This window comes from Molossus molossus, unplaced genomic scaffold (assembly GCF_014108415.1).
Source record: "Molossus molossus isolate mMolMol1 unplaced genomic scaffold, mMolMol1.p scaffold_m16_p_13, whole genome shotgun sequence".
Lineage (NCBI taxonomy): Eukaryota > Metazoa > Chordata > Mammalia > Chiroptera > Molossidae > Molossus > Molossus molossus.
Window position 1 is genome coordinate 80606499 of NW_023425348.1, and position 128858 is coordinate 80735356.

At 53.5% G+C, this 128858-nt stretch overlaps 1 protein-coding gene and 1 pseudogene across 3 annotated transcripts; both read left to right on the top strand.

Annotated features, from left to right (window-relative positions):
* The first annotated feature begins 44156 nt into the window (after nt 1-44156).
* On the top strand, nt 44157-95915 carry CD82 (CD82 molecule). Of its 3 annotated transcripts, XM_036257694.1 has the most exons (10): nt 44157-44275; nt 66350-66406; nt 73071-73153; nt 77728-77800; nt 82208-82332; nt 82457-82531; nt 91366-91467; nt 94472-94675; nt 94904-94987; nt 95244-95915. In XM_036257694.1, exons 3-10 carry the CDS (start codon nt 73091-73093, stop codon nt 95319-95321), a joined length of 804 nt encoding a protein of 267 aa, XP_036113587.1. In that variant the 5' UTR covers nt 44157-44275; nt 66350-66406; nt 73071-73090; the 3' UTR covers nt 95322-95915. The 3 variants fall into 3 exon arrangements, with proteins under 3 accessions (XP_036113587.1, XP_036113588.1, XP_036113585.1); XM_036257695.1 differs by lacking the exon at nt 66350-66406 and having other exon boundaries at nt 44173-44275; XM_036257692.1 differs by lacking the exons at nt 44157-44275; nt 66350-66406 and adding an exon at nt 67607-67878.
* Nucleotides 95916-112374: 16459 nt separating this feature from the next.
* Nucleotides 112375-115289, top strand: LOC118628652 (annotated as a pseudogene).
* The last annotated feature ends 13569 nt before the right edge of the window (nt 115290-128858 follow it).

The window sequence follows — 128858 nt, forward strand, 5'->3', positions numbered from 1 at the left end:
TAGTCGGACACAGCATTGCTGCTCACGTCCTGTTAGCAGGAATGCTGGGAAGCATGCTCTTTATTGCAAGTGGTTAAAACCTCACTAAGAATCGGGAGATATATTACCCAGGAGGAAGAGGAGAATAGGAGTTGAGATGGACAAGTGACAAGTCTGCCACCTGCCAATAAGTTAGGGAATTCCCTTCCAGAGCCTCCCTGCTGGTTCCACAACTCAAACCCACATCCGGTGATAAATGAATCACTCACCCCCATAAACCTAGTTGTCCCCATTTCTGGAACTGGCACCACATCCAGTCAGTTGCCCAAAACATAAATTTAATGGCTCTGCCCCCATTGTCCGCAAAGACCCACATCCAACGTATCACCAAGTCTAGTCTATACAACCCCCAAAATATATCCTGAATCCATCTTCTTCTTTCCAGCACCCAGTCACCACCTTAATCAAAGGTCCAGCTCTTCCCGTGTCTACTGCAGTAGCCTCCGAACTGGTCTTCCTTCTTCCCCACCACCAACTCTCACAGAGCATCCCTCGCCATCCATCTAAAAGTCACTGGTTCTGTCTAGAGTTCTTCAGGGGCTTTCTGGATAAAAATAAGAAAGTCCCAAATCCCTGGCATGGCCCTGCAATGACCAGGCATCTCTCTTCCCTACTTACCTTCTCTCTCTCTCCCCCCTCCCTTCCTGCCACATTGGACTTCTTTCAAAGTCATCAAACATTCCAAGTTCTTTTCTGTCACAGGGCCTTTGCACATGCAGTTCCCTCTGCCAGAGTGCTTCCCTGCCTCTTTCCTCACATTATAAAATCCTATTTAAGAGGGCCTTCCTACCACCCGCCCCTAGGCGACAGTATTTGCGCCCATGCACCTACATGTCTCACACATAATTTATCACAATTAGTCAATTAGTTCATGTCTGCTCTCCTGTCACAGCATCCACTCCTGGGGGTAGGAAATGTATATTTACAGTGGTGGGGGGTCCAGTAAACATTGGTTCAATGAGTACATTAAACTCCTCTGTCCATCCCTGAGCCCAGCCCTGCACCCGCTGATGCCACTCAGTCCTGAAAAGGACGTGCAAACATCTGGGAGTTGAGAAACTACGTGTTAATGGCGGGGCTCCATTTGTACGGGCTACTCACTGTGTAATGAACCTTATGTCTCCTTCAAGGGCCTTAATAGTTTCATTAAGTTCTGGTTCTCAACCCCACATAGGATTAAACCTCACTTGAGACCTCCAACGTACAGAATTTCAAAGGGCAAGAGAGGGAGGGGTGGTCAAGGGCCCGGGAGGGGAAGCAGGGGTCTTGCAGGGTTTGTGGGAAGCCGGGTGGCCTCCGTGAGCCCCCAGAGGCCGCGTCTGGGAGACCAGAAACCTGACCGGCAAACTGGGCGTCTTTTTAGGTCTCTTATAAGAAGCAAATCTCTTGAGCTCTTTTTCCCTGAAACATGTACTTGATCAGAGTGGTCAAGATGGGTTTCAGATCAGGGGACCCAGCTGTGGGCTCACCCATGCACTGTCTGATTGCAACACCGGGTCTGTCGCTTCCACCCTCTGGGCCTGCCTCAGTTTCTCCATCTGTGAAAAGGGGGCAGTTGAACGCGAATCTTTGCAACTAGCTCTCATGTTGATAAAACGACGAGCTCTTGACTACCTCTGAAAAATGCACAAGATGTATTCAGGTGTGACTCTAATAGTCAGGTGAGGCTAGGCTGTGCTGTGAGGACTGATAAACCCTGACGTCTCCACGGCTTAGCACATAATGACATATATCTTGCTCACATAGAGTCTGCTGTGTGTTACCATATCATCTCTAACACGTGGTCAGCAGGTTCCTGGCCAGGGGAGAGAGACGAGGAAGGGATGCTGGTTCTAACTGCCTCTGCCTGGAAGGGACACCCAAAGTTTCCATTCACAGGCCACTAGCTGAAGCGGCCCTGTGGCCCCACCCCAGCTGCACGGAGCCTGGGGGGTGGGAGGAGCACTTGGAATATTTGACGAGTCCAGTTGCCTCTGACATTGCATGGCGTGAGGGTGGTGTGATGAGCCTCTGTTACAACACGGAAGCATGGAGCACCTTCCCGGGTGTGCCTGGGAGCTGGGCTTCATCCCACGCACATCCACATGTCAGCTGACATCAGAGACCCTGCCCTCTCGTCCATACCTACCCAGTTGAGCATCCAGCTCCTGAGAGACGTCTGGAATTCCTCTTTCCCAGTGGGAGACCTGGAGCTGGCCACAGATGGTGTCTCGCCAATTCTGGGGCATCTTTGGTATGACTAGGGCGACATCTGTTCTCCCTTTGTCTGGAGCATGGTCCAAGTGAATGAAAAAGGAGAGTGGTTGTTCAACCAGAGAGAAACATTTGAAATATTTAACTTGCTATGTCTGTCATTCAATCTTCCACCACACAGTCCATCCACCCATCCATTCAGTTATTCAGGAGTCATGTCACACCCGGATGACATTTTGGAGTGTAGTGCCCCTAAAATATGCCAAGCATTGCTGAGGGCACAAGAGCACAGTATAAGGGACTTGCCCTCAGGAACAAGTCTAACTGACTCACTGAGACTAATAATAAGAAAGTAACCGTAATGATGACGAGGATATGAAGACAACGGTGACAGCTGCTGTTTCCTGAGTGGTTCTGTGCCAGGCACTGGGTTATTGTGCTGAGGGCCTTACAGATGTAATTGCCTTCGAGCCTCAAAATAACCTCAGTGAAGCAAGAACTATTATCCCCGCTTCCTTGGTACCTCCATGTCCGCAGCCGGCCATGGTATCCTAGTCTGCGAGAGCTGCTCAGGGGCGATGGTGGTGTCTCCGTGACCAGTCCTTCTGATGACTGAGGCACTGTCCTCGTGGCAGAGCTTCCAAGCCTGGCTCCAGCCCTTTTCTGCTTAAATTAGCCACATTTGGTTTCTGTTGCTTGCCACCAGGAGCTCTGTATAGTTGGTGTCAATCAGCAGGGAAACGCCCCAGCAAACATGGGGAGGAATTCAACAGTCTTCAAAGGTGCCGTCTTTTTATTCCCCTCTGCCTCTCCCTTGGTCCAAAGCAACATCGTCTGTCCAGGATTATGAAATGGCCACCCACATGGTCTTCTGGTTAATAAGCTAGGATGTATGGTTGCTCCTCACATCCTGCACACAGGTTCTTTCTAAGGGGAAATGGACCCACCCTCACCTCAAAGTGGAGTGACCTGTAGGACAAAGGATCCCCCACTCCACCAGGCCTTCCAGCCCCCTCAGATTGGCCATGACTTGCCTGTGGCCTCAGCTCTGGTCCTGCCTTCTCTTGGCCCCTTCTGGACTGTGCCACTGACTCCTAGCCTCAGAGCCTTTATTCACAGTCCTGCCCAGTAAGTAGTTATTGAATGTTGAGCCCTGTGTTGGTCTTGACAGCATCCACAGTGTCTGGTACATACTGAGCTCCCAATAAATGGTTGTTGAATGAACTGAACTAAAATTAGATGGGCCCCCAAGTGGTCATCTCATCCAGAGGTCTCAGACAGGTGGCTCATGGGCTGGATTCAATCGGCATTGTTTCAAACTCTACTTGAACTAGCTGTCAGCATTTTCAAAAGAGGGGATCCCACATAGAAATGAATCCCACTGTCTGCCTTCTCTTCAACCGGCAGAAAAACAACCCTTGCCCCCTTCCCGGGCCCAGCTCTGACCAGCATCCCGCTGGCTGGAGCTGAGTGGGGGCCACTTCTTACAACAGTGGATGCTCTCTACCCAGCTCCCACCCAGCCCCCTTCTCTCATTTATGCAACATCTGTCCTGGGCAACTGTAGACAGCGATATTTTCAGCCTCTGATCTGTTTGGACTCTGAATTTGCAAGTGGACATAGATGCCCTGCTAGGGGCTTGGGCAAGTCTGCATTTGGTGGCAAAGCCGGAGCAGGGACCAAGGTGCCTGGGTGCTCACGCAGCTCCACCATCTGCCCCACGTTCTCCACGCATCCTTCCCCGTACATAGAGTCGGCCCTGTGCACACGTGCTTGGAATCTCCGCTTTGGATTTGCCTTAAGCTCCTTTTGCTACAAGGGTGGGATGTTTTAGAGCCCCCTAAGTCTACATGGGCTCTTCCCATTACCATCCCCAACGAGGTCTCCGTGCCCCTGCGCTGGGCGTCCAGAGCCACATCCATCACGGACACTGGGCTGTCAGCACGGCCACGCGCCCCCTCAAAGGCCTGCATCCAGAATGGATTTACCCCAGGGGGATGTTGTTATGCTTTTATGTCTTCAATTCATTAGATTTTCTGTCAGCAGCATAAATCAGGGCTGGACCCTCTTCTCGCACACCCGACACAGGGAAGACACAGGGAACAGATAGGAAATGCACAGAGGGCTGGATGGGGCAGACAGTGACTTCTCGGCCCCTATATTAATTCCTTTGTTTCATAATCAAAAGAGATCTCAGAGAGATCCTTGGGGGGGGGGGGGGGGCGGGGAAAAGGGGAGGGTGAATGCGGAAACTGAGGCTAAAATTGTCACTTTCCCCAGAATCCTACCAGATTTCCCCTTAATTTTTCCCAATTCCATAGTCAAAAATTCTTTTCTCTTAGGGCATGCTCGAAGATCGATTTCGTAGAGATTAAATTTCTTAGCTGGGGATAGACAATCTGGACAAGGCAGGTATGCACTTGATCTTCTTATATTGAATAAAAGGGAAATTATGTAAAAATTCTCCCCTAGCAGACCTAAGGAGAGTTATCTTTAAAATTTAACAAAAATAAAATAAAATAAAATTTAACAAAAATGTCACATTAAACCTTCAGTAGCTCCCCACTGCAATTATTATGAAATCCAAACTCCCTACCAGAGTCTTGTAGCCCCCACCCCGCCGTGGTCTGGTCCCTTTCTCCTCTCTCATCTCACCTTATACCTATGCTGTATACATTGAAAAAGTGCTTTCTATTAATTTACTTATTAATTAATCATTAGCCAAATGTTTAATGAGCACCTGCTAGGTGCCAGCTACTTTTATGAGCCCCTGAAATGCAGTAGAAAACAAACAGACACATATTCTGCCCTTATGGATTTTACATTTTAGTGCAAGACAGGTGATATTACAAACACATATATTATTTGTGAGGGCGTGATAAGTGCTATTTTAAAAACAGCAGCCATGGAGGGTGGAAGGGAGCTATTTCAGATGCAGTGGCCCCAGGAGACCTCTTTGAGACCATGTCATTTGGGCAGAGGCCAGAGTGAAGTGAGAGGGTGAGTTACTGAACAAAAGGAGGGAGAGTACTCCAGGGAGAGATAACAGTGAGTGCAAAGGCCCTGTGGTAGGAGTGTGCAAGGTGTGTTCAAGCAAGGGCAAGAAGGCCCATGTATCAGGCAAAGGCTGGGATAGGAGTGAAGTTGAAGAGGTGGCCAGGAGCCAACTCATGCAGGGCCTGTGGGCCGTGATAGGGACTTTGGATGTATTCTGAGTGTGGGAGAAGCTCTGAGGGTTTAAGGCAGGAAGTGATATGCTCATCTTTATGTTTTAAAAAGATCACTCTCGCCCTGGCTGGTTTGGCTCAATTGTTAGAGCGTTGGCCCATGGACCAAAGAGTCATGGGTTTGATTCCGGTCACGGGCACATGCCTAGGTTGCGGTGCGGTCCCTGGCCCTGGTCAGGGTCATGCAGGAGGCAACCAGTCAATGTGTCCCTCTCACATCGATGTTTCTCTCTCTCTCTCCCCTCCCTTCCTCCCACTCTGTCTGAAGATAAATGGAAAAATATCCTCGCATGAGGATTGAAAAAATAAATCACTCTCTGTGCTGTCTTCCCCTGGGATAGACCACGAGAGATCCTCAGTGGATCCTGGAGGCTGTCCAAGTGGGGCCTGAGCTGGGACAGGAGAGACTGGGAGGGAAGAATGAGTGGGAGATTCTTGGCATTAGGAGACTCAAGACTCCAGCTTTATGCCTTAGGTGTTTGTCTGGGGCACGCTCTGTGACATTTCACCTCTGCTACATTTTTATAGTATTGTCACCTCCACTGAGCCATTCCACTGTCCTGAAACCCCAGTGGGCCTGGAACCATCTCTCATACTCTGACTCTACCTCCCACATTGTTTTTGTGTGTCTGAAAAGGTGTTTGGTTCACACCAGCATGACGATGGAGTAGATGGAGAAATGCTTTTCTAAGCATAGAGGATGAAAAGGTAAGAAGTGTGTTCCTCACATCCCCAAACTCATTCCCATGTCAGGACTTCTGTCTAAAGTAGCTACTGCTTTGGAATGTGGGTCCCACCCTGGCCGGTTTTCTCAGTGGTTAGAGCATCAGCCCGCGGACCAAGGAGTCGTAGGTTTGATTCCGGCCAAGGGCACGTACCTTGGTTGCAGTCTGTCCCCGGCTCTGGATGGGGTCATGCGGAAGGCAACCAGTCGGTGTGGTTCTATCACACTGATGTTTCCCTCTGTCTCTCTGTCTCTTTCCCTCTCTCTCTCTCTCTCTCTCCCTCCTTTCTGCTCTATCTGAAGATAAATGGAAAAAATATCCTTGGGTGAGGATTAAAAAAAATTAGAATGTGGGTCCCCTCCTCCTAGCACCTTCACCCAGAGCCTCAGCCCCAGCAGCCTCTAGAGCAGGGGTGTACCCCCAACCAAATTCATATGCAGAAGCCCTAACCCCCAGTGTAATTGTATTTGAAGATAGGGTTTTTGAGAGGGAATTCAGGTAAATGAGGTCATAAGGATAGGTTCTCAATCTGGTAGGATCAGCGGCCTTTTAGGAAGAGGACACAAGAGACAACCCTCCCCCCACGCGTGTGCACAGGGCGGTGAGGGCACAGGGAGGAGTGGTGAGGGCACAGGGAGGAGTGGTGAGGGCACAGGGAGGGGTGTTGAGGGCACAGAGAGGGGTGGTGAGGGCACAGGGAGGGGTGGCTGGCTGTCCGCCGGGGAGAGAGTTCTCACCAGGAGCCAAAGGCCAGCACCTCGATCCCGGAGTTCTGAGCCTCTAGAACCATGAGAAATAAACGTCTGCTGTTCAAGCCACCCAGTCTGTGGTGCTTTGTGATGGCAGCGGAGCTAAGACAAGGCGGTCTTCCAACCCTCAACCACACGCTCTCCCCAGCAGTAGAAACACAGGTCACACACTGTTCGTCTAGCTATTTATACATTTCATACACATACCACAAATCTACCATCAATCTTCTATAAAATACCAGAGCAAATGTTAGTTTCTTACTTTTAAGATTGAGAAATAAAAATAAAAAGTTTTGCTATTTTCTTTATGTTCCACATGGGATCCTCTTGCCCACTCTACTTTGGAGACGTTGCTTTAGAACTCCACCTCTGTCCTTCCGAAAAGGCTCCTCTGATCCACGACTCATTCATTCATTCATTCTTTCATTCACTCACTGAACAAATATCCGTAAAGGACCCACCAGGGACAAGTGTAAGTCGACATGGTTCTGCTCTTGAAGGCAACAACCCGGTCTTGGCTGGCCTTCCTGTAATGCACTTTCTTCTGTAATTAGCTGTAAATAATTAAGTGTTTAATCACCTCTACAAGTTTTTCCTGCCAGAAGACAGGCTGTGAGGGCAGAGGCCGACTGTCCTCATTTATTGCTGCGTCTTCAGCGCTTGGTATATAGTAAGCACTCAGTGATCAGTGAAGGGTGAGTGCTGAATAGTGAATGAATGAACGAACGAACGAATAAAATGAATGACTGCGCTCTCTCCCCCTTCTCTCCCCTTCTCAGGTCAGTCTGGCCATGGAGAAATGTTGAAGTAGTTCAGGGGCAGCGGACTGTCTGCAGGGTGGGAGCGAGGGGGAGAGATTTGTGAGCAGAGCCAGGTTAGCAGTGGTTTTATTACATCCCATTAAGCATATGGTCATGATTATAATAAGCGCATGAGTTATGGCGAGTGACATATGTTTCTTAAAAAAAGAGAGAGAGGACGAGGAGGAGAAAAAGAAACACAGCAAACCCCCAGAAGCCGCCCGGCTGGCAGGGCAGGAGAGTGGGCCTGGAGTGGGCTCGCTCTGCCCCCTGCTACTTAACCCTTCCCATCCTGGGTGGGTCAGGCAGGGAGAGGGGCTCCTGGACACCAGTCAGGTCTGGGGGTCCCCAAGAGGATCTCGCCCCCTTGTCTGAGCACCACCAGAGAATAAGGGTGTGATCAGCTCAGCTTGGCTCCCCCATTTTAGGGGTGCATGTGTAAAGGGAAGGAGGACCAAGGGGGGACAGGAGGAAGGAGAAAAGAAAGAAAAAATAAAGGAAGGAAGGAGAAAGGAAGTGAGGGAGGAGGAGACTGAAGATCTCAGTGTTCATTCATTCATTCGTTCATTCATTCATTCGTTCACTCATCCAACAACGGGATCTCTCTGGCACAGAGCACAGTGTAGCAGGTAAGCCCAGGCTGGGGTCAGGACACCTGGGCTGCTCCCTGGTCTTTGTGATGCACATCCTGTGCGCCTCGGGTGAGTCCGCTTCCTTTTCTGTGTCTCATTTGCAAAAGGAGATAGTCACTCAAGTCACTCCTGGCTCTGAATTTGTGGGGGCTGCAAGTCTCAGGGTGGTAAGGGGCTCAGAGACACCTGCCTCCTGCCCCACCCTTGGAAAGGTATGCAGCCAGCCCTCACTGGACAGGGCCTAAGGTCATCTAATCACCTTCCTTCTCGCCCATTTTACAGATGTGGAAATGGGAGCCTGGGTATCCGTGCTGCCAAACAACGACCTTGCCAGGCCTCCTTCACCGCCGTTCTCTTCTCCTCTTCGCCCCAAGGTCAAAGGGGATCATATCCAGAGAATCAAAGACGTAAGTACCTTTCGCCTGTTTTCCGTGGCAGATAAGATCTCCACATCTGGGCAGCAGCAGGAGACAAGGGCCCCGGCCCGGGACGTTTCCCCTCACCCAGCAGCCAGGCCGTGCTTCTCGGCTCCAAGAGGCAGCACTGCGGCTGCTGATGGAGGATGTGGGAGCTGGACCACCAGCCCCTCGGGGGTCAGGAAGTGCCGGGCCCCTTCTCTGACAGTGTGCCCAAGAGCCAGGTCACCTGGAGACTTGCTCTTTAACTCACTGAAGTGGTTTCACACCCTCTTTCCAGATGAGGAGATGTGGTTTGCCTAGTCTCAGAGCAGCAGGTGGCAGAGCCGGGCTGAGATCCAGGGCTGCTCGACTCCGAAGCCAGCCCTCGAGTCCTCCGTAGGGCCTCAGCTCCGCCTGTGACTGCGGGAACTCAGTCACCTCCCTAACTCTCAGCTCCCTCGCCGGCCCATGGGCCACATTCAGAGGACCCGCAGGAGGACAGTCAGAGCGGCCTCGGACCCAGCGGCCAGGTGCACGGGGCTTGGGCTGCACCGAATTAGAGGGTCTCAGCCTTTCCCCCAAGGAAGGTGGCTCCTATTGTCCTTGCTTTGAAAGAGCTTATCTCTTGAACCAATTTTGGTTTTAGAGTAATAATTAATTTATTCCCCTTTTCTTGGGCCTCGAGGGTGCCTGTGGCCATCTCTGAGGTGACGGTCGTGTCCACAGTGGGCTTGGGGATTCCAATCACCTGCGAGACAGATGCTCCCTGTCCAGCCGGGATGCCCTGAGAGGAGCCGGAGGGGCCCCTGAGCTGTCGGGACTGTGGGATGACACGCACACCATCACCCCTCTCTGGCCCCCGGTAGAGAGTCCCTGGGAGGGTGATCGTGAGGATAGACACGTGCTCCCAGGCAGTTTCCATGGGTTACCTCACAGGCTCTATCGCTGGTCCCCATTCTGCGCAGGAGGAATTGAAACTTGGGGACCTCAACAGCTCCCCGAGGTCGCAAGCTGGGGTGTGGAGAGACAGGGCTCAAGCCCTGTGCGATTCCAGAATGACCCCTCTGAGTCCAGCACACAGTTCTCTCCCCACGCCTGAGTCTGGGGTCCTGAGACTGGGCTGGGGGTCCTGCGGCAGCGTGAGCCCTGCCAGGAGGACGTCCCCGCTGGCAGAGGACAGGGGCGTGAACGGATGCGCCCAGACCTGCAGGGCAGGGACGCCGAGGCTCCGCAAGGCCTTCTGTGATTGGCCAGAGGTCACCACTGGTACCCACAGCAGAGCCAGGCATCCAGGCAAGCCCTGAGTTGAGGGCTCCCTTCCCTGTGCCTCAGTTTCCCCTGGTGTCGAGCACAGACACTACTGTTTCAAAGGGCTGTTTTAAGGCTGCCAAGAGATAGCCGAGGCCCCAACGCCAGGCGAGCGGCCTGTGACTAAGATGCATCGGCCTCAGCTGCAGGCCTTCTCTGTGCTTTGCCAGGTGGGGACGGGGAAGGAAGCTGGAGGAGGACCGCATTCTGGGGGCCTGTCCTGAGAACGGGGCCGCCCCGCAGAGTGATGGCCACAGGGGGACAAACCTGAAGATAAATAAGAACAGTCCGCGTGAGCCGGGGCTCATCTTAACACTAAGCAGAGAGGCCTGGGGCCGGACTTGAAAGCCCGCGGCCCAGATGGATGGGCTGCCGCCGAGGCGGGGGCAGCTGGGCGTGGGGGATGAGTGATGGAGTGCCGGGCGCTCAGTCACCGCCAGCCAGAGATGCCGGCCTCCGTCCGGCCGCCAGGACATGTGCGCGGGCCTGCCCCTCCCACCGCCCTGTCCGAGGATTTATGGCTTCGTTAAGGCCTGGAGAGGGGCTGAGGCCGGGCCTGCAGTGGGAGAGTTTGATGTCAGCCTGGCTGCCCCCGCTGGATTTCCGCCCTGCGCAATAGAGGGGGAGCCAGGCCAGGCCCCACGGGGCTGCGGTGACTCGGGGTCACGCACAGAAGGGCGTGAGGCCGGGCCTCCTTCCTTATGCTGTCTGGCCCCTGAGGACTTCTGGGTAGGGAGCCTGCAGGTGACTCCCCTGCTGCCCGTCCTCGGTCAACGCTGCCTGGAGCTTCTGCAGCCCCCTTGCCCTCCCCCACGCGGGCCCTTCTGCCCGGAGTGCCCGGAGCCCGGTCAGAACACCACCCACCTCGCAGACTTGGCATCTGTGCCACCTGCCATGGGAGGCATCCGTTGTCACCTCTGCTCCCTCCAGGCTTCCAGGCTTCCTCCGCGGGGTCCCACCCCCCTCATGTCCTTACCAACCTCCTTTCACAACCATGTGGTATTTATCTCCAAGTAACCATGAGCTTGAGGGCCCGGAGTTCATTTTTCTCCGCCTTGGCAGCCCCAGAATTTACTCCGTGATATTAACCAAACTACCAGTGATTGAGTTTTTCCTGGATGCCAGCAGTCAAGCAAAGTGTTTTACTACCGACTGTTTTCGTCTATTTTACAGGCATGGAAACTGAGGCTCAGAGAATAATTAGCCAGGGTTCAAACTGAGTCTGTCTGATTCCCAAACGCAAGTGCCTGGCTGCTCATTTGAGCACCGTCGGGAAAGACTCAGCCGACAAGGGACCAGCTTTCCGTTTCCCCGCTGGGCCCCCACCCAGTGCCCACCCTTTGTGTGGACCAATGATGTGGCCTCACATTTGATCCCCATAGCAACCCTGTGAGGTCAGTGTTATTGCGACCATCTCATTTTACACAATGAAAAAAATGAGGTCCAGCGAGGGGACATGCCTTGCCAAGGTCACAGCCAGTGGGTGGCTGAGCCAGGGCTGTCAGATGTCCTGCCCGCTCCCCACAGCCCCTCAGCTATTCCCACAGCTCCTCTCTCCCAGACCAATCTCAGCTCAGAAGGGGCAACTTGGAGGATGCCAAGACTCCGCAGGTGGACTCCTGGCCAGAGGAGCTTCCCCAAAGCCCACTCCCTCACCAACAGCCCCCACTCTGGGAGGGACTTTCCCTTTGGTAGAGTAAAGCCCCTGGCAGCCAGCCAGCCTGGTCTCTCCTGAGCCTGGGATGGTCCCAAGTGTCCCTGACCTACTGCCCACCCACAGCCCTCTGTGCCAGGGTTGGAGGTGCCCGTCACAGTCCCCTTGCGGTCCAGGCCTGCAGCTCCAGAGGCAGCACAACTGTTATGAAGCAGCCTTCTCCCGTCACCTCGGCCTCCCTGGTGGAGGCTCCGAGCACTGAACGGGAGTGTGGGTGATGGCCCATGCAGGCTGTCCGGGAGGAGCAGGAGCAAGGCAAGCTGGTCCCGCCTCCAGCTGTCCCCCTTGGTCCTCCAGTGCCCGCAGCCTCAGTGATCGCTGGCTCTCCTAACCATCTATTTTGGGTCCAGATGTTTAATGAGTTGGGATTCTCAACACCTGTCCCAAAAGATCAGTCTAGCTGCTCCTTCACTCACTATTTGGAAGAGGAAAGAGGCTTTGAGGAAGAAATGGACATTTCTGCAACCTCTTCAGGCTGGGAGTGAGGTTGGAACGGGAGCCTGCAAAGATTTCCTGCCTCTGTCATTCATTTCTTCACTCATGTATCCATCCATTCATTCATCACTCATCCATTCATTCCATCACCCATTCATTCCATCATCCATTCATTCAATCATCCATCCATTCATTCAATCATCCATCCATTCATTCATTATTCACCCATTCACTCATCTAGCCATCCATTCATTCCCACTCATCCATTCATTCCATCATCCATTCATTACAGCATTCATTCATTCACCCATTCACCCACCGTGTGCAAGATGCTGTTTGTCCAGCACACACCATGTGCAAAGCACTGTGCTCAGTACTGAGATACCATCATGAGCAAGGCAGGCAAATGTTTTGTTTTCATGGAGCAACAGTCCAGTGGAAAAGATAGGCATCAAACAGATCACGAGAGAATATTCATGCATGCTGGGGTAAGTCACTTCCCTCACAGCTTGCTCAAATGTCACCTTCTCGGAGAGACTTTCCTTAACCCCCAAGTCTGAAATACCACCCATTTCATCTCCATCCCCTTTCTTGATATTTAATAGCACTATGAGTATTTGGCATTGCATTATGTATTTCTCTGTGTATTCTCTATCTTTCCCATGAGAGTGGAGATGATGGCTACTTTGTGCTCAGTCCCCAGCACCTGGCACGCAGTAAAGGCTCAATAATCACCTCTTGAATGAAGAATGAAGGAAGGAAGAGGAATAATAGCATGTGCAGAGCCCAGGATGCCAATGAGAACTAAGGCCCCTGTGGCCGTCTCAAGGGCACATGAGGGTGACCGTTTTTCAGGGAGCCTTTGGTGGCACCCCAGGAAAATCTCGAGCCCTGCGTTACATTCTGATCTGCCATCTCCTATCTGAGTGATTCTGGGCAAATACGTGACCTTGCTTATCCGCAGTTCCTTTGTCTATAAAATGGAAGCGAGTACAGCTCTACCTCGAGGGGTGACTGTGAGGACACATGGAATGGTCGCTGTGAGAGTTTTAGATGGCAAGTTTAATAAATGCGGGGTACTGTAGCCCGGGGCTGCCTCTCAGCTCCCTTGGAAAATTAGGCTAAGGCATTTAGGATTTTTAAAACATGGTTCCTGGTTAGCTTTGGTCTAGGAGTGATGAGGTAGAAAGTTGAAAGAAAGAGTTAGTTCATGCTTAGCCTCTGCCTCAAATAAATCATCCGCCTCTCAGCCTCAGTGTCCCCATCTGCTCAAGGAGGCGTCAGCCAGCCCCTCTCAGCAGCTGAGAGCCCCTCCCCCAGCCCATGGCTAGCCCGGCTCCTTGCTCTCTAAGGCCTTGACTTCCCACCAGAGACCTTAGGGCCATGCACAGCCAGGCCTTCACCTCCTGCACAAATATTTTGCACCTTCCCCCAGCCCAGATGTCCTGGAGGCTTGCCTCTCTGGCTCTCTCGAGGCCTGCTCTCTGTCCCCACCGGCTCCTAGCCAGAAAGCGACGCCCCTTCCTATGTCTCTAGCACCTGCTGCTGGGGCTGCTCTGCTATGAAAAGTCCCCAGAATGCCCCGCACCCACATTCCCAGCTCTCACCCATCCACGCCCTTTGTAGCAGGAGGCCACGCCGATGATTTCAGTAATTAACGTTAGAGGGGGTTGACTCCCAGGGAGGGTGGGGGCTTCTCTAATCTTAGAAAAAGTCTATTTGTCCCCCACCTCTTACTACAGAGGAGACATGCCCCAAGTAAGCGCGCGCGCGCACACACACACACACACACACACGCGTGCGCACACGCAGCCTCAGGAGGGCTGCAAAGCTTTCCCGGGAGACAGAGTGTGTTGCAGAAACCCAGGACAGTGGGAAGGGGGTCGCCGAGGGGGCAGGTTCTGGCAGTGGGCCCAGAACTGTGGTTTCAGATGCTGCCTCAGCCTTGGGGTTGGAGGGAAGCTGAAGAAAAAGGAGGGAGGGGGAGGACGCGCTGAGTCTGCAGCTGAGCAGTGACGGAATATTTCACAGGGCAGAGGCGGTCCTGGGACATACACCAGGACAAGGTGACCTGGCTTCTCCTACTTTGTGGACTCTGGGGAATCACTATCCTTCTCTGGGCCTCTTTCCTCCTCTGTGAAATGTTGGCTCCAGGCAGTAGGTAGCGTGGAGACACACACAGAGCAGGCTGAGTCTGGTCCCCATCCAGCTCAGCCCTCAGGACAGTGTGATTTGGGGTAGAAGGCTATATCTGGCTGGGCCTTCATCTCCTCATCCACGAAATGGGGATAATAATGTTACCTTGCAGAATTGCCACCGGACTGAGAAATGCTGTGTGCAGAGCAGGTAATGCAGAGCCTGTAAAACAGCCCTTCCCGGGAGCCTGCCCAAGCCCAGGGGAAGAGCCAGGCCCCTCAGTGGGACCTTTGCCCCCAGATCCTGTCCCTCGCAGCACTGAGCTGCTGTAATTACATGTGCATTTATGTGAAAGTTGGGTGAATGCCCTTCTTCCCCACTGGGTGATAAGCTTCTTGAAGGCAGGGACCTGGACGTGGAACAGAGAGGGGCTTCTGTTAAATCTGGTCGGGAAACCAGAACTCATGCAGGTATTTCAACAGAGCGAATTTAGTGCAGGGAATCCTCCTGGTGGGGCTGTAATTGCTGAGCAGCCCGAGTGGTGTGGTGAGGCGACTCAGAGACCAGCAGCAGCAGGAGCTTCAACATCTGAGACTAGAGGGACCAAGGAGGAGGTGACGACACCAGAGCCAGGGGCCAAGATCCATGGGGGACACTGGAACCAGTCAGGCGGGGGATCTGATGGAGGGCCTGTCCGCAGGACCCGGAACCAAGGAGGCGGCCCAGTCACAGTCATTGCCCCAGATGCCACCAAAAGAGGAGGTAGATGAAGTACCCTGGCTCTTGCTCCTTAATCTTCAACCCACTCCTCCCATTGGCAAGGCTGATAGGGCACTGGCTGGCAAGAGAGCCCGGGCGATGTCGTTTGACAGGCATCAGCCCCGAGACACGGAGTAGGACGAAGGGAGAGCAGAGGACAGATCTGGGTTCAACAGCCAATGGCGGGCCCAAGCCTCCGTTACTATCCATTCACAAAGTCATATGCATTAGTATTCACTAGGCACTGGCACAGTTCTAAGATTTTTACAAAGGTGAACTTATCGAATAAGCATTTGTTTAAAGAATAAACAGTAGCACTCGATAAATGCTGCCCGTCTTTGTTGATGGTGCTGCTGCTGTCAGGCTCGCTCTGAAGAGCGCTGACCTGCTGGGGTTCTGGAATTTTCCCGTAGAGACTCCAGGCCCTGCACCCAGGCCCTGGCCTCCTGGTCCCAGGTCCCCAGGCTGTCGGGGCGGGAGGAAGGGCAGAGGATGCCGCCCAGCCCGCGGCCCCATGGAGCCTCTGCCTCCCAGCCCGGGCTCAGCGGAGCCCGTGCGCCCCTTCCCCGCCTGTCAGTCAAACCCAGCGCTTGGAAGTTCAAGCGTGGCCAAAAGGAAGCAGATTTCAAAACACACCTCTGCGTGCCCCGCTTTTCCTCCCACCCCGCCGTGGCCTCCGCTCGGCTCCCGGGGGCTCTGCTGCCCCTGGCCTGTCCCGGCAGAGCTGAAACCATAAGGTTCCCAGGCCAGGCGGAGGGGTGGGCGGCCGGGGGAGGGCGGGGAGGTACCAGCGGGCGTTCTCTGGGGACTGTTCCTGGTGGGTGGAGAGGGCGTCTGAGTGAGAGCCAGGCGCAGCTGCCCCTTCCCTAGCGACGAGGGGCGGGGGGGGGGGGGGGGGGTAGGAGAATCCCTGAAAATCAAAGAGGCTGGGGTCCTTTTTTTACCCTCTCCCTGCACAAGCACAAGCCTCGGCTTCTAGAAGGTTCTCCAAAGTGTCTGTTGAATTCATGAAAATGAATTCCCACTAAGGAGCTGGCCTAACGTTGACACCGAAGGTAAAAGGGGGGACAGGCCGCTGTCGCTTCCTCGCACTCTCTCAGCAAGGGGCTTGGGGCCAAAGCGCTTGGGACACCACCCCGACTCTGTTACCTTCTAGCTGTGCGACACTGGGCAGGCGGGAGGCCTCTGCACGCCTCCGCTGTCCCTCCTGTGATGCGGGACCAGCCCCCACAGTGTGCAGCGCCCTGAACCCCAGGCCCTGCAGCCGCCGGGCTGCACGGACACCGGTGGCCTTGGGAAGTTCGGGAATGAGCCAGAATGTCTTCCTGTGGGACCGGCAATCGAGTTGAAAGCATGGCCAAGGGCTCAGCAGAGAGCTAAGGCGCCTCGCCATTTCTGCAGAAGCAGAGGGAAAGGGGGCGCCGTCCCAGCCTTGCCGGGAGCTCGCGGGGTTCGGGGTTCGCTCTCGCTGCCTCCCCTCCCCCCGCGCCCCCTGCTGAGCCCGGCCCGGAGCGGTGGCAGCGGGGCCCACCGTTCGCGTTACCGCGTGTTGTCTTCCATTTGGGAAATCTCGCTCCAGAACGTGCTTGAAAATTTGAAGAAGTGAGTTAATATATCGATGATGTCTTTATTGTCAGGACACTTCCTGAACTAGAAATAAAAGGCTCCGCTGAATTCAATACGATGGCAGGGGGGTGGGGATGCTCCTTTCCCGAGATGAAAGCCCTCCTTCTGGGGCTCACTGGAGGGGCCCGGCCAGAGTTTTGAAGTTCAGGAGATTCCTCTGAAAGCCCGTGAGCCCGGTTTCCTGAAGGCAAAGGAGAAAGCCCTGCCCTGCAGGGAGCAAATTCTGGGCCCCTGGACGCCGAGTCGGGGGTCCATCCCTGGTCTTGCCTACTCCTTCCTCCCCAGTGAGCGAGGAGGAGGCACACTGAGCCCTTGGCACCCCCTCCCCGCAGAGTGCCCTGCCCTTCTCCAGGCCCCCAGCCCGCACCCTCATCCACATGGCCCCGTGCACCCCTCATCTTGATCGTTTTGATCTGAAGTCTGTCTAGGAGGTACTGAAGAGGCAGACAGCAGGGTGGACTGGAAAGACAAGGCCTTGGGCTTACACAGGTCTGGACTTGAGTCTCCCTAGTCTCTTAGTTGCTGTGTGACCTTGAGCAGGTGACTTTACCTCTCTGCTTCCGTTAGTTTCCTCAGCAGTGATGGAAACACCCAGTACAGGACCTGATTGCTGCTGTTGCTGCTTAGTCACTTCCCTAAAGTCTTGTTCTCACTGGGAAGAAGCAAGTTGGGGGAAAAGGAGCCGATGGGGTATTGGCACCTGAGGGCAGGGGCAGCAGAAGTGAACTCTCAAGAGGAAAAAATGGCCGTGTGGCTCGGATTGAGTATCGTCCCATGCACTGAGAGGTCCCGGTTCGATTCCCAGTCAGGGCACATGCCCAGGTTGTAGGCTCGATCCCCAGCGGGGGGCATGCAGGAGGCGGCCAATCGATGTTCTCGCTCATCGATGTTTCTATCTCTCTCTTCCTCTCTCTCTAGAAAATCAATAAAAACATTATTTTTAAAAGAAGAAACAAATGGCCCTGGACAGTTTGGCTCAGCGGTTGAGCCGTCGGCCTGTGGACCAGAGAGTCCCGGGCTCGGTTCCTGCTATGGGCACATACCACAAAAAGAAAAAAGAAAAAGAAAAAAAGAGGAAACAAATGAAGGGGATGGTGACACCTACTAATACAGCTACCCTTATTTTACAGACTCAGAGAGGTCAAGTTACTTGCCCAAGGTCACACAGCTAACAAAAGAGACTCAGATTCATACTTGGGCCCCTCAGGTTCCCAGCTCATGCTTACTTTACTCCAGTCCTGAGACTGTCTCCCCAAAAGTCACACAGAGTGAGCCTTGACCTGGGGGGCTCCAAGAGTGGGTGAAGGCAGCCTCCGCTGTGTGTGATGGGAGAATCCGCCGTCCCCTCTCACAGTCATGTTCTGGGCAGGACAATCCCCCCCACACCAAGGGAAACCCCATGTGTCCTGGGAATATCTCGTTGACTGGGGTCTGTCTCCCGGGATCCCAGTTTTCTGACTCTGTTTCTGATTTTCTTTTCATAGATTTTTGCTTACACCCCAACCCCTTGCCACTTTGAGCCTCTACATTCCACTCCTCTCTGCCACCTTGGTCCCCATTAGGACCCCAAAACAGGGAGCTGGGGACAGCCGAGTTCATTGGCCCGCTTTCTCTGCACTGTCATCAGGGACACTGGCTGGGGCTCCCATGATTTGGGACTCAGGGTGATGGAGAGAGGAGGGGATTGGCTGGATGGGGGCAGGAAAGTCATGGGGTCTGGGAGCAGGGAGGGGACACTTGGGCCAAGGCTGCACCTTAGCCAAGGACAAGAGGCTCAGGTCGTAGCACTTGGCAGCCTGGGGAGAAACCCAAGATAGCAAATCCGTTTGCCCTGGGTCCAAGATAGCAAATCCGTTTGCCCTGTGCTCTTTGAATGGATGGCCACTGTGCCCTGTTCTTCCTACGGGACCCCCTTTCCTCTCCACCCTTCTGCAGTTTCCTCATCCTAACCTCTCCCTCAGGTTTGCTACAGCATCCAGCTCATCTCAGGAGGACATGCCGCCTGCGCTCCTGTGTTGAGCTCCCTCCCTCAGGCTCCCTCCCCAGCTCTGCTGAGGAGGCCACACTGCCAGGGCCATCCCTGGGGACAAGCCGGCTCTACCACATCCCAGCCAGGTGTCTCCAGGTCCTCGTGTGGGTGGCAGCCATGCCCAGCCTAGCTCAGGGGTTGTTTGGGACGTAACCTAAGCTGCCATAATCTTAGTTATCCCTCCTCGTGCCTACTCCTACCCAGTTCTGACCAAGAGCCAAGAGACCAGCGTTTGGCTTTAGACCCTGTCACTAAGTTGCTGTGTGGCCCGGGGTATGTAACACTACATCTTGTGCCTTGATTTCCCATCTGAGCAATGAAAGTGTTCCTCCGCTCATCCCACCCATCCCTCTCATGGCCCCAGACACGCAAAGAAGAACAGTCAGCTGGCCTGGCTTGGGGCCCCAGGAGGCCGAGGAGGGGGGAGGCCAAGGCGCAGCCCCTCCCCCTGCAGGCACATGTGCAGCCCCATCTGGAAGAGGGGGCCCCACCGCACACATGGTCCTGCAGCCAGACCTCCGGCACGCCCCCACCCTGCCTGGCTGCCTTCCCTGCCACCCCCGGATTTGTACCCATAATCTGCATATTTAGCAGTTCACCACATTGCAGGCCAAACCATAAATCTTTCTCAGCCGGGGCCCTGAGAGAGAGCTCCCCATGCTTCTGCGGAGCCCCGAGGCCTGGCTCCCGAGACCCCACTCCCGGGCCTCCAGGTGGGCAGGGTGTCTGCTCTGTCCTCAGGTGTTCCCCGGCTTCTAGAGGCTGAGCCAGGAAGCCAAGAAATCAGAGTAATGAAAACAATTGGAAGAGAAATAAAAAGGAAGTAAGAACAATTTCATTTGACTTGCAAGACATTCATTCCATGAGATGAAGTAGGCGGGACCTTTCTCCCCATTGCGCAGAGGGGAGCCCGAGGCTCAGGTCCAGTCCCAAGTCATTCGGGGCCAACTCAGCAACAATGCTGGGGGAAGCTGTCATGGCTCAAAGGCCTGGCCAATGCCAGTGAACTTCTAACTCTCGAGTCTGGAAGCAGCTGCAAACTATGGGCGGAACTTAGAGTGTGGGACCCACACACTTGGCCTCCAACCCCAGCTCTGCCCCCAACCAGTCATGCGGTCATGGTGACGGATGTGACCCCTCTGAGACAGATTCCATCACCCTTTACTCCTGGGCCCTCTCCAGCCTCCTGATTCAGCCTCCCAGCCCCCACCTTCCTGCCCCAACCCCAAAGAGGCAGGACCTTGATATCACTGAGACTCTTCAATGTGATGCAAATGCACACCCTTAGATTGCCGTTACCAGGAAATAGACATAGCAGACATCCCGGTGCCCTCAAACCCTCCTTGAACCTGATCCCTACCCTGAAATGCCAGCCATTCACATTCCGTGAGCCCTAAGGACCAGATGGCACAGTGAGTGCTCCACAGAGCGCTCTGCATGGTCCTGACCTCGCCCTTCGCAGAAGGAGGAAGATGACGATGATGAAGACGGTGTCCGTGAGTGGCAGAGACCAGACTCCCAGCCAGAGCTGTCAGACTCGGGGCCTGAGCCTTCACCCCCGCTGCAGAGCCCAGGGCCATGGACGTCCTAAGGGAGAAGGAGTGCTCCCTCTTTCTGTTTTGTGGGTTCCTGCAGCTCAGTCCGCGACATGTGGCCTAACCTCTTCCCCACCCCAAAGGGCATGCCCATCTCCCAATTTTCAGCACCCACCACCTCCACTGTTGCTCTGTCTTGGGATATCTACTCGCTTGGGAGACCAACCAACAGGTGACCTCCCTCCATAGCCTGACACTGCGGCCATGGGCCTGGTGTCCCCCCAGCAGCCCTGCGTTCTTGGAAGGACAGGATATGGGCTTCCAGGTCTTCTATCATGCCTCTGACAAGTACCTCATGCCAGGCGCTGTTCTGATGATGGAGACAAAGTCACTTTAGAAATGTCCTCAGGCTTCTCATCTCCAGCACAGTTGCCCCTGCCCTCCACTTAAGAGTCCACCCATGAGTAAAATAGAAAATTTAGAGTGTAAATGGACAAACCAGGCCTGGAATCAGAAGACCACGGCGTAAGTGCTCACCTTGTCATTAATTAGTTGTGTGACCTTGAGCAAGTCACTGGGCTTCGGGGCCTCAGCTTCCCCAGCTGTCACTTGGGAGGCATGAACCCCAGCCATCCGTCATGCAGCCTCGATCACTCTGGTCCCACCCTCCTGATGTTTTTATGTTCACCTATCCCCTGTAACTCTATTAACTGAATGTTATTCTTTAAATAATGTACTTTCCCCACTTAAATAAATTTGTTTGAAAAGGAAACTTTAAATCACTTCCACAAATGGAAAACTCAGTATCATTTGCCATAAGAAATAAAAGGTAACCAGAAAAATAAATACAATGAAGATAAAATTGTGTTATTAGCCTCACTGGAAACGGTTCCCTGCCAAAGGCTGCCGTCCCAATGCCCCGCTCTCCTCCCAGTCACTCATCCAATAAATGCTCCCTGAGTTCCTTTCCCGGGCCAGGCATCAGATGGAGAAAGCAAAGAGAAATAGACAGGTCCTACCTGATGGAGTGCATGCCCTGGTGGAGGGAGACAGAAAACAAGTAAAATACACACAGTACGGTAGAGGCACATGCTATGGAAGCAAAGCAAAGCAAATGGAGAAGGGGTCATTACCTTACCCAAAATGGCCAGGGAAGGTGTTACTGTGACTTTGAGCAAAACTCTGAAGGAAGCAAATGCAGGAACCATGGGAATAGCTAAGAAAAGAGCATTGGATCAGAGAAAAAAAGCAAGTGCAAAAGTCCTGAGGCAGGAGTGTGCTTATATGCTGAGAAACTGCGAGGGGCCCAGGGTGGAGAGAGCTGGGGTGTTCTTGCTCAGCAGGGCCACCAGGGCTGGAGAAGTCAAAGAAATCAAAGCCTTGAGCTCCCCCTGGGGCTGTCATCAAAGTAGGGGGGCAGCCCCAAACTCCTCTTTCCAGAAGAATCCAGGCTGGGGGAGGGATTGAGGGGGAGGTCCAGAGCTGAGACCAGGGTGAGGCAAGCCAGGCACCCAGGGCACAGAATTGATGGAGGCACTCTTGGTAGGGCGGGCCCTTGCACACACAGAGAGAAGCGCCTCCATACATTTTGCTCCCTGGGGTCTGGTTGCCTCACCCCAGTCCTGGCCCTAATCTGGGGCCCTGCTGTCTAGCTTCACCCAGGACAGAAGGAACAGGCTCACCCCCACCATCTCCTATAGCTCAATGCCTCAGGCTTACTGAGCCGATACTGCTCGTGAATAGGGTGCCACCTCCGATTCTGTGATCTTAGGCCAGCTCCTCCCCTCTCTGAGCCTCAGTTTCCCCATCTGTGAAAGTGAAACTAGATTAAATCGTCACAGCATCAGAATCACTTGGGACTCATGCAGTGTTGGGGTGGGAGAGCCCTACTTATATCAGGTCTCCATCCAAACCCACTGAATCAGAATCTCGGGGGGGAGGGGCCCAGAAATCTATTTGAGTTGATGGACCATCTGGTCTGTGAGCTGCTTAGAGCCTTTCAACTCTGACTGTCTGTAGGTGTATGTGCCCCAAAATGGAGAAAAATGCCATTTGTGGATTCACTCGTTCATTTATTCTTCTAATAGAGCAACACCTATTTCTTGAGCTGTTACTGAGGGCCAGGAAGTGTCCCAGATTCACAACCAGCACTGTACTCACAAAGCACACACTGCAGGAGGCAAGAGATAAGAAACAGGGCTGGGTGGTTTAAGATGGCAAGAGCTGTGGGGAAGACACTGTGGCATGAGATTGGGGGAGGGGCAGGGCTGCCTAAGGGTCCTGTAAGATGCTTGCTTCAGAAGAGACATTTGAGCTGACACCTGAATGACATAACATCCTCAAGGAAGGGGTGCTCCAGGCAGTGAGAACAGCCAGTGCAAGGGTCCTGGGGCAGAAACAAATCTGGTGCATGTGAACGACAGAGAAAAGGCCAGTGCAGCTGGAACATGGTGCGTAGGAAGGAGTAGGTGACAGGGCTGGAGGACAGCAGGTGACAGGGTGTGCCGGTGACCTAGGCAGTGTTCAGCAGGTGGTAGCAGAATGAGGTCTTGGACAGATGACTCCGACACTGGCTGAGAACAGCCTGGAAGGGCCCTAGAAGGAGCAGGGAGAGAGGCAACCACAGCTGTCCGGGAGAGGCAGTCTGCTGGCTGAGCTGGAGGTGGGAGAGATGGGAAGGGGGACCTGATAGGGTTCATCTGGAGGAGGATTGATAGAAGTTTGAATGGACCTACCTGTGCTCCTGTGCGTAGATGTACCGAGCTGTCTGAGCAACTCAGGACAGGGCTGGGTCTTCCCGGGTCTGGCACCCTCATCAGAGGCCAGGCCAGGAGGATGTATAAAAAGGTAACTAACCCGGTGTGGTAAAGTGGTTGAGCATTGACCCATGTAGTCACTGGTTCGATTCTCCATCAGGGCACATGCCCAGGTTGTGGGCCTGATCCCCAGTGGGGGGCATGCAGGAGGCAGCCAATCAATGTTCTCTCTCATCTATGTTTCTATCTCTCTCCCTCTCCCTTCCTCTCTTTCTCTAAAATCAATAAAGAAAAAAAAATTTTTTTTTAACGAAGGTAACTAAATCCTCTGCCTGAAAACACTGCAGAGCTCAGGTAATTCCTAATGTGTCCACAAGATGGCAGCATTACAGAGAGGACAAGAGAAGCCCACAGATACCTGATCAGGGTAGGGGGACTGTGGGCTGGGGCACCCTTCGTCCCTACTGGGGTGACAGTGTACCACCTGACCTGGAGTCTGAGTTCTGGTTTGTCTGGTGGTGCTCATGTGGTCCCCTGTCCACAGCAACCAGAACCTCAGAAAAGCCCAGACTTGAACTGGCCTGGCGGGGGCTGAGTCCTGTCTCTGCTACATACCAACTACGTGGCCCCGGACAAGCTGCTTAATCTCTCTGTCCTTCAGTTTCCTTATCCGTAAAATGGGGCAGGTAGTAGGCCCCACCTCATAGAGCTACTGGCTGATACACGGAAAGTGCTTGGGATAGGGCCCGGGTCACTGCTGGTTCTCACTACATGTGAGCTTTCACAGTAAATTCTGTTGCCACCGTTAGCCTTCTTATCATTTGGCAAGTAGGCTGGGAAAGGGGGCAGCAGGTGGATGGAGAAGGTCCCCCTGACCCTGGAGGCCTGGAGCAGATTGATGGCTGAGCACAAACCAGGCAAGCAGAGCAGAGGGGGAGGAGGAGGCTCTTGCTTCGCACGGAGGCAGGGTCAGGGAGGAAGAGCCGCAGTAGCAGAGGCAGGTGTTTGTGGGGGGAGCGAAGGGGCCGGTACCTGGAGGCGAGTTGATGAGGTGGTAAGCAAGGGGAGAGGTTAGGCACAGCGCCTGGGGTCATACTGAAGAAACTTGAATGCTAAGAAGAGAAATTGTGATCTCTCCCTGTAAAAAAAGAATAAAATCTGTTGCCAGAGAATTGAGTGGGTGTAATTTCTCTGTCACTATTAGGAGTGGCATCTTGCAATATCTTTTTTTTTTCTTTATTGATTTTAGAGAGAGAGGAATGGAAAGGGAGAGAGAGATAGAAACATCAATGAGAGAGAACATTGATTGGCTGCCTCCTGCATGACCCCCACCAGGGACTGGGCCCACAACCTGGGCATGTGTCCTAACCAGAAATTGAACCAGAGACCTCTTGGTACATTGGTCGACACTCAACCACTGAGCCACACCGGCTGGGTGCAATATCTTGAGAAAGAGAATTTTCCAAGACTTGTACAGGAGAATTGATGATTTTTATTTGCATGGAGTTATATCCCTTAGTTTGTAAAGTCCCATTTCCTTTAATCCAGTCCTGGAAGACATGCAGCTGGGGTTTCAGCAGAGCTAGAAGCAGGGACAGTGTCCAGAGTTTCTGTTCCATGGTGTTGAGTCCAGCAGAGCAACAGGCTAGATTCAGTCCATTAGTCCATTGTGTGGGTCCCACATGGCCGTGAGCCACATGGGGGAATGCAGGGGAGCATGCCCTTTGCAACAGGAGTCCCAAGAGAGCAAGAGGGCCAAGAGGCCGAGAGAGAACTTCCTTTGTTCAGGAGTTTAAATATCTCAGAGTCTGCACCCTTGCAGTGGTCTTGCCTATTGTGGCCAATTATTTGTTTCCAGGTATGATTGACAGGTAAACATCTTCGCATGTCAACCAGACCTTACTAGGCATGTGTCTAAATTGTCTTTGTCCAGTCCCTTCCCTCACTTACCTGTAGGGAATCGACCTGGAGAGTGTTAACTGCAGCTTCCTAGCAAAGCTGTATGGATGGCGTACCTATCTTATCTAGTCTCCCCTGCTCCTTTCCTGTTAAATAATAGCGAGGCTATTGTAACGGTATCACAACGCTAGCATGTAATATGCCAGACGCTTGTACATATTATCTCATTTAATATTCTAAACAACGCTCTTGTTATCAACAACTATCATTATCTCTGTTAGGGATGAAGAGACTGAAGATCAGAGAGGGGAAGTAATTTACTCAAGGTCACACAGCTGGGAGGTGGGAGAAGCGGGAGCAGAGCCTTGGTCAGGCCTCTGGGGTGCCCTGTTGCAGAGAGAGAGGGCAGTGTGGTGTGCAGAGCTGAGAATCGGGGCCGGCCTACTCTGGGCTCTGCCTCTGCCTTGCTCTGAGCTTGACTCGGATCATCCTGCTCCTTTTCTGGGAAATGAAAGGGCAGTGAAGGAGAGTAGTCAGGACCAGGAGAGATGGGCTCGGAGGAGAAGCAAGGGCTGGCTGGCTGGGTCCGGGCCATGGGCAGGCACTGGAGACTGTTCACCCTGCTCTGGGGAGGGAGAGGCTGGCCAGGGTGAGGTCCCAGCTTGGAGCACCCTGGGCTGTGGAGGGCCTGGCCTGGAGTTAATGAGCCACCGGGAGGGGAGCGCAAGGGCAGTCCTGGTGTCCCACTGGCCCCAACACCAGGCGCAGTCCCCACAGACATCTGGCCCGCCTCAGGCTGGCCTGGAGTGAAGCTTTGCAGTGAGGAGCAGAGGTGGGGTGCAGGTTGGTGAGAGAACCCAGCTCAGGTCTGGGAGTCAGGGAACCTGGCTTCCAGCCCCAGCGGTGCCTCTAGGCCCTGGGGACCTTGGACGAGTTCCTGCTGACTTCCCAACCGGTTTCCCTGGGTGAAGCTGGTGGCCCCATGCACCCTCCCTTCCAAGTCTCCCATTCCCTGTGGGTGTGGGGAAAGGCCAGTGTTGATGTACGAAATGTCCAAGTCCACAGAGGATTTTTATGAGTTTATTTGAGCCAAACTGATGACAGTTACTGGGAAGTAAAATCTCAATGGATTAAGAAAATGCTCCAGAGAAGGGCAGTTCTGCAGTTTATTTATACACGAGAATCAAAGGAGGAGACGTAAGGAGGGCTACATGAAATCCGCTGGTGGTAGATTAAGGAGGCGGGAGAAAGCAAAGGGGGAGTCTCTGGAATTGCATAAGAAGTAAAATGGAGAGACACATGCTTCTACATTGCTGGGTATAGGACAGTTAATACTTAACATTTACAGCACGTAGAGAAGGTATTTGGGGAACAAGGTACAATGAGGGGCTCTGGTGCAGAAGTTGTGCCCTGAGGGGTCTGGCAAAGGGATGACTCTGACATTCCAAAGGTCTGTTACCTTAGTGCAAAAAGACAACGGACAGGCTCCCTTCAGGTGGAGACTGACCTGTCACAGAAGCTGCAGGCCTGGATTTAGTTAGGAATGTGTACGTTCAGACCATCCTGTCTGGTTACTCTCAGTCTCCGAGTGTGGAGGGCCTGCCGGGCTGGCCTCCCCTGAGCTTGTCAGGGTTCGTACGCGGCCCCTGGGGGGCAGAGGGAGGACACGGGAGAGACCAGAGGAGAGAACCTGCGGAGTCGAACAGACTTGCGCTTGGAGGGGACCCTGGGGAGCTGGCCCATAGTCTGCACTGTTGAGCTGCTCGATGACTGCAGACCTCCCCACCTCGCAGACCCTGCCTCTCTGAGTGGAACTGAAGTAAAAAACTGGCCGGTTTGGCTCAGCGGTTGGAGCGTTGGCCTGAGAACCAGAGAGTCCGGGTTCGGTTTCCGCTAAGGGCACGTACAAAAAAACCCCGAAAAACTCACCAGCCTGGGATTCTGAGGAAGAAGGGACAATGAATGAAGAATACATGAAGTTATCTGGGCTCCCCAAAGATGTCCGAGAGCCAGTGGCCCAGGCGGACCACGCCTCTGGGTGACTGGAGGTCCGAGGGGACGACTGGGACAGTTGTGCTTTATCTGCTTCCACTCTGGCATCCACAGGAGCCGGCTTGACGCAGACTGCTACTGCTGAAGGTAGCTTGAGACGTCCTGGCCCAGGCCCATCCCATTTCACAGGCAATGGCCCAGAGGGGAAGAAACTTGCTTGAGCCACGACGCCGAGGAGGGTGGAGAGAGGTGAGGGGCACCGACACCACCTACCTCATCCCCTGAACCCCAGCACGTTTGCCTCTCGTGCAAGGTCTTTACCCAGGTGAGCTCACGTAGCCACGGAGGACGGAGGTGGGGAGGTCTACAAAATGCCCTGGCTTTCTCCAGCAAGTGCAGGGGAAGGTCAACTCAAAATCAAACAAGAAAGCAAATCAAACCCTCATCAACGACCAGATAGGATCGGGCAACATCCCATGTCCTGTCATAGCATCATTGCCCCCACTTGGCAGATGAGGAAACTGAGACCCAGAGAGGTGAATGGACTCCCTCAGTGTTGTTCCCAGCTGGGTCCTTAGGGCTCCACCTCCCACGTGGTCTGCTATGGTGAGGTTTCACACCAATCCCAGTGCCTTCTCCTCACGTCTGAGTGCAGTCCAGCCCCGCTCCTACTCTCTATCTGGGGGGTCAGCAGCATCCTCAGGCATCACCTGCCCCTCCATAAGCTTGGCTCAGTGTGCAGGGCCTGGAAGTACCCAATTTTAGGGACAAGGGCGACACCTGGTGGAAATTTAGTTACATTACGGGAGTTTTCCTGAAAGATGCCTGGACACATTCACTCCCTTGCTTACTTCCTCTCTCAGTGCATTTTTATTGAAGGCCTAGTATGTGCCAGCTGCAGTCTAAGGTGTTGGAAACACAGAACTAAATGGGATCCTTTTCCTAGAGAAACTTCCAGCAAAGGAGAGGCGTCCCCTCAAGAACTTTTCAGCATAAAATATTGTTATATTATCTAACAATAATTGCAATCACCACCATCACCATTACTAGCCACCACCATCAGTGTCACCACCAACACCATCACTATGCTCACCAGTACTGTCGCAGTCTGCTGTTACTGCCCTCACAATGCCCACTACCAGACCCACGGCCTTTATCATCACCACCGTCACTGCTGTCACTGTCAACATCTACTGGCAACATCCATTTATTTAGTTCTTTAATTTCATTAATCAGGTTTTGTAGTTTTCCTCTTATAGATTTTGAACATATTTTTTAGATTTATACCTGCACATTTCATTTTGGGGAATGTTAATGAAAAGGATATTGTGTTTTTAATTTCAAATTCTACGTGTTCATTGCTGGTATATAGAAAAGCAATTGACCTTTTTATATTAATGCTGTATCCTGCAACCTGTAATTACCTAACAGTTGTAGGAAGTTTTTAAAATGTTTTTCATTGATTGATTTGAGAAAGAGAGAGCAAGGAAGAGAGAGATTTGTTATTCCACCCATTGATTCATTCGTTGGTTGTTGATTCTTGTCTGTGCCCTGAACAGGGATTGAACCCACAACCTTGGCATATTGGAGTAGAAATTTTTCTTTTTTATTCTTTCAAATTTCCTACATAGATAATCATGTCATCTATGAGCAGACAGTTTTATTTCTTCCTTATCAATTTGTATACATTTTATTTCCTTTTCTTGTCTTATTGCATTAGCTAGGACTTACAATATGGTGTTGAAAAGGAGTGATGAAAGGGGACATCCTAGTCTTGGATCTGACCTTAGTAAGAAAGTTTTAAGTTTCTTACCATTAAGTATAATGTTAGCTGTAGTTTTTGTTGCTGTTGTTTCTTTTTTGGTGTTTTGTTTTGTTTTGTTTGTTTGTTTTTATTCTTTATGAAGTTTAGGAAGTTCCTCTCTATTCCTGGCTTACTGAGAGTTTTTATCATAAATAAGTGTTGGTTTTCTTCCGCAGGCTGGTGAATACTTTTTCTGTCAATTGCTTTTTCTGCATCTATTGATATAATCATGTGATTTTTCTTTTTCAGCTTATTGATGTGATGAATTACAAAAATTGACTTTTGAATGTTGAATCAGCCTTACAGACCTGGGATAAACCCCACTTGGTCATGTTGTACAATTCTTTTTATACATTATTGGATTTGATTTGCTAATATTTTATTAAGGATTTTTACATCTAGGTTCATGAGGGATATTGCTCTGAAGCTTTCTCTGTCTCTCTCTTTTCTGTAATGTCTTTGGTTTTGGTATTAGGGTAATGCTGGCCTCCTAGAATGAGTTAGAAATCATTTCTTCTGCTTCTACATATTTTTTACTTTATTTATGGTAAAATTTAGAACACACACAAGTGTATATGAAAACATGTATGTACACCATAAGGACAATATTAAAAATAAATGTCTGTCTACCCAAGCCAGAAAGTGTGACCTTGGGATAGTTACTCAGTCTCTCTCTTCTCTTTTCTCATTTTTATTATTTTATTTATTTATTATTATTATTTTTTATCCTTATCTGAGGACATTTTTGCATTTATCTTCAGATAGAGAGGGAGAGACAGAAGGAGGAAGAGAGAGAGAGAGAAACATCGACATGAGAGAGACACATCGACTAGTTGCCACCCACATGACCCCAACCGGGGCCGGGGATAAATTGCAACCAAGGTACATGTCCTTAGAGGGAACTGAACCCAGGACCCTCTGGTCCACGGACTGACGCTCTAACTGCTGAGCCAAACTGGCCAGGGCTCTTTTCTCATTTTAAAACTAGCATTAATCATAACATACATATTTAAACTAAGGCCTATTTCTAGTATCAAATAAATTATAGCATGTTAAAGGGTTAGGACAGTCTCAGGACATGGAAAGGACTCATTAATGTTAAATATCATTATGACCAGATCTTTAATTTTATATATATTGTCTCAACCTAAAAATCGAATCTATGTCTGAAGTGTTAGACTTTGCATAATGAGACATTCCTTCCTTGTGTAAGTGGCAAAAAATAATGCATTTCTAACCCATCCAAAAGTCCCAACCAAGTCGCAAAATATTACATCAACACATATACTAATCCTTGAAGGATTTCTGCATTACATAAAGTGGCTAAAACACCAATTGCCTAATCAACCCTTAATGGACTCATTAATGTGTCTTTGTCTGCTGGGCAGACACAATGATCAAGGGCTCCTTGGTGGGTGCAGTTCATCAGTCCACCACTTGAATGTTTCTCTAGGTTTTTCAAAACTACATGTCATCCTCAGGAAGTGCGGTAATGCATTCCAGAGCCAGAAACACATTTATGGCTATTCTTTACTTTCTTATCCATAAAAATGTATTTATATGAGCCGTAGATGAACGCACATGTGTGGCCCAATGAGTGGCTTTATCCATACATTCTTTTTTTTTCTTTTTCTAGTTAAACAGTGGTTTCATTGCTTGAGTACATAGACATTTTACGCAACCAGGGCAGAGGCTGTGGATGCCTTGTATCTCCAGTTGGTGGTGAGGACTCATTTGGTCTTATAATATTGAGCCAACTGGTGAGTACAGCTCTTGATCAGAATCAGAGGGAATTTAGCACGCTCATCCTTTCGGTTCCTCTCAATACGCTGTCAAACAGCAACCACTTTCTTAATTAAATGGTAGAGATGGAAACCCATAGCAAGCTTCAGTGGTCATTTTACATAAATGAGAAATAAACCTTTGTTGTTGTAAGTCAATGAGATGATGGGGTTCTTTGTTACTGCAGCATAACCTCACAAAAGCTGACTAATACAGGGCTAAGTGGTAGCACTGGAGAAGTAGTTAAAATAGATGACCTCTGAAGTCCCTTCTAGGCCCTCATCCTAGATTCTATGGCTCATTCTCAGTAAATGGAACACGAACCCTGAAAAAGGAGGTATTTTAGGGAGGCAATAGAGCTTATTTATCGAGTTTTGAGTCAGGCCAGTCCTGGCTTGCTCCCAGCTTTGCCACTTCCTAGCCATGAGATCTTATTCAAATTTTTTACAAACTCCTTGAGCCTTAGTTTCCCACTCCATAAAATGGGGATGGTGATTGTTCCCACCATAAGGGGTCAGCGTGAGGATTAGATGAGACAGTGCCTGGCCTGTAGCCCTCCCTCCTGCAGGAGGAGCTGCGGTGGATATCTGTCATATTCATAGCTGCCTTGCGTGTTTTGAATAGTCTTTCTAGATTTGATTAATTTCCCACATTACAAGTTCTGCCACACAAAGTGGACATCGGAACTCGAATTCTTCGTCTTGTAGAAGCCAGTCTTACAGGCAAGTGTCCTGGGCTCCTCCAGTCAGACACCCATGTGAGGCTTGGATCGGAGGGACTGGTTCTGCCAGGAGCTTCTGCGCTTTGCTGTGTGGCAGAGGTGACCCCTGGTGGTAGTCTGCCAGGAGATGCAGAGTGGACTTCCTGGGAAATATGGGTGGCAGATGGAGGATGGTGATGACAGTTGTCTTATTAGGCCAGTTCTGGAGTATAATTGGAGGCCTTATTTTTGGAAATGGAGCTCGAGCCTGACTCTCCAGCCAACCCCAACCCTCCTCCCTGCCCCCCAACACTTCAGGGGGCTTTGCAAGTGCCTTTCAGTAAATTTTTCTGCATTAACCACCAGATTACACTTTCTATGTTTATAATGCCTGCTAGAGTTCATATTATTTCATCAACATTATTCAGTAAGAGTCATTGGGTGCTTGAGGCCTCCAGACACCCAGGGGGACTGTAGGCTGGGTAGCACTGGCTTGTAAATCCCATACCCCAAGTTTCCTTGGGTGAGGAATCTGCCGTTGGAACCTGCTAAGGGGACCGAATTCCATGCCTACCCTCACCTGGCCCTCCTGCCAGGGCTCCACTCTGCTCCGGGGCCCGGACCAGAGGGGACCTTCCCTCTCCCTCCAGTCTTTCCTTTCTCTCTAGACTTCTCCAGGCTTCTCTTGGTTGGCTGCACTGAGTGCTATGGGCACCAGAGGGCGATAAATGCCCATTTTGAAGGGAAGAGTGTGGTGAATTTGGTTTCTTTTTTCCTCTCTTCGTTTCTGTTGGCGAAAGTGCTGCCTTGGAGACAACTAAGTAGTTGGTCTTAGAGCCCGAAAGTAGCAAATGTTGTGTGTGCATTGCCTGCAGCTTACAGGTGGGGAAACACCCAGAGAGGTGAAGAGGCATGCCCACGGTCACGTGACTAGGAAGTTCGCCCTGCAGGAGGGCTGTGCTAACACTGCAGCTTTCAGAGGGAGGCTGGTGGAGGGTGGGAAACAAAGGAATGTGTTGTCCCTGACTTCCTGGAAAGGTCTGTGCCCTACTGCTCCTGCTCAGAAAGCTTCCCAATTTAACTAGCATCTGCTGACACCAGGATTGCAAACTCAGTTGTCCAGAGGGACCAGGCAGGTCACCAAAATGAGAAAAGCAGGTTGAGTGGGCAACAGGGAGTGGTGGGGACTGTGGCCAGCTGAAGGGTGTATATTATGACCGAAGGGGACTGGAACTGGACCCTAAATGGGTCCGAGGCTCCTGTCACTATTTGAGCCAAATTAAGCAGAGACTAATTTGAATCATATATGAGAATTTATTCCAATAATGTCGGCAGTATAGAGAGAGCAGCAGGTCATCCTGAAAATTCTGTTATTCCCATTTCATTTCAAACAAAGCCTTATACAGGGTTAAAGTTAATCCTCACCCAAGGATATTTCCCATTGATTTTTAGATAGAGTGGAAAGGAGGGAGGGAGGGAGGGAGGGAGAGAGTGAGAGAAAGAGAGACACATCAATTGGTTTCCTCCCACATGAACCTGACCAGGGCCAGGGATCCAACCTGTCACCCAGGTACATACCCTTGAATGGAAATTGAGCCCATGACTGTCCCATCCGCAGGCTGATGCTCAACCACGGAGCCAAACTGGCCAGGGCAGAAAACCCCTTTTTTATAGTGAGTCATTATTAAATAACTGTGATTCCATTTCTAGTACATGCCCCTTCCCTATCATCCACCCACCTTAGTTTTAAATCTTATATCTATGACATTAGTTTTATGTAGAAAGTGTCTTTTTGTTGAACTGTATTATTCCTGGCCTATTATACTTTCCCCCTATGGATTTTTGGCTCTGAATCCTTTCAGGGAAAAGGGGTGTCGGGTGTTTTCTATAAGTCCTGCTGCTGGGGTGGGGGGAGTCCTGCGGCTCGCTCTCTGTCTTACAAAAGAAGGAGCCAAAAGGGGAATCTTCGGATCATTCCCTTGAACTGGATGAAAATTATTAGAACTCTGTAGAGTGTCTGGATTTATATAAATACTGGCTAGAAAAATTCAGAGATCTGTAATTTAAAATAAGTCAGAGTCCTTTTCATGGGTCTCTCAGAAGATGTAACATTTTTGCATTATATCAAAGTAGTGACTGTCTCTAAATGACAAAAAAAAAAAAAAAGAAGAAATGTAAAATGACCCAGTTATAGATTTGATTATAACGTAACTGACACAGAACCTTGTCTTTTCTGTAAGACACAACATTCCAGAATAACATTCAGAGTTAGAATGGAAATATATCAGAACTTGTCGACTCCTGTAAATTTTTAAATAATCTCCAGAACATCCATTTTAATAATACGTGTATACAAATAGAATATAGCTATTATTTTCTTGTTTGACAAAGTTTCCTAAACTCTGTCAAAGTATTTTAAGCATGTTAAATAGACCTAGTTAGTTTAAAATCTTTTCTTTGTGAGGAAAGAGAACACATCCTCGAAGCACTCCAGGGGCCTGTTGGAATGACCCAAAGCCAATTCTAGGTTTCAAAAAAGTATCTTAAAATGCAAACCCTGGGCCCTGGCCGGTTTGGCTCAGCGGTTGGAGTGTCGGCCTCTGGTCCAGAGAGACCCGGGTTCGGTTCCCACTAAGGGCGCGTACCTCGGTTGCAGTTTGTCCCCAACCCTGGTTGGGGTCGTGCGGGTGGCAACCACTTGATGTGTCCCTTTCACATCAATGTTTCTCTCTCTCTCTCCCTCCCACTCTATCTGAACAAAAAATGGAAAAATGTCCTCAGGTGAGGATTTAAAAAAAAAAATGCAAACCCTGGGAAGGTTGTCAGACATATTTGACCAAAAGATCATATATCATTATGAAATAACATATTATTTATCCATCCAAAGTGACCACAAAAGGTATTAAACACAAACACAGGCTAGCAAAACTTTAGTTCTTAGGATTAAAGGGGTGGGTTTTTGTTTGTTTTTGTTAATCCTCACCTGAGAATTTGTTTCCCACTGATTCTTAGAGAGAGTGGAAGGGAAGGATGGAGGGGGGAGAGAGAGAAACATCCATGTGAGACACACTGATTGGTTGCCTCCCACATGTGTCCTGACTGGGGCCCAGGTACAAGTCCTTGCCTGGGACTCAAACCCAGGACCCTTTGGTGTGTGGGCCGACACTCTAACCACGGAGCCGCACTGGCAAGGGCAAGAAGGTGGGATTTAAGGAGTTAAGTACCTGATTAACATAACATGATATAGCACATAACTACTTTAATAATATATAGAACCTTTGCTGCCTAGGCAGGTACAAGAACAGCTTTCTCCCTTTTAAGAGACTGGAACAGGACCAAACAAATCTATATTAATTTCTTTTAGGTTCATTCACCTAATTGAATGCATTATTTGGTTTATCTATATATTCCTCTTTGCTTCTTCTCTATATACAATCTTTCTTCAACTTGCACAGACCCTCTCCAATTTTTCTAGTCCCTTTCAGTTTGTTTCTTCCCTTAGCTTATTTAGAAATACCAACTTCAGAACGACCTATTTTTTTATATTACCAAAACCATATCATTTCTTTTTTTTTTTTTATCCTCACCCAAGGACATTTTTCCATTTTTTGTTCATGTAGAGTGGGAGGGAGAGAGAGAAACATTGATGTGAAAGAAACACATAGAGTGGCTGCCACCCGCACAACTGACCAGAGCCGGGACAAACTGCAACCGAGGTACATGTCCTTAGCGGGAACCGAACCCGGGTCTCTCGGGACCGCAGGCCAACGCTCTAACCGCTGAGCCAAACCGGCCAGGGCCAAAACCATATAATTTCTTTCTGAGTAGAATTCGTAACTCTTAGAAACCCTGATCTTTCTAATGACAAGTAAGTGATTAATATTCCTCAGGTTGGCAAATAATTTTATAACTTCTAGAAACAGGTTTTTTCCCATTGGAAAATATATTTACATTTTTAAGAGGTGTGACAGAGATAGCATGACCGTGACAACTCTTAGGAACCTGAAGACAAGGCAGGAGCGGACGAGAGACTTCAGGCCCCATGGCCCTTGCCCGGGACGGCGGCAACTCCGGGCCTTCATCAGCTTCAGGGGAAAAGCATCATTTGTCTCCTTTACTCGGGCGATGGTCACCCTCCTGCCACCTTTGCGGCCTGTGTAAGGGTACGTGCAGCCCTGGCCCTCCAGGAGGGGGACTGGAATATTTAAAAGCTTTATTTCCTCATATTTTTTTTCTTTCTTTTTTTTATATTCCTCACTCAAGGATCCTCTTCCATTTATCATCAGACAGAGTGGGAGGGAGGGAGAGACAGAGAGAGACATCGATGTGATAGAGCCACGTTGACCGGCTGCCTCTCGCTCTACCTGACCAGGGTTGGGGACAAATTGCAATCAAGGCACGTGTCCTTGACCGGAATCGAACCTGCGACTCATTGGTCCGTGGGTCGACACTCCAACCTCTGAGCCAAACCGGCCAGGGCTCATATTTTTCTTTCTGAGAAAAATTCTTAGAATGTAACAACATGAAAGCTTGTACCCAAGAGATCTTACCCCATTTCAAAACAAAAACAAAAACAATATTGAAAGCCAACAAATGAGTACTCTCAAAAGGAGGGACTGACACTCGTCCTGGAATCTTATCTCACACTAACTGGTACAGCAAATGACCTGCACAAGGTCTAAATGACAAAGCACAGACAGTAGAGACAGAGAATTCCCTGTGTTCATGAGAGAGCAAAAAGCAAACCAAATCCCCAAAAGATAAGACAGCAAGCAAAGAACATCTATAATCAAAGTTTGATTTCAGACAGATGAGCTCTCTCAAACTGAAAAATGACTTCCTCCCACGGAGGAACTGGGATTAAAGTCACGGAGTCTTAACCTCTGCCAAAACAGCACTGCAAATGACTTGTTGCCAAATCCCAGAGAGCTAAAAAGTCCAGGCAGCAGTGACAGAGGACTCCGGCGTGCACACCAGTTTGACCTACCCAGCCAGACTTGGAGCTGTCGACCCTTCAGAGACCTTTTCCTTCCACCAGCTAAGCGTTTCGGGCGGCTGATGCCTTGAGAGGGAGAGGACCCCTAGATGAAGAACTCTAGACAGCTGCGGGGAAAATCCTGCAATCCCTGCCACGGGTCTAGTCCTCCACAAGCAGCTGGGAACAAAGAAACACAAAACAACCACCAACGGGGATACAATATTATGTACAGTATTTACAGGTGTGCACAGCAGGCAGACAAGAGTTTTACAGCTCACCATGCCCCCTTATCTGCAGCCACAGAATCCGAAAGAAAGCCCTGCATTAGGAAACCACGGAAGCAGAGCAATATCTCCACCTGGTTCAGGGACTAGGCAAGGATGGGGGCTGAGGGGTCTCTTGCATCCTGAAGCTGTTCAGACTCAAATCAACCCAGATGAGAGGCAGCAGATGCTCCCCGTATTCGTACAAAGAATTGCTCAGTTCGATTTAAGTGAAATGACAGAGATTGCCGGAACAGAACATGGAAATCTTCGGGAAAATTCCTGGCAGTTCTGAAAGTAAGAAAGAGTCCCAGTTTCAGCCCCAGGAGCCCCCAGTCCAGACAGCCAGTGGGATCTCTGGTACTTACCCGGGAAAATAAAATAAAATCCCGCTCGCCATCCTAGTGGAGTCACCAATTTTGAAACCAAACACTAACCGGGTCCAAGGCCACCTGTCACCACTTGAGCCAAATTAAGCAGAGACAAGGTTGAATCACATATGAGCGTTTATTCCAAAATGCCAGCAGTATGGGGAACACAGCAGGTCATCCTGAAAATTCTGTTCTCCCCATTTCATTTCAAACAAACTCTTATATATGGTTAGTGGGTAGGAAAGATGCTAAGGTTAGTGAGTCCAAGGACTGCCTTCTTTCATGGTGCTTGCAAAGATTGTCCCTGGAATGATGCTTCCCTTCTGATAGGTTCTATCCTTGATCTGGGCACCTGGCTGCCTTATCTCTAGGGCCTGTTCTCTTTCTTACAACACATTCTTCAGTTTCCCGGGGTTTGTAAGAAAATCCTTTTTTTAAAAAATAGCGAGTAGTTATTAAACAATGGATTCTCTTTCTACTATGTGTCCCTCCCCTATCACACCCAGCGGTTGCCCCATGAGAACACACATCAGGCGGTTTGGATTTTTCTGCTTTTTTTTTTTAACAGAAGCTATACATCTAAATGTTCATGTGAAATGTCCCACTTTTGAAATGCTAATGACAAATTCAAAACTTTTTCAACTCAACTCTCTGAGTCTTGATGTTCTTCCCTGTACAATGGGGAGAATGTCCACAACACCTGCTTCTTGGGCGGCAGGAACTTTCTTTTTAACCTTGGCCTAATTAGGGAAGGGTTTCCGTCTGGTTTTGTGCAGCGCCACCCAGTGGCAGGTGTGAGAACTCCAGGTTTGATGCCCTTTCTGCAGCATCTTCCCGTCCACCTTAGGGCCTTAGGAGTATCTTGAGACACTGAGAAGGGTTGTCCAGAGGAGGCTTCTCTGTTTTCTGCTCCAACAAGTCTTTCCTATGGGTATGGTTTCCAATGTGCTCTACTAAGGTTCAATGAGAAAATAATAGAATTTTTTACTTTTTATTTTAAAAAATACATTGAATATTTTAAGTAATTTTTAAATTTTTTGTTTTTTTAAGTTTTGTTTTTGTATATGGTTCTGAATATGCAAATGGCTAGCAAATTAGTGCATTCATCTTAATTATAAGTAAATACACTAACTAATATTGGGGTGTGGCCTCATGACTGTTTGGGGTGCCCAAATCCTGCCAGGGTTGAGCTGACACTCAAAAGGGGAAAACAACAGGTATAACCAGAAATTGTGGATAGGGAGATATCATTTCAATTTCAAATAGTTTCCCAAGTGCCACAGTTGTTTTTTTTTTGTTGTTTTTTTATCCTCACTCGAGGACATTTTCCCATTTTTTGTTCAGGTAGAGTGGGAGGGAGAGAGAGGAACAGAGAGAGAGAGAGAAACATCGATGCGAAAGGAACACATCGAGTGGCTGCCACTCTCACGACCAACCAGGGCCGGGGACAAACTGCAACCGAGATACATGCCCTTAGCGGGAACCGAACCCGGGTCTCTCAGGACCGCAGGCCGACACTCTAACCACTGAGCCAAACCGGCCAGGGCGCCACAGTTGTTTTTTTAAAAAGCTTCATAATATGTAAAATGCTCTAGTTATCCAATTAGTTAAAAATACTCAAAGACATTTAAAATATATCTGGTGCATGGAAATAGCTTACTTTAAACATGGTGACTTCTATTATCACTGTTGTCACTGCTACTGCTATTGTAACGCTGTGGGACAACTTCCCCACTGTGCTAAGAGCCACCTGAGGCCAGGGCGGTGGGAGGAAATCCTGGGCCCTCAGATGTAGCAGGGGGGCAGGTGGGATCAAAGCAGGGGTCTGAGTGATTTTTTGTTAAATGACCGAGACAGAAGGAATCAATGGCTCAGTCTCTTTGATGAGAACTTGGGTCACGTCCCCACTACAACCCAGCTATAATGGGTTTCCAGTTGAGATCCTTTGCAGAAGAAAAGTAAAAGTGATGGTCCTGCTGAGCCCATTCAAATGCAGAAATTAGCAATTTAGCCTGCTTAGAAATAGACCCAAACTTGAGGAACTGCTATTAACTACTTCCTGACCAGAGACTCAGCAAGAGGACAAAGTGCAGGGCAGATTTTTGCCAAAGGGACCAGCATTCTCCCTGCTTCTCCAGCAGGGGCAGAGTCCCTTCAAGTCCCTGTGGGGAGGGGGGAGGGGGCTGGGGCTCTTTAATCACTGTGAGCCTTTAGGGATAGACCATGTGGCTCACTGTTGGGTGTTCAGAATCTGGATGCCTTTGTCCACAGTTTGGACATTTCCCCTGGTGCTCAGTTTCTGCAACAGAAAACTGGTTGGTTATCACCTTTCACTTTTCCTTCCTCCATCACTTACTAGTTGTATGACCTCGGGCAAGTTACATACCTTCTCTGCGCCTCCATTGCCACATCTTGGAAATGGATGACCTCATAGTGTTGTTATAAGGACCAAATGAGTGCTATTTAAAGTGATAACTTAAAAAAAAATAAAAGTAAATAAATGTATTACTTTAAGGAAAAAGTGCAGGTTAAAGGGAGGAAGGTGCTAACTCTATTCTGGGGACTCTGAAGAAGGAAGATACTAAAATACTCAAGTACTGAAGACTACTTCTCTGCTGTGGGACGTATTCATTCATGCCCAAATGGCTACATGTGAAATATTGTCCACTTCTTTCTTTCAATTAGCTTAATTCATATGTACCACAAGCTTTTTTATCCACTCATCTGTTGACGGACCCTTGGGTTGATTCCAAATCTTGGCTATTGTAAATAACGCTGCTATGAACATAGGGTTGTAAATATTCTTTTGACTTAGTGCATTGAGTTTCTTCAGATGAATCCCAGGAAGCAGAATCGCTGGGTCTAAATCAGTTTAATTCAGACTCAGTTCTCATCAGAGGAACTTCTACTCCTGTCATTCTGATGACTTACTTGGGGCAAGGTGTATTTTCCAGATTGAGGCCCCGGCCAGCAAGAATATGAGCAATAATATCCTTCGTCCTGCAAGATCTTCTTGAACTTTGCCATCCCCCTCGGAGAGGAAGACTATGTCCCCTCCCGTTGAACTGGGTGGGCCTTTGGGTTTGCCTCCACTAATAGAATACAAAAGAAGCAATGCTACATGATTAAAGTCTAGGTCAGAAAATGCCATGTGCATCTTTCTTGTTCTCTGTTTGCTCTTGAAACCCAGCTGTCTTGCAATGAGGAAGCCCACACAGTGTGCAGAGAAGCCTCATGAAGAGGAACTGAGGCCCCTGTCCTCAGCTCTGGCCGAACACCAACTTGTTAGCTATGTGAGTGTGCCATCTTGGAAACGGATCCTCAGCCCCAGCTGAACCAGCTGACACTGTGCAGAGCAGAGATAAGCCTTCCCCACTGAATCCACCCTAAACTGCAGATTTATGGGCTAAATGATTGGGTGGTTTGTTACAGAGCAATAGGGAACAGATGCAGCACTCTCTCCACCCCTCCCTCCCTCCCTGAAGATTTGTGTAAGAGTCTGGCACCTTATCCAGGCCCAGGCACCAGGGAGAGCCTGACACCCCTGTTCTTGCCCATAAGTACCATCAGGTCTCCTGCTCTGCAGCTCCTGTGCCACATGTGATGTGGGGGGTTCTCTGAGAAACTGGGAAGCCCATGGCCATATCCCTCCGTGGTCTTGCATCCATCTCCCCTGCCTCCAAGTTGGCCATCTGATACCTTCTTTCAAGGCTTTCAGGGGCAGGTCTTCTTGCCCCTTTTCACACCTCCAGAACTCCCGGCTTCACCTCTGGATGGACCGGAGAATTTCGCAAAAAATAGAAATAGTCTCTCAGTAGAGGCAGCTCTGCTCTCTGCCCGGCAAAATGCGCAGGTGAGCCATGGCAAAGGCTAACTCCCGCTGGAAAATCCAACCCGATTTGTTAACATCGGTAAGGAACCCAGACACACATCTACTCGATGACTGTACCTTAGGCTTCCAATGTGTGTGAGCAGTGCGCTAGGTGCTGAGGAGACAAGGACAAATGACAGTGCCACCCATAGACCTGGACAAGAGAGGTCACCTGTGTCCACTCAGAGTCTGCACCCTGCCCCTTCTTCAGTCATGGACAGTTCAGTCACACGGGCTGGGTGTTTATATGCCTGGATCCTAGGCCACGGAACATAGGACAGACATGGGGCTAGGAAGAGAATCAGGGTAGGTGGGCTAAGGGCTGGGGTTAGGGCTGATCCACCCCACAGTGTCTCAAGTTCCTACATAGAATTCCAAAGAGTCCAAGAATTCTAAATTTGAACATGGCCTTCTTGGTCATTAGAAAGAATATTTCTCAAGGCAGGAGAATAAACATGTTTTATCGTCCAGTCTGTTAAAGGTTTATATGTAAAGTATGCGGGTTTTAATTTGCACTGTTAACATGCTAGGAAGTGCTGTGGAATAGGACCAGTGCCCCAGGGGGGTGAGGGGAGAGTATGGCAGAAATTCCAGAAGCTAGCTGAAGACTGCCCTCCGTGTTGCCACAGCTGCTCCTATCTCTAATCTGGAGTGACACACACAGGAAGGATAGCAGATGGAACTAGTGTGATCAGTTGTCTGTCTGGAGGAAGGAGGGGCCAATGAGATCCAGCTGTTTTGCCAACTGCCAATCACCATCACAAACGCTCCCAGCTTGTGGGGAGGGGACATAGAGCACAGTAGAAGAGGAGAGCATTTTATGCCCATCTTGCTTGCGTTGGCTAGGAACCCAGCCCAAGACAGAATAGCACAGTGGTTCTCAAAGTATGGTCCCTGAACCAGCAGCATCAACATCATCTGGGAGTTTGTTAGGCTCTTGACCTCTTGCAGGATAGATGATGTCCCTCTGTGGGAAGAACAATTTGATGTGCAGATTCTATGAAGAAGACTTTTTACTGGGAAAAGAACATTTTTTGAGCATGCACAGTCTCCAAGCATGGGCTAATGCTTCATGAATACTATCAGATTTAATCCTCAACAGACACTCTCAAGATTGATATTATTATTATTACCCTTTCAAGGGCTTATCACAGAAAAATGAAGCGCTGTGGATGAAAAGGGGGCTCTACAGAAAGTAACCTCACAGGGTGATCTGATCATAAATTCCTGTCAGGTCATGGTGGGTAGTCACCCCCCAGGCATATAACTTTTTTAGTAAAAGGTTTATATTTGCCTTAAGCAAGTCCTGGCCATTGTTCTTGTGCATCTAGATTAACACATTTTTGAAATAATCACAATCACCCTCAAGAGAGCATATAATCTTGTTAACTGCCCTGTAATCCAATCCCCACCTTGCTTTCATCTGAACTTTATGTAATTTTCCTTACTTCCCACGTAATTTCAAGTGCACAAAAGGAACTTCAAAACCGTCCTTCTCCGAAGTATTTAAGATCTTGCTTCCCTGCAATTTCATCAGTTTTGGCTCAAATAAACTCTTTATAGGTTTGGATAATTCTTTTTTGTTTTAATCCTTATCCAATGATATTTTTTTCCATTGATTTTCAGATAGAGTGGGAGGGAGGGAGGGAGAGAGAGAAGAGAGACAGAAACATTGATGTGAAAGAGACACATCTTTTGGTTGCCTCCTGCAGTACCCTGACCAAGGCCAGGGATCTAACTGCATCTGAGGTACGTGCCTTGACCGGAATTGAACTAGCAATACTTTGGTCCTTTGGCTGATGCTCTAACCACTGAGCCAAACCAGCCAGGGCTGGACAATTCTTATCCTGCCTTGGGCCACAAGGCTCCCAAGAGGCTCCCTGGTCTAAGTGGTTGTCAGACCACCCTAACTTCTTCTTAAACTTGAGTGGGATTCAGAATCACCTGGAGGCCTTATTAGAACAAATTGCTAGGCTCCCCGGAGTTTCTCATTCAGTAAGTCTGGGATGGGGTCCTAAAACACACATTCCTAACAAGTTCCCAGGTGCTGCTGCTGTGGGTCCAAGGACCTTGCTGGACTGAGATCCAGTTTGCACCCTAGTCCACCCATGCAGAACGACGCCCTTGAGAGATACCAATTAGATAATGGGAATGAAAGAGCTTTGTCAACTGCACAGGTAAATGGCCCTGGTCAGTAACCTGCCTGGTAACCTTCCTGGGGTCTGAGAATGAAGAGGGCTGGAATGCAGGTTGGGGGCACCACAGCCATATGGAGATCTTTTGCAGCTCATCTGAATTCTGGGCCATTTCTTCTCTAGGGAGAAAGTCAGCTTCTGAGGGCTCAGGCCAACAACCCCTCCTGCCACCTCCTTCATCAACCCACGCCTCCTCCCTCCCCTCAGGCAGTCTGCTGGGCACTGCCCCAACAGCTGGCTGGCTCAGGCCACTTCTCCAGGGACCAGCCAGTCCAGGCAAGCTGGGGCAGCGTCAAGCCTGTGATTCAAGGCTTGGGGCTGGTTCCCTCTCACACCTCCATGTGAGACTCAGAGGCTATGACATCCTTTCTCTCAGCCTCAGGTTGCTCTTGGGTAAAATGGGCACAACATCTGCATAGAGTTGTGCAAATTCAAGATCATTGGTTTTTACAGCGCTTGGCATAGAGCCCGGGCCCCTGGCGAGAGTGGTACTCATCAGTGGTAGCTGTTAGTATTTTCAGAGTGCTTGGGCCCAAGCCACCTCCAGACAGAGGTTCGGACTTGGAACGCAAACCGCTCCCACGCCGTTCACCGGTTGCACTCGGATACACCCGCCCTGGAATGCCGGCGTGGGGCCTGCAGGCCTGCCCAGCCGCCCGGGGTTTGGGTAGGCGGGGCGGTAAGCGATTAGGTAGACGCTAAAGAGGGGAAGGGGAGTGCCTGGAGCGAGGCCTCCTCCTAGGAGGGTCTGGGACCAGGGTAGGTGGGGACGGAGGCGGGGCGGTGAGAAGACCGGGCAAGCGGAGGAGGGACGGGACAGTTAGGGAGCTTTGTGAGTGGGGCTTCCCACCCGGCAGGGCTCGAGCGCGGAGCCCCGCCAGGCGGGGACTCAGGCTTTACCCCTGCAGGGCTGGGAGCTGGAGGGGCACAGAGGACAGAGCTGCGCAGGCGGGCTCAGGCCCGGACCGCATCCTCTGCGTGCCTGGGAGCGGGGCTGGCGGGATTGATTGGGTGGCCATAGCGGGGCGGGGCAAGGGGCTCGGCCCCACCCCCAGCAAGGCTCTCGGCGAGGCTGGCGGGGTTAGAGTAGCGAGGCCGTGGTGGGCGGAGCCTTATCGAGCCGGGAGCCCGGCTACATTCCTGCAGCGCTCGGGGGCGGGGCTGGCGGACTCGCGTCTGGAAGCCAGTGGGCGTGTTTAGGGCGTGTTCTCACGCGGGGGCGGGGCTTGGCCGAAGCAGTTGCTTTCTCCGAGGACCGCCGGGAGGGGTTCGAGCGGCTGAGCCCGGTGCTGCGCAGTTGGACGCTGACTGGGGCCCGAGGTGCGACGCCAGACTTGCAGTAAAACGCAGAACCTGCAGGTGAGAAGGGGCCGGGAGGCAGGGGGAGGCCAGCCGGACAACTAGTGGTGAAGTTAGTTTTCACCACCACTTACAGAGCGCGCTTGGGCAGCTTTCTCGGAACAAGTGACAGATTGGGCCACGAAGGCAGATGGTGGGTGAGCAGGAGCTTAAGTTCCCGAGTCCTGAAGCCCAGTTCTCCAGCTCCGTCATGCGCCAGCTGTGTGACCCCGGGCTGTCCTCCCGCTCCCGTCCCCCGGGCTCTGGACCTCTGGGGTTCTAGTAAAAGGAGGTCGAACCAGGTGAACTTCACGGTTGCCCTTTCTCACTAAAACCCCGGAAGTTGAGGGCTGGCAGGTGAGAGCCAACTGCAGTTCAGCCACAGATATTCAGATCACGCTGCCCAGACCGCAGTTTCTCTGCCCGCAGAGTGGCACTGAGCAAAGCAAAGTCTCCGTGAGCATGAAGCAAATTGCTTTAAAGGTCACACTAGTTGCTCAAGTGGGGCTTGAACCCACAAGCCCAGGGGCAATGGAGCCCAAGTCAGGGAGGTTTCAGTCTCCCCTCCCCTTCCCCCCAATTCTGAGAGCCCAGAGTTGACTTTGCCTCGGAAACTCAACGGGGCTTTTGTCCCCCTCCAAGGGCTTTCCCAGGTGAGTTGGCCCGGAGGGGGGGCGGGGGGGCCCAGGGCAGAAAGCAGGGAACAAGTTCTCATGTGGTGAAGAGAAGGGAAAACCCGGCCAAACTTTGAACCCAGAGTCAAGCCCAGGGCTGAGGGCTCTTGTTGCATGCCCAGGGTTAGTTCCTGGGTCTGGAGGTTTCTGTCTTTGGTGGTTGTGAGTGCTCTGTGCCAGGCCATTGTAGTTGGGCAGCCTAGATCACTGATCAGGGGCTTGGGCTTTGGGACCAAACTGACTTGGATTCCACTCCCCCTTCAGTTTCCTCATCTGTAAAATGGGGGTTATGACAATACCCAATGGCAGTAGTGAGGACTTAATGGAATAATGTGTATACAGTGCTTAGCAAGGCACCAGGCACTCACTGAGGCCTCATTATATGCCAGCTGCTCTGATGTGGATGGGCAGGTGGTGGGCTGGCTTTCTGCCTCGGAATGAGCCTGTTTTTGTAGGGTCAGGGATTGGCTGCATCCCCTTCTGACCCCGTGAGAGCCAGAAATTGCCACCTGCCACCAGCATCACTTTGTCCATTTCAGGACTGAGGTTCAGATGGACCAAAGAGCGGTTGAGTTTTCTGTAATATTGCTTCGGTGTCCAATGAAATAAACATGAAAATGTATACTGAGCACCTATTATATGTTAGGTGTTGTTTCAGAGGTGAACTAGCCAGACCTGGTCTCTGCCTTCATTCTGAGTTGTTGACATTGAGGACTCCCCATCCCCACCATGCTCCTACTGGAGAGGATAACTCAGACCCAGGGCTCCAGGCCAGACGAGATTTCATGGGTCTGTACTGCTCTGGTGGCTGGAATCCAGCTCTTCTGTTGTATACTTGGCCTGGGGTGGAGGTGAGGGGCACTGTGGACACCTGTTATCTATTTGATGAGGGATTGGCACTGGAGGAGACTGGGAATGCTGCGTGCCAGCTTCCTGCATCTCCTGGGGAGATGAGCCCTACACTTTGGAACCACCTGGGAAGTACTATGATACAGAGTCTGATTGACCACTGCACTAAATGGAGGAGGGAGGGATGGAGGGAGGGAGAGAGAGAGAGAAAGAGAGAGAGAGAAAGAGAGAGAGAGAGAGAGAGAGAGAGAATAGGGTGAAGGTGGTACTTAGAAGTGAGACACTAGAGAAAACAGGGCAGGGAATGAGGGCACTTCTTATAGTTGGTGAGATTTGATCAGGACTTTCTACCTGATTGCACTTGGATCAACTTGGGGCCACAGACTCCCCTCTCCAAGGATCTGAGTTACTAAGACTAGAGTTTGGAATGGCGGGGATGGAGAGGTCAGTAGGTGGTGCCTGTGGGGGCAGATATTGGTTTCAAACAGTGCTTAGTAAGTATCTACTGGAAAGTCTCCTCACTACTCTCTTCCCCACATGATGAATGAAGAGTGACACATTGATTCCATCCTGAGTTCCTTACTGTCTGGGAAGGAACTAAGACAAGGATACCAGTGACTCTAATAGGAGATAAATGAAGAAAGGATTAGAGAGATCTTCAGGAAAGCTTCAGGGAAGAGATGGAGTTTGGGTAGGACTTAGGGATTGGGAGGGTTTCAGCAGCCACAAGGAAGACAGTGTTTGGGGCAGAGGAAAATGTCCAGGCCAGTGGTCTCAACCTGTTGGTCGCGACCCCTTTGGGGGGTCGAACGACCCTTTCACAGGGGTCGCCTAAGACATAACAGTAGGAAAATTACAGTTATGAAGTAACAATGAAAATAATTTTATGGTTGGGGGTCACCACAACATGAGGAACTGTATTAAACGGTCACAGCATTAGGAAGGTTGAGAACCACTGGTCTGGGCAAAGGCAAGGAGGTCAGTGTTCATGGAGATTTTAAGGCTCTGGGTTGGTCAGTCCAGCTGAAGGGTTAGGACTGTGCAAGGATGTGAAGGGGGAATGGTAAGTTGGATCAACTCATGGAGGGCCTTGAATGCCAAGGTGAGAGGTTTAGATTTGACTTGCAGAAAGTGAGAGCCACTGAAGGTGTTTGAGCATGGGAGTGATGCCGTCAGAGGCACTTTAGGAAAGGCAGTCTGCCAGATGCGCTGGAGTGGGTGGCCCAGTGGCCAAGGGATAATGAACTGATGGCAGTGGCGATGGGGAAGGAGGGGCCTGGGGGCACTGGGGATATCTGCAGCAGGGATAGAAAAGGTACCATCAGGGGTGGGAGGGACCCAGGGTGACAAGGGATTGGTGAGAGTGTCCCAGTGTATGCCCCGTGTTTCTTTCTGTTCTCCACCCAGGCTGGATCATGGTGCATGGCAGGGGCTCAGGAAGGTGCTGGATTGGGTGGGCAGGGGAATGCTGGGGAGAATGATGAGTGCTACAGAGTGATAGAGAGGGAGCCACCCAAGGAGGCTCCGTGTGTGCCATGACGGGAGGCATCTGGGCCAAGTGGCAGAGCTGCAGCCAGTCAGCAGTGGGTTTGGGAGCAGGCTGGATGGGGAGAAGTGCCTGTGTCTCTCCCCTTCCTGGCCCTGGCCCAGGAAGGTCCTGAGTCAGAGGTTAGCCACTAGGGGCACAAATTTCCTATGTGTGGGGGTGGATTTTGGTTCTCCCAGTCTCCTCTGAAGTTTCTGCCATGTGGGGCAGTCCCCTCTCTCTTGAGGCCTCAGACTTTTAAGCCACTAAATGGAAGCTTCTCCTCTCAATTTCCCCTCCACCCCTGACACGACCCAGCTCATTTTCCCTGAGGACCAGACAGTCCCGCCAGGCACAGGGCTGTGCAGACCCAAGCCTTGAGCATTCCTTTGGATTTGACCCTTCTAGAGTCAGCTGGCACCCCCTGGTTTTGGTGTGGCCTTGACCCCTTGCTCCAAACTGCCATACCCACTTCCTCCACCCCATGAGAACGTCAGAGCGGGCGATTATGGTGTAATCAAGAGCATTAAACCCTCCGGAGTTGGCTCTGGGAGAGGCAGAAGGAGGGGAAGGGTCTGGGTCCCTCTGTGGGACAAGGAGGGACCAGGGGTGAAGGGCTGGTTTAATCTCAGCAGGAACTGCCCTGCCCAGCACTTCCCCTCCTGTAAACCTGGCTCCATGGAGCCAGGAGGGAAGTCCAGAGGTAAACAAGTGGTGTGGTATGTGTTTCCCCCTTCCCCTCGCCACTGATGCTGCCTGTGAGGAGGAGGCCAGCCACAGACCAGTTGGTGTCTGGGGTCTGGCTCGCTCCTGACTCAACCCCGGGGTTCCCCCTACACCGTGGTTTTCCTGTCAGCAGCTGATTCACCCTGTGCTGACATGGTAAGCAGCTGAGGGGACGGAAGAGGCCTGTACTCTAGTTCTTGAAGTTAGTTCCAACTCCTCTGTGTACAGGCTGTGTGCACTTGCATAAATTCCTTCTCCTCTCTGGGCTTCCCTTTCCTGTTCTGCTAACGGCCTAGTCTCTACTTGGCTCCCAGGATCTGTCGTTTGTAAAGTAGGGTGCATGTGAGCACACATGCATGCGCATGCAGGTGTGTATGTGCAGATACTTACATCCACAACACAGGCCCTCAGTATATGGTGGCAGTGGGAAACTCCTCTCAAACGTACAATAATAGGTCCCACCTCCTTCCCCTTGCTCATCCTCCACCCGGAGCACCCTTGCCTACCTTCTGCCTGCCTGCAGATTAGGGACATGGTGTAGCATGGTGGCTAGCTATGTGACCCTTTCTGAGCCTTGGTTTCTGACTCTGAAAATTAAGGATAATCATGGTAATGACCTCACAGGGGAACGTGAGATAAAACAAAAAGATGTAATCGAAAGTAATTTTATACCTAGCACACAGTGAATACTCCATAAATGAGAGCGGCTGTTCTTTTCTGCCTCTGGCCCATCTTTCAAAGCTTGTACCAGGCTGTTTGTCAGGCCACCAGGTACATTACCCAGAGCACCTGCCTTCTGCAAGGGCCCTCTGTGCCTCTCCAACAGAAGTGTGGGTAAGACGCTAGTTGCTTCTGGCTGTTGCTGGGAGTGGCTGGGTCTCCCGAACATGACTGTAAGCTTCCTGAGGGGAAGTAGGTCTGAACGTCAATGGCAAACTTTCTCCAGCGCCCCTTCTCTGTGCTATGTACACTGAGTACTTTCCTCTTTGTTGCTGTTTTGTGCTATACCGAGTGCCTCCGCAAACCACCCCCAGGCAGGGACTGCCCTGTCTGTCCCTGCATCCTTGACTTCTGGCTCAAGGCCTGGCACACAGCAGGCACTCGGGAAATGATGGTTGAATGAATAAGTGATTCTCCTTGGGACAGCCCAGCAGCACCCAGCTTGGTGCCAGATCCTTGGTGACTCCTTGGCAAAGGTGAAGCCTGGAAGCTGAGTCTGGATGCCCCTGCCTTGCCCTCAGGTCTGCCCACCTGGCTCCTGGAACCTAGGTCCTGGGAGGTGGGAATGGTTTGCTGGCCTGGGATTTCTTCACTTGTTTCAGTTTCCCTCGTGAGGCCTGACCTTTTCCCTCCTAAGAGGGGAACAGCCCGACTTCCTCCTGGCCCAGCCTGTTGAGGGGCCACTATGGCCCTTAGTGAACCCTGACTCAGCCAAAAAAGGCACCTTCAACTCAGCAGTTATTTGTGGAAGGTGCTGCTGCCCTGCGAGGGCATGGGCTCAGTGCTGGGGGATTGGGAGGCCCGTTCCTCCAGGAAGCCCACCCCTGATATTATGCCTCCAGACACGCAGTGGGGATCTCTGAGAAGCACCTCCGCTTTCCTCTGTCTTCTTTCCCTGTAGTCGGGCTTCTGCCCCTTCTTTGGGCCTCACCCCGGACTTTCCCTGGTATGTTGAAGGTGGTCCGGGATGGAAGTTGTTGAGAATTCTGGTCCTAGGCTCACGGAGCCAGTGCAGAGGAGTGGACAAAGTGCTGGAGGCTGGGCTTTAGGCCTGGCCTCAGATGCTGGCTCTGCTGGGGAGCTGGAGTGACCTTTCTTGGGGCGGTGACCCTCTAGGCTGGTTTTCTTGCTCTTCAGGCAGCAAGTGCTCCGGAAGCCTGCCTGGGGTCCAGCTGGCTTGGCCCAGCAGAGTGGAGAAGGAACCATAGGCAATGCCACCGACTCTGGAACCAAACTGCCAGTAAATAATCCCCACCTCTGCTATTTAGCTGCTGGGTGTGACCTTTGGCAAGTGTTTTAACCTCTCTGTGTATCAGTTTTAGCATCTAAACTGGAGACGATAATAGTACTTACCTCATAGAGTTGTTTGAGAATGATATGAATTAATGTATGTGAAGCATTTACTTACTCTGTACCTGGCACAGAGTAAGTGCTATATGTGTACAAGCTGGTTTTGGTAGTTTGGCTATTATTAATAGGGAGCAGGATTTAAGTCTTTGGGGGCAAAAATACTTGGCCAATAGCTTAAGTCTGGGGATCAGAAGACCTGGTTTTTCATCCCAGCTCATCGTTTACTTGCCAGGTGCTCTCGGGCAAGTTACAGCCCTTGGTGGGCTGCAAAACTGTAACTGTTATCCTGCATTTGCTACACTGGGTGTTTGTAAGCGAGGCACGTGTGATGTCACAGCGGGCACCTGCAGGGTTTTATTCATCGGAAGGACTTCTGGGTGCTTGGCCCATTCTCCTGCACTGAGACAGCCCTGTGGGTGGGCAGGCGCAGGCGCTGCCGTGGAGATCCTGCCGACACAGGATGGCCGAGCTGCCCCAACCCCCACGACTGCTCAACAAGGCCAGGAAATAGATAAACCCATTTAAATGTACACATAATAGTGAGATTATATAGATCAGATTACAGACCTTTATTTATTTATTTTTTTACTTTCCCCTATTTTCTGAATCTTGTAGTAAGCCCATATTATTTTTATGCTTAGGAAAGAACACACAATAAAGCTATCAAAAAAAAAAAAAACCCTTACAATACTTCTTTAAACAAAAATGTATTATGTGAACTTGGGATCATATTGAGCTTTTTGTTGTTGTTAATAAAGCATATATTTTTCAAAAGGGGGTGGGGTGTTGGTTTGAAATGAATGTCAATTTGTCAAGCCACAGAAGACTGAGGGAATGTCTGCGGAAGGAGTGGCTTTGGCCGCCAGCCTCAGATGCCAGGAGACAAGAGTCTGATATGGAGGGGAGTCTCACCAGTTTCCACTGTGGTGGACACACCCCGAGTGTTGCACGGTGTTTAGAAAACCTTTCAACAGTCGTTAACGCCAGCTGGCTTAATTTCCTCATGTCAAAATTAGGGAAAATAATAATACCTAATTCAGGGGGGTGTTGTGAGGGTTAAAGGAGCTTGAAACATGTTACGGTTTTAGAAGGAACCTCTTTTTTCCTCCTGAATTTGAAAAGTGAAAAGAAGACGGTTGACAGAGACTGGAATGCCAAACGTTAGCATCATTACCGAGAGGGCCGGCCGGAAAACGTGGTTTTGGATCCGGGACCCAGAGGGCTTGCTAAGCGTCCTCCTAGCACTGGCAGAGTTGCCCGTCCCTTCACAGGCGGTGCTGGGCAGCTGCCAGGCTCGCTGCAGGAGCAGGTGGTAGGAGCGGAGAGGAGCCCAGATGGAGCTCCAGCAGGCAGCTTGGTTCTGCCAGAGGCGGGGCCCTGCTGAGCATGCCCAGTGTGTCTCCCAGGCGAGCCAATCAGATAAGCCACTGTTGGTCCCGGTGTGAAGGGGGCGGGGCGAGACCAGAGGTGTTCTCCCAGTACATGTCCCTGGTCAAGGAAAAATGGTGGAGAGGGGAATATGTGTTCCCCCTCATAAATATAAGGCACTTGGAATGATACTGGGTATGCAGTAGGCACTCAATAAGTGTTAATTTATCATTGCTGATAAGGATAACAATGAGTAATTCTACTACTGTGGTTGGAAAATCACTCTCCCACTCGCTGTCTTAGGAGATGGAATATTAGAATGTTGTTGCAATTAGGACCTGATGAGACATCATCTTGTACAGTGGAAATAGAAACTCTATTTCTATTTGATTTGTGTGTTTCTGTGGCAAGTGAGTGAGTGGTTAGGCCTTAGGTCACTAGGCATCCGACCTCCCTAACCTCTGACCTCTCTGAATATGCAGCAGAGATGTGACAGGTCAGGAAGGATGTGTCATCTGGTGTTTTCCAAAAAGCCTCTCAGATTCCTGTTCTCTCTGCCCCACACCCTGTTCTGGTAGAGTCTAGCAGAGGGTCTTTTGTTTTATTTTTGCCAGGAGACTGTATGGCATGGTGTCATGCTTCTCAAACTTTGTGCATATCAGAAACTCCCCTCCCCCCAGGAGGTGGGGGGGGGGGTCAGGCTGCTTGTAGGGGACCACTGGGGTTCTATTTACAGCCTGGGCTTCTTCCAGCTTCTTGGGACTTGATGTTGGCCCAGCTCTTCCTCCCACTATCTGCTCATCTTTGGGCAAGTTTTGCAGCCTCTTAGAGTCTTGGTTTCCTTACCTGTGAAATGGAGAATGATAATGGTACCTCTCTTGTGGTCTTGCATGGGGATTAAATGAAATAATTAGTGTAGGTAAAATGCTTAGTGGTGGGTTGAATGGATCCTTCATACACACCAGAGGCTGCTATGGATGATAATGATGAGCGAAAGCTGTTCTTGTCACTCCTTTGGGGAAATGACAAAGAGTGAGGTCCCTGATCTGGAATGAAAGTGATTTCCAGGGCTGTTGGGAGCTCTGGGGTTTAGAAAGGCCTTGGGCCTCTGTGGGCTTAGTCCTTGATCAGATGGTGTGAGCCCAGCCTGGACCTGAGTGCTCTTGGCTTAGAGTTGAGGGCCAAGTTGGGTGCTTGTGACTGGATTTACCAGGATCGTGGTTTTGTGAGCCGCTCTAGAGTTCATTGAATCAATCCACCTACCCAGTCTAATCCCATGGAAAGCATCTGTGTTTGCTTACACAGATGAAGGCTTGGAAAGCTCACTACCTTTCTTCTCTGGACAGATCTAACTCTTTAAAACTATGGTCTAGAATTTGAGCCAACTCACTCTCCCTTAGCTTCCACTCGTTGATCCTGACCATGCTTGTTGGGACCATGTGGAATATAGGATACTCTCTGAGAGGACCAAGTCTCCCTTGTAACCAGGGCCGTCCCAGGCCAGTGACTCTGATGTAGAAAAAAGACGTTTCTGTCAACTTTTAAAACAACTTCATCTCTACCTGAACCAAATGGGCACTTAAAGAATAACTTTCTAATTATTGAAGAAATGGTTTTTGTGGAAAAATTTGCTGGGTAAAGAACAGTTGCAAAGGAGGAAATAACCGTTCAGAGATACGTAGGGTGAACACACACACCCACGTGTGTGTGCCTGGGGTCATATCATATGAACCACTTCCTGTAATGCCGCATTTCAGTAAACACTAAGGGAGGAGTTTTTGACGTTATTCAGTCCTCTTCCACAGCATGTTTCTCTGTCTACTGTGCGTGCCACACAGATCTACTGTGACCCAGTTAAGTGCTCCCCTGCTGTTGCACATTCAGGCCAGTTTGAATTTTTTATTAGTATCCACATCGCTGTAGTGATCACCTTGTCCAGACATATCTTCTGTGCTCAGCTCTCCACGGAGTGAATTCCTAGAAGCGGCTTTCTAGTCAGGTGTCTTTAAACTCAAGGTCTGAGGGCCAGATTCTCAGGGAAAAGCCCTTTCTCTGACCCCCACCAGAATGTACCACTGCATTTAGCTTCAGCCCCTTTGCGGGGAGGGACAGACCGTGCCTTTCAGTGCTAGTAGCAGACCCACAGAAGCAAGGGGACAGATTCCTGGTGTGTGTGTGTGTGTGTGTGTAAAAGAGATGGAAAGAGAAAGACAGACATATAGGGGAGCTTTTACTCCTCAAATGTAGTCTGACTTTTGACCCTCCTCTCCAGGAGCCGGTGGTGTCATTAACTAATTATGGGATCTCTTTACTGTTTAATGACCTCTCTTCATGGTGACTCCTTCTTCCCCAGCAGCCTCTGGGAGCCAGGGAATGGGGAGATGAATCTGTGGGAGGAAGTTTCTCTGGAGTAGGAGGCGGGTCTTGGGCTGGCGCCGTGCTTCTCAAACTTTGACGTATGTCAGTCGCCTGGATGGTTTGTTAAAGAGCGGACTGTACCCCCAGCGTTTCTGATGGTGTTGGTTTGGGGGGCAGCCCGGGAATGTGCATTGCTAACACGTTCCCAGGAGATGTTCCTGCTGCTCTGGGGACCACACTTTGAGAACCAATGGAGTAGTGGAATGGGGTGGGGTGGGGGTCTGTGCGCTGAATTTTGGCTCCTGGTGCTGCTGACAGTAGGAACCTTGCCCTGTTTGGTAAAGCCTCATGTGAGGCCTGAGCTCCCTTCCCCCGCCTGCATCTCATTACCTTCCTCCCATGTGTGCTCTGTATATATTTATGTGCAGGAGGATAAGATGATTAGCACCATCCCTATTTTACAGAAAGGAAAACTGAGGCTCTGGCAGGTGACCGGGTGTGCCCTAAAAACCAGCAAGAACACTGATGCAGCCCTGGCCAGTTTGGCTCAGCGGTTAGAGCGTCGGCCTGCGGTCCAGAGAGACCTGGGTTCGGTTCCCGCTAAGGGCACGTACTTTGGTTGCAGTTTGTCCCCGGCCCTGGTTGGTCGTGCGGGTGGCAGCCACTCGATGTGTCCCTTCACGTCGATGTTTCTCTCTCTCTCTCCCTTCCTCTCTCTCCCTCCCACTCTATCTGTACAAAAAATGGAAGAATATCCTCAGGTGAGGATAAACAAACAAACAAAAAAAACCAAAAAACAACACTGATGCAATTGTAAGAAAGAAACCTCCCCTCCCCTCACCCACTCTGGGCTTCTCCTGTGCGGGTCCAGTGGAGGGGCAGAGGCATCTTTCTTGAACATGGTGCTGCCCCAGGGGACCCCAAGTGAGGGGGCTGGGAAGGCAGGTTCCCCCTCACTGTCTCTGAGCCTAGCTCTTGCTCTACTTTTTACCTCCCTCCACCACCGCCACTAGCCATTCAGTAACGTGATCTTCCAAGATCTTGTGTCCTCCAGCCAGTTTATGTTCCCAGTTATTGTTCTGGGCAGGTTTTCCGGGAGGATGGAAACTTTCTCCTGCCGAGCCTGGGAGCCGCCTGGCAGGCACAGCCAAGGGCGAGGAGAGAACTCTCATCTGTTGAGCATCTAATATGTGCCAGCCCCTGCCCTGGGTACTTGGCAGCCATGATGTCAGCTCAACCTCCCATCAGACCTAGCGGTGATTATCTGCCCCCATTTACCAATGAGGAAACTGAGGGTCCTGGAGTTGAAACTACTTACTGAAGGTCACAGCTAACAGGGGCAGAGCTGGGCTTTCCATCCCAAACTCCAAGGCTGAGTCCCCTGGTCCAGACTGGCGGGGAATCTTGGGCCGAAGGAGCTAGGATGTGGGGGAGGCTCCACTCACCACCCATGCAAAGAGGGTCAGCCCCAGGGGCAGGGCTCCCCTGCTTTGGGGGGGGGGGGGTCTTGCAGTGGGAAGGCCCTGGCCAAGCCATCAGGAGACCCAGTTAAATTGAGCTCTGCTGCCACCTGGCTGTGTGACCTTGGGCAAGTCACTCCCATGCTTGAGGCATCCAAGTCTTCACTTCGCATAATGACACCTCATGCTTTATAGCTGTTGGCAGTGGACATTTTCCCCCATACTCAGTCCTGCAGGCCTCCCAGCACCTGTGAAATAGGCAGGGAAGGTATTCTCACTGAGCCCATTTTGCAGATGATGACAGAGGCTGTCAGTGAGATGCCGCATCCTACAGCTAACGAAGGGCTGGAACCAAGATTTACGCCCATGTTTTCTTTGCTCCCCATCTTGAGCTCAGTCTCTCACTCCACCCGCCTCCTAAGTAAGGAGGGAGAACTCCGGGCTCCTCCCTGTTCTCAGCCTGGGGATTAGGGGTCCCAGGGCTCTCATTTGGGCTGGCGCAGATGGGGTCTTGGGTGCAAGGGGCCCAGATCTCCAGGAACGGTGGCCTGAGATCCTTGCTCCGGGCCAGGAACCTGGGGAGGCGAGATAGGGTGGTCCAGGCTGTCCCTGTTGTCAGCTCCTGCCTTAGCCTGGACGGTCGAGACCCCTGGGGGTGGGGGAAGGGAGGTCCAGCACCTCTCCCCCTCCCACCTCAGCCCCTGGCTTCGCCTGCGACCTGGGCTTGCCCTCTGAGTTACAGTACTGAATTTTTCAGACTCTCAGACCTCGGTGCCCGGGCCTTGCGGTTCTGCCCGAGTGCCCGCACCTCCTCCCTGTCTCCTGACCGGACCGAGTCTTCCTCATTCCTTCAGGCCCAGCTCCAGTCACCTTCTTCCCTCGGGAAAGCCTTGGTACTCGGCCAAGCCGCCTCGGCTGTCCCAGGCCTGTCCAGTGGGTGAGCCGGCCGACCCGGTTAGTTAACTCCCCAGGGGGGCCATGAGCGCCAGGGCTGTGGCTGCTGTGGGTTTAAGCCCCGCGCGGGGTCTCCCGGGGCGGCAGGGCTCAGAGCCCTGGGTCTGCCTGGGCTGGGGACAGCTGACGACTCCCAGACTTTGTGACCCTGACAAGTCACTCATCTTCCCTGACCCCCTGGCTTCCTCCTCCTGACCTCTTGTGCGGCTCTCAGGAGATAAGCGCACAAAACACCGACCCGATCCGGTGGCTTCCAGCTCCGGAAGCGCCGATCCCGCCCCTTCCCTGCAGTCCGCTTGGGCTTTATCCACCTGCACCCACCCAGCCCCCTTGAGTGGGCGTCTGGTTGGGTCTTGGTCTAAGGCCTGAACGCTATCTGCTCTAGCTAGGGGTGCTCTAGGCTGGTAACGGAGGAAGGATTGGACAGAGGGACAGGATCAGCTCCAAGCAGACTCTGCCGGTTCCAAGCTGTGACCTGGGCACGATACCTTCCTAGGCCTCAGTTTCCAGATCTGTGGAAGGGGATCACCTATCTCCAGTGTTCTCAGGATCACACAGGGCTTCCTGGTAGTTGGATGAGTCGGGCGGGATCCAGGTGGCCTGAAGCTGCGAGGGCCCCTCTCAGGAACCGGGAGTCCACCAATAGGGGTTCATTTACATCCCCTCTTTCCTACTGCAGAGCAAGCTGGATCCTTTCCCTCTGGACACCCAGAGGCTCGCCAGGCTGTTGTGCTCTTGGCTGTGGGCCTGGCAACCCCCCCCCCCCCCCGGAAGCAACTTCTCTGAGCTTCTTCATCCTGTGCTGCCTGCAGACCAGGCCTGAGGCCCTGCCTGCCTCTCTGAGACCAAGGTGTCACCACAGACAGGGCCCTGTGCTGAGAGTTCTTGGAACCCCTGGAACCCCATGCCCTACCACTTCCTATAGCACTGAGCACATTTCCTTTCCATCTCTGTTCACACCTCTCCTTGCAGCTCACTGGCCCAGAACTCTCGCAGTGATAATAATCACCTTGCTTCCCTTTATTGTGCTACAGCATTAAAAACAAATTTTTTTCCTCTTGTTTTTTTTTAAATTTATTTAATTAATTAATTTTTGTTATAGATGTTTCTCCTTTTTCCCCCACCGACTCCCCCTCCCCCACCCTCCCCGCCCTGTCCCCAGCTTTGTTGCCCATGTCCATTGTTCATGCATACATGCATACAAGTTCCATGGTTTCTCTCTCTCCCACCACCCTCTCTTCTGAGGATAGTCAATCTGTGCCCCACTTCCACGTCTCTGGGACTACCCCGTTCCTCAGACTGTTATGTTCATTATATTCCACAAATAAGTGAGATCATGTGATATTTGTCTTTCTCTGCTTGGCTTGTTTAGCTTAGGATAATACTCTCCAGGTCCCTCCATGTCGTCTCAAAGGATAAGAGATCTTTCTTTCTTACAGCTGCATAGTGTTCCATTGTGTATATGTACCACAGTTTTTTTATCCATTTGTCTATTGATGGACATTTGGGCTGTTTCCAGATCTTAGCTATTGTAAATAGTGCTGCTACAAACATGGGGGTACATATATTCTTTCTGTTTGGTGTTTCAGGCTTCTTAGGATATATTCCTAGAAGTGGGATCACTGGGTCAAATGGCAGTTCAATTTTTAATTTTTTGAGATAACACCACAGTGTTTTCCATAGTGGCTGCACCAGTCTGCATTCCCACCAGCAGTGTACTAGAGTCCCCTTTTCTCCACACCCCCGCCAGCACTTGTTGTTTGATGATTTGTTGATGGCGGCCAGTCTGACAGGTGTGAGGTTCTTTACTGGATTTTGGAGAGAGAGGAAGGGAGAGGGAGGGAGAGAGAAAGACAGAAACATCGATGAGAGAGAACATCGGTTGGCTGCCTCCTGCATGCCCCCCACTGGGGATGGGGCCCACAACCTGGGCATGTGCTCTGACCAGAAATCAAACCGGCGGCCTCTTGGTGCATGGGTCGACGCTCAACCACTGAGCCACACCGGCCGGGCAGGGCTATGGCATTTTCGTTTCTCTAACCTTACATCTCCCTGTAAGGCAGGAATGGCTGGTGTTATCCCAGAGAGGGAACGTCCTGGAGCTGAAACTACTTGCCCAAGGTCACAGCTGAAACGGGCAGAGCTGGGCTTTCCATCCGAAACACCAAGGCTGAGGCCCCTGGTCCAGAGTGGCAGTGGGGGTCTTGGACCGAAGGAGCTGGGACGTGGGGGAGGCATCACAGCTGGGACTCATGACCTCTCTACCCACCCCCACCCGCAACTCTCAGCAGGTGCTCACATTCTTGGCTAAATGTCCTCTTCCAGGGGCAAGTCCTCGTGGAGTGGGAAGTGGGTTGAGAGGAGGTGAGGTGGCAGAGACCTAGGTCTTCGGGGTGGAGGGCCCTAGATGCTCACCCTGCTTTAGGGGCTGGCCTGGGGCCCATCCGCACTGCACAGAGGGGGCTGAGGGTAGGGAAGGGGAGTGGTGGCAGCAGAGCTGCTGGGCACGGTCCCTTTCTTCTTTCCTCCCTGGGACCCCGAGGGCTCCGGCTGGGGGTGGTTCCAGGGGCTGCTTGGGACCTCAGTGCTTATTTTGGTGAAGCCTCTGCTGGCTGAGGTCAAGTCCCTTTCCCTGCTTCAGCTCCCTCAGGGCCTGTGAGTGACTCCTGTAGCCCTTCTGGTGCAAAAGACCCAGCCTGCTCAGAAATCTCTGGGGGAGGGGGTGTCCCATCCAAGGCTCTGCCCAGTGCGCACAGAATCTGGGGGAGCCCACAGCCCAGAGGAATGGGCTGAGGGGGGCTGGGCCCTTGTTGACGGCTGCTGGAGGGAGGGTGGGGTGGGTGAGAACCAGAGGGCCTTGGTCCCTCCCGGAGGCCACTCCTCTTAGAGGGTGAGAGTGAGCATTGGGAGTGGTCTGGGAGCGGACCTGGGCTGGGGGAGGGGGGTGCCTGGGTCAGCAGGGCCGCATTCTTGGGCAGGTTTTGCCTCAGGCCTCCCTGGGAATTTTCCATAAAGACCAGAGAGGGCCTGCAGTCCGGATCAGGGCCCTGGGTACAGGGGAGGCTCCCTTCACCTGGAATCTGTCTCTCTGTCCCGCTCTCCCTGTCATTCTGTCCTCTTTCCTCATCTCTTTGCCCCTCTCACTCCCCCCTCCCATCCTGTCCTATCTCTTTTCACCCCCACCAGTGTCCCTCGCCCATTCGCGTCCCTCTGAATCTCCAGCGTCCCTGGAGGGTCTCGCGGGTGCCGAGGCCCGTGGCTAGCTGGCTGAGTCCTCAGCAATGCCCGAGGACCTGAGGCCCAGGGCTCTCTCCCTGGGAGCCCCCACAGGCCGTGCTGCCCTTACCCCTTTCCTGTCCCAACTGCCCGGTGTCTGGCTAAATGGCCCTCACCCTGCCGGGCACTTGGCTTTGGACTCTAGGTGCCATGTGGGCGGTGCAGCCCTTTATCCTGTCCTCAGAGGGCGGGGGCCCTGCCGCTGCCTGGAAATGGATCCCTCTGGCCACTCTTCCCTGGAGCCGGCTGCCCACCACCGGGAGGCTGGCTCGGCTGCAGCCCAGGCCTGTGTGCCGGGTGAGGTTGCCTAGGACACTCTGCGTGTTCAGACGCTCTTGGGATGTGAGTGGGAGAGACAGGGCAGGGGGGGGGGCTCAGAGGAAGCCACCAGCAGACAGGGACATGCAGAAGGGAAGAGATAGGTGAGAAGGAGGAACTGAAGGGCAGCAGGCCCAGCCCCCTGAGAGCCTGCCCTGCCCTGTCCTCATCTGGGTCTCAGCCAGGAAGACTAACCCCACCCACCTCCAAGCTCTTGGAATTAGAGTTGCCCCATGTTTTCTGGATTTTTACCCAAGGACCCAGGAGAGAGAGCTCTGTTCCTGTACCCATCAAGTACTGTGAAGCAGCTCTCAGGCCAGGGAGTGTGGGGAACCGAAGCCTTGGGAGCTAGGAAGTATTAGCCCATTTTATAGATAAGGAACTGAGGCTCAGAGAAGTTATGTGACACTTAGGGGAGGACAGAGCCAGCGTTTGAACCCACATCCATCTGGTGCCCACTACTCTAACTACTCATGTGAGATGATTAGGGCTGCCAGGTAGGGCTCTGTGAGAGTCAGTGCAGGAGAATATTCTGGGAAGGCTGCTTGGAGGAGGTGATATCTCAGCAGCCCTGTCTTTTCCTTCCTGAGCCCAGTCTCCACCTGACACATGGGGGAGGGTATTTGTGACTGAAGTGCCAGCCTGCCACCATGTGGGGTCCCTGATTAGCATCCCCTTCCTTCTTTCTAATCACCCTGCTGAGGGCCCACACCCAGCACCCAGCCTCAGTCCCTTAGGAACCCCAGCTTCGGCTCAGATGTTAACCCTTTGCTAGCCACCTGCTCCGGCTGGCCCCTGGCTGCAGGATATCTTCAGTTGGGTGGGTTTGGAGGCTGGGCCGTGGTTAGGTTATTTTAGTCCCTGTCATTTATAACTGTGTCTGTGGGCAGCATAGCATGACAGTAAAGCACAGGGTCTCTTGGTTAGACTGTGGGAATTCAGCCCCCAGCTCCATCAGCTATAACCTTGGCCCTGGGCCTTGGACCTGAGCCTCAGTGTCTTCAGCTGTAAAATGGGGTCAAGAGCAGTGCTTTCCTGATAGGGTCATTGCAAGGATAAACTGAGCCACATGAAGCACTTGGCACAATTTCCGGCAAGTAGTAGCTGCAAAAATGCTGCTATTAAATACTTTGGTCGTTAAATATTGGAGAATATCTGAAGAGCCTACATTGTCCCTTAAAGGGAGCGCTGAAGGCTGGTTGGAATCGTGTTGCTGCGTCATGATTATGTTGCTGTGGAACTGCTTATCTTCATGTCTGTGCTCCTCCAGACGGGGCCCTCCCCAGGGGCAGAGACTGTCCCATTCATCCATGTCTGTGTCCAGCTTGGGGCCCACCTGGAGTGGGGACCGATGAACTGCAGAGGCGGTGGCTCAGGACGGAAACTCTGAGCAGGGGACAGTCACTTGGGAGCCCTCTGGGAAGGCAGCCCCGCCGGCCTTCCATGGTAGGAAGCGGAATTACAAAGTAGGGAGGACCTCGGGCTCCTAATCAGAGGGTCTGGAGCATAAAGCTCAGCTGGGCCACTGTTCTCTCTGTGACCAGGACACCTGCCGCCATCTTCCTGAGCCCCGGAGGTCCTGCTTACGAAATGGGGATGATGAAGCCACACTCTCCCTGCCAGGGTGGTGTGTGTTAGATGAGATAAGGTGATGCAACCTGCTCCCAGGGGCTGCTTTCCTGTATCTTCATTTTATTCATCAGTCCTCCCTCTGTTCAACTTTTGTTGCAAGGTCCTGGGTGATGGTCGCCTTTCTGGGCAGTTTATGGAACCCGAATGTGTCCTGCATCTCAGGAGGCAGCCTTCATGCACACTCTCCTCCTGACACATGGGAGGGACTAACAGGACCTCTTCCCAGCCTTCTGTCTCTGTCATGCTCACATTTTGGGGGTTGGCAAGCTGTTTCTGCATATTCCTGGACAAACCCTGATATCCCCATTGTACAGATGAGGCTCAGAGTAGGTAGGCAACTTGTTAAAGGTCACACAGCTCTATGAGATGGTATTGGAATCAGGTCTCTCTCAATTCCAAGTTTCTACTATGACCTGGCTCATTGTTCTTCCTCCCTCTAGAGCCCACCTGGGAATCTGGGTCCTCATAGGGCCCCTGGAATCTGGGACTCCTGGACAGCCTCTTATCTTCCTAAATCTCTCTAAGTTAGGAAGTTTCAATTGATATGCCCAAATGGGTTACAGATGTGTTGAGATATGTCCTTAGCCCTTGGGGACAGAGCCTTGGGCCAGTTACCTAAGACCAGGCAAAGTTCTGTCTTTCCACCCCAGAGAGCTGAACAGAAATGTGTACTTCTCTCTGTGTATCATGATGTGAAACAGGTGGGGAATCACTGATGGCTCTAACCAATTCCTTCCCTGTCCCCACCATACACTCTGCGCACACGCTTTCCCCATGAGGGTGGGGATTCATGATCCTCTCTGGGCCAAAGTTTCTTCATCTGAGGAATTGGGCCTGACACAGGTGACATCAAAGGCCTCTCTGGCACTGTGAATCTGAGTGTGTGAGCCTTAGAACCCAGTGTTGGGAGGGAGCAGGATTTGCATGGGACTCAAACTGCCTGCTAAGAAGGCCAAACACAGTAAAGAAAGGGAGGCATGGAGAAGGAGAGGTCAGAGGCTATGGCTCTGCCTCAACTTGAGTCTTTGGCTGTGCGGGGGCCAGGCGTCTGCTCTGCCCCATGCTACATCCTCCGTCAGAGACTGAGGGCTCTCCAGGCTCATTGTTTGGGTTTCAGAGCAAATTCTGCTGGGAAAGGCCACATCTGTCACCCTCATTAGGCACATTGAAGGAACACCCTGGCCAGATTTGGTGGGGCTGATCTGTTCCTTCCTGACAGGAAGCCAAGAGTCAAGCTGCAGAGCTGGGAGAGGGTGAGGGGCCAGGCAAACAGAGGTACAGAGGTACAGAAGGGTAGGGTAGGCAGGCTCCACCATCTGCCTTATTCCCTTAGGTGGCAGGTGAGGGAGAAGGAGCTCTGGTCTCAAATCAGACCTGAGTTTTAATCAAGGCTTAGCCCTAGATAAGGCCCTAGATAAGCCACTGAACCTCTGAGTCTGTTTTTTCCTCTGTTAAGTGGGGAAATAATATCTCAAGGGTGGGATACTAGAGCGATTACACGAGGAACAATGGGAGTGGCATGATGCAAACTCTAAGTTGCTATCCCTCCTCTGCCACAGTGGGGCCAGGTATGGCTGCTGCCTGCGTGCCTCCGGTACCCTTGGCCTCCTTCCCCAAATGCCAGGGGTCAGTCCCAGCTCCAGGGTGATGAGTCCTCAGGAGAATGGGAGCCTATGACACTGGCTGGTGGGATCATACGGCAGGAGCTGTTCCTCGTGGAGCCTTGGCTTCGGCATCCGTGAGACAGAAAGGTGGCCTTGAGGCTCTGAAGTCCCATGATTCCTCGGAGGGTGTGATCTGGACCTGTTTCTTCCAAGCCATGATGCCGCGGTGGTGGGATTTGCTCACTTATATTGAGCAACTGACAGTTTCCCCAAAGAGCTTCATGCACCTCACCTTGGTCCCCCAACAATCCTATAAGACAGGGGTCCTGCTGGTGTCCCCGTGGTAGACACAAGGTGTTGGGCTCGGAGAGGCTTACCAACTCCCTTGCTCCAGCTCACAGCACAGCTAGGAAGAAGCAGAGCTGGGATTCAAACCCTGGTCTTGAAGGAAACTTGAGATCCTAACCATGCCTATGGCCCCACCATTTTTCTGTTGCCCAGAGTAACAACTTTTTGACTTTCGTTTTTCTTTTTTGTTTTAACAACAACCAAAAGGGTAAGGCCAGAGCCTGAAAAATATGATAGTGAAGAGTTCAGACAGCCAGCCCCGGAGCCAGCTGTGTTTTCAGGAAATACATCACCTGTCACACATGAAAACAAACACAGCCACCTGTGACCAGCCTCTTTTCATGGGCGACCAGGACAAAGTCCAGAGGACGGGCGCGCTGGGTGGCCAGGAATGGGCTTGCAGGTGGGGTGCCCGCAGCCAGGTGCGTCCACTTTCCACCCAAGACATAGACTGAGCTCCCAGGGGACTAGTTGGACAACTCACCAGACCGGCTGGACCTCCAGGCCCCAGGTCCCGAGGCAGAGCCCAGAGCCCGAGGCCCCTCCCAGGTGGCGGGCAGAGGCCCTCCTTCCTTAGGTGGCCCTGCCAGCCCTGTTTCCTTCACCCCAAGCCCTTGCCCCAGAGCAGCAGTGGTCACCCGCTGGCACCCTCTGACCTCCAGGCTGGGCACCTATCTGGAGGCCGGATCAAGCCCCTCAGAGGGCTTCAGACTCTTGGTGAAAACTAACAACCTCCGAATAGGAATCATCATCATGGTAATCGGTAGCATTTATTTGACATTTACTGGGTGCCAGGCATTTTACAGATACTAACTCACATAGTCTCAACAAAACCCATTATTAAGTCCGTTTTATAGGTGGGAAAGCTGAGGCACAGTGGTGAAGTGACTGCTCAAGGCCACACAGCTGGTAAGATGTGGCAGATTTGGCATTTCAGGCAGGGGGAGGAGGAGCGGGCCAGGGTGCCAGCCCGGACTAAGCCCTACTGGGTGCTAGCCTGACTGCGGCCACCTGCGCACCAGCGTGGGGTGGGCGGGGTCGTGTCCCCATTCGCTGACAGGGAGGTAGCTCTGCAGTGTCCCCCACGGGTATGTGGCTGATAGGTGGCAGATCCAGGGGAGGGAACCAAGGGTCCCTATGTGAGTCTGAGTTCCGTTCCGATACCTCCCTCTGCGGAAGGTCTGGTGAGCTGGGACAGGCAGCAGGCGGAGAGAGGAGCTTCAGCCAGAATCTCCAGTCCTCCGCCGCGTGCTCAGCTCTGGTTTTACTGTGGCTGCAGGCTCTTGCTCTCTCCGGCCCCTTGAACAAGGCACTGATCTCAAAGGTCGGCGCCTGCAGAGAGGACAGTGCTCTGGGGTTCACGACTCGGGGGTGTGCCTCCATGGTGCAGAGGTGCTGGGAGCTCGTGGGAATGGTCCCTGGCTGGGCCCTGCTGCACCGGGGACCCCAGGTCTGCCTGCATCCCCCTCCCAGCAGAGGGCAGCGGGCTTCACACATTAGAGTCCCTGGACCAATTAAGTCAGCATCTCGGGTGGAGGGGCCCAGGCACCAGCAAGTGTTAGAGTTCCCGGGGTAATCCAGTGTGCAGTGGTCAGGACCACTGCTCCAAGCAAGGGGACACGGGGAAGCGAGGACCTCCTGGCTTTCCCGGCCCCGCGACCCCTGACCAGATGGCAGTGTGTGTGTCTTTCTTGGGAGACGGTTCACAGCTTCCATGGGCTTTTCTGACCCGAAGGAGATTAAGATCCATTCTTAGGGGGAACCCCCCCAAACCAGTGATGTCAGTTCTAAGGGGCAGAAACCTCCAGTTGCAGGACCAAAGTTGGTCTGTCTTCTCTACGGAACCGTCCTTACCTCTCCAGACTGCCCCGCCCCCCTTCCCCGCATCCTGCAAATACACACCCAGTGCTTGCTGGTACTCGCGACTGGTCCAGGCTCGGGGTGCAGGTGAATGCCACGGACGCAGCCCCCCTAAGGACCCACACTCTCACGGGAGCTGCAGACACAGAAGTGAACCCCTCAGATAAATGCAGTGAGCAGGGCGTGTGACAGGTCCAGGTGTCAAAGCTGCCGCTCCTTAGTCACGGGGGGAGTCCCCCCAAGATTCTGACGACGTGGTGGGTGAGGGATGCAGGGGCCTGGCACTGGCATATTTTGATTCTGATGTGCAGCTGGAGGTGAGGCCGGCTGCGCAGACCAGGTGCTCAGGGAAGGCTGCGGGGAGGAGGGGCTCCGCCTACAGGGGGAGGAGCCAGCTGGGGCTTTGGGGGAGGCGATCTTGGAAGAAGCTACAGGTCAAAGACCCACAAGGCCGGCTCTACTAGAACAACAGGAAAGAGTGGCCTCGGCGGCCTGAGGAACGAACGTGTTTATGGGAAGGGGGTGGGGCTGAGGACTGAAGGGGGCGGGGTGCACAAGGCGAGGCCCCCACGGGCACATCAGTGCATGAATTTTACAGCAAACATCTCAGCTATATCACCATTGCATGGTTCTCAGGGTTGGGGTGTGGCAAGATCTGGTTTGCATTTTTCAAAGCCGTTCCTCTGTGGATAACGGACTGGGGAGGGCGGGGGGAACCCGTGACCAGCTAGGGAACTGGACGGGTCCCGGTGAGGCGTGGGGCCGGGGAGGGTGCTGGAGGGCTGTGGGATGAGGGGGTGAGGCCGAGACCTGACTGAGGCCCTCAGGTGTTGGAGCCCCGGAGGGTGAAGGGCCCTCTCCCCTCCTCTGAACCCTGCAGAACTTACACTCCTGGGCACCTGCCCCCAAGGGCCCTTGAGAGCGCGTCCTACGGTGTATAAGGGCTGTGAACAGTGGTTTTTGGTCAGCAGGGTGATTGCAGTACAGAGTCCTTAACAGCCTAATGGACAGTGACTCTCAGAGAGAATTGTTGCTTCACACTCGGTGACAGCAAAATGTTTTGTTCTTAACAGCACATCTCTTAGGACTCGTACCCTGAGGAACTGCTCCAGAAACCGCTGCTTGGTCAGGTGAGGAGGCGGGGTGGGCGTGGGGGCTGGGGTGTCACCTGTGCTAGGTGTCCTGCTGAGTGAGCAGCAGAGCTGGCCTCACCCACACCTCCTGACTCTGGGCCTTGGGGCGCACAGCCGCAGACCCCACTCAGCTTCCCCAAGGCTATGGGGGCTCATCCAGATTCTAGGGTCAGGCTGGAAGGCTGTCCCCAAGCCTCCTACTCTATAGGGGCACGCTCACAGGGCCAACACAGAAGGGTTCTCAGACACCAGTCCCTTCCCTGTGCCAGGGGCTCTGGGTGGGCAAGGGGCCTGGCAGGGGGTCTGACATTCAGAGCTGGCTCTGGCCGCTCACCCTGCACGCCCCCACCTCATCCCAGGGGTGAGGAGAAAAGGGGCCTGACAGTAGTCTCAGCTGACTCAGGGGCGGTGGACCTCAGACCCCTTTAGGTGGCCAAGTACTTGAAAGTCTTGGTATTCTCTGTGGGATGTCTCCTCTTCCGCTTCACCTCGCAACTCTCCCTCCCTCCATCCTCCCATCCCTCCTCCCTCCCTCCACCCTCCCATCCCTCCACCCTCCTTCCCTCCACCTTCCCTTCCTTCATCCTCCCATCCCTCCATCCTCCCATCCCTCCACCCTCCCATCCCTCCTCCCTCCCTCCACCCTCCCTTCCTCCACCCTCCCATCCCTCCACCCTCCTTCCCTCCACTTTCCCTTCCTTCATCCTCCCATCCCTCCATCCTCCCATCCCTCCTCCCTTCCTCCACCCTCCCTTCCTCCACCCTCCCTTCCTCCATCCTCCCATCCCTCCTCCCATCTCTCCATCCTCCCTCCCTCCACCCTCCCTCTCTCCACCCTCCTTCCCTCCACCCTCCCATCCCTCCACCCTCCCTCCCTCCACCCTTCCATCCCTCCACCCTTTCTCTCTCCACCCTTCTTCCTTCCATCCTCCTATCCCTCCACCTGCCCATGCTCCAGTTGGCAACGTTTTCTGGGAGCCGACTTCACTCTCATAAATAATGCATAGCCATTCCCTGCAAGGTATCACAATGCACGGGGCAGACGGACAAGTGGGCAGAAAGTCGGTGCACGGCGCTGTGAGGTGGACAGTAACCTCCATTCATTGAAAGCCTGCCTCGCGCCAGACACTTTGCCTACATTATCTGGTTTAATCTCCGGGCAAATCTGCCAAGTAGATTTCATTTTCCTCTTTTCACAGATAAGTAAGGCGAGGCTCAGAGAGGCTAATTGCTGTGTCCTAAGTCACACAGCTAGGAGGTGATAGAAGCACATTCAAACCCAGGCAGTCTGAGGCCAAAGCCTGTTCTGGCAACTGCTCCAGCGTCCAGTGCTGTTGGAAGGAAGCGGAGACGAAGTGCCCCTAACCGGCAAGGGTGCTGGCCCTGGGGAGGCGCGGCCGTGCCGTGGTGACAGGCTGGAGGAGGTGGAGGCCCGAGATGATACTAGGATGAGTAGGAGCTAATGATATGTTAGTATAACAAATTCACTGTACAAGCCAATGTGGCATAAAATTATATATTTGGTCAATTTAAATTATAGATGCTTAGAAATGGTCGATTTACCTGCTATAAAGTATAACATGAAATCGGTACTTTCTTCCTCCTGCGGCATGCACAGTTGTCAGCGACTGTTCTGGAATTTTCCACATAAAGTGTGCTTGTTCTGTGGCTGTGAAGACATCCCGGCAGGGAGGCATGGGGAGACCCTCCAGTGTTCGCAGAACGTGGACACGAGGAAGCAGCACCCAGGGCGACGGTGTCTGTTTCATTCCGTCTGCGGACGCAGCGCTCACCCTCCCTCCCCGGCAGCTCTCAGAGAGATGCCTGCCGCTCCACTCCCTGCGTCCTGACCCCAGCCCGCCCTCGCTGTCTTCAGACTCGGGTTCAGTTTGGAGCCCATCCTGCCAGTGAGGAGAACGAGGCCTGGAAGTCCCTTCCCTGTGGCCGTGCACTAGCAGAGTCAGGATGTGAACCCTTGTCTGGGATCCTGTGTCACTACCGTTTGCTCCCCTCTCCCAGGGGCCGGTGAGCTTTTTTTTTTCTTTATTGATTTTAGAGGGAGAGGAAGAGAGACGGAAATATCAACGACAGAGAACATCGACTGGCCGCCTCCTGCACGCCCCCACTGGGGATCGGGCCCACAACCTGGGCATGTGCCCTGATCGGGAATCGAACCGGCAACCTCTGGTGCATGGGTCAACGCTCAGCCAGTGAGCCACACCGGCCGGGTGGACGAGCTTTTTCTGTAAGAGGCCGGCAGTGAATGCCTGAGGCCTCGCGGGCCAGCCGTCTGCGGGGCCGCCCCTCTGCCACTGCAGTGCCCGAGCAGTGCCGTAGCCAGCCCAGCTGTATTTATGGCCACTGGAGTTTCAATATCGTGTTACAAACGACTCTTCTCTTTATTTTCTCCCAACTATTTAAAATGTAAAATCTGTTCCTAGCCCATAAGCCATAGGAAAAATAGGTAGCAGGTTGGATTTGGTCATCAGGCCTCACTGGCCGCGCCCTGTCCTACCCTGTCCTACCCTGTCCTACCCTGTCCTACCCTGTCCTACCCTGTCCTACCCTGGCCGTATTCCTGTCTTGTGGATGAAGACACTGGGACTCAGACCCCTCAGCATGGGCAGGCGGAGCTAGAATGTAACCCCGAGCCCTCGGGTTCCAACTTTGGGGTCTCCTTGGGGGCTTGGTGGTGGTGGAGTGCTCCCTAAAGCTGATGCCATACCCCATCGTGGGGCGACCCAGGTGTGTTCCCAGCCTGCGCTGAGCCCTGGCCCACCTTCTGCCAGGGGATGGAGAACACTCATCCGCTGTTCCCTGCGGCTGTGAGGGGACATGTCTGCTCGCAGCGCAGAAAGACTTGTGTCCCCAATCTTGGCCACAAGCCCGGGAGCATGCACCCCAGGCTCTGGTTCCCAGCCCCTTCTCCTCCCTCAGGCGGTTCCCAGTGAGTCTTTGGGTCTGCCTCGATTGGCCAAGCTGCCTGCCAGTCGTGGGGAGGCCGGGCTTCTGTTCCAGCGTCTGAACCCGCCCAGGTGCTTCCTGGGGAGGAGAGGGCGGCCCACGGTGTCAGCGCCATGTACTGCTGACCGGACAAGCTCCTCCAGCCTCTGTGCCTTAGTTTGCTCTTAGGGTGCCGAAGGCCTTGTCCAGCGCCTGGTACAATTTGTGTGAGTGACCAAGAGACCGGTGAGGTGGCCCCAGGGCTGGAGTGCCGGGTTTGCCAGCTCAGCAGCCTCTGCCTCTTTCTTGGCACCAAAGCAGAGCCCCTCTGCGCAGTCGCCGTGGTCCTCACTCCCTGCCTGGCCACGGAATCCCCGCCATCCCGACAGGCACGCCACTCCCTGCAGACAGCATGTCACGGTGGGAAGCTCTTGGGCTGCTTAAGAAGTGGGTGGCTTGGGCATCACTGCCCCTGCTTGGGCCTGCGCCCCCCCCCAGGACAAGAATACCCCCACCCGGCAGGTTGGAAGGATGAGAGGAGCTGACGGCAGCCAGTGGCTGATCACAGGAGCTTCGCCGTCGTACTGGGCAGGCCTGGTTTGCGCTCGAGTCTAAAAGCGGCCCGTTCTGAGCGCCCCGGCCCTCGAGGTCGGGGACACCTGGCCTGGAGGAGGGTGTGGGAGCCGGAAAGTGTACACACTGGCTCCCAGACTCTAGGCTGCTGCAGCTGCTGAGGGGCTGTTGCCACACTTCTCCAGTTTCACAAGAACCAAATGGCGCTCATGCCTCTGGGCCCTCGGCGCTGGGATGCAGTTACCGGAAAGTTCTGATGAAATGAGGACTTGCCGCCCTGGCCGGTCTGGCTCAGCGGTTAGAGCGTCAGCCTGTGGGCTAGAGTCCAGGGTTCGATTCCAGCCAAGGACACGTACCTCGGCTGCTGTTCGGCCCCAGCCCAGGTTGGGGTCGTTCGGGTGGCAACCAGCCGATGCGTCTCTCTCACATCGGTGTTTCTCTCTCCCTCCCTCCCTCCCTCCCGCTCTATCTGAAGATAAAAATGTAAAAATATTCTTGGGTGAAGATTGAAAAAAAAAGAAGCGAGGACTTGCCATCGCCAGGCTGTTTGTGCGCCTGCGTCAGCCCCAGGGGCGGGCACCACGTGCCATGTGCTGGGAAGAAGCCCAGCCAGGCCCGCAGGCCCCTGGGAGGACAGACAAGCGTGCCTCCCTCCCCGAGAGGCGCTTTGCTCGCTGGCTGTTTGTTCCCTGCAAGTTTATGAAGTGCCTGCGGTCTGTCAGGCGCTGCGCTGGGAGGGGACAGAGGAACACAGGAGCTCCCTGTGTATGGACCAGCCCCCGCAGGCCTTGCTCTCAGATCTCTGGATCTCCTGACCTAGGGGTGAGGGTGCAGTTCTCCCCTCCGGGTCTGGGGGAGGTCCCAGGCTGAGTTGCTGAGGCCGAGCTTTCCTGGCTCCGGAGTCGGCGCTGTCTCTGCATTTCTCAGACCCAGATCTTGGACCCTGGTGGCTGGGAAGAGCCTGTAGTCTAATTTCCCCATGTAGTACTCGAGCCCCCCTGTAAATCTTTATTCAGACTTTGCTTCCATGCCACTTGTGACAGGGTGCTCACTACCAACCAGATAGCCATTTTCCTTCCTTGGGCGGCTTTGTTTCGTGCGCCCGAATCTGACCCACAGAAAGGCAGCTGAAGACGGGATGTTAGCACACTGAACTGAACCCCCGGGAGGCGGTGCGCCCTCCCCACCCCCTCCCGCTGCACTGGGAGTGTACAAAGTTGAAGCCGAACTTCCACTTGGCAAGGACGAGAGAAGAGTGTCACTATGTCCAGAGAAGGCTGAGGGACCTCCGCACGGACAGGGGGATTCCCATGACAGGTCTGCCCTTCTGCGAGGAGGGAGGGGGGAAACCTGCACCTGGGGCAGGGCCTCCATTCCCTGCTCTGTGGCATCCCCTCCCCTCTTTCGTGGAAACGGGACTCGGTCTGACGCCTGCCTCCCGCCACCCCGGCGTGGCCTGGCCAGCTCTCCAGGCCCAACTGCTTGGTGCTGGATCCCTTCACCCCTCCGAGCCTGAGGGCTGGCTGCTGTCATCCTGGGTCGTCTGGCCTGGGCTCCTTCTGTCTAGGTTCACAACAGGCTCAAGCGTGGTTTCTGCTGTTTCAGAAGCAGGAGTTGAAGCCCTGGCCAGTTTGGCTCAGTGGTTAGAGCTTCGGCCTGCAGACCAGATAGTCAGGGGTCAAGGGCATTCTGGTCAAGGGCACGTATGTTGGTTGCGGTTAAGTCCCCAGCCCTGGTCGGGGTAGTGCGGGAGGCAACCAGTCAATGTGTCTCTCACATTGATATTTCTCTCTTTCTCTCTCTCTCCCACTCTATCTGAAGGTGAATGGAAAAATATCCTCAGGTGAGGATTAAAAAAAAAAGCAGGAGTTGTGTCCCCCAGAGTGACCAAAAAATTGTAAATAACCTGTGTGTTAAATCTTTTTGTTTTGTTTTGTTAGTTCTCACCTGAGGATATTTTTTTCCATTGATTTTTAGAGAGAGTAGAAGGGGGAGACATCAGAATGAGAGAGACACATCCCTTAGTTGCCTCCTGCACATGCCCTGACCACCGGGGCAAATAGGCTACCCAGGCACTGCCCTTGGCCAGAAATCGAACCCATGACCCTTCCCTGCTTGGGCCAGTGCTCTAACCACTGAACACACTGGCCAGGGTCTGTGTGTTCAATCTTGAGCATTGATTAAATCTTGGCGATGTATCTACATCTGGGACTTTAACCTGGAGTCCTTGGGGGTTCCCAAATGGGCTTCATGGGGTCTATGAATTCCCAGAAATTATTTGAAAAATGTTATCTGTACATGAGCTTTCTGGGAGAGTCTGTGACCCCTCCCCAAAGTGTCGGTAAGTGCCGATCGACATCGTGGGGTGCTGCGCAGTGGTAAAGCCGGCTGTGGGAGGCGTCCTCGCCACGGAGAGACGGTAGCTGCAGAATGAACAGGGCAGCCGGCAGTTCACTCGGCACAGCCAGAGCCCGTGCTCTTTAAGATCATTGTTGTACACTCACCTTCCGGAGGTGCAGCTACTGAAATGATGACACTCTTCATCTCGGGCGAGGTGAAAGTTACGGTTGCATTTGTGTTTTTCTGTGTCTGCTGGATGCGTCACTTGCATATGTGTTCCCTTGGTAAGAAGGTGGAGGGAGCACTCGGTCCATTTTCTGAGAAGCTGGAACTTTCCTGCCCCCTGTAGCCCCCACTGCCCCAGCCCCTGGCCCCAGAGGGGATCTGAAAGCGTGTGGAACAAGCCACAGGTCTCACTTCTGGGTCTCCAGCAGTCACTCACGAACCTCCGGGTCCTGCCTTCCATAAGTCATCTGGCCAGGTCTTGAACCCTGAGGTTCTCCTATATAATTTCCCTCCATCCTGGCCCCAGTAGAAGGGCTGACCCAGACCCTAACTGCCAAGCATCTACCTGCCGAGATTACTCATAGGGTCCACACTTCCTAGCTGTGTGGCTTTGGGCCAGTCATCTAACCTCTCTGGGCCTCAAGGTGGCATAAAACAGACCTTATATTAGTACCTACCTCATGGGACTGTTGTGAAGATTTGGGGCCAGCAGATGGTGGGTGCCCATCAGCATTGGCTCTCTCCTCCCCTGCCCCACCCCGTCCCACCCTGCACTGACCTACTGCTTCTCTCTCCACAGGCAGCTCCAGGGCCAGCAGGATGGGGTCAGCCTGCATCAAAGTCACCAAATATTTCCTCTTTCTCTTCAACTTGCTCTTCTTTGTAAGTATGGCCAGCGCCGCTTGACTGTCTCCAACAGACTCTGTCCCTGGCGCATCCCAGCCCGAGACCTCTGGAGATGCCAGGCCTGGGGACGGTGGCGGGGTGTGGTGGGTGGGGACTGAGGGCGGCCCATTCCAGATGGAACAGGTCGGGTGGCGAGGAGATTCCGGCATTCCCAGCTGGCTCCCTCCAGAGCACTGGACGCCTCGCCCAGCCCCCCCTCTCCTGGGTGCTGAGGCCGCTGTCAGGGCTGAAGCTGGCTGTGGGGGAGGAAAGCCCCCTGGGCATCTCCTAAGTTCTCTCATCAGGGAATTGCAGGGGGAGTACCTGGAATCCTTCTTGTCCTGTCCTGACCCCCACTCTCCTCTGCCTCTCTGACAACTTGCCTGCTACCATTCTGGGTGTCAGCTGCCCCCCTCCACACTCCCACCCCCATGTGGAGGATGTGCCCTGAGCTCCCAGAGGGTGGGTGCCAGGAGGCTGGGCTCTGGGCCAGAGTGGAGACCCAGCTCCCTCTCCCCAGACCCACCCTGGCAGCATCTCTGGGTCCCTGAGCCAGGGGCCGCCCCGATGTGCGCCCCATGCACATCTGGACCTGTTTATCCTGGGGCCTCCATTTCCCTCCCTGGCCTGGCACCGACCAACTCCTCCTGCCTTGGAGCTGCCAGGATGGGGTGTGTGTGTTCTTCAGAGGAGAAAAGATGCCTCCAAATGCTAATGTTGGGATTCCTGGAAATTTTGGATTTATTCGTTTTTATTTGTTAATCCTTGCCTGAGGATATTTTTCCATTGACTTTTAGATGGAGTGGAAGGGAGGGAGGGAGAGAGAGAGAGACAGAGAGAGAGAGAGAGAAACAGCAATGTGAGAGAGACACAGATACTTACAAGTGGGTTCTTGGCACACGAAAGCACACGTGTACACACATGCACACGTATATGCACATGGACCAGCCCGTGCTGCTCCCCTGCTGTTCATGTACCCTGGCTCCAGCCCGCCTCCCTCCTCGAGGACCATGCTGAGGCCCTGCTGGGGCTCTGGTTCCCACTGAGGCCGTCGGGCTGGAAGCCCCCGGGCAGGCCTGGGCACCGGGGCTTGCGCAGCTTGGCAGTCAGGCCCTCCTGGCCGGCCCGGGTCTCTGGAAAGCAGCTGCCCAAGCGGCCAGAGCCCAGCCTCCCCTGGCAGGCAGGAGGCTCCCAGGCTCAGGCCGGGCTTCAGGGGCCAGTGGGGGACAAGGGACGGCTGTGGTTCCATCCCTGGAGAATCCAGGGACTGGAGAGAGGGGTCTGGGCTACATCCTAGATGGGGCAGGGCTTGGGGTTCAGGACTAGGTACCCGCTCTCCCTCCTTGCAGTGGGAGGGAGAGGTAGACACTTTGTGGAGAAAGCAGGGTTGGTGGTTTTGGCCGAGGTGTCCTTGTTCTACTAGGCTGCCCAGTGGAACCAGAGACTGGAAAAGCTTCTCTCTGGCCAGAGCTCCGGGGGCTGGTCTTGGGGGCTTGGCTGCCTCGCAGCTGCTCCAGGGGGACGGGGGAGTCAGGTGGTAACTCCCTGTGTGCTGGGCCCAGAACAGCCCCCAGGATGTGGAGCGTGGGGTGAGGGAGGGGAGTTTTTATTACAGAGGACCGGGGACAGGAGAGAATTAGAGGCGACAGTGTGTTTGCTCTCCACCCATCCACAAACTGTGTTTGACCCCTCTGTGTTCAGACCCAAGGGGGTGCCAGGTCCACACTAACCAGCAGAAGAGCCACAGTTTCTGCACCCACGGGTCTTAAGTCTGGGCGGTGGTGGGCTCCAGTCAAATACTCCAATGGATGATGACACGGTGTGGCAGGTGCTGGGAATGAAGGCCGTGGCCCCTAGGAGAGCAGATAAGCGGTACTTGACCTCGTCAGGCTGGTCAGCAAAAGCCTCGCGGGGTTCCGTGTGGCTGGGGAGCGGGGGTCCCAGCAGCAGGAATGAAGTCTGGTGGGGGAGGGGCAGAGCGCCTCTCCCCGGCACCGGTCCTCGGGCTCCCAGAACCATCCGGTCTGTTCTGCGCAGTGGGAAGCCAGGACGTGTGCACGTGTGCACGTGTGGTTTGGGAAAATCGCTCTGGCCGCCATGGGCGCTCACATGTGCACACGTGTGCGTTTGTGCCCACACACCCTCCTGACCCCAGATTCTCAGAAAATTGCCCCCTCAGCTTTCCGCACATGCAGAGAAAGCCTGAAGCTGCTGCTGGTGCCAGGCTTCTGGGGGGCGGGGGGGAGCTGGCTGTCAGCATCCCAGCTCCTGGCTGAGCCCTGCGGGGAGGTCCTGGCAGGGCTGGGGGTGGCTAAGGTGAGGTGTGCGCCAGGGCCTCAGTCTGGGCTCACAGAGAAAGGGGGGACCATGGTGCCTCCCCCGTTCCGGTCAGCCACCTACCCCAGCCTCCTTCCAGGCTGTCCCATGACCTGGTGGCTGACCAGCCACACCTGCGGTCAGGCTGCGGTCCTCATGCCTGCTGAGAAACTGAAAGGGCCGCGGGCTTCCCTCGGGGTTCTCCGGGAGCCTCGGAGCTTAGCCCGGCAGCCGGGAGTGTACTCCTCGGGGTTACACCACCGGAGGGAGTTTGCTGCCCGGCCTCCTCCCCCCTGGAAGGGCGGCGTCCTCCAGCCTGAGTGCAGGAGGCAGGTCCCAGGGGACAGGAGCAGACCTCGGGCCTGACCCATGCCCTTGCTCAGCTGTGTCTTGAGGGTCAGGGCGGGGAGGGCAGGGGCTCAGGAGTCCTTGGGAACCTAACTGCCAGGTCCTGTAAAGCCACCTTCCTCCCAGCAGGCTGTGCAGTCTGGGGTACCCCCACTTGCGGGTGCACCCTTTCCCTCCCAGGGACTCAGTAGCCTTCCTCTCCCCTGAGACTGGCTTTCTAGGCTAACACCCAGGACAGACCCCAAGTACCCCTGCAGCTGAGTGCCATCATCCGACCCAGCTCAGTCAGACCGGCCTCGAGCCCCCGGTGGGGGAACTGAATGGCTTTGAGCAAGGTCAGGGCCTCAGTGTTCCCATCTGTAAAAGGAGAACAATGGCAGGGCCCATCTGCAAGGAGAGAGGAGGGGGCCTGTGAGCTGCTGGAAGCCTGTGGGGTGGTCACGACCTGCTGTTGTCTTTAAGGGGCCTGGACGAGGGCGAGGCCAGTGAGGTGCCCAGAAGCAGGGGTCCGCTCCTTGTCCAGGGAAAATCGGCCCTGGCCACGTGGCTCAGTTGGTTGGGTGTCATCTCATGCACTGAAACGTTGCTGGGTCGATTCCGACAAGGGCACAAGGCCCAGTTTCCGGGCTTGGTCCCCGGTAGGGGGCAGTGAATTGATGTTTTGCTCTCATGGTGTTTTTCTTTCTCCCCCTCCCTCCCTTCTACTCTCTGAAAAAAGGAAAAAATACCCTCGGGTAAGGATTAACAATAAAAATAATAACTGATATAAACTCTTCTTTACCTTGGTTACTGAGTCGTTTGGTGTCCCCTTAATTTTGAACACCTGAAGCAAATGCCCGTTCGCCTTCCACAGCATCCCAGCTCTGGTCTCCACCGACAGTAGAACCCGGGTGATCAGGACCCTGGGACGCTGACCCCAGGCTGAGGGCTGTATGGGCAGCTGCTGGTCTTGCACCTGAGGCTGTGGGGTGATGGCCGAGGTGGGAACCCAGGGCTGGTGGTCAAGGTGGTGATGACATGCCGGGGCCCTGAAGGTGGGTTATCCGCAGGTGAAGGCCAGCCGTGAGGGGGTGCGGCATTCCGCACCCAGGGGAACGATCTTTGTCCAGACTCTAGGCACTGCCCCCGCCTTAGCTGGCTCAGTAGGGTGGTGGATCATGGCTGGGGCTCCACCTGGGCAGGTGGGCTCAGGTTGTGGACCCGCCCTGGTGGAGCAGAGAGGCAGGAGTTAGTTCTTGGGCCTGGGCCGGCCCTCATTCCTTTGCCTTTCTACTCCTGCATTTACAGTTGGTTCACGAACTCATTTATTGCCAGCCCCTGGTGCTGGACACAGCTGCCTGCAGCCTGCCCTGCCCTCCAGGACCTCACAGTCTAACTGGAGTCACGTGGGGGTTGAACCCAGCCGAGCGCCTAATGAGAAGGGTCCCACAGTGATGGCCACAGAGTAGAGGCGGCTTAATCTGCCTGGGGGTCAGGAAGGCTCCTGCGGAAGGTGGCCTTGGGGCCCAGCTCTGAAGGGCAAGTCGGGTTTCGATGTTCAAGTTCATGAGGGGTTCTCCCTGGAGCCTGGCTTGTTCGGGCCACTCCCAGCCCTCGAGCTGGGCACTGAGCGTAGGAAAGGGCTAGGGGATGAGTAGGAGGGCACCCCTGGCAGGACGCTGTGCCCCACAGAGTGCGCAGGCTCGGTCTGACCACACATGGTCCTGGGGTGGGGAGATTGGAGGCAGAAGGGGCTCCCACAATTGTCCTGCTATCTGGATTGCTGAGGTTTCCTGGGACTTGGGGTTTGGGGCCTGAGGCCTCTTTGACATCCCTGGGTCAGGCTCCCCTGTATCCCCCTGGCCTGGGCAGGGTTCTCTCTGCCACCTGCTCTCCATCCCCCGCTAACTGCCCCCTTCTTTTTCCAGATCCTGGGTGGAGTGATCCTGGGCTTCGGAGTGTGGATCCTGGCCGACAGGAGCAGTTTCATCTACGTCCTGCGTAAGGAGACCCCTGCTTCCCCTGCCCCGTGGCCTGGGGGGGCAGGCAGGGCAGCCCCCACCAACACGTCAGCCTCAGTGCTGCTGGTCACTTCGCCCGCTGACCTCAGGGCCCGGCCCAGGCCCTGCTGCTGACCTCTGCAGGGGGTTCCGGAAGGAATTTTCCCTCCCTCCCCAAACAAAGCGGCTGTTGTCCAGAGAACACTGGGGGTTGGGGTGGCTTGTTCTCCCATCCTGGCCCCTTCCCTCAGCCCTGACCTTGAGAAAGCCTCTTACATTCTCCATTGGCCTGTTCAGCAAAATGCGGGCCGCAGTGTCTCCCCTTCCCAGTGCAGAGAGACGTAGGGAAGAGCCAGGACTGATAGACTGTCAGGTGTCATGAGGTGCCTACTGGGTGCCTGGCACTGCCTAGCTGGGGTGGGCACGTGTGCGGAGGAGGAAGCACGGACACGTGTATTGTCCGTGCTCACAGGCCTACGCGTTTTGCAGTTATCAACTGTCTTAACCCCACAGCAGCTCTGTGAGGTAGGAACAGCTCTCTTCCTGCTTCCACAGGAAGAGGTGAGGCCCAAGAACTCGGGTCCCTTGCTCACGTTCGCACAGCTTCTGAGAGAGAGGTGTGGGCTTGAGCCCTGAGAGCTTGGTCCTAAATGCTGCTCGTGGTGAGAGAGCCCCGTCTCTCACTACTTAGAAGCAGGAGGAAGAAGCCCAAGGTGATAAGAGCCATTTGGAGTCTACTCAGTCTCCTCCAGGAAGCCCACCAGGCTTGCTGCACTGACCTCTCAGGGAGCCCTATGGCCGGAGGAGAGCCAGCACAGGGCCCGAGTAGCACAGTGATGCCACGCCCATCAGTGAGTCCTCTCTGGCTCACTTCCCCTCCCAGCAGCTGCTGGGGTAGCGGGTTTGGACTTAGGCCCCTGACAGCTGCTTGATTTGAATAAAACAGAACGGGCTGGGATGGGTGATGGAAGGGCCACACCTGTCACTGTGGCCCTGGGGGCAAGGCCTTCTTCCCTCAGAGGGTGAGAAGCCACATCAGATTCAGCCTGGGGCTGCCAGTCTTTCCTCCTACTGGGGTGGGGGCAACAGACTGCATTCTGGGACAAGGGTCCAGGTGTCCTGTCTCAGCCGGTGCCCCCTTTCCCATGCCCTCCCAACATGGAACACATTCTCCTCGGCCCTGACCAGGCCCAGGCTCCCCACTTCCTGGGCCAAGGCCCACACCCAGTAGGCACTTTGCCACAGGGCCAATCTGGAGGCCCAGCCTGCCCACTGCATCTCTGCGCTCTGCACCCTGCCCCGGGCTCCAGGGGCCACCTGCTGCTCCTCCCACTTCCTCCCCATTCAAGTCGGAGAAGTCAAGCTGGCCGGACTTTACAGGCCCCCTGGATGTGCCCTGTGCGCTTTCAAATACCAGGGCCCGGAGGGCCCCACCGGATCTGACTGTTGGTGGGTGGGGCCCGGGGCACCGGTTTTTGCAAAACTCCCCTGGTGGTTCTCCAGGCAGCCAGGGTTCAGGAACACTGCTCTGTTCTGCTAGCCTAGTCACTGCCCTTGGGGAAGCTGAGGCTGGGCGAGGGGAAACTTGCAGAGAGTCACATAGCAAGTAAGGATCAGAGCTGGGGGCCAGGGCTCCTGACCTACTGTGCGCCAGGCTGTGACCTCTCGGCTCCTCAGTGTGCCCCTGCTCGCGTGTGACAGGGAGGAAACGGGAGCCCAGGGAGGGGGCGCGACTCTGAGGGCACCCGGCCAGCAGGTGGAGCTGGGACGCGAATAGGTGCACGCCTCCCGAGCCCCCGCTTCCTGAACCCCTGAACTGCAGGGTCTGTGGGACATCCCAGGTTCACACTGAGCTGAAGGAAGCACAGGGGCGAGAGCGCAGACTCTGGACCCAGATTTCGAATCTGCTGCCTATTAGCTCTGTGATCCTGGGCAAGTTACTTCACCTCTCTGTGCCTCTTTATCTGGAAAATGGAAAAAATAGAATGTACCTCATAAGGTTATTATGAGGAACTAAATGAGTTAATATTCAAAACGAGTTTAGAACAATCCCTACATAAGTGATTGTTAAGTGATAATGTTTATAATCATTGTTATATTATTTATAATAATTATAATTGTTAAATAATGACATTTATGATACCATCTAATCCTTATAACATCTTTGAGAAGCAGGACCTTGTTCTTTTTATAGAGAAAGAAATAGAGGCCAGAGAACGGCTTGCCCAGGCTCCGAGGCTGTTAGCAGCAGAGCTGGGGTCCCCGGTCCCTCTGGGTTCAGGCCACTTCCCCTCCCCTCCCTGGCACCCACTTGGCCCAGTGAGATGAAGATGTTTCTGCCACGCACAGTGGGGGGTCACCCTGGAATATAGGCGGGCTGGCCTGAGACCCTGGGTAAGGTCAGGGACTGGTGTCGACAAAATGTTCTGAGAAACCGGGACCCCCGAGCTCAGCTGGGCTCCCGGGGAAGGGCCTGAGTTGGGGTCTCTGCCCTGGGCCTTGCCTGCTGGCCACCTCAGCGGCCTCTGGGCCTCGGGCCCTCTGGAAGGACGCGAACCCCCCTCGGGCTGCTGTGGGAGACAAGCAGGATGGTCTGATAGAGGGCCTGTTGGGGCTGGCACACAGTGGGTGCCAGGCAGTGCCAGTTCCTTTGTTCTAGGAGTCGTTGCTGGGAGGACTTGTTGGAACCCAAACCCGGGAAGTTCAGGAAAAGTGAAATGAGTTGGCTCCTGCTGCCCCTGTCGGTTGCCCAGAGCCAGGGCGGTGAGCGCCTGGAATCAGCCCCGCCCTCAGCCAGCGGCTCTGGCTGACTCCTGGGCTGCTGTGAGGAGCTGGGCAGAGGCAGTCCTGCCCTGGCATCCGGGGGGGCGGGGGGCAGGCCACGCTCTTCCTGAGCTCCAGAACATTCTGTCTGCCACAGAAAGGGGCTGGATCCGGCCCTCCTCCCACCACACTCCAGCTGTGTAGTTACTCCTTGAGGGAGCTAATGGCCCCTCGGTGGCCTCACCCAGGTCCCCCAGGGGGCAGGCCGGTGTCCGCCCTGCTGACAGCCCTGGGAGCAGGCTGAACATGCGGATTCTGGGTGGTCCCGGAGGAGTTCCTCTGACCAGTGCTGTGCTCCAGCCTCTGAGAACACCTCCCAGCTGCCCTGCCTGTGGGGGACACACCCACAGCCTCGGCACAGTGTGCCCTGCGACAATGGGCTGGAGCTGGACGAGAGCTCTGCCTTGTGTCGTTTGGTGGGCGGTTTGAGAAAGGCTAGTCCCGTGCCTGGACACGGGTGGGCTCTGTGTGCCCGTGGCCCTGGGAGCGTCTCTTGCCATCAGGCCTCCCCTCTGTGCCTCGAGCGTGTCGCCTGTCACCCTCTGTCCTTCGCACTGGTTCCTTCTTTCTGTTCTTCAAATATGTCGAGTTTACTCCTTCCTCAGGCCTTTGCACCTGCTGTTCCCTCTGCCTGGAATGCTTTTCCCTCAGGTCTTCACTCGACACCGTCCTCATCGCAGCTCACGTGTCATGCGCTCAGACCAGCCTTCCTAGTCCACTCCCCGCCCTGTAGTTCTTGACATTAGCCCTTCAGCACCTTCGGGCCCTTTACGCAACCAGATTGCTTCCCTGTTGTCCCCACCCCTGCCCCACATAACGTCAGCTCCTTGGTGTGGGAACCTCGTCAGTCTGACTCTGGATCTGGCACGGGCTGAGCCCCTGCTAAACGTTTGTTGGCTGAATGAATGAACAAGCGTCACTCGGGCCCGTGCCAGGACATGCAAGAGCGGCCTTGGAGGTCTGCATGTCTCCAAACCCCAGCTCTGGCCTGTGCCAGGGCGCCTCACCGGGCCTCAGTTTCCCCATCTGTGAAGTGGCTGTGCTGAGTTGTATCAGAGCTGGAGAGGGCACGTGGGAAACCCCCGGGGCACAGTGAGTGGGCAAGAGAGGCTGGTGTTTATTGTTACATGGACGAGGAGGAAGGCAGGACTCGTGTCTGCGGCCCCAGCGGAATGCCAGCCCCTGGTTCAGCAGCTGTTCCTGCATATTCTGCTGTGCCAGACACCGCTCGGGGCCTGGGGGTTCGGCACGAGCAAGCCCAAGTCCCTGCCCTCCTGGAGTTCTCTTTCTTGTGGGGCTACAGACACGAGCAAGAGAACTTAGTAAAATGCAGTCTTTCACTCCTGGTCAGTGCTGCGGAGATAGAGGGAGCAGGGATGCAGTTAGGGTAGACTGGGGAGGCACATCCCGGCAGCGTCCAACGGGGCGAGGGGCAGGTTTCTTGCTGGGGGGGCTGACCCAGCACCCCGACTCTAGGAGGGCATTTGGAAGCAGTCCTGGACCTTCGGGCCCTGTCCCTGATTCTGTACTTCATGAGCGCGAGACAGCCAGGCTGGATCGAACATCCTTTCTTTCCATCCTCCAGAGACTTCCTCCCACTCGCTCAGTGTGGGGGCCTATGTCCTCATTGGCGTGGGGGCCGTCACCATGCTCATGGGCTTCTTGGGCTGCGTCGGTGCCGTGAACGAGGTCCGCTGCCTGCTGGGGCTGGTGAGTAGGCCCTCCCCCGCTGCCTGCCGGCCCTCGAGCCCTGCCCCGTCTGGACCGGGTGGGGGGCATCTGAGGGGACACCTGGTGGGAGACTCCCAGCTGACTTCCTGCTCTGTGTCCCCAGTACTTTGTCTTCCTCCTCCTGATCTTCATCGCCCAGGTGGCTGCTGGTGTCCTCTTCTATTTCAACATGGACAAGGTACGCACCCCTCCGTCCCTGTCCCCTCCCTGTGTTCGACTGGCCACATGGGGGATCGGCCTGGGGATGGGGAATGGACATGAAGCTTCGGTTGTCACAGACAAGCCCAGTAGGTGCGGGCGGCCTCCTGTGATTCAGGTGGACCGTCGCCGGGAGGCAGTGTCTGTGGGCAGGGAGGGCCAGAGCCCTCTCCCTCCACCCCACCACTCTCTAGCCCAGGGGCCACGGTGCGCGAGCTGCTGGCCTCTCTGCCTGTTTCACCGGCTGTAAGCGGGACAATGAAATGAGGCTCTTTGGGTTGTTGTGAGGGTTCAGTGAGATTGTCAGTAAAACACTTGGCGCAGTGCTTGGCGTGGGGAGGCCTCAATAAATGTTTGTTGTTATCATTGTTAAAGCCTCAGCCGGTATTACATCCGTGCCACTCACCCACAGATGAGGCCCCGGAGCAGACTGCCCATAAAACATTAGTCCTGCGTCAGAGGAGGGTACTCAGCTTTGAGGAATAGAAAATTAGACTTACTCTGGCTTAAGATCTAAGGACACTTGTGGACATAACCAGAAGTCCAGTTCGGCAGCTCAGAGACCAGGTTCTGGCTGTCTTTTCAGCATCCTCATCGTGATAGCTTTTCTACATCATGCCGCTCACCTCATGGTCCCAAAATGGCTGCCACAGCCCCATCTCGTGCTGCTGTGGCCAGAATTAGGGGAATGGAGCCATGCCAGTCATGGCCATCCCTTCTATCAGAAGAGCAGGCCCTCTAGGAATCTCCCCCGGATTGGGTTACCGAGGCACCCCTGGTTTAAGGGTGGATGAGAAAGTGTCTAGCTTTCCGACTCTAAGGACAGGGGCACCGGAGTCGGGAATGGCTGCTGGGTGAGCCAGTCAGTTGTGGGTATCACAGTTACTTATGGAACACTTACTGTGTGCACATGGTATCTTCTGGAAGCTTTACATACACTGTCTCTCCCCACAACAGCTCTGTAAGTATTATGTTGTCAGGCAGGGAAGCAGACGTTCAGAGAGAGGAAGAGCAATAACAACATTAGTAATAGTAACTGTAACCTCCACTTTCCCTACATTAGTCCAGCACACACCGTCTGCTGGGTACAGTCTGGGCTACTTTACTTTCATTCTCTTGCTGGTCCACACCGCGCCCTCCCAAGATGGAGTGAGGATCCGAGTCCTGCAGGTGAGGGGTGAGGGCACCCAGCAGGTCAGTGGCCAGTCCAGGGCGAGCTCGGGCTCCCTGACTCCAGCAGGAGTTGGCCGGGACCTGCCTTCCTCCAGCGCCACAGCTCCCGTCCACGGAGCAGGTGGCGGAGCCGGGAGCCAGGTGGGCGCCTGCAGTTTACCACTGGAAGGTCAGCTGCCCCAGGTACCTCTCAGAAGGAAGCTGAAAGCGCTCCACCGTCCACAGCTAACACTTCGGACGTAGAACAGACCCGGAACTGGGATCGGGCACGTGCTGCATTAGTACCTGGTCCTCACAGAAGCGCTATGAGGCCGCGGATATGAATACCCGTCTTTTCAGACGTGGAAGCGGAGGCACAGAGCGGTCAAGCAACTTGGCCAAAGGGCACACAGCTAGTAAGTGGCAGAGCTGAGGTTCGGAGCCCAGCAGCCTGGGGTTCGTGCTGGTAAAATGACCACTGTGGCAGTTCTTACCTGAATCTGCTCATTGACAACCCATACCCGGCCTGTTCCCCAGAGTTGGCCGGGGGGCTAGAATCAGAATGAGAGCGCTCGGAATGCACCCTGAGCGGGGACGACCCTGGCTCCTGAAGCCGCGCGGGCCTCTCAGGAGGGGGCTGCCCTGAGCCCCGAGCGTCCTGGCAGCCGAGGCCCAGGGAGGGAAATCCAGGCTCCGTAGGTGGAGGAAGCTCCTTGGCTACTCACAGGAAGCACGTGCTTGGGGCAGGGAAACTCCTCTTCTAGAGAGAGGGTTAGGGGATCAGCACCCGCGGCTTCTCTGGGGCCCAGTCAGTACGTTATAATTAGGGCGAACGAGAGCTGGGCTCCAGTGAGCTGGTTCCGAGGACTCAGAGCTGGACAACTGTCAGGGGTGTCGGGCAGCCCACCGTCTCACCCCTGTGTTTCCCCATCTCAGGTAGTAAAGGGGTACCCATCTGTGGACGCCAACCACATGCCAGGACCTGACTTCACCGCGTGACACTCGGCTCAGTTTTATAAGCATTTTCCACTTTAAGAAACTAAGGCCCAGCCCCACCAGTGTGGCTCAGTGGCCTGAGCGTCGTCCCATGGACTGAGAAGTCCCGGTTCGATTCCCACTCAGGGCACATGCCGGGGTTGGGGGCCTGACCCCTAGTAGGAGGCGTGCAGAGGCAGCAGATTGACGTTTCTTATCTCTCTCCTTCTCCCTTCCTCTCTAAAATCAATGAAGAAAAATAAAGAAAGAAAGAAAGAAAGAAAAGAAACCAAGGCCCGGAAAAGCAAAGTGACTTTTGGCCACAGTCACCCACAGGTTGGAGGTGTCAGAGTGGGGATTTCCATCCACTTTCTCTGACTCAAAGCCCACGCCTCCCTCTAACCAAATCTGCCTCCCGCAGGACGGTCCTGTCTGCGCGGCTCACGACCAGGAGCTCCACCTCGGAGCCGCCCCCACTCCAGAGCAGGCTTGTGGGGGGATTGCCTCCCCTGACTCCAGGCTAGACTGTCCCTCTGCCTCCTGCTCCAGCCCAGGCTCACCCCGCCCAGGCTCCAGCCCCCTCACCTGGCCCACCTCCTCTTCTGGAAGGCAGGGGGAATTTTCCGGCTTTTCTGGGGAAGTTCTGGCGCCGCTCTATCGCCCGGGTTAGAATGAGTGATTTATTTTTTCTTTCCTGGCACATTGTAAATCCTGGTGGGAGACTAAACATGCCCTTGATGGTGTTTATTCCTGCAGATGAGGCCCAGCTGGGGAGGTGGGACTGGTGTGAGCCCAGAGGGAAGGGCCCATCCCCCCCCTCTCCAGGCCCCCCAGGCAGGTGGGGGGGACGAGCCCTGGGCTCCCCATGAGGTGGTCTCCAGGCTGCCATCTGTCTTTCCTGCCCACACTTGAACAGCCACTGTTTCCAGGGCGGCTGGGTCCTTGGGCACAGCATGTGGCCTCTCCAGCCCCAAGTCCCTCCATTATAAACCGAGAATAAACCTGCCTGGCCCCCACCCCGACCCAGGAGCCCGACGGAAACGTGTTATAAAATACAGAGCGGTGGTCAAGGGCCTGGGCTCCGGGATTAACCTGCCCTATCGGGACCCCAGCAAGTTACTTCGGCTCCCTGGGCCTCAGTTGCCTCGTTTATCAAGTGGCAGTGAGCATACAGGTCCACTGCCCCTTGTCTGCAATTCTGAGACCCCAGACCACTTTGGAAATCCCCCAAAACCATGTGCAACTCATTTGGCGGCAAAATGGACCCAAAGGGAAGCAAGGGTATGTGTGCCTTTGTGCACCCCATTCGGGTGTCCCTCAGGAGATGGGGATGGGAGAGACTTCGGTCTGTGACTCATACCCTGACCCCTTTGCAAAACTGAAGCATCTCGGTGTCAGAGCTCATGGCCCCAGGGGCCACCTTCTAGCGCTTGGCGAGGGCGACGAGCACGGACGGCCGAGCAGTCCTGGCCCAGAGCGGACGTCTGCTCTGTTCTCGGCACCATTGTCAGCGTCAGTGCCTGGGAAGGGCTCAGGAAACACAGCAGAGTCTTGCTGTTGGCATCAGTGTCGCATTAGCAAGGGCCCTGGGAACCAGGAGTGTGCAGTTGAGGTCCCGCTGGCTGCTTCCTCACCTGACTGTGAATCCAGCCTCCGTGTAGTGGGCAATGGCCAGATCTGGGATTCAGGGGCCCTGTGTTGCACAGTGGGCTCTGCACCGATTGCTGTGTGTCCTTGGACAAGTCACCCAGCCTCTCTGAGCCTCAGGCGACCTCTGGGGCCATTCCAAGCTCTGACTGTGGGATTCTGACTTGTTCTCTGCAGGCAGGGAGTGTGGGAGGGCAGGAGGAAGGAAGTGAGCTGATACTGCTTCCCGCGGTAGGCTGGGCACTGGGCTGGCTGCGCTCACACCGTCCACACTTCCAACCTGCCCAGAAGTCTGCGCAGATGAGGCTGCCGAGGCTCCGGGGTTGTGTGGGGCTCAGCAGAAGGCCTGGGGGCTGAGAGCTCGGAGGGGAAGGGGCTGGCATGGCCGGGTGGGATGGGGCTGGGGTGATGAGTGTGTGAGCCAGCTGCCGTGTGCTCCCCAGGAAGGGTGGTCAGGAGAGCTGTGACCCTTCCTCCTTCCCCTCCCACCGGAGAAGCCGGGAACAGGCGCTGTGCACACGCCCCAGGGTACAGGCGGTAAAACAGGTTTCTTGAGGACAATGCGGCCTGTGAGGTGTCTGCTCGCTGATGAGCACTTCCTGGTGCAGGCTGGGAGGCGCCAGGACGGGGAGGAGGAGGTGTCGGGGCTGGCCTTCTGGGACGGGATCATGGAGAAAACGGGACAGATGTGTAACACCCGCTGGGTGCCAGGCTGCGTGGGTGGTCCCCGCACAGACCCTGCCCTCAGGAGCTTGCGAAGTGACTGGGGGGGACGTGGCCTCCTGCTGAACTCTGGGGTGTCTTGTTTGGATTGCAGCAGACTTTCGGGAAACACTCAGGTGGTCACTAGGAGTGAACATGCCACCCCTTCCACATTCGCCGAAGGGTCTCGTTTCCTGTCGGTGCCAGGATGACGCCTCAGAGGTTTGGCGACATGGCCCATGGGGACCCGCGGAGAAGACAGAAATCGCGGTCCATTTCCATTACATCTGGGCACCTCTTTCTAAGGAGATGGACATATTAGAACATGGAGAGGTCCGAGCACCATCTCAAGGGGTGGCCAAGGAACCAAGAAACTTCCCCTGGAAGGGAGAGGGTGAAGGGGGACGTGGTCTGGTCTCAACTATGAGCCATCTTTGTCCTGGGAGAGAGCGATCTGATCGGTTCTGTGTGGCCCCAGCTGGGACTTGTGGGGAGAAGGGAGGATGAGAACTAACACTAATGGTGGAATCACATGGGCTCAACTTGCCATGAATCGCTCATATCAAGGGGCCCCCAACCTTGTAATGTGCTATTTTGTGAAGTACTGAGCCCCCCATCAAAGGGAGCATTTAATCAGAACCTGGAAAGGTATAGAAGGATTCTTACATGTAGATGCCACACTGGACTCAGACTTCTCTTCCAATTCAACCGCTTTGTGAAAGGTCACACGACCAGGCGGAGTAAAAGCACAGCATGGTGGGGAGAGGCAGGGAGGTGTCCTGGGGCGGTGGAGACAGTGAGGGTTGTTGTAGTTAGGATCTTGGGGTTCTGGAGCGGTAAATAACAGGTTTCGGTCATATGTCTGCTGCCTGCTGGCTGTGGGCCTCCAGTTTCTCTCCTGGGAAATCGGGAGGGTGGCGTTGGGCAGGACCAGGGCTGGCTTCCTAGGCATGTGACCTGAGTGGCTACACAAGTCCCCGCACTTGGAAGGGTCCAGTGCTTGGTTTGATGCTCTGCTGCTGCTTTGAACTTCTTTTTTTTTTTTTTTTTCATCCTCACCCGAGGACATTTTTCCATTTTTTGTTCAGGGGGTGGGGGAGAGGAACAGAGAGAGAGAGAGAGAAACATCGATGTGAAAGGAACACATCGAGTGGCTGCCACCTGCACGACCAACCAGGGCCGGGGACAAACTGCAACCGAGGTACGTGCCCTTAGCGGGAACAGAACCCGGGTCTGTCAGGACCGCAGGCCTACGCTCTAACCACTGAGCCAAACCGGCCAGGGCTGCTTTGAACTTCTTAATCGTGGTGAACACGTGTGCTGCCTTGTCGTCTTGCTCTGGGCTGGACATAATGCAGCTCTTCCTGGGCAGGACTTTGATCGCCTGTGACAGTGACCCACGGAGCGGCCACTGGCTGCAGCTCAGCTAGCTGTCTCTCCTCTGTCGGCTGCCCCAGTGGAGCCCAGGCTGGCGGCCCTCCTCCCATCGGATCAGCAGAAAGAGAGCCTCTGTGTGCGACCAGGGACGCATACCCGTCCCACAGCAGTGGGGACGTGTGGGGGCAGAGCTTCCGGGCACACGGAGGGCTGAGGGGTGCTGGCCCCTAAGGAAAGGAACTTCTTTCAAGAGGGGAGAATGGGAGCAGGGCAGGCAGCCTACACAGATGGCGTGAGGCGGTGTCACCTCACTCTGCCTCCCTGCTCCTCCTCGGCCGGGGAGCAGCCTGGTTGCCAGGCGCCCTCCTGGGCTCCCAACACAGCCTCATGGGCATGGGGCTCTCAAGACTCCAGCTCTCAGCTCTCAGCCCCTGCAGCCTGGGCTCAGCTGCGGCCTCAGTCCCATCTGGGGCTGGAGGATGATGTGGCGTTTCCATGGAAACCACCTGGTCACAGCGGAAAGCACGCGGTTTCCACCACCTTCTCATTTCAGGAGGGCCCGAAACAGGGAAGTCTGTGCGCTGCGGCAACCACAGGAGGTGTGGAGAGAGCCCGGGTCAGCTGGGGGGGCAGGGGACAGGATGTGGGGAAGGTGACTTTCCCAGCAAATGCCTCTGGGGAGCCCCCTTCTTTCCACGCCTCAGAGATCACCCGCTCCCTGGGGTAGAGGTGGGGAGCAGAGCTGGTCGGCAGGAAGATACAAGATCTGCGGGCGGACAGCCCAGCGGTGGGACATGGGCAGACCACTGGACTTCTCTGGGCCTTCGTAAAAGTGCTATGACTGCCCTGGCCGGTGTGGACCAAAGAGTCCCGGGTTCGAGTCCAACCAAGGGCACGCACCTCGGTTGCAGTTCGTCCCCAGCTCCGGTTGGGGTCATGTGGGTGGCAGCCACTCGATGTGTCTCTCTCACATCCATGTGTCGCTCCCTCTCTCCCTCCCTCCCACTCTGTCTGAAGATAAATGTAAAAAAAAAAATATATCCTCGGGTGAGGATTAAAAAAAAAAAAAGTGCCATGACCTACTTCAAGGTCTAGTCACATGGTTAAAATGCTGGTTTTAGAATCAGGCCTGAGTTCAGAATCAAACCTCGGCCCTTCTTGTTGGCTGCGTGACCTTGAGCAAGTTGATGAACCTCTCTGAGCCTCGTTTTCCACGTCTCTGAGATGAGGGAGCCAGGTCTGTGCCCAGACCGTAGGTCTGCCCCGAGGGTTAGGTGAGAACGCACGAAGGTGCCCGGCTCAGCGAGGGTGCGAACAGGCGTTCGAGCAGGGTGGGCGCTGGCCTTGCCGCTGGTCCTCGGAGGTGAGCTGTAGGGACCTCCGGGAGCAAACAAAGCCACCTGCTAAGAGCTTTGTCGAGAGGAAGAGGGGCAGAGGGAACTCGGCTGCTTTGCCCAGGTTCGTGCCGGGTGGGCCGGAGCCAGGGCCTCAGGTCCATCCGGAGGATGTGGTTTCTTTGAACACAGCATGGGCCATGGGCCTGCCTGTGGGGAGCTGGCGGAGGCCCACGCACAGGGTTCAGAGCCAGGCTCTGAAAGCCCCTGCCTGGAAACACCTGTCCCCTCTCCCTGGTCCCCTTTTCTCAGGAACCGAGGGGCAGGCGTGCAGGGGGCCGTGCCCAGCCTGGAAACACCTGTCCCCTCTCCCTGGTCCCCTTTTCTCAGGAACCGAGGGGCAGGCGTGCAGGGGTCCGGGTCCGGGGGAGGCCAGGAGGGGCCAGGCGGGGGCTGGCCTGGGGCCCCTCCTACCCGGGGCCGTTCTAGCTGCTGAGTGAAGCCCCGTCCTCAGCAATCTGGGCTGGTTTCTGCAGCTGATTGTTCCTGGAAAGCTCGTAGTGAGATCCTCCACTCGGGGCCCCGTGAAGGCCTCTGGGGCTGAACCCTTGGGATCCCATCCCCTACGGCTGCTGTTTGTAAATCAGTGTTTTCCCTGGGGGGTCATGAAAGTGGGTGTGCATCTCCTCTGCACGGGCCTCTGAATTCCTGAGCGTGGTGGTGACCAGCACTGTCGGGATGGGGGTCTGGGGGCCCAGGTGCAGGCACCGGGGCTGACGGGGAGGGGGCGTGGCAGGCAGTGGGGTTATGCACATGTTCCTTATTGTGGACACCACACACCTACCCTGCCGGCTCCCGGCTCACCAGACAGTCCCTGCTCCCACGGAGCTGACGTCCTGCGGGGCGGGCGGGGTGGGGTGATAAATCCTGGAAACAAATGCACACGTAATGGCAACGCTATGAAGAACGTACAGGATATTCCTTGCAGGATGAGGAGGGCATGGGAGGGGGCGGGCAGGGGATGGGGAAGGGATGCTACTCTGCAGGGTGGTCCAGGAAGGCCTTTCTGAGGAGGTGACGCTTGAGCAGAGCCTGAAGGAAGTGAAGAAGGGAGTCTTGCTGTGCCTGGGGGAAGAGGCGGTAGGCAGAGGGAATGTGAGTGCAAAGGCCCTGAGGCAGGAGTGACCTGGCACTAAGACGGCGCGGAGACCTGTGTAATGGAAGCAGAGGAGGCAAGAACAGAAGGAAGAAAGGCTGGGAAGAGCGGGGGACAGATGACACGGCCCTGTGGGCCACTGAGGATGTTGATGTTTCTCCTAAAAGCAGCAGGAAGCGACGGGAAGGTTTTCAGCAGTGACATGGAAAGATTCCCATTTAAAGCATCACACGGCTGCTGCGTGCCGACTAGACTAGGCGGGAGCTGGTCCTGACTGCCCTGGGCTAGTGCGGTGACCCACAGGAAGTGCCAGGGGGTGGTGGGAGCGGGCAGGGAAACGCTTCCCACCGTGAGCTTGTCCCCGGGCTCAGGCCTAGGGCAGGGAGGGGCAGTTCCAGCCGCGACCAGAGGCGTGACCGGAGGCGGGCACGGGCTTCCGGGGTCTGACCTGGTCCTCGCTGTCCTCTGCAGGTGAAGCAGGAGATGGGCAGCATCGTCAGCAAGCTCATCCGGGACTACAAGGATGGTCAGGAGGACAGCCTGCAGCAGGGCTGGGACTACGTGCAGGCGCAGGTGAGTGGCTGGGCCGGGCGCTGCGGCTCCTGCCTGCTCTGTGCGCGGGTCTGGTCTCCGTGTGCCTGTGCGCCCGACACACCGTGTGTATCTGATGGGGGAGGTGGGGGTCCCGAGCAGTCCCCCACCTGGCACCTCGGCCACCACCACAGCTCCTTGCTCGGGGCCCGGGTCTTGGGGGCTGTCCCGTGGCTCACAGCGCTCTCCACCTGTGGCCGGAGAGCGGGGCCCACTCTCTGCCCTCATGTCCAGCCAGGTTGGCGAGTGTTGGAGGTTAAGAAACGGGGTGCCAAGTCTGAGTGGAGGGTACCTCTAGGGGGAGCCATGGCCCTCCGGGGGTGACAGGGTGGTGTGTTCATCGGTCCAGCTGGCATGTCAGCAGTACATACGACTCGCCAAGCCGAGTGTGCGCTACACCACCGCACAGTGGGACAGCCGGGGACCCCCGGCCGGCTGACAATGGATGGCTGTGTGACAGACAGGCTGACATGCTGACTGACTGACTGACATCTGACTGGGTCCCCAGCCTGCCTTGGTGGTGAACCAGCCCTCACACACACATCGCCAGCACTGATCAGGTCCTGGCTGCGCCCTCTTTCGTGGTCCCAGAATCTGTGCGCCCTTGGCCAGGACCCTCTCTGCTGGCTGCAGCCCCCGCCCCTCCCGTGGACACTGGGTCCGACCAGCACGCGGACCGGTGGCGCGGGCTGACGCAGGGGAGTGGAGGCTGGAGAGGACTTTGTCCGGGAGACAGGGCACCTCCCTCTTCTGAGCGGTGAGAAGGGGAGGGTGATGTTTTCTGGCCTGTGAGCCGCACAGATTTTGGTGAGGACAGGTGAGGTCAGGTAGGAGGACCCATGTCAGCTGGAGGCTGGTGCACACGGGGAGATGTTTTCATCCCATGATTCCTGAGACACTTTGCTAAGATTAGAGGGAGTCGATGTCCCAGGATGAACAGATGCCACCTTGCAAGGAGCCTGGACGGGGGAGTGGGTCCCTTGGGTGATGAGGAGCGTCCCGCCGTGGGAGGCAGTTGGTTGGGGGATCCCTGCAGCTGGGAAGGCCTCTAGATGATTCTGATGTCTGTCAGACGCTGCTTGGGTGGTGGTTAAGGACGCAGACTGTAAGGCAGGCTCCTGAGGGCTGGATACTAACTGCCACTTCCTGGCCAGACCGTCTCTGAGCCTGTTTCCTCAGCTGTAAAACGGGCTATTGACCCAGACTCGTGTGGGATGAACTGTCCAAGCCCAGGGCGCTCAGGCAGCACGTACCATGTGGTGATGTTTATTCACCATGAACACCCACCGAGACACGGTGGGTGGTGGCTGGGGACAGACCTGGCCCGAGGCAGGGCAGGAGGCCCTGGGGAGCAGGCTCTGCGGGTGCAGTAGAAGGGCCAGGGAAAGTTGCCTCATTTTTCTTGGGTGTGGGAGGACCTGTGGGTGCCCCTCCGAGTGCCAACCTTTCTGCCCGAGAGGAGGCAGCCAGGCAACTGCAACGTAACAGATACAACCTGGGCCTGGCCGGTGTGGCTCCCTGGTTGAGCGTCAGCCCATGCACCAAGAGGTCACCGGTTTGATTCCCAGTCAGGGCACATGCCCAGGTTGTGGGTCCAGTCCCCAGTGGGGGGCATGCAGGAGATGGCCAGTCGGTGTTCTCTCTCATCGATGTTTCAATCTCTCTCTCCCTCTCCCTTCCGCTCTCTCTAAAATCAATAAAGAAAAACAATACAACCTGGAGCCCGAGAATGCCCAAGCATGCTTGGCATGCCCCCTGCTGGCCACTAGGCTGCTTGTCAGGGACTCATCACAGATAGGAAGGAAGCAGGTGGGAAACTAACTGTGTGCTGGGCATGGTGGCACGCAGCAGCTCATGAACCCTCCCAGGGGCCCCGCATGGTGGTGACTGCCACCCATTGTCCAGCTGAGGACAGCAGCTCTGCAGAGGGCACCGCTCGCCACACGCAGGGCAGGGCCAGGAGTCCGAAGGAGCCCTGCCCACTCTGCCCCGCCCTCCCGGCACAGGCTCAGCCCGAGACCCCAGTCCTGTCGGGTACTCAAGCTGAGGTGTGATCCGAAGCCTCTCGGGGTCCCCTTCGTGAGCCCCAGGAGGCCCCTTTCAGCACCTGAGCCCCAAAAGGCTTTCTTCCCCTCTGAAACCAGAGCATGTTCTCTGGAAGGCAGAGTACACCGTGTCTCCTTCTCTCTTCGGTGACTGGGGAGCTCAGGGGCAACGTAGCTCTCAACACCGGGGAGTGGAGCCGCCTCTCCTTACTGATGTCAGAGGGAGAGGCATGGACATATCGATGAGAGAGAACATCAATTGGCCGCCTCCTGCATGCCCCCCACTGGAGATCGGGCCCACAACCTGGGCATGTGTCTTGACCGGAAATCGAACCGGCGACCTCTTGGTGCATGGGTCAACACTCAAACACTGAGCCACACTGGCTGGACGAGCTGGTCTTTCCTGAGCAATCACTGTGCTCTCCAGACCCGCCTGCCTCATCCCTTCCGGTCCTAACAGCCCTGAGAGTTAGAAACCTTGTCACCCCATTTTGCAGATGAGGTAACCAAGGTCAGTGTTTTGACCAAAGTTGAACAGCTGGTAGGTGGCAGAGCCGGGATTTGAACCCAGTAGCCTGACTGCAGATCCCATGCTCTTACCCAAACGTCATCTGGCCTCCTGCTTGTCCCCACACTGTGCTCTGCCTTCCAGCTTGAACCTCGTCCTGTTCTGCTCTGTGTGTGCTGGGGTTCCCCCAGGCATTAGCCTCCCCGTCCAGTGGTGCGCAGTGGACGGTGTGTCTCCGGAAAGCCCCTTTAGCACCCTTGTGGCTCACAGAAGCCAACGTGAAAGCTATACCTGAGCCCCGGTGCTGAGGCCGGGACCTGGGAGGCCTGGGGGTGGCGCATCTGAGCCTCTTTTCGGGGAGCCCCCACCTCTGCCAGGAGGGCACCTGCCTGCGGGGCAGTGGGCATGAGCAGCCTGTCCCCTCTTCGCCCAGGGCAACTGCTGTGGCTGGGTCAGCTTCTACAACTGGACAGAAAACGCTGAGCTCATGAATCGGACCACCACCACCTACCCCTGCTCCTGCGAGGACAGGGGGCAGGTGCGCAGCCCCCTCGTGAAGAAGGGCTTCTGCGAGGACACCGGCAGCAACAAGACCCAGAGTGGCAACAGCCCTGAGGACTGGCCCGTGTATCAGACGGTACGTGGAGGGCTGTGGGGTCAGGGACTGGGCTCGGGGTCACCACGGGTTTCAGTTCTCTGTTCTTCCTTCCTGCACTTAGTTGTACCTGCCTCTGACCCATTTGTTCCTGTCATTTGTACCTTCCGTACATGTTTATTGATAAACCTGTTCCGGGGACACACAGCCGCCGCTGGGCTGCGTGCCCCGCGAGGCGGCTGCGGGCTGACTCGTGTGCTCCCCCTGCAGGGCTGCATGGAGAAGGTGCAGGCGTGGCTGCAGGACAACCTGGGCGTCATCCTGGGCGTGTGTGGGGGCGTCGCCGTCATCGAGGTCTGGGTCCCCTCCCCCACCCTCCCCCTGCTCTGTCCTCTGGGTTGTCCCTGCTCTGATGCCCTGGGGGAGGCTGAGGCCCTTCAGCTCCTAGAGGCCCTGTGGCCAGCCTGGCCTGAGCACTGTCCCTCCCGCAGGCTGGCCGTGGGGCTGTGGCCGGGAGGGTCTTCACCCTGTGTGTGACCTGGCAGCAGGGCACGCCCTGGGCCCCGAGGGCTGGGCCCCTGCCTCCCTGACTCTCGCCTCTCCCTCACAGCTCCTGGGGATGCTCCTGTCCATCTGCTTGTGCCGGCAGGTCCATTCCGAGGACTACAGCAAGGTCCCCAAGTACTGAGGCAGCTGCTGTCCCCACCCTCAGGGCTGCTGGGGGTCTCCCTGGCTGCCTCCTCCAGGCCCCTCCCACCTCACGGCCGAGGCCCCTCGTCTGTGCTGTGCGGCTGGACGTGAGGGGCTGTCCGGGGCCTGGACCGCTCTCCCTGCCTTTCTGCCTGCGGCCTCGAGCCCGGCTGTTCCGACTCCTCTGCTCACCGCCCACCAGGGTTCTCTGAGCAGTCAGAGAGCACACCTGCAGCGTCTGCACAGGTGGACTGGGTTTCCACCGGCCTCTGGGCTGTATATACTGTATGGGGGAAAGTGTATTAAAAGTTGGGGGGTGCAGACAAGGCACTCGGGCTGTCAGGGGACTGCCCACTGCGTGGGTCAGCATTTCTTCCACTATGATGCTGTCTTTGGCTTTCACCTTTTCATTAAAGGCTGTGGGGAAGGGTGGGCTTTGCTTGATGTTGGGGCGGCGCCCCTTCCCCAGGCCCGACCCGGCCCCACTCAGGCAGCTCAGCTCTGCCTGGGCCAGGTCGGAGGAGCAAGGCCTGGGTGACTAGGCCGGAGGGTCTGGCCTGACCCTGGGCTGCTTAGGGAGCGGGGGGGGGAGGGGGGGGCATCTTGGTGTGCAGCACAGAGCTGGCCCTGCCTTCCCCAGGGCCTCTGTCTCCCGGGGAGTGGGTGGGAGGCTGTGCTTGGTAGGGGTGAGCAGGGGCTCATGCACAGTTCTGTGAAGCATATTCGAGATTTGAAGACTGCCTATTAAAGAGGATTTGTAAGATTTGAGCCTGACTTGGGGATGCTGCGTCCCGGGCCACGGGAGGACAGGGGCGACAGAGGGTGTGAGTGGGAGTGTGGTAGGCACCTCGCTGCTGTCCCCAGGACAGGGGCCCTTTTTTGGCATCTCTGGCCCACTCTGCAGCTCGGTGCCTGAGGAGTGTGACCCGGCTCCGGTCCGTCTGCCTGGCTGCGACGTGGCTGGGGTTGGATTTGTGTATTGAAACAGGTGCAGATTGTACCTCTAGGTTCCTGCCTCTGAGACCAGGGTGCAGGTGCCCCCAGAAGATACACGGAGTGGGCTGGTGAGGGAGGGGTCAGTGAAGCCGCAGGAAAAGCCTGGCCTCTTTCTAGAGCATCTGTTTTCGACAAAGGAAGGAAACATTTTCATGTTAAAGAAATGCAGTGGAGTAAGATGTGCAGGATTCAGGAGCCTTAAAGAGGCCATGTGCGTCTTTGCAGGAAGCTCTTGTACACAGAGGGCGAGCCCAGCCCTCCCCTCCCAGCCCTGCAAGCCGGAGGAGGTGCTCGGCCTCTTCAGCTGTTTAAGGCAGAGCACGCGGCAAGTCCCTCTCGGCTGGGATGGGTGTGGAAGGTGGGAGTAGGAGGCACTTGCCCCACCATCTCTTCCTTTCTGACTTCTTGGGGCCCTGGAGGAGGAGGAAGGGGTGGGGTGGGGGGAACTTGCCACCCTACAGTAAGGCAGGAAGGGTGGTGGATGGGAGCTATTCCAGAAGAGGCCGCCAGGTGGCGCTGCTGCCCCAGCCTGCGAGCCCTGAGTTGTTCAATTGCTCCAGGTGCCTCACCAGCCCCAGGCCTGTGGGCTCTCCTGCCTGGGGCACTCTGGTGGAAAATGCAGATTCCGGGGCTCAGGGATTCAGATGCAGCCGTTCTGAGCTGAGGGTAAGGAATCTGCATTGTTAGAGCTCTGCAGTGGTTACTAAATCGTGTTACCTTTTTTTTTAGGTGGCCGCCCAGGGTTAGCTAAATCGCATTACTTTAGATTCTCAGGCCCTGATTAGATGTAGCCACAGATGTACCCCAAAGAGAGATGGAATTGGGGGCCCAGGCCCAACAGCCTGGTCCTCACTGAGGATGTAGGGGCACACCTTAGTGACAGCCTAACTCTTGATCTGATTAATTTCTTGCAAGAAGCTGTCTGTGGCTGAAATCCAGGCCTGTGGGAGGCGCCAGGCACAACACGGGGTGGCGGGGGGGGGGGGGTGGGGGGGGCTGAGGGAGCTTAAGCTCCACCTGTCTGTTCTCCGCCACAATCGAGGAGCCTCTTGTGTTGCAAAGAGGGCCGAAGGCTCCTGGTGAGGCCCCCAGCTCACTTTATCACCTGCCTCACTCCGCAAAGGAAGCACATACCAGGACATGTAAAATATGACAGAGGAAACATAAAGGTATGAGGACGCGTGGACTTGGGTGAATAAACACGGCTGAGTTGCCCGACCTGGTGATGGCAAATGCATGCTGTGTGCGCAGTAGGCTCTCCGTGCCCTGCTCGCTGCAGACATCACGAACTGATGGAATTGATGGTGGTTCTCACCTGCGCCCAGGTGCCCCCAGGCCGTTCTTACGGCTGCTAGCACTCCCTGCCACCTCAGAACCCTTCTCCGCTCAGCACCCACTCGATCAGCCGGCGTGCAAAGTGGCAGCAGCTGCCACCCTTGCGCTCTAGTTGTTTAGTTCAACTCTGCAAGAGTGGACAGTTGTTTGTATGATAATGCAATCATTAGTAAATTAATAATAGAAGAATAAACTTTTGTGTACTCACTACTGTAAACCTACTTTTGCCCATATATATAATTTTGCCTCTGAGCTTCCCAGTGGTCACAGCGATAAAAGAAACCACGGCCAGTGATATAGCTCTCATTCCCCAAGGTTTCCTCTTGCCTAGCTGCTAGGAAGAATGTGGCTGGCTGGAATCTGGAATTCAAGACTGCCCTCGAACACACAAACTTTGATAGCCCTTCTTGACTGAAACAAAAAACATAAAAGAGCCTACTGTGCGTCTGACCGTGTTGGTTATTGGAGTGAGGACAGAGGCTGGGCCTCTGCCAAGGGGGAACCGGGAAGACCCAGTGAATGCAGCGATTTCACAGACAGGGCTGCTTAGGTCGCGCTTGCTCTGTACAAGTCCCACTGACATTTGTGAACTGATTGGCTCTCTGCAGTCCTCCGAGGTGCATGCTCGTCGTTATCCCTACTTTACAGACAGAACAATGAAGAACAAGAGGTTAAATAACTTCCTCAGCATGCTGCCGTTGGTAAGAGGAGCTGGGAGCCATCTGACTGCGGACGGGGAAATCGGGGGCTGGACCTGGAGCTGTGTGGGGTGGGGAGTCTGGTTTAGCTCAGGGGTCCCTCTGTGCATGGGTGGCAGTTCCACATGGCCAGACCTTGGCAGGGGAGCAGCTGCCCAGCCCCTGTGCCCCGAGAAGGGCTCCACTCACGGGGAGGTCCAACCTGGTTCCGGCGGAGGCTCGGGTGCTTTCTACCCAGGTGGACCCCGGCAAACCCCTTCACCTCGAGGAGTCCCTTTCCTCATCCGAACCTGGGCTGTTGACAGGTGGTGTGAGGCTCAGGTGACATGGAGATTGTAGAGCCCTCAGCCAGGTGCCTGGCCCCCGGGAACCCCGAACCAGACTGAGCAACTGTCTCCCTCGGCTCGGCCACCTCATAGTGCCCCCAGCTTAGCGGACATCCTCCAGTGTCTGTCTGAGACCGTGGCAGTGGAGAGCGTGGGAGTCGCACGGAGGGTGCGGGGCTGGGGAGCACAGGGCCCTATGGGGCAGGTGGCAGGAGTTAGGCTGCCAGACGGCGGAGCCTAAATGCCCTCTAGTGACACTTATGGGTGGGAGACCCCAACACGACACCTGGGGAGGAGTAGGCATGAGCGGGACTTGGTGATCCAGAGACGGGGTTCTGCCCGGGCCATCTCTCAGGGTTCCATCAGGGCCCTGGCATGGGGATGATCCCAGGGTGGGGTCACCAATTAGATAAGCACAGAGAAACAGGGCTCCCCCCCGCATGTCTCTTCTCCCTACTCCCCTAGGCCTGGGTGGTGGGAAGAATGGGGTGCTGGGGTGGCCTGGGGAGCTGACAGCCCCTCCCCAAAGAGCAGCAGCAGATGTTAGCGGGCCAACGTGGAGCATGAAGTCTGAGTGAGTCAGGGCCCAGGGTTCAGGGCTCTGGGCTTAGGCATCTTGGGAAGGTGACAGGTGAGGGAGACTCGAGGCTACCCTGTCCTAGCCACCTGCTGACCTCCAGCTTGCATGGGACCAGCTGAGAGCTATCAACTGCAGTCCCCTCCGTGGGGGCGGAGGGGAGGAGTATCAAAGGTTCTCCGTGGTCTGTCCTCACAGGCAGGCCATGTCATCATGGCGGGGTTCCCCCAGCTTCACCCTGGGGGGGGGGGGCGTCTCAGGATGGCCATGCCGTTTGGAGCCAGGGGGCCTGGGCTGGGATCTAGCGCCACCTCTGTCTCCTGTGTGGCCCTGGGCTATGCAGAGTGGAGGTGGGCTCAAAGCCATGTTTGCAAAATACTTCGGACAAGACAGGAAAACAAATGGGCTGAGCCCCAAGCCGAGCCCTCTGGCGGGTCCGGCTGGAACCGCAGGGACCTGACTCCACAGATCCTCACGCCTCCCGCTGCCCCAAGGGTCCGGGGACACCCCTAGATCTGTGCTGTGCTGTTAGACCATGGCCCTGACTTTTGTGAAATCTGGTCACCAAGCACTGACCTGCGGGCCCCTTACTCCCCCCTCCTGGGGGGACCCCGCTTCAGCCTCAAGTTTCATATGGCGGGAACACAGGGCAGCCTCTGATTCCTGAACTGGCCCTAGGGCTGGGCATCCGTCGGGAGCCCGCCTGGGGCTTCTATTCCTGCCCCTCTCGCTGAGCCCCTGGGTCGGCCGAGCTGCTCCTGGGCCTTCTGTGGGGTGGAGGCCACCCCCAGGCTGCTCTCTCTCCCACAGTGTCCAGACCCAGGAACACGCTGTTCAGGGCTCATGAGCCCCGTGGTGGTCTGGCTGCTGAACCAGAGGCAGGAGGAAGGGAACCCAGGCCATCCCACCCACGGCTCCCTGGGGCCAGGCAGGAAGCAGAGGGGGCTCCAGCTTGGTCTCTGGCCCTTTGGGGAGCCAACGTCAGTGCCCAGGAAGTGCCCGGGAAGCTGGACGAGGAGGGGCGCCGTCTGGCATGGGCACTGACTGATGGGAATGAAGGTCAGACTTGAGCTGCACTGGGGGCTTCTGTGTGGACGTGCAGGAAGAGCAGGCCCCTCGGGCTGGCCTGGGGGAGCTGGCAGCCAGTCGGTAAAGAAATACTTCAGTATTCTAGTAACTGGCATAGCTGTGTGAGGAGCACTGAATGTCAGCCCAGCGCGCGCACGTGCCTGGGCCTCCTGAGAGCTCCGTCCACTTGCAGGTGTGAGGGGCCCCCGCTTTTCTCCGCTCAGACGAGCTGCAGTGGCCAGTGGGGGGCCAGCGGGGGGTGGGAAAGGCCAACGGCTGCCAGCCTAAAGCACCCCGGCCACCAGGCTCAGCCCCCCTGTTCCTAGCAGAGCCCCCTCCAGCTTCTGCCTGGGGTCTTCCGGGTGAACAAGTCCCCCGTCTGAGGAGCAGCAGGGTGAACGGGGGCCACTCATGACCCTGGAGTGTTCTGCCCCCGGGGCCTCTCCCCGGCCAGGACTACCACCACCTCCTTCCCCTGAAGAGGGACAGAGAACTAAGTACCAAGCTGCCTCGGGGCAAATGCCTGGCTACCCCCGGGGCCTTTGGAACCTGTGGGTCAGGGTTCGTTCGTTCGTTCATTCGTTCGTTCATTCATTCGTTCATTCATTTTGTTCGTTCGTTCGTTCGTTCATTTGTTCGTTCATTCGTTCATTCGTTCATTCATTTGTTCGTTCATTCGTTCGTTTGTTCGTTCATTCGTTCATTCATTCATTCGTTCGTTCATTCGTTCATTCCGTGAATACTCCGTGGACCCTGGCTATGCTGTGCCATGTAGTGGTCCAGGCTCTCGAGCAGTGTGACGCCGACTGAATGGCACCTGCTCTGGCGACTGCAGGGTGTCTTACACACTTACCTGTATGTACCTCTGCAACACTATGTGTACACACGGCACACGCATGCTCACAGCCGCCAACTCCTGACAACACCGTCCCTGCCGAGCGCTGCTGTGGGACCCCTGGGGCCCATCCAAGGCCTCTGGCATCCTGTGGAAGGAAGCAGAATAATGAACACTGAGTGGAACAAACAGGATGGAGGAGGAAGCGCTCATCACTCAGCCCCTCCCCCGGCCGCACTGCACAAGCTACCGTTCCCCTGGCAAACCCTTCCCAGCTGAAGTCAGGGAAACAGCGGCGGCAGGGCGACCAGCCTCTCTCACTCTCATCCGTGCAATGGGGCTGTGACTCCAGGGTTACTGTGGACATTCACCGCGGCACAGTGATGTGCTGACCGGGCTGCTTCCCAGTGCGGCCTGTCCCCAGGACTGCTGCTCTGACTCATCGGGAACCCCATCCCTCCCTGGACAGGAATGGGCGGGCTGGGAACTGGGGTGCCTCCGGGGCAGGACCTGCTGGCGGGTCCAGAGGCTGGGACTGAGCAGGAAGGAATCGGTGCCCAGCCCCCTGCCCCCTGCAGCGGATCCCCTGCCTTCTGGGGAAGGTGCAGCAGGTAGGAGGGTCACCAGAGGACATCCACGTGTGAGAGCCCATCCTCCGCCCCAGCTGAATCATTTCCCCAGCACCTGCCCTCTGGGCCAGGGCGTGTCAGGCCCAGAGCCAAGCCCCTCACCCCACCCCCTCACCTTACCTCAGATGCTTCAAGCAGCATCCTCTGGGGACAGAAATGGGCTTCCTGCAGGATGTGGGAGCGCAGTGGGATGGGGGTGGCAGGAACAGCTGGAAGTGCAGAGGGGCCAGAGGGGCGTGGGGAGGATAGAAGCTGGGAGCAGCCTCCTGGGAAACTGTGGGGTGCGGGGAAGGGGACCTGGTGGCAGCTGACAGTAGTGAAGGGGTCTAGCCTTTGCCCCGGCGTCACACACCTGGGTGAGCCCAGCTTGGGGCGTCCAGGGTGACATCGACTCTGTACTCCCAGCAGCCAATCCTCCTGGTCCTCGCTCATGGAAGACTCGGGGCCCATGGGCCAGGAGGTGTGCTGTCCTGGGTCTGGAAGGACGGAAGGAGGGAGGCCTTCCCCAGAGAACCCGAGAGAACGCACACGGCGGAGGAGGGAGAGAGACCCGTGCTGCCAACAGGACCCCAGCTGGAGGAGCTGGGCTAAGAGCTGGGCCAGCTCTGCAGGGTGAGGCTGACTCGGCGGCCTGCAGAGCGGAAGGCAGGGCAGCCAGAGGAGAGGGCGGGGAGCCAGCAGGCACAGGTGGGTGCTTCTGCCTGGCACAGCCCCCTCCCCCGTCCTCATCACCATCACCCTCACGGCAGCCCCCATTTCTTCAGTGATAACCTTTAACCCTCACCCACCAGCAAAGTAGAAACAAGGGCCCCTCTCGTCTCATCTGGTTGTAGAAACCAAGACGGAAAAGTGAAGTTGCTTGCCACAGGCCTGGAGGAGTCATTCACATTGTAGTCTAAATAAGTGCTCCCTGGAGCTAGCAGTGACAATCAGTGTGACCACGCATGTCCGCCACGTGCCCATGGCCACATGGAAAGTGGAGAAGCTGGGATTGTCCCCAGGGCCCGTGGCTCTGCGTCCAGTGCCCTTTCCTCGGGGCCTCAAGATCCACTGGGATAAAGACCCATGGTCCTGAACAGGAGTTGAGGAGGTGGGCCCTTTCTGAGGAGCCTCAACCCAACTAAATCTGAGGTTTCGTCCGTCCATCCGTGCTATAACGACAGGGTGCCCACGATGTGCCAGGCTCTGTGGAAGGAATTTGGGGCTCACGGAGGTCAATAAGGCCCTTTGCATTGTGGAGCTTACAGTCTAGAGAGGGTGACACGAGGGATAAACCCAAACATAAACTGGAAAATGCACCGTGTCTGGTCCGATGATCGAGACCCTGACTCTCCCCACAGTAAGTGCACAGGGGAGGGAAGAAGCCTGTCCCAGACTGGCTTTTGTCACCTGGTGTCCTCATTGCCTGGGACCCGGGGACTTTGCCTGCCGGTGCACCAGGAGGCTGGCTGCCCAGGGAGGACGCGCAGGAACCAACCAGAATGTGAGTAGAACTGAGAAGCAGGCGCCTCAGCCCGGAGGAACGGACCTGCCTCGTGACGATTCACAGGGGCAGAAACCTCCCCCTGGAGGCGAGGACGGCGCTGTGCCCCCTGCGATGGTCTGAGCCGCTTCGGCGGATGTTTCGTGAGCCATGTAGTGGGCAGCAGGGACTGCCCTGTGGGGAGGTGTCCTCTGAGGACCGACGGGGGCAGGACCTCCATGGGAGTGTGGGTCACCAGGGGCCCAGGACTCCACATGTGGGGCGCCCGTGGCTGGCTCTGGGGGAGCCTGGTCTCCCTCTTCTAAGGGGAAAGGGATTTGAAGGTGGCAACCTGGCTGTGCTCGGGGTGGGGACCGGAGCACCGAAGGTGCCCGGGAGAGGGACCGGGTTTGCTGCTGGCGCCGCAGGCAGCTGGTAGGGGTCGCTGCAGGGCGCCCAGGAGCCTGGGTTCCTGCCCCAGGTGTCCCTTAATTAGCTGCACTGTGCTCAGTTGTTTGCAGAAATGGTCACCCTGTCCCTCTTCCAGGAACCACGCCCTCGGCCAGGTGACTGCAGCCAGCTCCGCCCTGGATCTTGGCCTTGGGACTCGCTGCTGTGGCCAAAAGGATGTGGGGGAGGGGACACTGGGCCAGTTCTGAGCCCAAGCCCCCCCCCCCCCAAACCCTGCCTCTGTCACGTGCAGAAGCCCAGGTTAGTCTGCTGGAGGATCAGAGACAAGTGGCCCAGTCACCCGTCACCCAGCCAGCAGCCAGCCCACCTGCAGCCACACACAGATGTAAAGTGGGGGGGCTGGGGGGCGGGGGGCAGAGAATCTCCAGCTGAGCCCAGCCTACGTTGTTGACACGCAGAATTGTGAACTAAACAAGTGGTGTTTGTTTGCGACCCCTGAATTGGGGGTAGTTATCCCAGAGTAATAGCTAACTGCTATGATGACGGCCTCAGACAGTAATACCGATGGCTACCATTTGCAGAGGGCCTCCTGCACGCCAGGCCCAGGTCCAAGCTTCCGGCCTGGGTGACCTCATTAACCCTCCCCCAGCTCTGAGAGTGGGTATTCGGACCCTCACTGTACAGACCGAAAAACCGAGGCTTGGAGCGGACGTGGGCCTGCCTAACAAGAGGCAGAGAGCAGACTGGAGCCGAGAGTGTGTCTTTAGGGACTCAGTTCCGAGCCTCCTCCCCCGACAAGCCTCAATGTCAGCGAGAGCCTGAGAGTGTAATGCATTCTGCACACGGGAGCTGACGTCATGAAGAATGCTCTCAGCTCTCCGTGCCCCGAGAATAGGCTGTGTCTCACCCTGCTCTTCTCTCACCCCAGCCTGAGCCTCTAATTCCCATGGGCTTTCAGGAAGGAAGAGAAAGGCACAGACGTTGGGATCTGTTATTCCATTTTCATTCCACCTCATTTAATCAGCAAATATGTGTTGGGAGCCTGTCCTGTGTCCATTTCCATAGAGTTCTTTCTTTTGTGACGTTTCCTGGATCCCTCTAATGCCAGGCCCTCACCCGGCGCACGTCACCCTTCAGCAACACCGGGGTAGTTAGGAGCACCCCCTCTTTACAGAAGGGAAAACTGAGGTTCCAGAGAGGGCAAGGGACCACCCCGAGGCCCCTAACTAGTAAGTGGTCAGGATGGAATTCCGCTGTAGGTTTGGCTGAATTCAGACGGGACCTCCTTACTCTATACCTCAGCTATGGCCCTTTTAAAAGGCATTTTGGCCTGGCCGGCATTGCTCTGTGGTTGAGCATTGACCCACGCACCAAGAGGTCGCCAGTTTGATTCCTGGTCAGGGCACGTGCCCGGGTTGTGGGCCTGATCCCCAGTGGGGGGCATGCAGGAGGCAGCCAGTCGATGTTCTCTCTCATCGATGTTTCTATCTCTCTCTCCCTCTCCCTTCTTCTATCTCTAAAATCAATAAAGAAAAAAAATTTTTAAGGGATTTTGAAATTTCCCCTGGGTTCTGTGTATGACAGGTAAGGGGCTGGGAGGCTGAGAGGGGAACAAAAGGAGAAAGGGGGTGTTGAAAAGCATCCCCCGACTCCACGAGCTGGTTTGCTCCCTGCCACCATGGCGGTCAGGCCCTGAGTTGCGCTGTGAGCGGCGGGCGGAGGGGGAGGAGGTGTGTGCTGGAAGGGCAGCAGACAGCCATAAGCTCCGTCCTGCGCCCCAGTGTCCGTAGCCGATACATCTCAGCTATCCTGCAGCCCCACCACCCTCCTCACCCCTCTGCTTAGCGGCTGGACCACAGCCATCTTCCACCACGAAGCCCTGGGCACAATGCCGTCGCCTCCTGGCTGAACTGTTTACAAATGGGAGTTCAAGGTCAGCTCCGGCTATCCTTCCTCCTGGGGCGAGCACACCCCCGGGGTGAGGGCACAGCCACAGGCCTCCCAAACGTGCCCAGAACCCAGCCCCTGCCAAGGCTGCCTCCTCCAGGCTGGCAGCAGGTGCCCTGGCCAACCCGGCTCTAGCTGCAAGCAGCCTTTGTGTGGCGGGGGCTCCAGCGGGAATGTCTGCGAGAGCAGGAGAGGCACCCGGGTGAGGGTCGAGGAGGCCCGAGGGCTCCCAGGCCAGGGGAGACCTGGTATCCCACAGTCGTGTGTGGTTCCTCTCCTCTGGGACGACCGGCCAACACCCCGGCACTGGGGCTGGGAGACCTCGGACAAGAAGCTCTGCATCCTGGTCCTTCTCATCTTTAAATTGGAGAGAATGCTCAGAACCACACACCACAGACATTAATTAATAACTGGTGTTTCGTGCACACATTGTCTTAATTATTCCCCCAAACAACACAAAGAGCTAAGAATTCTTAGCATCATCCTCATTCTAATGGATGAGGCTTCCCGAGGTTCAATAGCTTGCCCCGGGTCACACAGCTGGCGAGTGGGTGGCCACAGGGCACGTGCATCTAGCCACCGGACTCCCAACCCTGGGCTCAGACGCGAGGCTGCTGGCCTCCTTGGGGTGGGGGTGGGGAAGAGACCTTTACAACTGCCTGGAGACACCTGCCAGATTTGTCAGCTGCTGGTCAGGTGGCTGTCCCACCCTTGCTGGCCGGATGGATGTTGTACACTAAGTTGCCAGCCCTGATCTCCCTCAGTCCCTGAACTCTGTCATATCCGGCTCGGAAACGAGTCCTGCTCCTCCAGCCCCGAACAATCCCTCTGACCTTCCCCTGCCTAACCTTGCTTCTCCTTCAGATCGACCTTCAGGGAGCATCCCTGACCAGACCCCCTAGTGACACCCGTGGCTTTGCTGTGCCCGCCCACGGCTCCCTCCTCCAGCACCTCCTGGCCTACACACCGGCCATGGGCTCCAATCCAGACTCTGCCCTCCCGAGCTACGTGACTATCAGCAAATGAGTTAACCTTTTAGTTCCTCCTCTCAAAAATGGGCACACTGATAGCCCCAGCCTCTCAGGGACGAAAGAGTTAGCAGGTGGGCAGGCTTACAACCCCCGCCCCATGTGGCGCAAGCTCTCAACGCCCGATGCCAAGCACCGATCTCCCGTCGGATCTCCCGTCGGCTCTCCTGACAGTACATTGTAGTTGCTAGTTAGGCTTTGTGTCTTCTCTGCTGAACTCTAAGTTCCTTGAGGGCAGGGAGGGCTTCTGGCTTGTTCCTTGCCCTGCCCCCAGTGTCAACACAACGCCTGACACTTTAAAGGCATTTAATGCATATTTATTGATGGAATGAATGAATGCATGTGTGGATGGATGGATGGATAGATGGATGGATGGATGGGTGGGTGGGTGGATGGGTGGATGGGTGGGTGGGTGGATGGGTGGATGGGTGGGTGGGTGGATGGGTGAATGGATGGATGGATGGATGGATGGATGGATGGATGGATGGATGGGTGGGTGGGTGGGTGGATGGGTGGGTGGATGGGTGGGTGGGTGGATGGATGGATGGATGGATGGATGGGTGGATGGATGGGTGGATGGATGGGTGGGTGGATGGGTGGGTGGGTGGATGGGTGGATGGGTGGATGGGTGGATGGGTGGGTCCGTGGATGGGTGGGTGGGTGGGTGGATGGATGGATGGGTGGGTGAATGGATGGATGGATGGATGGATGGATGGATGGATGGATGGATGGGTGGATGGGTGGGTCCGTGGATGGGTGGATGGGTGGGTGAGTGGATAAATGGATGGTTGGGTGGGTGGGTGAATGGATGGATGGATGAATATAATGGATCCCATTCCCAGTGCCAGAATGAAATAGTTATGCAGAAGAGAACTCAGGCTATGGTCCTTCTAGCAGTGCCCCATACTTACTGTATTTAATCATTTGCGCCTCTTCTTAGAAACCTAGATTCCTGGGCCACCCCTGGAGCGTCTGCTTCCTTGAGGGTGAGGGGCTCCGGGAGTGTGCTTTCCACCAGCACCTCCGTGACTCCAATGCTCGGGCGGCTTGAGAAATGCCGGCGTGGAGCAAAACTCGGAGAAGAAATTGGCAGAAGGGAGCAGATTCACCACTAACGTGGCACAGTGTCACAGAGGGGTGGGCGTAGTGAGCTCTCTGAGGGAGCGGCGGGGGAGAGAAGTCCGGAGTGCTCCCTGAAGGAGATGGCACTGGGCAGCTTGGGGACTGCGAATGACGAGGGGAGGTGGGGGAGGCTCCAGGTACCTCCGCACAGTGACCACGTCTAGAGAAAGAGCAAGGTGGCTGCAGCCTGTGCGCTGAGTCCAGGGCCCGTCTCCCCTGTTTGGGAGGGTCGGGGGGGGGGGGCAGCACTGTGCCAGGCACTCAGGTAAAGTGATGCAGACTCAACAGCATCTCTACAAACACTCAGGGGCCCTACAGTGTACCTGTGGACACACACACACAGACACACACAGACACTGAGACGCACAGACTCAGGCCTGAACATATTCTTTGGAGACAGGAGGGCGTTGCATGCCCTTGACAGCCAAGGGTTTCGTGAAAGTGAGCAGCATTAGCCAGGCCCTGGAGGGGAGACAAGGCACAGAGCGTGCGCTGCCCCTGGAGGAACAGGCTGGGCGGGCGGGCAGAACAACGGCTTGCTCCCCTTGACTCCTCCCCTCCTTCTCTGGGCCCTGGCACTCGGCGGGGCAGAGAGCAGGGTGAGGGAAGAGGGGCAAGGAGCAGGGACACGTGCAGGGGCGAGGGAAGGTCGAACCCCCTCTCCAGCTCACCGCCTGCAGAGGAGAGCAAGGGCAGAAGTATTAGCTCTACACCAAGTCAAAGTTGTGACTGTCCCCTGGGACCAGATGCTTTTTGTTCATCTGACTGTGTTTGCAACTTAGAGGGACCTACGAAGTTTTGTCACCTAGCAGAGGTCCGAGCACGTGTGGGGCCTCGTGGTTTTCATCCAGGGGTGGGCAAAGGACTCCCTCCTGCAAACGAATCCGAAACAGCGAATCAAGTCGCTTTCCACATTCAGCTGTAAGTCCAGCTCGTCCAAGGCACCAGCTTCAGCCACGCTGAGTATGCATCTGTCTCGCCTCCATGAAGGCAGGCCCTTGTCATATTCAGCTTTGTCCCTCCAGCACCAGGCCACCTGTAGGTGTTCCTTTCCTCCCTTTCTTCCATCTGACCCTGGTTGGTCAGAAGGGTGGCATCAGGCACCTGTGAGAAGCTAGCGCAAGGTCTCACTGAAATGGACAGAGGTTCGGGCCATCCTTGCTGACATCTCCAAGTGTCCGTCCCGTAAACCAGGCAGTCCACCAACCAGCGAAGAAAGCAAGCGTGCAGGCCATCAGTCAGTCAGGCATCGATCAGCAACAGCTGCCCAACAGCCTTGCTAGTGACACAGACAGACAGACCGCCAACAATCACTGCACTAAATCTCATACGGACACTGCTTTCTAGAGTCCCCTCCCAGGACTCTGAAAGTGTCTCTCCTCCACAGAGGCCCCCTCCCCAGGAGGCCTGGTCCCGGCGCTCCTGGCACAGTGCCCATTCCTGATCACCAGCTTGGCAGCCTCCTAGCTGCTGACTCCAGCACTGCCCCTCCTCCTTCCTCTCCCTCCCAAGGTGGAGCTTCAGGCCCTGCCAAAGCATTACTAAGACGGGCTGACGTCACCCTCCCTGGCCCCACCCTGCCCAGGCCCCGCTTACCCTTCACCCTTGGCTGCCCCTGAGAATATGACACATCCTGGGTGGGGGAGGGGCCGCCCCGGGACAGACACCCAAGGTCCTCAGCGCCAGGCGGGCACTCTCCGACTGCCTGTTCCGCTCAGCTGGAGGTCGCTCTGCCTCGCCGAAGCGGTCCTGCTCCCAGAGACCACGCAGGACAGACCCCAGTGCACACACAGGCTCCTCACTCACCAGCCGTGACCCTGGGCAGGGACCTTTCCCTCCTTGGGCCTCATCTCTAAAACGAGGCTAATAACCCGACCTGCCTCAGAGGACCTGGGTGAGGCTTAAATGAGGTCGTGTCCATCAGGACTCTGCCCCAGGGAAGGGGATTGGGTCCATTTTGATTGTCTGTGGGATATTCATTCCTAAGAGACACACCTGCGCACACTACTACCACCAGAAGTAAAACAAGAGTAGGGAGGGTCCATGGTATACTAAATTTGAGGGATAATGCAGGAAACCTTCCTCCCATACGCCCATCTACCCAACCCCACCTCAGCTTTTCACAATGAACACTTCAAGTTTTCATTGGCGGTGTTATTATAAAAATAACACACGATTACTGTAAAAATCCACAATGGAGACAAATATAAAGAGGAAGATGAAGTTCCTCAGCTCACTTCAAAGTGTGAACAAGTAACAGGAGCCCAACCAACTAACTAGATTTGGAAACTGATCAAATACAACTTCTCGAAATGAAAAATGTAATCCTTGAAATTGCAGAATTCAAAGCCAAATAGGATTATATAAAGCTGAAGACATAATTAGTAAAATATAAGCTAGAGCTGCAGAAATTATTCTGAATGCAGCTCAACAAGAAAAAGAGTTGGAGAATATAAAGAAGTAGAACGATATCTGATCATCTTACATGTTTAATTAGAACACTGGAGAGAAAGTGTAGGCAAGAGGAAGTATTTAAAGAGATCACAACTGAACATTTTCAAGAGTTGTGGAAAGACAGTAAATCTTACATCCAGAAAACCCAATAATTCATAAGCACTAAATGTTAAAAGAAAGCCACACCTATGCACATTAAAGTAAACAAGCAGAGCTAAGAGAAAGCCAGAGAGAGAGAGAGAGAGAGAGAGAGAGAGAGAGAGAGAGAAAGAGGGAAAGAGAGGAAGATCATGAAAGCAGTCAGAGAGACAAAAGTCACCTCTAATGAAACAACATTGAAGCAGATGGCTGACTTCTCCACAGCAATGATTCAATCCAGAAGACTGAAGAATGATATTTATAGTATATTTGAAATTTATATCACTGAAATAAAATAGTTGTTAACCCAGAATTCTCTGATGAACCTATTTTTCAAGCACAAAAATGTAATAAAACTAGTTGGGTTTACCACCAACAGAACTCACTGAGGGACATTCCCCGTAAAGTCAAGAGCAGGACAAGAGGTCTCCTCTCACCACTTCTATTTAACATTGTGCCAGAGCAATTAGGCAAGAAAAATAAAATAAAGGTATCCATATTGGAAAAGAAGAAGTGAAACTATTTTTATTTACAGAGTAATATGTTCTTGTGTATAGAAAATCCTAAGGAATCAACTAAAAAACCTATTATAACCAATAAACAAATTCAGCAAGGTTGCAGATGCAAGATCAATGTACAACAATTAATTGTATTCCTATATATTAGCAATGAATAATCCAAAAATGGATTTAAGCAAACAATTCCATTTACAATAACATCAAAATGTATAAAATACTTCAAAATACCTTTAATAAAAGAAGGGCAAAAGCTGTACTCTGAAAATTATAAAATAAATAAATTAAGGAAGACCTAAACACACAACTATCTCCTATTCATTAATTTGAAGACGTAATACATTCCAAATTGATTTACAAATTCAGTGCAAACTGTATTAAAGTTCTAGCTGTTTGTTTTACAGAAATCATTCTGATCTTAAAATCGAATTGATCCTAGAATTCATATGGAAATCTAAGGGATCGAGAACAGTTAAAACAAACTTGAAGAAGAACAAAGTTGGAGGGCTCACACTTCCTGATTTTAAAACTTACTACAAAGCTACTAAAGATAATGCAGTACTGGCATGAAGATAGACATATGGATCAATGGGACAGAGTTGAGGATCCAGAAATAAACTAATACATTAATGCAAAAGGGTGGCAAGACAATTCAATGGGGGAAAAAAAGTCTTTTCAACAAATGGTGCTGGGACCATATGCAAAATAAAGAAGTTGGGACCCCTTCCTTACATCACACATGAAAATTAACTTAACATGGATCATAAACCTAAATATAAGAACTAAAACTATAAAACTTTTAGAAGAAATCATAGGTGTAAATCTTAATGACCTTGAATTACGCAGAACCTTCTTAGATAAAACATCAAAAGCACAAGCAGCCAAAGAAAAATGTGATAAGTTAGACTTCATCAGCACTGCAAACGTCTGTGCTTCAAAGGACACTATCAAGAAAGTGAGAAAACAAATGCAGAATGGGAACTTATAGTTGTAAATCATATATCTGATAAAGAACTAGCATCCAGAATATATAAAGAACTACTACAATTCAATATGAAATAGACAAATAGCATAATTAAAAAACAGGCAAAGGACTTACATGCATTTTTCGAAAGAATATATACAAATGACCAATAAGTACATGAACACATAAGAATATATTCCACATAATTAGCCATCAAAGAAATAAAAGTCAAAATTACAATAAGATACCACTTCACACCCACTAGGGTGGTTATAATAATTTTTTTTTTTTAAAGAAGGAAAAAATAAGCCCAGCCCCCAGCCCAGGCCACTGGGAAAACCCAGGCTGAGAGCATCCGACACAGTTGGGGTCAGAGATACATTCTGCAATGTGCCCCAGCAAATGCCTAACCACTCCACCACGTGGGTGGTATTTTCCATCCTATTCTTCCTGTTTTAACACGATTCAGGACACCCTGTGTTGATTTCACACACTCCTAATAGGTCTCAAGCCCCATCTTGAAAATCCCATTCCTGGAAAAACCAGATGCCAGAGGAAACCCAGACCCATAACCAGCCGATGGAGGAGGAGGAGGTGGAGACATTTGCCTTCCAGGCAGAAATTGCCCAGTTGATGTCGCTGATCATCAATACTTTCTACTTGAATAAGGAGATCTTTCTGAGGGAGCGTATTTCAAATTCATCAGATGCTCTGGACAAGATCAGGAATGAAAGCCTGACGGATCCCAGTAGACTGGACTCTGGAAAGAGCTGCACATTAATCTCATTCCAAACAAACAAGACCGAACCCTCACTATTGTGGATACTGGGATTGGAATGACCAATGCCAATTTGATCAATAACCTGGGTACTATCGCCAAGTTCGGGACCAAAGCGTTCATGGAAGCTTTGCAGGCTGGTGCAGACATCTCTATGATTGGCCGGTTTGGTGTTGGGTTGCTGAGAGGGTGACTGTGATTACCAAACATAATGATGATGAGCAATATGCCTGGGAGTCTTCTGCAGGAGGATCACTCACGGTTAGGACTGACATAGGCGAACCCATGGGTCACGGAACAAAGGTTATCCTGCACCTGAAAGAGGACCAGACCAAGTACTTGAAGGAGAGAAGGGTCAAGGAGACTGTGGAAAAACACTCTTAGTTTATTGGCTACCCCATTACTCTTTTTTGGAGAAGGAACGTGATAAAAAAGTCAGTGATGATGAGGCTGAAGAAAAGGAAGAGAAAGAAAAAGAAGAAAAGGAGTCCAATGACAAGCCTGAAATCAAAGATGTTGGTTCTGGTGAAGAGGAAGAAGAAAGAAGGATGGTGACAAGAAGAAGAAGGAGATCAAGGAGAAGTACATCGATTGAGGAGAACGGAACGAAAGCAAGCCAATTTGGACCAGAAATCCCGAGGACGTTACTAATGAAGAATACGGGGAGTTCTACAAGAGCTCCACCAACCACTGGGAGGACCCGTTGGCAGTGAAGCATTTGTCCGTTGAAGGACCGTTGGAATTCAGAGCCCTTCTTTTTGTCCCAAGATGTGCTCCCTTTGACCTGTTTGAAAACAGAAAGAAAAAGAACAACATTAAGTTGTATGTTCGCAGAGTTTTCATCATGGACAATTATGAAGGGCTGATCCCTGAATACATGAACTTCATCAGAGGTGCGGTGGACTCAGAGGATCTCCCTCTAAATATTTCCTGGGAGGTGTTACAACAAAGCAAAATTTTGAAAGTTATCAGGAAGAATTTGGTCAAAATTGGTTGTTAGACTGATGAACCTCAAAGGGAAGGGGAGAAGGAGGGTGGGATGAGATAAACCAAAGAACTTCTATGCACATATGCATAACCAGTGGACACTGACAATATTGTGGGGAAGGCAGGAGAAGGGTAGGATTGGGGAGAAGGAGTTTAATGGGGAAAAGGGGGGAGACATCTGTAATACATTCAACAATAAAGATGAGTTAAAAATGTTTTTAAATGCTTAGAGCTCTTCACTGAACTTGCAGAAGATAAAGGCGAACCACAAAAAGTTTTATGAACAGTTCTCTAAAAATATTAAGCTTGGAATACATGAAGACTCTCAAAATCGGAAGACACTCTTAGAGCTGTTAAGATACTACACATCTGCTCTGGGGGTGAGATGGTCTCCCTCAAGGACTACTGCACAAGGAAGGAGAACCAGAAACACATGGACTACATCACAGGTGAGACCGTCTCCGGAAGCACGGCCTGGAGGTGATCTAGGTGATGGAGCCTATTGATGAGTACTGTGTGCAGCAGCTGAAGGCGTCTGGGGGGAAGACTTCGGTGTCTGTCACCAAAGAGGGCTTGGAACTTGCAGAAGATGAAGAAGAGACAAAGAAACAGGAAGAGGGAAAAACCAAGTTTGAAAACCTGTGCAAAATCATGAAGGTGATCTTGGAGAAAGAAGTAGAAAAGGTGGTCGTGTCACATCGATTGGTGACATCTCCATGCTGCATCGTCACAAGCACATGTGGCCGGACGGCAAGCATGGAAAGAATCATGAAGGCTCAAGCCCCAAGAGAGAACGCGACAGTGGGTTACTCGGCTGGAGATGACCCAGACCACCCCATCATCGAGGCCTTAGCAGAAGGCAGAGGCAGACGGGAATAACAAGTCAACGAAGGAGATGGTCATCCTGCTGGGGGAGCCTGCGCTGCTGTCATCGGCTTCCGTCTGGAAGACCCCCGGGCACACGCTAACAGGAGCTACGGTGATCCAGCTGGGTCTCGGTATTGATGAAGATGGCCTCACTGCCGGCGAGAGCGACGCTGCTGCTGTGACGGAGGAGATGCCGCCCCTGGAGGGGCGACGACACTCCCGCGTGGAGGAGGTAGACCGAGCTCGCCTGAAGGACCTGCGTGTGTGTTCCCTTCTTCACTCAGCCTCATGCCCTTGGATGATGTATGTTCAAGGACTTGTTTCTTTATTTTTGTTAACATTTAAAAAACCTGTATGGCCCTGGCCGGTTTGGCTCAGCGGTTAGAGCATCGGCCTGTGGTCCAGAGAGACCCGGGTTCGGTTCCTGCTAAGGGCACGTACCTCGGTTGCAGTTTGTCCCCGGCCCTGGTTGGTCGTGCGGGAGGCAGCCACTCGATGTGTCCCTTTCCCGTCGCTGTTTCTCTCTCTCTCTTTCTCTCTCTCTCTCCCACTCTGTCTGAACAAAGAAAACAAAACAAAACAGGAGAATGTCCTCGGGTGAGGATAAAAAAATAAAATAAAATAAAAAACCTGTATGGCATGATAATAACCACTTAAAGAAAAGATAAGTTTTCTTTCCGCCTCTATGATACTTTAGGCACCAAAGCAGACTAGTTTCATGTTGGCCTATTTCAACAGAATGGGTATGTTTGTGGTAACACACGTGCAGCCCAGTGTTTGTTAGCTTTGTGGTCTACAGGGTTTATCTCTCAAGCGGATTCCTAAGTAGACCAAATCTTTTGTCGCTGAAGTGTTCGGATAGATCTGTGGTTAAAACCACTTTCCTTCCTAGGACCTACTTTTTACCTGACACCCTCTGTTGGCACTAACTGCATGTAGCCTCCAGAAATGAGTGGGCTGAGCCGAACCCCCTCGAGGGGCGAGGCGACCCACGGGGCGTGTCCAGAGGAGGGCACTGTGCCGAGTGGCGCTGTCCTGTCCAGGCGCCGGGCGAAGCTGTTTGGAAGTAGCTCTGGGCGTCTGTGACTAGATTGTAGTGCTCGGGTCACATTTTATTTTAAAAGGTTGTGGCAAGTACAGGCGAATTAAACAAACTAACAAAAAAAAAAAAAAAGGAAGGAAAAAAATTTAAGAAAGAAAATATCAAGAGTTGTGGAAAGGACACGTGGAAGTTAGAACCTCACATACGGCTGATAGGAATATAAATGGTGCAGCCACTTTGGAAAACAGTTTGGCATTTCCTCAAAATATTAACATGGAATTTCTATATGACCCGGCAATTCTGCTCCTAGTATATACCCAAGAGAAATAAAAACATGCATCCATATAAAAAATTACATGCCAACGTTCATGGCAGCATTATTCATTCAAAAAGTGAGAAAACCCAGATGTCCTTTGGCTGATGAATGGATAAATAAAATGTGGTATATTTGTACAACAGAACATTATCTGGCAATAAAAAGAAATGAAGTACTGATACATGCACGATTGTGAGGAACCCTGAAAACATTATGCTAAGTGAAAGGAGCCAGTCACAAAGAGACAATTACTGCATGATTCAACGGACGTGAAATGTCCAGAATTAGGCGAATCTATGCAGACAGACAATAAGTTAGTGGCTGCCTCGGGCGGGGAGATGTCAGGGACAACATGACGTGACTACCAATGATTACGGGGTTTCTTGCGGGGTGATGAAAATGTTGAAAAGCCGATCATGGTGATGGCTGCATAATTCTGTGACTACACCAAAAACCATTGATTTGAATCATTTAAATGATGAATTGTGTGGTATACGAATTATAGCTCAATCAAGCTGCTTTTTTTTAAAAAAAATGTACTCTAGGGAGAAGCAAAAATATCTGAGTTGGAAGGCCCGACATGCGAGAAAGAATGGTTAGCCAAGACGATGGTCAATATGTGCTTAAGTTTGAAACACAGCGATGCAACGGGGATAACGTCTAACATGGGGGTGTCTACACAGCAAAAGAGAACTAACTTAGCTTTGTTATGCTAAGTAAGAATGCGAAAATATTAAAGGTAACAACCGAAGGAATGAATAAAGAAGATAGAACTGATGACTAGGAAGGGGAAAGTGCAATTCAATACACGCAGAAATCTGGACCTCGTCTTTTTTATGACTGTTTGTACAAGCAGGTCACAGAGTCGAGTTCCGCAGAGCTCACCTGGAAACACAGGCCTCTCCCGGGCTGGATTTGCGGACACCGGCGGGTAATATGACTTACTGTGCTTACTGTTTGTTTTCCTTCTGTTCATATGTTTTTTTCAGCGAGGATCAAATTCATTTAATTCAAAGTGAGGCACGGAGGAAAAGAAACAGGAAAGGCTGTGCAAATAGGGAACACGAAATAAGATGGTGGGAATAAACCCAAATATCACAATCAATATAAATGGACTAAATGTTTTGGTCAGAGGACAAAGTTTTCAGACTAAATTTAAAATTAAATTCCAGCTCTCAGCTAGTAATTTTTTTTTTTTTTTCAGCTTGGAGCCTACATTTGCTTGTGGTTTGTTTGTTTCTCTTTTTTAAATAGCAGCTCAGTTTAGAGGTGATTCACATACCACACAGTTTACCAATTTGAAGTGTGCAATTCAAGTTTTTAGTGTGCTCACAGAGTTGTGCAACTCTCAGCATGAGAATGGAGTCATCACTCCAAAAAGATGCTCCGTGCCCATTAGCCCTTTCTCTCAATTTCCCTCAAAACTCCTCCGCCCTAGGCAACCACTACTTTCTACTCTGTCTCTGGGTTTTCCCTACTCTGGACATTTCATATGGAAGTGCACGCCATGTGGTGCTTTGTGACTGCCTTCTTTCCCTTTGCATAATCTTTCCAAGGTTTACCCATGTCATTGCATGGCTTAATACTTCATTCTTTTTTATTGCCAAATAATATTCCACTGTAAGGAATATTATCTATCCATTTTATTTGTCCATTCATCAGCCAAAGGACATTGGGCTAGTTTTACTTTTTGGATATTATGAATAATGCCACTATGAATATTCATGTACAGTCGTTAAGCGATTGTGTCATTGTGCGAGCAACCCAGAGTGCACTTACACACACCTAGATGGTATCGCCTGCTACACACCCAGACCAAGTGGTGTAGACTGTTGCTCCTAGACTACACGCATGTTACTGTGCAAAACAACATGAGATTAAATCAAGCACAAGAGAAAATGATTCAATTAAGAGATGCAGTTAACATGAGATGTATGAGGCTGCTTCAGGTACATGCTGTCTTACAGCAAAATTTTTAATAAGTATAAAGAGTATTCTGTAAAATAATGATTAAAAGCATAGCATGGTAGGTTCAGTGGTTGGAGCGTCGGCCTGCGGTCCAGAGAGACCTGGGTTCGGTTCCCGCTAAGGGCACGTACCTCAGTTGCAGTTTGTCCCTGGCCCTGGTTGGGTCGTGTGGGTGGCAGCCACTCGATGGGTCCCTTTCACGTCGATGTTTCCTCTCTCTCTCCCTCCCACTCTATCTGAACAAAATATCGGAAAAAAAAAAAAGCATAGCATGGTAAATACATAAACCAGTAACATAGTCATTTATTATCATCCTCAGTATTATGCACTGTACATAATTTCTTGTGCTTTACTTTCATATGATGGGCAGTGCAGTGGGTTTGGTTACACCAGCATCACCACAAACACGCGAGGAATGCGGTGCATTATGATGTTATGACTCTTACAACATCTCAGCTCTGTTACAATTTTATGGGACCATTATCATCTATGTGGTCCATCGCGGGCTGAAATGTCATTATGCAGTTTGTGACTGTACATGTGGGCATGTTTTATTTTTCAGATGTTTTGTGTGGATGTCTGTTTTCTAGGACTGGAATCGCTGACTAGGGTAGCTCTCTGTTTAACCTCTTGAGGAACCAGCAGATTTTTCCAAAGTGGCCGCACCATTTTATATTCCCTTAAGCAATATGTCAGGGTTCTAATTTCTTCACATCCTCTGCAACACTTGTTATTACTGACTTTTTTTATTATGGTCATTAGTTGATAAAGCATCATGACCAAGTAGGGTTTTATTACAGAACATAAGGCTGGCTTAACAATAAAAAATCCATCAATATAAGTCACCATTTTAACAGGCTAAAAAATAAAAGCCATTTGATCACTGAATGGAGGCAATAAAAGCATTTGTCAAATCCAACATCCATTCCTAATAAAAACTCTCAGCAATAGAACGGAATAGAAGGGAACTTTCTCAATATGATAAAGGGCTACTATAAAAAACCTACAACTAACATCATATTTAATAGTGAAAGACTGAATATTTTCCCACAAAAATTGGGAACAAGCTAAGGATGCCCACTGTCACGCCTTTAATTCAATATTGTACTGGAGGTTTCTGGCCAGTGCATTTAGGCAAAACAAACAAACAAACAAAACAGAACAGAACAAAACATCCTGATAAGAAAGGAAGAAGTAAAACCATCTTTATTTTGCAGATGATATGATGATCTGTGCAACAAGTACTCTGGAAGCTATAAAAATAATGTTATAACTAGTGAGTTAAGAAAGGTGACAAGATAGAAGATCAATATACAAAAATTGATGGTATTTCTACATACTAGGCACAGTAGAAAATTGAAACAAAAATGAGCATTTACAATCATATCAAAAAATATAAAATACTTAAGGATATATCTGAGGAAAGATGTGAAAGCCTATATGCTAAAACTATAAAACATTGCTGATAGAAGTTATAAAGACCTGCATAAATGAAGAGATACACCGTGTCTATGGACTGGAAGGCTCAATGTTTTCAGATATCATTTTTCCCCAGATGGATTTGCAGATTCAACTCAATCCCAATCAAAATCCTGGCAAGCTATTTTTTGTAGAAATTGACAAGCTAAGTCTACAGTTTATTTGGACATGCAAAGAACCTAGAATAGCTAAAACAATTTTGAAAAAGAACAAAGTTGGAGAACTTACACTATCTCACCTAGTATAAAGCTATAGTAATCAAAACAGTGTGGTACTATCATCAAAATAGACAAATAGATCAATGGAAAAAAGTAGAGTCTGTAACTAGACCCACATATACATGGCTAATTGATTTGGAACAAAGGTACAAAGGCAATTCAGTGGAGAAAGAATAGTTATCAAGAATTTAGTATTGCTGGTATTGGCATCCATTGTATTGCTGCCTTGATATCCATTTTGTTTGGCCAAACGGCCTTCAGGGGACCTTCAACTGACACCAGCCCTCCATGCAAGAGCATGCCCTAGACGACAGCCTGCAGCGTCACAGGTAAGTTCCTGATGTGACTTCTTCAACAGCCCGTGTGATCCACAGCCTTCCCGGCCTCCCAGGGCCTTTGTGTGCCCCTTAGATAAGACCCTGCCTTTTAAATTTCAGCTGGCAATCTGGCCTTAGCCCAGGAACTTCCAATCACTCCATCCACGGACCCTACTGAAGGCCCGTGCCCAGTTCCTATTGCTCTCTATCTGCACTCTGCCTTGACCTCCACGTGGCCCCTCTAGGCATCTGGTGTACTTCCTCCAAGACCTCCGAACAATAAACTTCTCTATTTCAGTTTCTCTTGTGGTCTGTTATTGAACCTTGACTCACCCTGCGCTCCACTTAACAAATGTTAATTAAACAAAGTCATAGCAATAATCTTAACACAAGGTGCTGAACCAATTGCATGTCCACATTAAGCAAAAACACAACTTTGATCCATACCTTACACAAAAATTAATTCAAAATGGATAATAGACCTAAATGTAAAATATAAAATTATAAAACTGTGGAAGAAAACATAACAGAAGATATATGTGACCTTGGGCCATTAAAGAAAAAACTGGAATGGTGGACTTCAACAAAGTTAAGAACTTTTGCTCTTTAAAAGACATTGTAAGAGAATTAAAAGACAAATCACAAGCAGGGAGAAAATGTTTGCCAATTATATATCTGATAAGGAACTTCTAGAAATCCAAATTACATAAAGAATACTTAAAACTCAACAAATAAAAATTAGAAAAGGGCAAAAAATTGTACAGATACTTCACTAAGAAAGACATACCATACAGACATCAAATAGCACAGGGAAAGATGCTCAACATCATCGGCCAGATAGGGAAGCCCTAATCAAATGCATGAGATACCATTATACACCACTACAGTGTCTAATGTGAAGAAGTTCATCATACCAAGAGTTGTGAGGATATGTTAGAACTTTCAGACACTACTGGTGGGAATGTAAAATGGTACAACCACTTTAGAAAAGTTTGGCAGTCTCTTGAAAAAGTAAATATACACTAATCATACAACCTAAGCATTCCACCTCTATTTACCCAGAAGTAAAAGAGTATATTTCATTCAAAGATTTGTACCCCAATTCATGGCAGCTTTATTTATAGTAGCTGAGACTAGAAACAACCCAAATGGCCATTGAAATGTGAAAGGATAAACAAATGGTGGTACATCCATATAGTGGAATATTACTCAGCAATGAAAAGAAATGAACTATTGATACACACGGCAACTTAAATGAACTTCAAAATAATTATACTGAGTGAAAGAAGCCAGACAAAACAGCCCATGTATTATATGATTCTATTTTATAAAATTCCAGAAAATGCAAACAAATGGACGGGGACATTAAACAGATCAGTAGTGACCTGAAGGGAAGATGAAGAATCGGGCAGGAGCAACCTTTTGAAGGATGATAGATATGTTCTGTCATGAAAGCAGTCATGGTTTCACAGAGTATACATATGTCAACGTCGTCAAATCGTATGCTTTGTATACGTAAAGTTAATTTATGTCAATTATACATCCATTAAGCTGCTAAAATAATCAGAAGATATGAGCTTTCTCCAAATACATATTAAAAATTATGAGTCATAAATAAATTCTTAGAAAAATAAAACTTAAACATTGGCACCGGAAGAAATACAATGCAAGATGGTGTCCTCTAGAGTTGATCTGAACAGTCCAGCTAAGGAAACTGAGCCCAAAGTTCCAGACTTTGCAGAGTTGAAAACATCAGGCCCAGACGGCTTCAAAAGCAAGTTCTACCAAGCAGTCACGTTTCAGATCATTCCAGTCCTGCACAAAGTACTCCGGAGACCAGAGCAAAGAAGATAATCTCCAGATCATTTTTGTGAGCGAAACCTTGATGGCCAAGCCCGACACAGACAATGGAGAAGGAAACTATTCCACTCGTGAACACAGAGACAAAACTCCGGACCTGTTAGCAAACAGAATCTTCTAATGAATAAAAATGACCACACATCATGACATGTTCCCTTTATCCCAGGGATGCAAAGTCAGCTTGACTTTGGAAAATAGATTAATGTCATTCACCACCTCAGACAAGTCAAAGGACAGAAGGCATGTGAGAATCTCAACAGATGCAGAAAAGAGTGCGAGAAATTTCAACATCCATTCTTGAAAAATGTCTTAGAAACCAAGGATAATTAATTTTTTTAGCCTAATAAGTAGTACCTTTTTGGAGCACACACTATAAAGCCTGAGAAATGATTGAAAACTAAAACCGGACGTAACACAAACAATGCCACTTCCAGTCAGTATTGTATTGGAGGTCCCAGCCAGCACAGTAAGACAGAAAATAAGATAAAATAAACATTTTAAAAAGCTTAAAGGATACAAATATTGGAAAGGAAGAAAAAAATGGTAACTACGTGTAAATGACGATGGACAGCCTAAAGGAACTCACAGACACAGTATTGGGATTGACAAAGGAATTTAGCAAGGCAGCTGGATACAACATTGCGATAGAAAAATCCATTCTGTTTCTATGTCCCAGTACAAACAATTAGAAAACGTAAATGGTCAAATGATAGTATTTACAATGGTTGTCCCCTCTGTAAAGTACGCGGGGCAGTTTGTGTGAGGATTAATGAGGTAACAAAAGTACCACCGAGACAAAGTTACTGTTAGTTCCTCTTGCTCCTCCCCAAGGCGTGGGTCCGGTGCCCTCTGGGGACCACATGGCAGGACTCAGTTTACATCTTGGCCTCAAAGCTGCAGCAAGGCAGCCGTGCCCCTCAGCCAAATACCTGTCACATAAGACAGAAAACGACCAGGGCCACAGGAGACAAAGTACCACGAGGCCAGAGGATGGAGAGAGATGCTCTCCATCCAGAAACACTTTACTGGGGGCTTTGAAAGTGGGCGGAGTTTAGATACTCGGAGGGAAGACATGGAAGGAGAGGCCAGTGCGGACAAGGGCTAGAGGTGGGAATGTGGGGAGGCCAGCACCTGTGGTCTCTCTCCTCCTCCCAGGCGCTTCCCTGTGCTCGGCTCTGAGCTCAGCAGGGTCCTCCATTCGATGCCCTGCTCTGTCCAGCCCTGGTGGCTCCCCAGCGCTGGTGGCCCTCTGGCCTCTGCAGTTAGAGGTCGCCTGCCTCGGAGAGGAAGTTTCTGTGTGGTGTTTACTGCAGGGACCCGGGGTGGCCGCGAGCCAGGCCTGAGTGCTGAGCAGGGACTTTGGGAGGAAGAGGGAAGGGGCTGGATGTTTGAACAGCTGGGCTGAGCTGCCAGCCCTGCTCCGGCTCGGGCTCCAGTGCCCTTTCCTACCCGGGGGTCTGCCTGTGAACTGTCAGTTACGGGGGCTCTGTGGCTGGAGGGTATTTTCTGCCCTCAAAGGGACAGATTGCTGAGGGAAAGCGGGCTTGGGGTAGAACGCGCAGGCACACAGGTAGAATGGCTCCACGGGGTTCCGCAGAGGCCTGGGCTGGAGACCCAGCCCCAAGCGAACACAGTGATACAGCACTCATCAGAAGTTACAGCTGACTTGGGTTCACACGAAGGACAGCTTCTGGGCAAAGGACACGGGAGAGACCGTGTTTCCTCAAGGAGACGGGCCAGGGAGGTGGCGCTGGGGCCTAGAGTTTATGGGGAGCCCCCGTCCCAAACTCCAATCAGATCTCCCAGAAACGCCAGCCTGAATCCCCTGAAGGCCACGTGTCCCGAGTCGAGCCTCCACGTCCTGGCACATTTCTCCGAACAGGGCCAGTGTCATCTTGCTCGTCCTTCACACCGTGCATCCTGAGGACCGGGCATCACAATGGGTGACCAGAGAACATGCGCCCTGAGCTCTCTCCCACGCTGGCCCCCGCAAGTTTCGTCCAGGTCACCCGAGTTGCCCACACAAAACCCTCTCAGAGGATCTCCTGCGGTGACCAAAGTGGCAGTCAGTGACAACCTCAAATGACATGATAGGACATGACACTCTCCAAGAAGTTTCAGAGATGGTGCAGCAGATTCCCTTACCTCCTGGGCCCTGAACAAGCAGCAGGGTCATTGAGAAGTTTGTGATGGAGGAACTTACAGCCTCCGCCACCTGGGTGGGCAGGCTCTGCAGGGACTCACGCTGAAGGTCAGACCTCGAGCTCCCCCTCCCCAGCTGTGTACTCTCGCTGAGCCTCCGTTTTCCCATCTGCAAGGGGGAGGTGGTGATTCCTACCCACAGGGTTATTGTGAAGGCCAGTGAACCATCGAGGGCTTACTACCTAAGAGGTTTGCTGAATGCTACGCCCTCTGTGCCCCCACCCCTCCCTCCAGCTCCGTGGCAGGTGAGGGGCAGTTTTGGAAGTGTCCACGGTAGGTTCTGGCCTCAGAGCTGGGTTTCCCTGCCTCCCGGCGGATGGCATCCCTGGCACTATTTTTCCAGGGTCTTCCAGCTCCATCGCTGTCTGCAGCTCCCGGGGTGTGGGGCTGGGGTGGGAGGGGATCCTGCTGGACTAGCCTTTCCCCTCCCCTGGACCAAAGCGGGAGGAGGCTCCACGGAGGGCAACCGCTCCTCCCAGCCAGCCTTCCTTGTCTTTGCACCTGCCTGAGGCTCGAGGTCCTCGGGGTGGAAAAGCGCCCGGAGGCCGTGAAATCGGAGAAGCAGGATGGCATTTCCTGTTCAGGTCGGGTTTCTGGGTCTCCCAGGAGAAACTTAAAGCTGGGCTCTCTTCACTCTTTTCTCCCTCTCACTTTCACTCATGCAGACAGGCCCTGGGCACAGGGGGGTCCCTGGCTCCTTCCTGTCTTCCCTGGGAAGGAGGCCACAAAAGCATATCACTCTCATCAAGGAACTTCGGAGACGGGGCCTCCTGCGTGGGCGCTGGCCGAGGAGTGTCCGGGCAGGGGCTCCTGGAGAAGCTGCGGCCTCCCCTGGGGGCTCGAAGGCCTGGGAGTTGGCCGTCCTCTCCACTGGAAGCTCTCGTTTCTCCTCCTTCCTTGCTGACCCAGGAGTGCCCTCCTGTCCAACGCCCTGGTGCTCAGACCTTGCCTTGTGACTGCCAACCCGTGCTCGTGCGGTGCCAGCAGTCATTCATGCATCAGCCTCAGACCGCAGCGGGAATGGTGAGAGCCACACCACGGGAGTCGCGGCTCAGCTTGGCCACTGCCCCGCTGTGCAACTTGGGAACAGTTAGTCAGCCTCTCTGAGCCTCAGTTGCCATGAGAATGTTCAGTTTGTGAACTGAGAGCGAAGTAAGGTATAGACGGAGCCTGGCCCAGAATGGTGCTAAGGAAGCAGGGCCCGTTGGCACTGTCTCAGCTCTCATGCTGGTGTCCCGGTGCCGGGGGCCCGGGGAGCACTGCATGGCAGGTGCCAAGGGCCAGTGCCCTGAGCTGGCTGCGCTGTGGGCCAGGAAAGGTCAGGCAGACCGCTGGTCACTTGGCCTATCTTCTGGCCAGTGAGGGACCTTGCAGATTCCCTCTCACTTGCCTGAGGTGCCTGCCCTGGGGGCCAGCGGGGTGGAATAGGAGACCTCGGAAACTCACCCCCACTCCCACCCCCTCCCTGCTCAGCCTGGTTGCCCAGGTACAGCGCAGGGACAGAGGGACAAGGGGACTAGTATGACCGCATGCCTCCCATGGGCCTGTGATGTAAATGTGATCAGATAGCTTCCAGGTAAGACTAAGGCCCGGGAGTCAGGTGAGGCCTCCTGTCTCTCAGACGCCTTGCCACGTGGGCGGCACCGCTGGGCTCTCGGCCCAGCTGGCAGCAAAGGCCCTGCAGGCGCGTGCGGCCTCTTTTCCCAATGGCGCGGGCAGGTTCCGCTCCCACAAGCAGGAACAAGCTGGGGCCGGGCACAGGCCTGGAGCCTGGCTCCAGCCTCCTCCTGTTTGAAAGGGCCCCGCCTGCCGCCTATGCACAGGCTCCCCCTGGCCCCTCCAACGCCGGCAGGAGCGTGGGCTGTCTGGACAGCTCTGGGTCCTGGAGGTCCCGAGGCTTGAGTTCTAACCCTGGCCATATGCTTCCTAGCGGGAGGTTCTGGGAAATTGTCTCATGTTCCTGAGCCTCATTTTTCTTCCTGCAAAACAGGGATGACAGTGGTGCTCACCCCGAGGGTGGCTGGGATTAGAGGAGATGGTGCGGGTCAAGGCTCAGCCTCCAGAGCAGGTGCAGCAAATGTTACGTCCGCTCTTATTATTGGATTCCCAGATTCTCCTTCTCCTTCCCAGACCCCCTGTGGCTGGACAGGGCTAGTCTAGGACAGGGAGGGCAAGGGAAGGGGGCACTGGATGCGGTCTGATCAAACCTGAGCTCCCCAAGTTCAATCAGTACCCATCCCAGCCCCAACCTCCCCAGAGACCAGACACCTTTTAGCCTCTTTCCCATGTGGAGGGAGAGATTGGGTCAGGAGGGGCTGGGCAAAGGGTTGAAACTCTTTGGAAATTACAGCAATGACACCCTGTTGGTCCTCAACTTTTCAGCGACAGGGGTCCGTGCTCTGCCGATTGACAACTATTTTAATATCACCCGTGGGTAGAAAGCTGCTTCAACTGCACTTGCTGCTTGCCCACTGTGCGTGTGCTGGTGCTGGGCTTGGTGTGTGTGTGTGGGGGGGGCAAGATGACCGAGAGAGCAGACCCCTAACCTACTTAAGGAGCTCAGAGGAAGAAGACAGACACACAGCTCTTTCACTCAACGTATCTTCAGCCAAGGCACAGAATGTGGTATGTGTAGCGGAGGTGTAGCTGTAGTTTTGTGGGAGCAAGGTGAATGATGACTCTTGCTGAAGCTGAGGGGGGTGGATCTCGGGAGGCCTCCTGAGCATTGGCGAGTGGGTAGGATTTCTTCTAGTGGAGAAGACTGGGGGGTTCTGGGCTGGGGGCAGAAGTGGAAACAAACAAGTCAGCCTTGAAGTGTGGGTTGTGTTTGGTGGAATATAGGATTGACTGGGGGAGAGAGAGACAGTGACACCAGAAAAGGCAGACACATTTGATCCCCAAAGTAGAGCTGATGGTAGGGCCAAGGTGCGCCCAGATTTCTTTCCTGGGCCAGGGCCTCTGGGCCAGTTCCTCAGTCATAGCACGGGGATAAGTCACCCCCCTGCTTGGAGGACTACTAGGAGGACTGCTTTTCTGTCCACCTGCTCCCCAAACACAGACTTAGTTTCAGCTACAGACTCAGCAGAATTGGAGTTTGTTGTGGACTTAAAACTCACTGTAGCCCTGGCCAGTTTGGCTCAGCAGTTGGAGCATCGGCCTGTGGACCAGAGAGTCCCGGGTTCGGTTCCCACTAGGGGCATGTACCAAAAAAACCCAAAAAACAAAAACTCACTGTAGCATGCGCTCTGGAACATGGGGAGCACCATTAGTATTGAGATATCACAGAGCGCAGCATACTGCCCCCGAGGAGAGTCTCTGGGAGTGCCTGGCTCCTTGAGACTCTCGAGAAGAGAACGGAGGGATGAGGAGAGGGGTGGACGGAAGGAAGGATGGAAGGGATGGAGAGAGGTGAAGGGGGGGATGTAGAAAGGGCTGGTTGACTAGATGAAGGGGTGGAGGGATGGGTGGAGGTTGAGGGGAGGGATGGAAGGAGGGAGGAAGAGATGAAGAGATGGGCAGAGGAATGGAGAGATAAATGGATGGATGAAGGGATGGAAAGGTGGGAAGTAGATGGAGGAATAAAGGGAAGAAGAGATTGAAGGAAAAATAGAGATGATGGATGGTTGGATGCACAAGGAGATAGACGGGTGATGGGATGGAGTGAGAGGGAAAGATGAGTGATTGGTTGGGTGGAGGGAAGAGGGGAAGGATGGAGGAATAAAGAAATGGGTGAATGAAAAGACGGAAAGGTAGAGAGGGAATGGAGGAATGAGATCAAGAGATTGAGGAAGGGATAGAGGGGTAGAGAGAGAGAGAGATGAGTGGAGTGAAGGGTAGGAGAAGGGGGGAGACAGGGAGAATGGAAAGATGGTGGGTGGAGAGATGAATAATGGGTGGGACATGGATGAAAGCTGGAGGTCTGGTCATCCTCCAAGGAGCTCACCACTACCTGTCCCTGCAGATCCTGGCACGGCGTGTGTGTCTGATTTCTGTTTGATTTCAGAGAATGCGTATTTGTTTAATTGAAACCAATGCATGTGGGCAGTCTTTGAAAAGTTGGGGAACCCTGAAAATGCTAAAACATCTCATTTTAATTCCTCCTTGGTCAGGAGTGGGCGGTCTTTGAGGAGGACAAAGAGGAGAGGCAGGGAAATCGCTGGGGAAAGAGGAAGAGGCGAGGCCAGCTCAGCGGTTCAGCGTACACTTCACACCCTGCTGGCATATGGGGAACGTGTGGCCCCTCCCTCCTGGCACCAGAGAACCTAATGCCAGGAATGCTGGCAGCCAAGGGCACAGAGCCTTCCCAGAGGGAGCTGCTGGCAACTGGGCAGGAGGCCTGGAGCCTGGCTGTGGGGTGGGCCCCGAGGGACTGGGGAAAGCTGAGAAGAGGTGGGTTCCGTGCTCCTGTCCCCTAGGGCTCAAGGAACGGTCACTCCTCCATGTCTCCAGCAGGAACTCAAGGGACCAGGCCTCCCCCTGCCAGGCCCTCAGAGCCCGTCTAACTCCAAGAAATCAGCGTTTCGGAAGGAGCCCTGGACTCGGAGATCACTCCGCTACTTACCATGGGACCTCACATACGTGACTCCTTTCTGAGCCTCAGTTTCCATATTGTTCCAAAAACCGTCCTGCCCACTGGAGCCAGTCATTGAGGAGCTGTGATCACCAAGTAAGAAAAAGAAGCACCCTGTCCCCCGCCCCCAACACACACCCGGTGCCCGGTCTCCCAGCCTTGAAACTTGCAAAAGAAAACCTCGCTGGCCAGCCCCAGTGAGCCGCCAGCCAGCTCAGCAGTTCTCCCTGCCCCGGTCCCCAGCCCCGCGAGGTCGCTCCCTCCCAGCAGACAGACGGCAGGCAAGCAGCTTGGGAGACAGAGGAAACTGCAGACAGGCACGGCCCAGCCAGGCTCTCTGGTTTCCTGGATCTGCAAGTTTGCGCTCATTTATTATTTAGCAAATATGTCTTAATCACTGACTGAGGAATGTGTAAAGCACCCCAG

Bases quoted from the DNA above. Each gene is read 5' to 3' on its own strand.
- CD82 (XM_036257692.1), top strand. The intron at 73,154-77,727 runs GTAAGTATGGCC...TTCTTTTTCCAG, and splicing joins TCTTCAACTTGCTCTTCTTT to ATCCTGGGTGGAGTGATCCT. The intron at 82,532-91,365 runs GTACGCACCCCT...TGTCCTCTGCAG, and splicing joins TCTATTTCAACATGGACAAG to GTGAAGCAGGAGATGGGCAG.